General features: G+C 47.4%; 1 protein-coding gene across 3 annotated transcripts; it reads right to left on the bottom strand.

The window, feature by feature from the left end:
• Positions 1–37,161: 37,161 nt before the first annotated feature.
• Positions 37,162–140,063, bottom strand: WNT7B (Wnt family member 7B). Of its 3 annotated transcripts, none has more exons than XM_077309746.1 (4): positions 139,780–140,063; positions 66,471–66,697; positions 47,417–47,688; positions 37,162–40,302 (listed from the first exon to the last, which is right to left on the bottom strand). In XM_077309746.1, exons 1-4 carry the CDS (start codon positions 139,848–139,850, stop codon positions 39,823–39,825), a joined length of 1,050 nt encoding a protein of 349 aa, XP_077165861.1. In that variant the 5' UTR covers positions 139,851–140,063; the 3' UTR covers positions 37,162–39,822. The 3 variants fall into 3 exon arrangements, with proteins under 3 accessions (XP_077165861.1, XP_077165860.1, XP_077165862.1); XM_077309745.1 differs by lacking the exon at positions 139,780–140,063 and adding an exon at positions 128,384–128,718; XM_077309747.1 differs by lacking the exons at positions 66,471–66,697; positions 139,780–140,063 and adding an exon at positions 56,449–56,663.
• Positions 140,064–144,179: the final 4,116 nt, after the last annotated feature.

Raw genomic sequence — 144,179 nt, 5'->3', positions numbered from 1 at the left:
TCAAGGCATATTCGTTGCAATGTGTGTTTTTCTTTTTTTTTTAAACCTGTGCTTAAAGGGAATGGGGCTTTTCCGGAGCATGATAACAACCACCCATTGGCTGTTCATTTGATTGACGGCCAGGGGCGGGACCAAGCACAGAAAAAATCGCTTCCTTTCTAGCGATTTTTGCGAGACCGGAAATCTGTGGGATACGAATGAAACGCTATTGGATTCCACTACAAATGCAGGTATGTGTAACGCCGAGATTGCACTTTTTAAAATAGCGTTTCTGCTTTGTGGAACCAATTGGCAACATTGGTCCTTGTGCGGAAACACCCTGGGTCTTAGTGCTCTTTGGAGAGTATAGCGGAAGAAGTGGTCCTGTAAATGTAGAGGTTTTGCTGTCAAGTTGCAACTGGCTTATACCAACACCATAGGGCAGGGGTAGTCAACCTGTGGTCCTCCAGATGTTCATGGACTACAATTCCGTCATGGACATCTGGAGGGCCACAGGCTGACTACCCCTGCCATAGGGGTTTCAAGAGCTGCTCAGAGGTGGTTTTTCATTTCCTCCCACTGTCTACCAACCCTGGTATTCCTTGGTGGTCTTCCATCCCACTACTGTCCAGAGCTGACCCTGCTTAGCTTCTGAGAGCTGAAAAGATCAGGCTACCCAGGTCGGTCCAAATTCCTACTGTATGACTTCTCAAGATTTGGCTTCACCTGGAACCATCGTGAAATGCTTGTTTTCTCCCTGCCTGTGTATTGCGCAGGCTGTACTACTTTCGATCAGCTTCCAATAGATTCTCTTCACCGAGGGGTTTCAAACAGGCTTGTCAACTGAGGAACAGCCCTGACATGCTGTATGAAATGCACTGTAGGCATGCATCAATGCTATCTCGGGCAAGGCTGAAATCAACCCGAAACTTTGGAGCAAGTTACAATTAAGTTAATTTACGGCAGGATTTGGAGAAATGGGGACAGAGATCAGACACTTCACAGGAGCTTTACAAGGCTCTGTGGGGCTTTGATGAGCTGTCTCCCAGAGAAAGACACCCTCTTGCAAACAAAAGCTCCCCTCCAGCACCAAACCCTTGAATTGGCAACTTTAACACATTCTTTTTGTTCACCTCCAGGATGGCTGGCAGGTTCAGCCAAAGGAAAGAGATTGTAAATTACGACAAAAAGAGAATTAGAAGATGTTGTTTTAATCAGGCTACTGAATGACTTCATTGCAAAGCCGTGCGGGGCCACGGTGAATGCAATGGAAGGCTCCGGCACACTGGGGGGAGAGCTTTCCCTTGGCAAAGCCAGCATGGCTTAGGCTCCATCAGAATGAGATCTTTCAACACTGCCTACGGTTGAGTTCTCAGGCAAGCCCTGGCGTCCCTTCCCTTTTCTTCTATTGTGTCAACTTTGAATCACTCCTTCAGGACCCAAAAGGCGGCTTCAAGTTGTGAGCGAGTCAGCTAGACCTCTGCTCCCCGGGGAATTCTTTCCCCCTGCTTCCTAGTCTGCTGGTGCTTTGGGGAGCTTTGTGCAAAGGACAGCACCTCCGTTGTGAATCGCGGCCCTTATTTCATCCCCTAGTCGAGAGGTGCCTTTTCAGATGGTTGAAGACAAGTTGGTTGGTGTTTCCGTGGGTCACATTTCAGGCTCCCCCCTCCCCCTCTGCAATCTCTGAGTGGGAAGGAGCTGAAGTACCTTGTCTGTCCTGTCCCATGAATGGACGCTGTTGAACACCAGAGGCTGGACTTTCACTGAACAGCCAGCAGGAGGTGCTGCTGAAACTAGTATCTCCATATCAGGATGGTCCCCTCCCCCAATATTAGGACCCTTCAGCTGGCAGCCCAGAGGACTTTTCCCAGGCATATCTTCCCAGGAAGACGGAAGGCAGATCTAGCCAATACAACAGCATCTGCAGCATCTGGCAGGGGCTCATGGGAATTGTAGTCCATAGACATCCAGAGAGCCACAGTTCGGCCACCCCTGCTGGGAGATTTCCAGCCACTACGTGGGGGTTAGCAACCCTCGCCCCCTTCCGTCCCAGAGGCCTGTTGAAGGATCGCAGCAGCTGAGGCTTGCATCTGACTAGCGAAGTGAGGCTGTGGAGAGGCCCTCCCATCACCTGCGTGCAAGGATTATACAGATGCTGCTGGCAGGGGCTCATGGGAATTGTAGTCCATGGGCATCTGGAGAGCCACAGTTTGGCCACCTCTAGGCTTACAACTACTCTCCAGGCAAGAAAGATCTGTTTACCTGGATAAAATGGCCTCTTTGGAAGTAGACTCTCTGACACTCCCATCCTCGAAGCTCACCCTCCTTGGGCTCTCCCCCTCCCACAAATCTCCATTTATTTCTCAATCCATAGCAGGCAAGATTGGGTATCATCCCCTAATGCTAGGAGTCTCTTTCTGCTTGAAGCAGGGTTCTCAATCGCTACTCTCTTATTTGTACCCCAGCATCCTGAGGATTCTGGTTGATTTAACACCTAGCTCAATCAGACAGATTAATTCATTGTTCCTCTTAATATTTGTAAAACAGCCTAGTGGGTGGAACGTATCCGGGGTGTCCGAGTTGGAATAGGGCCAATCAACCTTGATTGGCCCTGCCCTACAGCTCCCACCCTCCTTCCCTGATTACCTCCTATGGTTCCTGCTGTGTGTGAGAGAGATCTGCGCCTGCTGGTGTCCTCTGGGTCCTAGTGCCCAATTCATTCCTGGTTGCAATGGGCTTTCTTGCTAGTGTTCTTATAAGAACAAATGCAAGATTTTCCTCTTTTGAAAAGAGTCCAGCATTTTTGGGAGAATGGCCAGTGTGATAGAACATGGCACTATCAAAGATGAGTTTAAGAGTCACCGGCAATTTCAGCACAACTTAGTCCTCCCTAAAATGTTCAGCTCAAGCAGGATTTGTGTTTCCCGTATTCCGAAGACTTGCAATATTAGCAGATACAGCAGGAGGAATTTTATCAAGGGGGTATAAAGGACCTAAGCCAGCTGACAAGGGCCTTTCTGGATCAGTTAGGGTTGCTAGCTTTAGATGAAGAAATTGCAGACCCATTGGTCCAAAAATTAGCAGAGAAGAAACTGACAATGGCTACGTGTTTAACCAGTTTATTCAAAGCACCGAGTCAAAACAGTTTGGGACCATATAACATGAGGCTTGAACCTGAAAAAATGAAAATTTCAGCATATAAATGGTACTCAGTTGGTCAGTCCTACAGGCAAAGATGCCACAGTATGAAATGACTATAAGTTATTTATTATTAATCAAGTGTTCGACACAAACATAACACAATGACACAAATCATCAATACATACATAACTTAGCATCAGGGCCCCATGCTCTTTGGACCTCTGGACAACTGCCCAGCATGCCCCTGTGTTGAGACAGCCCTGCTAAGGAGTCCACACTCCAAAGCAGCCATTTTCTCCAGGGCAATTGGTAATCTATGTAGATGAGCTATAAGTCCAGGGGAGCCCCAGGTCCCACCTGGTAACTGGCATCCCAACAGCTGCCCTCTTGAATTCACCTGTTTTCCGGCTGCCTTTTCTCCTTCACCTCCCTTATGCTTTGTCACTCTGCCAACCAGCCAGCCTTCCTAGAACATCCATCCCCTCAGTCCATCTAAACTGTGCTCAGAAGGTCTTTGATGACTGAACTTTTAAAAAGAATGAAAGCTAATTATATGGTTATATTTGTTCAGCCAACTTCCCCTGTTGATTTCGCATACCATCTGATTTCCTCATTCTTGGAGTTTAATCTGTCCGATCAGGAACCTTTGTTTCATAATCGTCGGTTAGGACCCGATCGACAGAAAAGGAGAAATTGTGTGCCGGTGAAATAAGTTAGCAGAGCAAGTTTACACATTTTGTTAGGTAGCAAAATGCTATAAAGCTATAGTCACCGCTGTTGCTAGCAGGGTGGAAGGGGGGGGGGTCATCATCTTTTCCTAACCAAAGACAGGAGTTTGAAGAGGGGTTTAATGCATAAGTAGATGCCTACAGTGTCTCTTTTCCAGGTAAGAGGCATTCAAAACATGGTCCTTCTTCGGCACAGTTAACACGACTGGCAAATTCCACTGGCTGGGCACACCAAATAATTCTGACCATGAGAGTGTTTTAATCCACAATATTTGGGAATCCTTTGCCCATTCCGCACACAAAGGATAATGAACTTTCAATGTGTTTTGGCAGCTAGAGAATCATACCATATAAAAGGGAACTTATGATCAAGAACGGTTCATCAGTTAAGCAGCATGCCCTGTAGTCCGAGGGATCCACCTAGCAACTGCTGACGAAACCAGTGAATATCCCCCACTCAGGGTCAATTGAGGCTCTTGCACCCCACTTCCCTTCAGGACTGCTGTGAAGGAAGCTCTTTAAGGTGACCAGATTTTAACATTGGTAAAGCGGGACACCATTGACCGGGGGGGTTCTTGATTAAAAATTTGGTCTACTTGGAGCAACAAAAAGTTTCATAGAACACATAGAATGCAAAAATAGCAATGTAATATATATATTTTAATTTCAGCATAAGTACAATTTGCCAGGTACCCCCAGATGTCCCTCTAAATGTAGGACAATCTGGTCACCTGACTCTAAGAGCGACTGACTTAGGTGAGGAACATGATGCTCTGTCTGTCTGTTTGCCCTGCGCTGAGGAGCACTCTGAGTGATGCAGGAGTGTCTGTGGGTTTCCAGTGACAGCTTTCTAGAGCCTGTTGTATTTTTTGTCTTTGTTTTGCTCAATGGGCTTTATTGCTTGTTGCTAGTGTGTTTATAAAATCAGAACAAAGTCTATGCTAGTCCACACCGAAAACTTTTTTTCAAATGTCCTTGGGAAGCCTTTCCAAGGGCATCTGGGTTGATTTATTGAGCTGTAGCAAAAGTTGGGTGGGTTTTTGGTTTGTTTTTTAAGATGTGTGGTTTCCACATAGCACTGCTGAGTTCCATGAAAGCCAACCTTAAAGCTTCCCCTCTGAGGTTTGGGTTGCTATTTTGGGGGATGGGTTCATCCGAAGGGGCTCCCTGCCTGACCCCCTCCCTGGACAAAGGAGGCCAGGGCTGATTCTGCACTTACTCCCTCCCCCCCCCCACCCCCTGCTGTCGATCCTACTGAATTCAGATCGATTTGAACCTGGGTGTTTCTCCTTCCTCCCACTCCCTGAATTGAAATAGAAACCCACAGAAACTCCTGCATCGCTCAGAGGTTGGCAACCTGAGTTCTCCATCTTATCTGAGGCCATCCAGAAATGGATGGTGGAACTCAAAACTGCTCAGAAGACCTGTTGGCCCTGACAGAAGTAGTTCAGTTCCGCAAAGCCTGTAAAATGGAGCTCTTCCACCAGGCAATTGGTTGAGGCCAGGCTGAACTGGGGGAAGATATTCCCCCCGCCCCCCAGTGCTCCGATAGCCTACATCAGGGGTAGTCAAACTGCGGCCCTCCAGATGAATGCTGGCAGGGGCTAATAGGAATTGTAGTCCATGGACATCTGGAGGGCCACAGTTTGACTACCCCTGGCCTACGTCGTTACTGGACTGACTGCAGAAATTGATGGCTCGGTGGGGTTCACCCATGTATTGGAGAATGAGAGCTGGGAGTGGGTTAGAGAAGGTGGGGTTATTAGTGTTTTATTGATATCATGTTATAATTTTTTATAATTTTATAATTTTAATGATTGTTAGTTGCTACGAGATAGCTGGCTAGGAGTGGTGGTTTAGAAATCTAATAAATGAATCCTTTGGAAGCTGGGTGGGGCTGCAATTTTTAAATATTTCCTCCACACAAACTAAAACCTTTTTCCATGTAAGAGGCTGCTATTATTGTGGTGGTTGTATTTATTATCTGCCCTACCTCAGGGGATTCAGGGTGAATTACAATAAGAATAAAAACTGATAATACAAAAATATAGATTAAAAATAAATCCATGACATTATTTATTTATTGTTTTTTTTTATATATCACTCCCTCTTGGGGTCACTGCCTCAGCACGGTGAACTAAAATCCAATTTCTGCAAATAGTAAGGTAAAGGTATCCCCTGTGCAAGCACCGGGTCATGTCTAACCCTTGGGGTGACGCCCTCTAGCGTTTTCATGGCAGACTCCATACGGGGTGGTTTGCCAGTGCCTTCCCCAGTCATTACTGTTTAGCCCCCAGCAAGCTGGGTACTCATTTTACTGACCTCGGAAGGATGGAAGGCTGAGTCAACCTTGAGCCGGCTGCTGGGATCGAACTCCCAACCTCATGGGCAGACAACTTCAGACAGCATATCACTGCCTTACCACTCTGCGCCACAAGAGGCTCTTTGCAAATAGTACATAGCAATAAAACAATAGCACTGTAAATAAAACAATCATATAATATCAAAATGTATAATGGTTATGTCAGTTGCCGCTACTCAGCACCAATTATGGTATGTTCTTGCTTGTCAGTATTACAATTTGGGGGGGGCTCTGTCATGGAGAAGAGGGGGATCATAAGATGGCTGTTGGGATTTACTGGTGAATTCTGACAGGGAGGCCTGTGTTCGCTTTGGCAGCACTTATACTACAATTGGAATTGGACAGGGCGACAAACTGATAAGATGGTGTTTTAAGACTTCAACCATAGGCCTGGCAGAATCGCTCTGATCACAGATGGCAGACCATTCCACCAGCAAGGGGACAGGAGACATCTGTGTGAGGAGGCTACCCAGATAATTAACAAAAAAAACTCTTAAATTTTTTCTCTCTTTTTTGGAATCCAGCCAGAACGACTTCCAGATTTATTTCATTTTCAAAATCTTTCCTCAATAACTAGGGTGTAGTCTGCATGGAGCTTTTTACCCAGTCCCAGTTCAAATGAATCCCTCCCGTCTACACTGAATTCAATTTCCATTTTGATTTTGGTTGCTTTAAATCTTCCCTCTGCGACACGCATGATTGATCCGGAGTGACCCTACCTTTCTTCTGCGATATCCAGAAGTGGATATAACCATCAATATTTGAAGAATCGCCATCAGTAAGTGTGCAGATTTTTGCGTTTTCAAATTAACTCCCTTCTCCATGCCTTGCAGCAAAGCAGTCTTCCCTGATTGGCCAGGGTGCCAGTTCAAAGACTTCCTGGTTCCCAGTTGCAAGGCTTGTCTTAAAGTGACTGCACTCCAGAAGCCCTAACTCCTCTCAGCAGAGATTTGCTTCTTGGATTTATTCCCCCCTCCTTTGCTGCCTCCAATTCTCCCCCCACCCTCTCATTCAAGAAAAGAAAGAGACTCCTGCTGCACTTGGCTCCCCTCCCAGTTCTGAGCTTCCCCAATCAAGTACAGAACACTTTCTGTTTCAATGGGGCGGGGGACAGAGGAAGACAATCGGCTTAGGACTGCATTTGCAATTTATACAAGACAAGCCAAAACCTCAGTTAACTTCTTGAGCTCTTTAAAGTGCCTTCACAGTTTCTAGACACAATAAAATGAACTTCTAAATTCTATTAGGTAAGGAAAAACCTTCTCTCACTTTCTGAAGACCCAGCCTCCAGGTGAAGTCTACAAGGATGCTTCTGTCCTACAAGTCCTGTTGAATCATCTAAAATCCCACCGGGCTCTGGTTGCAGTTGCCACAGTGTTCCCCCAGGCTCAGGCCATGCCGTCAGGGGGAAAGCTTCATAGACTTGCTGGATCTAATGCTGAATGCAGTGGGATGCTTGGACCCACCTTGGCCATGAAGGTCTGTGTACCAAAGAATCTCCAAGCCTTCCCTCACCTGTCCCGAGAGTCTCTGAATGAGGTAGCCCAGAGATCCTCAACCTGTGGTCCTCCAGATGTTCATGGACTACAATTCCCATGAGTCCCTGCCAGCATTTGCTGGCAGGGGCTCATGGGAATTGTAGTCCATGAACATCTGGAGGACCACAGGTTGAGGATCCCTGATGTAGCCTACACAAGGTGAATGTCAGCTTTTGGGCAGAAGCCACTGGCTCATCACATTTCCTCCGTAATTCTTCTTGGTTCAAAAATGCTATGAGAGCCGGAGTAGCTTCCGTGGCTACACCCCTCCACTTTCTTCCGCTTTCCCCCCCCCCTGAATTTGGAAAGCAGACATGTTGTCCCCAGGGAGAATTAAAGGAGAAGCATTCGTTTGCAAAATACATGGCAAATGAGCTAATGGTTCTGACACTTCCACAATGCGAGCTTTACAAGAAGGCATGCAGACAGTGGGATCTGTTTTTTCTATCTCATATATGTATATTTTTTTTAATGGCTAAATGTTTGCAGGGAAACAAAATGGATTTATTTTTTGCTCACTCCAGGGCATAATATCAGGACTTATCCAGTTCCGGGCCCCAGGGCTTCAGACAACTAACAAAACACATCTTACTTATGCTCTGCTAGTTCTCTGTTATGCCTTTCACGCGCAGGAAGAAAGAGAAAAAGCAGAAGCTGGCCAATGAAAGCAACATGGCTCTGCGATTCTTTTCTTGTGAAGAAGCACATGGCAGGCACCAGGGGAAGAACCCCACAGCCCGGCCACCGTGTGTGGCGCGGATGAAAAGCCGCAACTCTCCAAAGCAAAACTCCCGAAGGATGATTCACTGGGGTGAAGACAGGCCCTCAGCTATGGGCTGTGGCCTGCCAGATATTTGCTCCCCGCTGCTGCACACACTTTTAAAAAAGTCTTCATCAGGCAACAGAGAAAAGAAGATTGGCGCACAGTCTGGTGGCATCTTGAAGAAGGAAAAGATATCGAGGCCGAGAGTTTGTAGTGTACATCACATTTCATTGTCACCCACAAGGTCACGAAGCATCTTGAGTCACTGCTTGTGCTCCTGGAGTGGCTGGCAGATTGCATTGGATGTGGTGGGATGCAGACTTGGGCAACCCCAGGGTTTCCTGCCATAGGGTTGCAGCTCTGGGTTGGGAATTACCTGAAGACTTTGGGAGGGTCTGAGCTGGGAGGGGGTGGGATTTGGGGCCGGGAAAGACCTCAGTGGAGTATAATGATATGAAGACCTCCCTGCAAGGTAGCCATTTTTCCCTGGGGAACTTTGATCTCTGTCACCTGGAGAAGAGCTATAATTCCAGGGACTCTCCCAGTCCCACCTGGGGCTGGCATCCCTGGCTGCAAGGTGGGGCCTGGAGATCTACCACTAACACAACTTATCCCCAGATTCTTCACCAGGTGTTTGGTTGAGTCTCAGGGTCACACCTCTAACATCTATATTGTCTCCCTGCCTACCTGGAAGGAGTTCCCAAAATGGGTGGGAAGTAATTAATTTATATATATATATATAAACATTTATCAGGTGATATGATCATATATGTTGACCTGCCCTCTCTCAAAATGGCCAATGATGAGCCTGGAGGGGGAAGGGAGGTGGGCATGTACACAGCTCTGCTTCCCATCATCATATTATGCATGATTGTGCCACTTCTGGGGTTTCTCGAAGCCCAAAGAATGTTTCAGGCGTTTCTCAATGGTAAAAAGTTGAGAAAGGCTGCTCTAACCACTGTACCACGGTGATTTGGATGCTGCAAGAGAATGGATGTTGTATTTAATGGGGTGGACAAACTATGTTTTGGCTGGATGAGTAATCTTGATTTTACTGCTACTGGTCCTCTGATGGTCTAGATCAGGTGTAGTCAACCTGTGGTCCTCCAGATGTTCATGGACTACAATTCCCATGAGCATTTGCTGGCAGGGGCTCATGGGAATTGTAGTCCATGGTCATCTGGAGGACCACAGGTTGACTACCCCTGGTCTAGATCATAACAGGATCATATTTGTGGCCCGGTCAGGAGTGAATGTGTGAGGAGGGAAAAGCACCCATCTTTTATGGCTTCATTCGTGCTCTCTAGGAAGAAGAAGGATACTCCCTAGCTATTACAATTAATGGCAAGTTCATGGTGGGAGTCTCCTCTTTTCAAAAGTGATGTATTTGCCTTGCCTTCATCTCTTGCAAAGAGAGACAGATGGAAGCCCTCTACCCTTGAAGAGCTCCTTCACTCCGAGATGAAATGGTTCTGAAGTACTTCTCAAGAGTCTTTTAACTTCGGGCACTTTGTTTCCCTTTACTTCCCACCTTCCCTTTTAAGGCCGATGAATGTTATTCATTAAACTAACAGTTTCTCTCTGGCCTGTTCTTTTAAGTGTGACTTGTGACCCTGCAATCTCTCTCTGTGTGTTTTGTCATCACCACATGTTTCCATGGTGCTGAATCTGATGTCATGAATAAGGGCATTGTGTCTTTCCTCCCCTTCTTTCCCCAAGTTCCCAAGCCCAGAGTGACAGAGGTTTGGAAACAAAAATGACTTCACCGGTTAAATATTGTTAGCTTCTCTTCGTGTATTAAAGGTAAAAGAATGCTTGCATGCTCTGTTCTGCTTTGGGGGTGGAAGGAGCCCAAGGAATCCGAAAGCAACCCAAAAGAACATGACAGGTGCCATTTTGTCAGAATAAGCCTCCGGGGATAGGCTGAACTGCTGGCTCTAAGGACGTCACCCATCATGAAGTTCTCCTGTACAAGCCCCAGGATGAAACCCTGCAGGATCATGGAAGCACTGGCAGGGCCTGTGTTCCAATCCACACACATCTGTGAAGCTCTCTGGGTAAACTACCAACTGTTTCTCCCCACTTAATTTTCTTCCCAACGTTGTTGGAAAGATGAAATTAGATGTTAGGGAAGGCTAACCAGATGCATAAACGAATGGCTCTTGCAAAATCCAACTTCATATAAATGGAACGGATGGAGGGTAGCCACTGGACAGCAGCACTGCTAGATGGTGGCAGGTAACCCAGGTTAGTGCAGAGGAAGGCAGTGGTAAGCCCCTTTTGACCATATCCATCCTTGGAAAAATTATGTGACAACAACAACAAAAAAGATTTTCCCTTGCTTTCACTGGGCATGTCCATCAGGTTTTCTTTGTCATTCCACATTGATTTTTTTTCTCCCTATAGCAGTGGTCCCCAACCTTTTTATCACCGGGGACCACTCAACACCGGGGACCACTCACCGGGGACCACTCATTGCCTTTTACTGAGGCCTGGTGGGGGGGGGTAGTTTACTCCTGTACTCTCAACCACTGCCCTAGCGCTCTCTGATTGCTATGGTAATGTTTAAACATCCCTTCAAACTAAGATACAGACACGCCACAACAATGAAGTGTGTTGTAAAGGGCTGGGGGGGATGAAGTAAAGGGCCGGGGGGGGGGAGGCGTCCTTTGGGGCCCACCTCCAATTAGTTGAAGGACCACATGTGGTCTGCAGCCCACAGGTTGGGGATCGCTATCCTATAGCATTCAGTTTACTTTCTGGTCACTGTTCCCCCAGCACTTTGTGCTGATTTTTCCCTTGTTTTGATTCCAAGCCGAAAGTAATTCAAAAGCATCCATTTCCTCAGATCCACCCATTTGCCACACCTCAAAGGTTCCTCCCCCACCAATAATCAAGGTCATTTTACCCAAACGGCATCTTCCGCCCTCCTCCCTCCTTCATCAGGGTATAAGCTCCAATTTCCCCTTGTTTTTTTAACTGACAAGTAGTACGAGAGTTGAGACTATCGCTAGTCTCAGACTGCAAATTAACAAAAAATGTTAAAAAATGGGGGAAAAGTTTTAAAGGAAAGTATTGACTTGAAAAAGAGGAAGGAGGGGAAGGAAACAATATTGTTTCCAGTGTGTGTGTGTGGGGGGGAAAGGATCTCAGTGCTGTATGCCAAGGGTAGTCAACTTGTGGTGCTCCAGATGCCCATGGACTACAATTCCCACGAGCCCCTGCTAGCAAACACTGGCAGGGGCTCATGGGAATTGTAGTCCATGGACATCTGGAGCACCACAGGTTGACTACTCCTGCTGTATGCAACCAAAAAAGGGGCGGGGGGATCATCAGCTCGGAATGAAATTCCGAGACACACACTCCATTTTTCTTTCCCTTTACGTTGGGCCACTCTAATGATGTGTTTTCTCCTTTCCTGATGAATTCTGGCTATCCCACCCCAGTCACAGTATACTATTTTGCCTGTTGGCTCAGTTCTGGAAGGATCATGAGCCTGCTTTAACTTAAATAACTTAAATGGCAGTCAAGGTTTACTGATTGATTGATTGATTGTATTTATATAGCACCCTCCCCAAAGGCTCAGGGCGGTTCACATAAAACAGATCAGAAAAAATACAGATAACTTAGATTAACAATAATGAATGAAGCGGAACAATAAGCAACATGGAACAGTGGAAAAAATGTGGGAAACATTAAGTTAACTCATACCGATGGCCCAGTGGGTTGGGCGGAATTATGGTGGGTGCCAAAGGAAGAGGCTCAAGAGGAGGGCCCTTGGGAAGCGATGGCATGGGTCGACCTCAACCAAATACCAAGGTGTTTTGAAATTCAACAATAACAAAATACTTCATTTAACATTAATAGGAAAGGTCAGGTGAAATCAGGATTGAAATTTCTGAAGTAAAACCAGTATATGGACAGACTTTAGTTCTTATGCTTCAGGTGAATGAGAGTTTCTTAAGATTCTCACAGTGACTTAAATCTTTATATTGAGAGGCTTTTGTTCCAGTGTTTCCCCCAAATACTTTGGTAGGCTTTCTTTAGTACTCTCTGACACTTTGGGTTTCCAGAACGCTGTTACACTGTTTCTAGTACCCAAATCCCTTCTCTTGAAACACCAGTACTCATCTTGAGTTTTTGAAACTGAAGGTTTCAAAAGGCAGTTTCGAACCACATAAGATTATGCATTTCTGCATTTTTCAGAGTTAACTCCCTATTTAGATGCGGGAGCCAGGGGTGAGTAGGGTCTAGTGGTCTCATCCTGTTGTTGTGTTTTTACTGGGATCTTATTGTTTTATGGAATTTTAGATTTATGTAAACCACCACAAGCCGGTATTTTCAGGAATGGCAGCGTTAAAATTTGTAAATAAATAATTTGACTGGGAGTTAACCTGAATATGAGTCTTTGCTTACTTCCCAAACTTCCTGACTTCCTAGCCAACTTTCCCCCAGTTCTCCATTTGTGTTAAACTGCTGGAATCAAGATAAATTCTTCTCCTCAGCGTTCAGCTCTAAAGTCTCTCTCTGCTCAGTGGATGCTAACCAGTTCGATCTCTTGGATCAGCCTGTCATTCAAGGCACCCTGGCTCTGTAAAGAATTAATCCTTCACAATCCTTTACCTGTTTGTATAACACTTCTAAACTGGCGGTAGCGAGTGTCAGCTTCCCTCCACCTCCCTGCAATTGAGGATGCGGAGACTGGATGATTAGGATTATGCTATCACTTGTTGATTTTCATTGTTGACCGATTGGTTTATTGATTACTGTTTAATGTTTATTGTTCATTGTTATGGATTTTAGAGGATCGGGGTTTTTATGTGACCCGCCTCGAGCCTTCGGGGGGAGGCAGGATACAAATAAAATGATGATGATGATGATGATGATGATGATGATGATGATGATGATGATAATAATAATAATTATTATTATTATTATAATTTAAAAAGTGCAGTCCATAACAGAAGCTTAAAGCCTTGAAAACACTTTCTCCTTTAATGCTTTAGTGGACAGAAGAAGAAGAAGAAGAAGAAGAAGAAGAAGAAGAAGAAGAAGAAGAAGAAGAAGAAGAAGAAGAAAGTTAGTCCTTATATGCCAGTTTTCTCTACCCAAAGGAGTCTCAAAGTGGCTTACATTCGACTTTCCTCTCCCCACCACAGACACCCTGTGAGGTACCGCTTTAGCAGTGCTGTGGCGAGCCCAAGGTCACCCAGCTGGCTGCATGTGGGTGAGCAGGGAATCAAATCTGGCTTGTCAGATTAGAAGCCCGCACTTCTAACCACTACACCAAGCTGGCTCTTGTAGATGATAGTAAGCCACTTTGAGACTCCTTCATGTAGTAAAAAGCAGGATAAAAAAACAACAGCTCTTCTTCTGTTCTCCTCTAGTTACTGGAGAGGTCCAACACACCTCTCTGTTTCATGACAGAGTTCTCCACATACTGTCAATTCAATCCACAACAGAATTACAGATTAACCACCACCACCTTCTGCCTGATGGCTCCTTAACATTTTACAGAAATGCCATTCAGCCTGGACCTGAGCAACCAGTTCTTTGCCACTGAGGTGAAACTTCTACTCCCCACCAGGTAAATGCAGCAAAAATTCCAGTGGTCCAAGATTGATGTAACCACCTAAAAATCAAGCAGAACAAAATGCCGAGCGATGGGACTGAATATCTTTGTTATGTTAGCACTTTTCATTCAGTACAGTATTGCCCCCTCTTTGTGAGGCTATTCAGACTTGATTGAAGAAGTCTTCTCAACCGTTTCGTAGTGATGAATGAGACATGCTGGGGAGGTTGGGGGGGGGGACAGGACTCTGCTGTACTGTGAAGTTAACTCCCTGGTCACCAAATGCCACAGCAGAAGACACAAGGCAAAGGAGAGCCTCTCGTGGTTTCCTCACTTGCACAGCATAGGGATAATGATGTGGAATTTCTCCTTCCTTTTAATGCCCAGCCCAGGAAACTGTTACCAATGTTTCTCCCAGGCTATGTTGCTATACAATATAGAAAAAGAGGAAAAGGAAGGAGGAGGAGGAGAGCTGGGTTTTTTTACCCCAATTTTTACTACCTGAAGAGGTCTCAAAGCACCTTACAATCGCCTCTCCTTTCTCTCCCCACAACACACACCCTATGGGGTAGGTGAGGCTGAAAGAGCTCTGACAGAACTGTGATAGGCCCAAGGTTCCCCAGCAGGCCACAAATGTCTTATAGAATGTCTTAGAAACACCTTTCTTTCTTCTCTCCACAAGAGGCACCCTGTGAAGCTGTTAGGACTGAGAGAGCCCTGAGAGAACTGTGATGGCCTGAGATCACCCAGTTGTCTGCAAGTGGAGGAGGAGTGGCGACCCAAACCCAATTCTTCTGATTAGCCATGACACCAAGCACTGAAACGCTAAATCAAACAGTTAGAGGCTTCAATCTCTACTGAGCAGTTCTTGATTCCAGCCTTATATTTTGGTACAAGGGAGAAGTACTACATCCTCTGCATAAAGTGAGGTTCAAAACACTTGAGAGGCCAGTTTGGGAGGAAGAAAGCTGGGACTGGATAAATTTGTATCCATTGAGTTGATTTTATAAATGACTAGAGTGGGTACTGTTATGTAGAAACGGAGGCTGACAGATATCCAGCATGGTTACAAGTAAGCTGTCACAGAAGTGTTGGATAATAATTATCAGCCATCTGTCTATCCTTGAATTTGCTTCATAGTCTAGCTCTTGAAATAAACCCGAATGCTGACTTAAAATCAATGAAAACTGCACAAAGGGTGCCACCTTCGTTGAGATGTATTTACCTCCCAGATGTTGAATAATAATAATAATAATAATAATAAGAAGAAGAAGAAGAAGAGTTGGTTCTTATATGCCGCTTTTCCCTACCCGAAGGAGGCTCAAAGTGGCTTACAGTCGCCTTCCCATTCCTCTCCCCACAACAGACACCCTGTGAGGGAGGTGAGGCTGAGAGAGCCCTGATATCACTGCTCGGTCAGGACAGTCTTATCAGTGCCGTGGTGAGCCCAAGGTCACCCAGCTGGCTGCATGTGGGGGAGTGCAGAATCGAACCCGGCATGCCAGATTAGAAGTCCGCACTCCTAACCACTACACCAAACTGGCCTTGGTTTACCATTGAACAGCCTGCTCTAAATCCAGCTGGTTCATGATTGCAAGGCCTAACCAGTCCAATAGCTTCTTATGTACAAGAAGCTGGATATAATTTATGGATGCACTCAGTAAGTTAAATGGGTGATAATTGGCTGGCGCATAGCTGCAGCCTTTTAAAAACATTGGGATAATTATGGCCAACCCTTCAGAATGCAGGATGTAAAACAGAATCCAAGTAAACAGTGCAAGAAGAACTGGTGCTTGGCAATCCAAATACACTTTTAGAACATCTGCAGGGATGTTATCATTTGGGGCTTTACTGGATCTCAAATGCTGGATCAGTTTGGTGATTTTCAGTTTTGGCCTCGAAATGGCAGTTGGAGCTCCTGGAAGAGCTAAGGGCTCTGATGGAACTCAACCAGTTCCACAGGGCCTCCAAAACAGAGGTCTTCTGCCAGGCATTTGGTTGGGGCCAATGAACAGCTAGATGTCTAAACACCATCAGGGCCCCGCATACATATACATATACATATACATATACATATACATATACATATACATATACATATACATATACATATACATATACATATACATATACATATACATATACATATACATATACATATACATATACACATACACATACACATACATATACATATACATATACATATACATATACATATACATAAGGTCTCTTGTGGCGCAGGGTGGTAAGGTAGCCGACATGCTGTCTGAAGCTCTGACCATCTGTACAGTAGAAACTTGTGGGGAGATATTTTTTGCAAGCCCAGCAAAACCAGTGCAATGTGTCCATATCTAATTATTGCGTTCTTTGTTGTCCTGGTTTCCTTTTATCACTGGCCAGTCCTAACATAATTGCTTTCTCCTTTGAGTTGGATCACATGATACGGCTAAAGTAAGTGAGCTGGAGTTTCATAATTTTGCCTACCCATGAAATATTGGGCATTATGCACTGTAGTATTTCCTTTTTTGTGACTTTTTCTGCCCATGAAATTTGCAGATGACTTCTCCCACACCCGAGTTCAAATGAATCGATTCTCCCCTCGTCCAGTTTTTTCATTGTCCAACTTTCACAGCCATACACAGGTTGGATACACACTTTTCTTGGATGCTTTAGGATGCTTAGGGCTGATCCTGCGTTGAGCAGGGGGTTGGACTAGATGGCCTGTATGGCCCCTTCCAACTCTATGATTCTATGATTCTATGATTCTATGATTCTATGATTCTATGATTCTATGATTCTATGATTCTATGATTCTATGATTCTATGATTCATAATTAAACATTAAGACCAATAATGTTGTGTACATGGTCTGGATATAATTTATGGATACACTCAGTAAGCTAAATGGGTGATAATTGGACTCGAACTTTGTTTTTCCCAACCAGGAGCTGGCAACCCTAATGGGACATGAGGACCATGGCACCAAACTGATCCCCTTCTTTTGTGAACTCAAACACCACAATATTCAGGGAGGCCATTCACATCTGAAGAGCTACTTCTTTACTTAAAAACAGAGCCCCCTCACAAGTCGACTGAAGGATATGGGTTGTGACTGCCCAAGGAAGCTGAATCTTGGGCAGGAAGCAGTTATGGGTAATGGCAAGATTGAATTAGCTCTCCCCATCCTTGGCATGGGCAAAAGAATGGAATGTACTTGAACAGCATTGTTGTCTTGGACTATTATAAAAGTAGTTATGGACTTAGCAGGAAATGTACCCACACAAAGAAAAGAATAGGTAAAGGCGAGTAAGATAATAGAAATTGCAGCATAAAGATATTTTGCACATAGAGGGCAATTTAGAGAGGTCAAAACGTTTCACCGATATTTTGTGCATGCACACGAAAGCTCACACCTTGAATAAAACTGTGTTGGTCTTAAAAGTGCCTTTGGACTCACATTTTGTTCTGCTACTTCAGACCAACACGGCTACCCACCTGAGTCACCAAGATTTTCTTATCCTGACAACAAGCCCTGCTGGGAAGGTGAGTTTCATTCCAAATTGAGGTCAGGAGAAGAGGGCTCCTGAGATTGCAGCAGAAGCTGGGCTTCCACTGCAGACTCCTGATCCGTTTCTTATTCTGCTATCCATAAAATCTTAGCGAAATGCTCCTCTCACTAGAATTGCTTGCAAGATTTGGAGAAATAAAGCTAAATTTTAAAAAGGAGAAATTTTTAAAATACGCTTTACAGATAAAATACATATTGGAATATGTATTTGACTGGAACAGGCAATCTCAACATCTTATTGTCTAAATGAAGAGAAGAACTGTTTTTTGTACCTTGCTTTTTACCACCCAATGCTGCTTCCAGAGGGAAATTTCTCCCCACATGAAAAGCAGGAAGCCCCAGCATTTAATCCATAGGACACTCAAAGTAGGGCTGGTTTTGTATACCCCACTTTCACTACCCGAAGAAGTCTCAAAGCAACTTACAAACACCTTTCCCTTCATCTCCTCCTCCCTCAGGTAAGGCTGAGGGAGCTCTGAATGAACTGTGACTGGCCCAAGGTCACCCAGCTGGCTGCATATAGAGGAGTGGGGAATCAAACCCGGTTTTCCAAATTAGAAACCACCATTCTTAACCTGTACACCAAGTTAGCTCTAAATGGTTACTTATATGACATTGTCTTTTGTTGATGATAAAACCCAGGGAGATACTGAAAAAACTAAACTTTTGCTGTCTTCAAAGACCCACATTTAATGAACAACCACCACCCCTGGAAGATTGAGATTCTGGGAGTGCAAAGTGGTACCTACCCTCTGGGGCTACTAAGAAGATTGGGGAGAATAGATTTCTGGCATGGAAACAGCCTAAAAAGCATGTGTCCGAGCCAACCCACCCGAGGAGGTAAGTAACACCTTTACCATGCAATCCTATGCAGAGTTGCTCCCGTCTAAGTCAATGGATTTCAGTGGAATGAGATTGGAACAATTTAGGAAAGGACTACGCTGTTAATATCCACTCCATTAGGTCCGTCAGAATTTAGATGAAACGGCACACTAGAGCCATAGGGTGATATCCGCTGGGGCAAAATCTTGTTTGCAAACAATCACAGGTAGGCAAATATGGTTGCACTTTGTTGAAACGAGCGTGTTCAGGTTCGCAGCATGCCTGCTTGAAGTGAAGCAGGAGATTTTCAAAGAAGGTGGTGCAAGAATGCTGACAGGTAAGAATTCCGTGGCGGGGGGAGGGAGGGAGGAAGAGGGGGAGAGAGTTTCAGAAAGGCTGAGTTTCAGTAACACCATGACAAGAAAAGTCTGAAAGAAGCCTGAGGGGAGATCTTTAGCTGTCAGCAGGGGGGGGGGGACACATTTTCCATAATGTCTGATTTGGTGACGAGTTCGGTCAGCCGCTCAGCTGCTATAGAAGGACTTCCTGCTATGTGGAGCAGATCCCCTCAGAACTGAGCTGGTTGCCAAAGAGCAGAGGAACCCGTGGAGAATAAGTTGTTGTGGTTGTTGTCTTGAATTGCCCTGGCTCAATTGAAATGTAGCCCGTAATAATTATGTATTGGAAAGGAAAGTCAGGGAAAGTGGTGACCGCTGTGACATTTCCTCATTCCTTCACCTTCAGGTATTCACTTGAAACGCCCCAATTGCATATTTTCTTACTCTTTTCACAGATTTAAGTTTGGAGTGTGTTTTGTTTCTAAAGGGCCTGCAGTGGCCATGAAGCGATGGGTGGTGATTGTTTAGCAACCCAAGGCATCCAACGCTGGTGATGGGTCAACCTCCATCATGTATGAGTCTGGCTTTGAACCTCCCATGAAGTGAGCGAGGAGTAAAGAGCTGCTTTATTATTATTATTATTATTATTATTATTATTATTATTATTATTATTATTATTATTATTTAGATTTCTTACCCATCATTCCCAATGGCTCATGGTGGGTTACAAATGTCTGTATAAATCTCCCAATAAATACCCCTTAAATAAATACATTTTATCATATAATAAACTAATCTTTTATGCTATGGGACCATAACAGTGGAAGTCCAAGTCCCTCGGAGGAAACTTTTCTGATATGACATCTTAATAAGCCTTGGTAAGTTTGTGAGATTTTCTAGAACACACATAGACACAAACATAACTCTCACAACCATCTGAAGAAGTGTGCTTGCATCACAGTTAAAGAGGGGTGTAGACAAACTGGAGCATGTCCAGAGGAGGGCAACAAAGATGGTGAAGGTTTTGGAGACCAAGACTTATGAAGAAAGGTTGGGAAAGCTTGGACTGTTTAGCCTGGAGAGGAGACGACTGAGAGGGGATCTGATAACCAAGTATTTAAAAGGCGGCCATATAGAGGATGGAGCAGAGTTGTTCTCTCTTTCCCTGGAGGGATGGACCAGAACCAATGGGATGAAATTAATTCAAAAGACATTCCATCTAAACATATGTAAGAAGTTCCCTTCTTAGCGGGCTGTTCCTGGGAGCTGAGAGGGAGAGAAATGAGGCCAGGCTTCAGGGAAGCAAAACAGAGAGAAAGAAATGAAAAAGAGAGGCTATTTTCAGTAGCTCTCCAGCCTTCCAGTTTTGCTGGTGACCCTCTCCAGCGCTCTCTGCCAATTTTGGAAAATTCTCCTCAGCAGAACCTGGCTTAGACATGTCTCTTTGTTGTGATGAGTGAAACATACTGCTGGACACTGACAGGGTTTATCTACAAGCACAGACTTCACCTGGCTCAACAGACAGAAGTGTTTCAAGGTGTTTTGTCTGGCTTCATAACCTACAGGGATGTAAAACAAGTCATTATTAGGCCCATATTGTAGACTTGAGACTGAGAGGGCCTGTTACGGTTGCCAGCTCTGGGTTGGAAAATACCTGGAGATTTTGGAGGTGGAGCCTGAGGAGGGGAGAAACCTCAGCAGGATATAATTACAAGGAGTCCACCCTCCAAAGCAGCCATTTTCTCCAGGGGAACTGTTCTTTGGGATCTGGAGAGCAACTGTAATAGAGATCTTCAGGTGCCACTGGGAGGATGGCAGGCCTAGGGCTTGTCTTGCATGTGAGTTCACCTTTGAATCCTGAAACTGCCAAATCACATGCAGACATTACAATAAAACCATCTTGCTGGATCACCAAAAATCCAAAGTTGAGCTATGGCTAAGATGCCAGCTAAGAACAGCAAGAACCATATGGGATAATTAATCAGGCCAAACATCACCTTCCTGGGGGTTGCAGGAGGTAGCTGTATTAGTCCAAAGCAACATCTCCAAACAAAAGCCACATAATACTTTTGTATTTGTTGTTGTTGTTAGGTGTGAAGTCGTGTCTGACCCATCGCGACCCCATGGACAATGATCCTCCAGGCCTCCCTGTCCTCTACCATTCCCCGGAGTCCATTTAAGCTTGCACTGACAGCTTCAGTGAGTCCATCCAGCCACCTCATTCTCTATCGTCCCCTTCTTCTTTTGCCCTCAATTGCTCCCAGCATTAGGCTCTTCTCCAGGGAGTCCTTCCTTCTCATGAGGTGGCCAAAGTATTTGAGTTTCATCTTCAGGATCTGGCCTTCTAAGGAGCAGTCCCGGCTGATCTCCTCTAGGACTGACACTTTTGTATTAGAACCTTCCAAAATGACACAAGGTAGTTTGTAGGCTTTTGAGTTCTCCAGAACTCTTCATCAGGCTGCAGGTTTAAATTTTAAAAGGACAGGAATAACAGCAGGTTGTATTGGAATTGCACAGGCAGGGAGAAGCTGGGTTATTACAGGCTGCACGGTGAAAGAGGTTAGCAGGGCCCAGTGTTAACATGCGTAATTCAGCAGAATATAAAGAGTGTCCTGCAGGGGGCGGCGGAGATGTACATGTAGCATTGTTAGATCAGGAACCTCCTGATATTTTTCAAATACTCTCCCCCAGTGTCCTGATTGGCTGCTCTTTGGAGCACACTTCCTCCCTGCTTGCCTCCAAAACCAACAAACAGAATGACTGCAGACAACAGTTAGATAGCTAGACAGATAGACTTTTCTCCTCATTCTATACATAGTTATTTCTCTTCGCAATCATTAAAACAAAAACCCTGGTTTATTCTTTAAGCAGCCTGGTGCTTCGCCCCTCTTTGCAAACTGAAACTCTGCCTACACTCAGCAGGGAGGCAATCCAACTGGAATCAGAGCCCAGGTGAGACACTGATCTATGTAGGACAGGGGTGTGCAAACTGTGGCCCTCCAGATGTCCATGAACTACAATTCCCATGAACCCCTGCCAGCATTTGCTGGCAGGGGCTCATGGGAATTGTAGTCCATGGACATCTGGAGGGCCATAGTTTGCCCACCCCTGATATAGGACTTGACATCATCCACTATGGCCCAGCCCGTGACCTGGACAGGAAGCTACCTTGAATCACTGAAGGAGGGGGAGGCAGGGGCAGTTTATCCTAGCAGCACACATAGCATGTACTACGGGCCCTGAAGATCCAGGGGCTCCATGGTGCTGTACAGTTAGGAAGCCCTTCATACTTGTGCAGCGTGCAGACCACATGAACACCAAAAAAAGGAAGCTGTCTGGTTTTTCCAAAGTTCCAGCTCTCCTTGGGAAGGATGCCCCGTTGCTACAGCACAAGTAACAGCACCAGTTGTGTTCTGCTAAGGCCCTGCAAATTCGTAAACGGGCTCTGGTGCTACGGGTCCCATGAATCCTTAAACCGACCCTGGAAAGATGAATATATTTGTTTGTTAAGGGCAGCCCCCCGTTCCACTTGTCTATTGTCAAACAGTGCTATATTCAATGTTGGGCTCATACAGCCTGGGCTAGAAGTCCGTATTGTATTCTGACAGCCACTTTCGGCTGCCCCCTTTGGGAGCAAAAGACCCCATGCGGGAGGCCCAACTCTAGAACACTTTACTGGAAAGGCTCCGATCCCCCCCCCTCCCCACTTGGATCAGCACGATAGTTTTGCTAACCTGTCCTTTAGGTTTTGTATGTTTGGAAAGCTGGTTGAATTACAGAGATGGCTTCACGCCAGATCAGTTGGAACGAGATGTAGTGAGCAAACCTGTCTTGCTGCATTGCTGCTGCTTCTTCAACTTTTTTTAGATGAAAGAAAATATTTCTTTCTGCTAATCCTGTAACTACAACAGCAGCAATGGCTATAACCATGGCCAGCATATTCCTGGCCACCTTCCTATCTTTGAGCGGCATTGAGTAATAGCTCTTTGGGTTGTCTGACGGTCATTTTACTAAAGGTGATCAACTAAAGCAGACCAGGACCATAATTTATCCTGATTTCATTAGGCATGATGTATTTTATACGCATTTTACACAAATGGCAAGAGTTCAGAAAAGGTTGGTAATTCCAGGGGACATTGAATTAGAATTTGTCAGATTTCTTCTCCTGAACTGAGGTTTTTAGTATATTTCCTTCTTAGCCACCAGCGAAAGTGAAGTGAAGCCTTATCCCGCTGCAGGGGTAGTCAAACTGCGGCCCTCCAGATGTCCATGGACTACAATTCCCATGAGCCCCTGCCAGCATTTGCTGGCAGGGGCTCATGGGAATTGTAGTCCATGGACGTCTGGAGGGCCGCAGTTTGACTACCCCTGCAGCTAAGGTCTGACTGACCTCAGTATTTATTGTGCAAGGAAACGGCTTGCTGCTTCTTGCCTGCATCCCAGTGTAACCATCTCAGTTCCTCTGCCCTACCTGAAGTTTAAATTCCCTAGTTTTGTTCTTCTAACTTAGCTTGCTGGTGCAGCTCCAACACTAAGCTCATTGTAGTATTCAGCTTGGCCTCCTGACCTCACTAAGTCTCTGTTCCATCTTTAAAAACTGTATGAATTATACTATACAGCAATGTTGTAGGGCAGATATAGAAGAATCCCTTTTGCAGAAAGTCTATGTTCCTGCTCTTTAAAAAAAGTGGAGACGGTAGAACATATTTTCCCCTGCTGCTCGTTTTACGATCTAGCACGAGCCAAACTTATTTGGCCCCTATTAGACACAATGCCACAACAATCTAGTGCAGAGTGGATTAGAGGACTTCTGTTGGATGAAAAGCCTCAGATCTCCCTGTGGACTGTTCAGTTTTGTGCCCTTGTTATTCAAGCGCGACGAAAGACAGGGAATCATAGAATCATAGATTCATAGAATCATAGAATCATAGAATCATAGAGTTGGAAGGGGCCATACAGGCCATCTAGTCCAACCCCCTGCTCAACGCAGGATCAGCCCTAAGCATCCTAAAGCATCCAAGAAAAGTGTGTATCCAACCTTTGCTTGAAGACTGCCAGTGAGGGAGTCTTCAAGCAGTGAGGAACATGCTTAAAGTTCCAGGAACTGCCCCTTTGACCTATTCATAATCCTTAAAGTATTTTGATATTTTAGAATATCTCTTTCAATTTAAACGGAGAGCTATCAGTGTTCCTGTAAGTTGGAGATCTTCCGCCAGGCGTTTTGTTGAGGCTGGGCTAGAAAGACTGGGTCCCTCCCTCTATAGGCCCCCTCAGCTGGAGATCACTGGTAAACACCCTCCAGGATGATGGTGACTGCTCTGGTAGGATGCGAGGGGATGGGATGGGGGAGTTTTGTAGATTGTATTTTTGCCACTAATATTAGTTATATGTATTGGGCTTTAATGTTCTTATTGTACACTGCCATGAGCTGGCCAAGCTGGGAGTGATGGTCAACAAATACAATAATTAAATAAATAAAATGTATCATATAATTAACTAATCTTTTATGTTATAGGACCATAACAGTGGAAGCCCAAGTCCCTTGGAGGAAACTTTTCTGATATGACATCTTAATAAGCCTTGGTAAGTTTGTGAGAAATCCTGGGATTCTCTAGAACACACATAGACACAAACATAACTCTCACAACCATCTGAAGAAGTGTGCTTGCATCACAGTTAAAGAGGAGTGTAGACAAACTGGAGCATGTCCAGAGGAGGGTAACAAAGATGGGGAGGGGTTTGGAAGAAGAAGAAGAAGAGTTGGTTCTTATATGCCACTTCTCCCTACCCGAAGGAGGCTCAAAGCAGCTTACAGTCACCTTCCCATTCCTCTCCTCACAACAGACACCCTGTGGGGTGGGTGAGGCTGAGAGAGCGCTGATATCACTGCTCAGTCAGAACAGTTTTATCAGTGCCGTGGCGAGCCCAAGGTCACCCAGCTGGTTGCATGTGGGAGAGCGCAGAATCAAACCTGGCATGCCAGATTAGAAGTCCACACTTCTAACAACTACACCAAACTGGCTCAGTTTGGAGACCAAGAAGTATGAAGAAAGGTTGGGAGAGCTTGGTCTGTTTAGCCTGGAGAGGAGAAGACTGAGAGGGGATCTGATAACGATCTTCGTATTTAAAAGGCTGCCATATAGAGGATGGAGCAGAGTTGTTCTCTCTTGCCCTGGAGGGACGGACCAGAACCAATGGGATGAAATTAATTCAAAAGAAATTCCATCTAAACATATGTAAGAATTTCCTGATAGAGAAGTTTCTCAGTGGAACTGACTCCCTCGGAAGGTGGTGGGTTCTCCATCTTTGGAAATTTTTAAACAGAGGCTGGATAGCCAAATGATGGAGAAGCTGATTCTGTGAAGGTTCGAGGGGGTGGCAGGTGACAGTGGATGAGCGAGAGGGTTGTGAGTGTCCTGCATAGTGCAGGGTGTTGAACTAGATGACCCAGGATATCCCTTCCAACTCTATGTTTCTATGGAAGTTCATACCTTGACTAAAACCTTTTCATCTTAAAGGTGACACTCTATTCAAACTTTGTTCTGCTGCTTTGGACCAACATGGCTTGCCCATCTCAGCCATGTTTGTTGTACATGTCAAGAAGAAGAAGAAGAAGAAGAAGAAGAAGAAGAAGAAGAAGAAGAGTTGGTTCTTATATGCCGCTTTTCTCTACCTGAAGTGGCTTACATTCGCCTTCCCTTTCTTCTCCCCATGACAGACACCCTGTGAGGTGGGTGAGGCTGAGAGAGCCCTGATATCACTGCTTGGTCAGAACAGCTGGTGAGTGGTCAGTGCTGTGGTGAGCCCAAGGTCACCCAGCTGGTTGCACGTGGGGGAGCTTAGAATCGAACCTGGCATGCCATATTAGAAGTCCGCACTCCTAACCACTACACCAAACTGGCTCTCTCAAGGAGCAGATGCAGACAGTAGACCAGGGGCCTCCAACCTTGTTCCTGTGGATACCATGAAACCTGCAAACACCTTTTCCAGTGCCCCCCAAAGCCTTTAGAAAGTGGAAGGGAGCAGGTAGGGCTTTCACCCAGCAAGGATTTTGATTAGTTGTGCAGAACTGGCCACTCTAACCACTCTTATCATGAAACATTACTTTGCTTTCCATTGGCAGCTTCAAAACAAAACAAAACACGCACAGCAGAAACTTCGGGCAACTTTCTCTTGCCATGATGTCCTAAAGAGGAAGTGACCACTATGGAATATAACAGACAGAACTGCAGATTTTGTTTTCTGTTAGACATTCAACAGAAAGATGCAACATAAATGTTTCAAAAGGAAAAAAAATACGGAATACGGACAACAAGGGGAAAACATATCTTTTTTTAAAAAGCAAAATAAGAAAATTAAATTTTTCTCTCTTTTTAATAAAGATTGAGTGGAAGGAAAATGCATGCTACTTTATATATGTATTTCTGTTTGGGATTAAAAAAAACAAACCCTCAAAGGCCACAGTCCTGAAACTGCTTATTAACCGTAGTTTCATGGAGTTTAGCTAACTACCCATGTGGTTAGGGCTTGGTGGGCTGGATTTGACAAGAGCTAAATGCAGGGTTGGACTTTGGACTTCGGGTGATTTTTTTTTTTGGGGGGGGGGAGAATGACTGAAATGTGTATTTGAAGTTCTATTTGGTTTGTTCTTGATTCAAGGAAGTGTCTTTATCAAATCATATTCATTAACTCCAGTACGTAGCAGTGGCAAATCATTCCATGACCCAACAAATCTTTCATCTATGCTCTTCCCTGGAAGGAAGAAGCCACAGCTCCCATCAGCTGTCTTGAGCCAACGGTTCATGCATCCGCACATAAGGAGGAGTTACAGACAGCTGCAGTTGCATAACAGAAGGTTCCTGATATACCGCTGCAAAATAATCCTCCAGAGCTACCTAATGTTGTCACATTGGCTAGAGAGGTGATAGCAAAGATGCATCCATAAGCTTATGTTTAGTTGAGGCCAGAAGTAACATATAAAATAGGAATACCAGCCCCCAGGTGAGATCGGGAGATCCCCTGGAATTGCAGCTCATCTCCAGACTAAGGAGATCAGTTCCCTTGGAGAAAATGGCTGCTTTGGAGGGTGAAATCCATAGCATTATGCTCTTTCCCTCCCCAAATCTGGCCCTCTCTTTGTTCTAACCCAAAGTCTCCATGTATTTCCCAACCCAGAGCTGGCAGCCCTAATCTAAACCCATTGGCCTCTCTGTGCAACCCCGCTGGGCTCAAACCTGCCCTGTTTATTTGTTTGTTTGTTTTATTGGACTTATTGCCTGCCACTCTCATTTCTGGCTTGTGGTGGGTTACAGATTCGTCCAAAATTAAAAACCCCATTAAAACCATCCAAACGAACAATATACATATCAAACTCCAACAATAATACCGTAACGGAGAACCCCTCTAAATGATTCCCTCCCCAATTTTAATTTTTAATATTTTTAATATTTTAATGTTATAACATTTTAATGCAATACAGAAACTCTTATTTGGTTTATTGTTAATTTTAAGTTTTTATACAGGGATTGTATATGTATTATATATTTTTGGTAATCCACCCTGAGTTTCTGAAGACAGGATGGAGTATAAATCCCTAAATAAATATAAATAAATAAAATGCACTGAGTGTTTATCCTTGGGCAAATTGTCTGGAAAATGTTATTTCTTCTAAAGTGAAATCTGAAGGTCATCTAGAAGTTTCTCCCCAGGTAAAACATCAGAAAAAGTTTGAAGGGGGCAGAGAGAGTTACTAGAAGACAGAATTTTGGTGATTTCACACACTTAAAAATAAAGGGATTCGGGAAAAGCCAAGCTGTGCAGCGGAGAATAACTTAATCTTCAACTTGTTTAAGGATTCGCTAAATTTTCTGGAATGACAATGGTACAACTATGGATTCATTAATATTTTCCATTTTATAATATTAACTCCAGGTTTGGGAACAGAGAGAGGTGCTAGTATCACCCGAGAGATAAATTAATGGAATAACTGTAGCTATTCTAGAGTCCAATGTACCTCCCTTGCCACCCTGGTTACGGATCCTGCCAGCCTCAGTAGGGTACTAGTAACTGTGATGTAGCCAGGCTGTGGGTAGCCAGGCTGGTGTGAAGCAATAAAACAAAGCTTTTGTCCTGTGGTGACTTTAAGACCAACAATGTTTTATGCCAGGTACAAGCTTTTGCACACAGATATTTATACCCAGACTTAAACTTTGTTGGTCTTAAAGGTGCCATAGGTCTCAAACTTTGTGGTGTTGATGTGTGTGTGTACTTTTCCCAGGCATACAATGAGAATCTTGCGTTGGTGAGGCTATGTTAAATTGTAATCTGGGTGAACTGGGAACCTGATTATAAAGTTCTTCTGTGTATCTGCAGGCTCACCAAGGCACGTGTGTGCCTATTCATTGCTCCAGGCAGTTCACCTTAAAAAAAAAAAAAGAAATTCTGTCCCCAGGAAGAAGGGAGAGGGAGGCAAGTACAAGGGCGGGACACTGAAGGCAGGTGTAGCACTTCTTCACCACCAAACATTTCTTGTGCCGGTGGCCTACTGGTTGTCCACCGAGGGATAGTGTTGTTTAGGTTGGTGAATCCACTTTTTGGGATTCACCAACTTGGGCTTTAAAATGGCGGATGTAGCAAGCAGTTTGCTGGCCAGACGTGGAAGGCTGGTGATGTCATGCGGAGTTACCAGAATATAGCGTCTTCACCAAGTAAGCACACCAAGCTACATTTATGGTGTGCAGAAAATCCCTCAGTGCCCCTGGAGAACATGGCTGCTTTGGAGGGTGGAGGGCATGGTATTCTACCCTCCTCCCTGATCCCTGCCTTCTCCAGGCTCCACCCCCAACATCTCCAGGTATTTCCCAACCCAGAACTGGCCACCCAAAATGGAGAGAGTACCTAGAGCCAGGCTGCCTCAACACCCAAGTGAACCAAGCAAACCTCTAGGAGTGGCAAACTGGGAGAAGATGGCTCATAGGAGGAGATGAACAGGCATGGTGCCACATTCTCTGGAAGTGCCACCATCATGCCAGGCACACCATTACCACCCCCACCCCGATTTCTTCAGGGAATTTCCTCCAGCCAGGCAACAGAGGTGGGAGATTTCCCACCACCATTGGGCAACTGCCAGCACGACAAAAATAACAACAACAGCAACACAAAGTAAGTGGAGAAAGGATCATGGTTTAAAGAGAAAAATAAAAACTACAGAGCCTTGTTGGCTAACCATTTCACTGGGGCCTGTGTGTTGGGAAGGAGCATCCCTGAAAGCACAAGCCACAATGAAACTGTGTGGTTTTAATGCAGGGATTCCCAATCAGGGGCCCGCGGGAGTTCTGGAGGGGGTCTGCAGCCTTTCTCCTCTTGACATAATGGACTCAGCCAGAAGCTGGGGAATTCACTACTTCCATTGCTTCGTTCACCCTCCCAAGTATTAGTGAGTTCCCTTGTGGTTTTTGCGCCTGGGAGAGGAGAAGCCTGCACACATACTCTCTCCTTAAACTGCCTCCTGTCTCTCCCCCTCCCCCTTCACTCTTCCTCAAGGCTGCCTTTTAACGCAGGTGGTGATGTCATTTCCAGGCACATGTCACTTCCGGGGGGCGGGGCAGGGTACGGAGGCGTGGCCATCTGGCATCACTTCCGGGGCTCCACAAAGCGAGAAAAAGTATTTTAGTCAAAAGGTTGAAAAAAGCTGCATTCACGTGTGAGAACATTAAAAAAAAACCTGAATTCCTGTTTTGTTTTGTACTTGAAAAAGGCAACTTGTTCATTTTCATTCCCAAGAAGAAACAAATGGATCAGAGTTGCTTCCCATCCCCCCACCCCCAATTCTTTAATAATGTACAGTATTTTGAACTCTGTCATTGCTAAATGACTGTAAGCCATAGGATGGCACAGGTAACACTCAAAGCTGTCAGGTGGTCGGTTGCCACAACTCACTGTGTCACTTCCCCCAAGACAATGTGCATTCTGTTGACCCTTTTACACAAGCTTGGCAAACACACTGCATTTGTGCGTCAGTCCCATGTAGTCCTTCCCCTGTCTGTTCTCGGTGCGCTTCTCTTTGTGTGAAGGAGAACTCGGAAAAAACCCTCCAGTGTCTCTAAGAAGAGCTTTCAGGATTCTGGGCATTGTGAGACTGTCAGAAGACACTTAAGAACACAACGAATGTCTACAGCAAGGGAAGGGCGGAGCCCAAGCATGAGTAGGGTTGCCAGCTCTGGGTTGGGAAATACCTGGAGATTTCGGGTATGGAGGCCAGGGAGGGTGGGGTTTGGAGAGGGGAGGGGTCCTGTCTGAGTAGAATGCCACAATCGACCCTCCAAAGCTGCCATTTTCTTCAGGGGAACTGATCTCGGTCGTCTAAAAAGAGCTGTAATAGATTTCCAGGTGCAACCTGGAGGCTGGCAACCCGAAGCATGAAGGGAGTGGTTCAGCCCACATCACTGATAACACCATGAAATTACAAAGACAGGTTGGCTTTCATCACTTTCATGTCATTTGCATGGGATGAGATATTTGTATTGGGCTCAGGAAAGAGACTGGACAAAATACTAGGATAAACAGAATTTTGGCTTTGAGGAGCTGCTTTGCAGTGTGCTAGGGAATGAGCAGTGGATGAATCTCACTGTTTTCTGGTGGCTGAATTTGCTCCACTGCATGCATTCAGGGAGTTCTTCCATCCTTCAAGGAAGACCATGTTCATAACTAGGGGAACAACAGAACTGCAGAACTGCATACACATGTATATGTATAGAATGAAAAAGGCATATCGCACACGAAGGCAAAGAAAAAGAAGAGTTGGCTCTTATATGTCGCTTTTCTCTACCAGAAGGAGTCTCAAAGCGTCTTACGGTTGCCTTTCCTTCATCTCGCCACAACAGACACCCTGTGAGGTAGAGAGCTGAGAGAGCTCTGACAGAACTTTTCTGTAAGAACACCTCTAACAGAACTGTGACTAGCCCAAGGTCACCCAGATGGCTCTCCAGATTAGAGGCTGCCCTTCCTAAACAGCACATCATGCTGGTGTACCCACAGAGCACACGGTGGAGGGAGCAGGGCGAAGTAATTGGGTCAGTCAGGAAAGTTGATTTAAGCGAGTTTGGTGGTGCTAATACATGCCAATCCCCAGCGGATGTTGTATAAGAATAACATAACCTTTTTCAGTGTTGTTCACAATAATTTAAAATAACTTTATAGACATTCGAATGAGATACAAATAATATAACTTAATGGAACCCCTCAATTACATGCAACGAAGACTACTCGAGGACACTTGTCATTCCACAGGGCATAAGCTTCCAAGTGAAGAAAATGAAATGAAACTGCATGGAATATGCGGATGTTTTGTAGGCAGGCGCAAATATTGGGCGACCGAACAGCGGTTTGTCAAAAATTTGTTTGGCCAGCGGAACAGACACTCCCACTTCCACCTGTTTCAACACTGAAATTACGCCAACCTGGAGCAAGATTTTTATAAATAACTCATTCCACTTGAGGTGTTAAGAGATGATTAACCACAGACACGTCAGGAAACAACAAACCGGTTGGCCTTTACTTATTCTAGAGCCTAAAACAGTTTGTTTCCCGAATCGCTTCAGCGAATTTTGAAGTAAAATGTTCTACGAATATTCGATGAATTCTGAACTATTTGTCGAAGGTCCAACATCAGCATCTGACATCCTAAGGAGTTTAATTTCAGTAGGTTTTTTAAGTTGATCTCAGTATTTGATATTTGATAGCTATGATATAATGCCGTTTGTATTATTATTGAACAGCAGACAAATTGTAAGGTTTCGTACTGGATGTAAAAGCAACAAGGAGATATTAACAAGCCACAACAGCTGCGATGAAGTCAGAATTCTTGAAACAAAGTTTACATTCAAAAAGAAAATTTAAAATTTATAGTAGGCATTCCACATTTGTATACTTGCATGGCAATTTGAGAAATGTTGCAATATTTTGGACATTTGATTCCGCTCTGACTCTTGCCAACGAATCTGGCTTCACATGGAGTAATAAATTAAAATATCTCGTACTATTTTAATCCATAAAAGAGGCTCTCGGGGAAAGCCACATGAACTTCCAGAACGGCCCGATGGAAACACTGTAACACAAACACCAGAACAAAAAAATCCTCGTGGATGCGCTTGTAACAAGTCCTCATAAAAAAAAAAAAACACCAAGGAGTGAACCATGAATGGACATTGCCAAGGTCTATTGGCAAGTATTCCTTTTGTTTCGTGGGGAAACTTGAATAGCGCTATCCCATTTCAAGTTAGCCCACACTAAGCAGCCTACTAGAGCATTTTACTGTCCTTTCCTAAACAAAAGGAAAAAATCCCTTATATTCGATAAGACCGACATGTGGAGGACACAAATCATACATTCCCAGGCCTCTAGAAATGGAAGCACAGCCATGACCTAGATCAGTGGTCCCCAACCCGTGGGGCACAGCCTGGTGCCAGGTCGCGAAGGCCTTGGCGCTGGGCCGCAGCTCCCTCTTCCCGCCCTCCCCCGAAGCGAGAAGCTCGCCAGGCCGCGAGCAAATCGGCTGCCAAAGCGGCCGATTAGCTCACAGCCCGGCAAGCTTCTTGTTTCGGGAGGGGGGGGAAGAGAAGCTTGCCGAGCCGCAAGCTAATCGGCCGCTTTGGCGGCCGATTTGTTGGTGGCCCGGAGGGGCCAGGAGAGGGAGTTGCGGCTGCCAGCATGGCAGCGGCGCAAACGCGCATGCACGGACTGCCGCGCACGCGCATTTGCGCTGGGGCTGCCATGCGTGCTCGGGGCCCCGGGCCACCCTCTCCCGCCACTCCGGAGCAGCGGTCCGCAGCAGCCGGAATGTTGCGGACCACTGACCTAGATAACCCGGGCTAGTGTCAGCTTCCTATAGAATCGCCAAGGGTCGGACACGACTGAACGGATAACATCATCATCATCAGTGTCAGCTTGGAAGCTAATCAGGGACAGTCCTGGCCAGTATGTGGATGGGAGACCTTCAGGGTCGTGACACAGAGGCAGGCAATGACAAAACAACTCTGAATGTCACACGCCTTGGAAAGCCAAGAGGAGTCGCCATAAGTGAGCTATGACTTGACGGCAGAAAAACAAACAGTATGCACAGAAGCTTCACTTCTGGCCCAGGAACGGAGTATTTCCCTGGCTCCGGGACTGAATTAAGAGGTGGGGGAAAACCCAGAATCCCATGTTCTTTGGGCATCATTTCCCAGAAGTCCAAGGAAGAAGGAAATTTTGCTGGCAATAAAGGAGGGAGAGGATTGCCCACCGAAACAAGCTATGCTGGAGATCCCGGCATGTACAAAAGCCATTTGGGAAGATGGTTGTACTAAAAGGGAGAGTAAGGTGTGGCTGGCTGGATCCAACCCCCTTGCTACCCTAAGAAGGGCAAGGCAAGTGACTAGCATGGCAACCACCCAGACCTTGGCATACAGAGTACGTACAGCTTACTTGGTAGATGATCGAGTGCATACAGGCAAACTATTCAGAGATGGGCTTGGCTGCATGTGGGACCCATCAATTGCTGGCATGTGCTAAAATTGTTTTATAGAATGTCTTAAACTAACTGGGGTGATATCCTGTTAAGTGGGGAAAGAGAATGTTACCACAATCTATATGAAACATATATTTGGGTAGTAAAGGTGGAAGGAATGGTAAAATCCCCTTTATCACTTGAGAAGATACAAGAACTGGCTTGGTAAGTGATCATTGTAAATGGAGGTAAATTACCCTGTCATGGCCTAGGGCAAGAGTGACCAAACTGTGGCTCTCCTGATGTCCATGGACTACAATTACCATGAGCCCCTGCCTGCATGCTGGCAGGGGCTCATGATAATTGCAGTCCATGGACATCTGGAGAGCTACAGTTTGGCTATCCCTGTCCTAGGACCAAAAAGTGTGAAGCCAGATGTAACATTATAAATGTGTGAAAGTCACTTAAGCAAACATTCCCAGCATTCCAGGGTATTTGTTTTCAGGATGGGAAATGGGTTCTCAAACCCCTTCTACCGTATGTAACACGGTATATCTGGAATCACTCTGAATTCATCTCCTTTCAGAATTTGGAAGCTCAGAACTGTCAGATGTTCCACTGAATGCTCGAGTAGGAGCGAAGTTCAGAGGCCTTTTGCTCCAATTCAGCAAGGGATTGCCAGCCTCCTGGTATGCACATCTGGGTACATCTGGGCATGCCAGACTGATCTGCCTCTGTGTTCATCTAATGTGGGCAGAGCCAGCAATGATATACTGAGAGTGGTGGAGTGGGGCTACTCTCTGGATGGTGACTATTTCAAGAATAGGCCTTTCGTTATCGATATCTCCTACTACCCAGGAGGTGTCACTGGGTGAAGTGAATATTCATGACGCTTGCATCTTTATGGTTTTTATAGTATGTGCAAATGCACAGAGAACAAAAGGACACAAAACTTAGGTGGCAAGTTAATTTTCAGTAAGAATCGAATTTACTCCGCGGGGTGTCAAATACTTTGAAGGGCTCACGTTAGGTTTACGAAGACCAAATGTGCCCATCCCCTAGAGTCCCAACTAGATGTGGTGACCCTTAAGTCAGCCATTCAGTACAATGACTCAGGGCCAGTCCATGAATTCATGGAGAGTGCTTAATAACCCGGAGATGCCTAGGATGAACGGATGCGATTGGAATGTAGCGCATTTTTTGAAGTGACGTGGCTTGATATGAAAGTTCTAGCTGAGGGCCTTAGTTCTGTGATTCCCACAGGCAAATACAGCGCTCATCAAAGAACAAAAGGGCATTAGGGAACCAAACATTTTACAGCTTTAATAACAGATTCTGAAAGGAAAATGAGGGTGGCAAAAAGTCCGTGGACATCTGGACAAAGACTGGACAGAGGGGATTTTTATACCCTGCTTTTCACCCTGCTTTGAGCAGTCTCAAAGCAGCTTACAATCGCCTTCCCTTCCTCTCCCCATAACAGAGACTCTGTGAGGTAGGCAAGGCTGAGAGAGCTCTAAGAGAACTGCTCTGTGAGAACATCTCTAAGAAAACTGTTTGTTTGTTTATTTATTTATTTGATTTATATCCTGCCACTCCCATACAATGGCTCATGGCGGGTCACAAGGTCCTGTGCTTAGTCCAAGGTCACCCATCTGGCTGCCTGTGGAGGAGGAGCGGAGAATCAAACCTGGTCCTCCAGACTGGAGTCCACTGCTCTTAACCGCTACACCATGCTGGCTCTCAAAAAGCCATTTCCGCAGAAAAGCAGACACAGAGATACGCTGCTGTAGAAGTGCGCACATCAAAAATTATCTTTTTAGTTCAGCATTGCAAAGCTGGGAGAGGCGTTATTATCATTTTCATTAAATATCAGGAGTATTATTATCATTTTGGAAAGTCATGACAGGAAAAAAAAATCAATTTTAATAAATATCAGAACAATACTCCCAGTTGAGTGAAGGTTATAATCGCACCCTTTGTGAACGTACAAAAGGAAATGAAAATGACAATTGTTGAAGTAGTTCTTCTCCACCAGGAGTGGGAGGATAGTTGAAGGGAAAGTAAAGGGGAGGAAGAGGGATCCTTTAAAGGCCCTTTAAACTTTAAATGGCCTTTATATTCAAAGGGTGGAATATTAATTTCAGGGCACCCCAGAGCCCTTTAAAGTTTAAAGAGCCAGTGTACCACATCCCAGCTGCATCACACGGGCTCATTGGAGCTGCTTTTGCTGTCTTCTCAATACATTTCTTCATCCTGATAATATCTGTAGCGAAAAGACCAGAACTGGAAATACTGGGGTGCTTTTTTGCCCTATTGGGTATTGCTCATTCGGTACCAGGAGTATCAGTCATTTTATCAGGTCAACATTATTTGATTGCAGACCTCTTCTCTGGTCATTTAAAAGACTACAGTTCTATATTTGCTACGAACAGTTATATTATTGCATGCATGTGTTTAGTGAGGGGGCACCTATGGCATATAGTAGTCATGTGGCAGTTTGAGTTGTAGAAGTTATAAATATGGCTCCCCATGAGCCACGGAGTGAGTACTACTCTATTAGGCAATTTGGCAGACAGCGACCAGTATGTAACTTTTACAACCGTTTCCAGCATTGATAAAACGCTATAGCTGTTGCCATGCAATCACCTAAATAACTGCTTCCCACTAAGTAAAGACAGCTCACCTGGGGTGAAGATATATTTCCTAGGGTGGAGGAATCTATGCGTATTCCCACCTCCACCATGCCTGCAGGGTAACGTGTGGAATGAGTGCTTCACATAAACAGCTGGATTTGCTCTCAAATTACAGGGTTCTTCTCTCTCAATAAGGGGGGTGTGCGTACAATTTGACCCTTCAAGGAAATATCGAGGATTTGTCCCATTCCAGTGTCCAAGAGTGAAATAGGTTTTTGCAGGAAAGTCAGATCAGGAGGAATTAGTCCTATTCATGGTAAAGATATATTCCCTACTTTCTGAATGGCAAAATTGGTGGCAGTTGTCATGAAGGATAAAAAAAATGACTGTGGCGTGCTGACCAAAGTGAGGACATAAAAATATGCAGACTACATATGAAAATACACATATTTATTACAAGGTAATTAAAAACATATTAGACCTAAATAACAGCCTCAGAAACAGAGTAAAATCATTAAATATCTAATAAGAAGAAGCAGCGTTGGTTTTTGTACACTACTTTTCATTGCCCGAAGGAGTCTCAAAGCCTTCCTCTCCCCACAACAGACACCCTGTGAGGTAGGTGAGGCAGAGAGAGCCCTGATGTTGTTGCTCTGTGAGAACAGCACTATCAGGACTGTGATGAGCCCAAGGTCACCCAGCTGGCTGCATGTGGGAGAGTGGGAAATCAAACCCAGCTCGGCAGATTAGAAGCTGCCATTCTAACTACATCACGCTGGCTCTCATGGACCAAATTATGCCCCAGATATTATTTAATGACTTTACTCTGTGAGGCTATCGTTTACGCTTCATATTATTTTTAATTACCTTATAATAAATACATCTATTTTAGTATAACGGAGCATTTTTAGCTCCCTCCATGGAGAAACTGAATTATTGGGCCACGTATTTGTATTTCATTAACCGTTTTGGTTCTTTATTCATGGGGGGGGGGATCTAACTTCCCACCCCCCTTTTCTATCGGACAAGAGTGTGTGATCCATGACTGCTCCACTTGGGTGACCTGTCATTTTTATTTTGTCTCTGGACTGCACAGCCTTACTTTCTTCTCAGACCAGGGGTAGTCAAACTGCGGCCCTCCAGATGTCCATGGACTACAATTCCCAGGAGCCCCTGCCTGGGAATTGTAGTCCATGGACATCTGGAGGGCCGCAGTTTGACTACCCCTGCCTTAGACAGATCTCAATGATGACGTTATATTTTCATCTGTCTTAATTTCCAAATCGGATTTTGTTGGCCCTTTCCATTTTGTACTGTTGCTATGTATTTTTTGCTAATGCAGTCAGAATTGATTGATTGACCCTTCATGTATATGGTCAGGGTACTTAGGTAAAATGTCATAAATTATATTATGGGGGGTGGGGGTGGGGCATGCAGCCTATTTCTCCAGTACAATGCAAAGGTGCTGCACTGTTGATTTCCCAGTGTTGTAGATAAGCCAAAAACAAAATCAAAAGGTCAAAACAATGAGTCTCTCATCCACTCTTATTAGGTATACAAAGTATATTAATTATTCAATTTCTTGGCAATCAGAATGGGGGTCCCAGGTAAATTTTTCCCGTTTTCTGATTCTTCCTCAATGATTGCCACTCCAAAATCTACATTCCATTTAACACTTATAAATCAAATAAGGTGTATCTCTAGGCTGTAAGCTCTGTTGTCTTGAGGCAGATTTACTCCTACATGCCAAGAAGCTGAATGATTAATATATTTAAGGTAAAGGTAAAGGTATCCCCTGTGCAAGCACCGGGTCATGTCTGACCCTTGGGGTGATACCCTCTAGCATTTTCATGGCAGATACGGAGTGGTTTGCCAGTGCCTTCCCCAGTCATTACCATTTACCGCCCAGCAAGCTGGGTACTCGTTTTACCAACCTTGGAAGGATGGAAGGCTGAGTCAACCTTGAGCCGGCTGCTGGGATCAAACTCCCGGCCTCATGGGCAGAGCATCAGACTGCATGTCTGCTGCCTTACCACTCTGCGCCACAAGAGGCCCTTTTAATATACTTAATATACCTAATAAGAGTAGATGAGAGACTCATTATTTTGGCTATTTCTTCAGTACAGCAAAACAATCTTTGGCCCAGATTAGTGCCTGTACTGAGCCCCGGAATCAACTACATTTCAGACACTGTTGCCATGCCACCTGCGATGTTTTTCCTACCAGGTTGTGGCTATAACATTCCAAGGTCTGCAGGCACCAAGTCAAGGACAATAGTACAGAACTTTAATATCCAAGCATTGTTGCCGATCCTTTGTTCTTAATGCAAAACTGCCCAACATCTACAATCAAGGATGACAGTTCAGTGTCAAAGCTCTGCAAACCCCAATTTGTTGGTGATCCCTAGCCCCAAGGATGTATACCTTTCCAGCCCTGGCTTCAACCTGTTGGAATAAGTTGCCGGTTGAAATCCGGGTCCTGACAGAGCTGTCAAAGTTCCCCAGAGTATGCAAAACAGCATTCTTCCAACAAGTCTATGTTTGAGACCTGGGCAGTCCAAAATTTTATGGGCCTCCCTCCTTCCATCTTCTTGTTTATTTTTATCTGACATCATCTCCATCTAGGGTACCTGACGGAGGATGCAAAGGAGGCAGGGGACTGGGGTAGAGATTTAAACAGTATTCTATTGTAATTTTGTGATTGCAATTGATTTTTATTGAATGTGTTTCATTGCGGTGAACTATCCCAAACGAGAATAGTCTCTCGTTCATTCAAAAATCGGCATGTCCAGCCTGCTCCCATGGTAGAAAGCGTTTAAATGTTACAGACACACCTGTGAATCCGAGGAAGCCAGCTCTTAGGACTGCCTGTGAATTCCATGGGGGGGGACTCAAAGGAGGAGATATTGAGCACACCTTCTGCAAGTCAGGCCTGAGATTACTTGGGTTTGCCATTTCAAAGAGGGAGACTGGTGCTGACCTCTAGCTAGACACAGGGAAACTGGTGCTCTGAACCCCTTTTCTCAGTGACCCTCTCCTTGTTCATGTTTTATCCTGGGCTATGACTGGGGAGTACAACAATCGAACTCTTTTAAAACAGAGGAGTGCCATGGAATCAGTAGCACTGAGAAACACTGGGGAGAACCAAACACAAAACAGCAACAAAACCCCCAGAAAGTCCCAATAAGTTTACATTTAGTACAGAATAAAGGCATAGCTACCCGTTAGTGCTTAGAGAATTTGTTTCGAGACTATTAAAACATAAATAAAATAATCTTTTTTTTTCTTTTAAACGTCCATTCAAAAGGTTCCAGTGTCACTGGCAGCTATCAGAATTTGCTTACCTTTGTTTTACAAATGAGTCCTCCAGGTTCCCCCCTCCCCCCCCCCCTTAACATCTATGTCTCACTGGCTGCCCTTTTGTACCTGCTTTAAAAAAAAATCAGAAATAAAAGTTTTTAGCAACACTGCTTTGATTCTAGTTTGTCCATAAAAAGTCTCGCTTCACTCCTTTATTTTTTAAAAAATGTTATAAATCTGAAAACAACGTCCTGGAGTCAGTGTCTTCAATAAGTATAAATTAATCTAAGAGCAAAAATCTACAACACCCAGACTGCAATTGGGGAAGACAGTCGCTTGTGTTGAACAAAGTCGCCGTCACGCCCTCGGAGACCCCACTCCCCAATGCAGTCAAAGCAGCTAGCCAGCAAGAGACGTGTTGCTCTTAGAAGCAGGCGCCATTAAGGAAGGGGGCAGGGATGGGGGGGTCTCCCCCCACCCCATCTCCCAAAGACAATTCAATGTGCAAAATGATGCCGGAGTTGTTTTGTTCCACTCGACTTTCCGTCACCTGTAGTGGTCGTGTCCTTTTCTCCCTGGGAACCGCTGCTGTTATTTGCAGGTGAACACCTCTGTCCTCTCGCTACACGTGTTGCATTTCACAAAGCAGCACCAGTGGAACTTGCAGTTACACTGCCAGACTTTGGTGTACTGGTGGGTGTTGTAACCCCTGCCGCAGCACATCATGTCACAGCCGTCGGCGCTCGGGGAGGTACGGTTGCAAAGCCTTCCTTGCGTGCCCACGCTCCCCGTGGAAGCGTCTTCCTCGCAGTAATTGGGCGACTTATCGATATAGACCAGATCGGTTTCCATGGGCTTCTGGTAACTTCTGATCTGCTTGATCTTGAGAAAGGTAGGCTGCCGGAGCCTGCTCGCCCGGACCACTTCCACCTGCACGGCGGCATTGTATTTTTCTTTCAAAATGTACCCAATCTCTCTGAATTTCGGAAGCGTGGTCCAACAGGTCTTGGTGGTGCATGACCCGGAAACCCCGTGGCATTTGCATTCCAGTTTCATTCTCTCTTCAAGTACCTGTGGACAGAGGGAGAAAGAGGGAGAAGGGGCAAATAAGGAAGACAAAGGCAAAAATGGCCGCTTCGGACACCGCCATGCACAACCCTGGTTGAGTGAATCAGTATTTGGCTTTGAAATACATATACATATACATATACATATACATATACATATACATATACATCATATACATATACATATACATATACATATACATATACATATACATATACATATACATATACATATACATATACATATACATATACATATACATATACATATACATATACATATACATATACATATACATATACATATACCGTATTTGCCGACGTATAAGATGACTGGGTGTATAAGACGACCCCCCAACATTTCCACTCAAAATACATTACTATGGGCAGCTATGTCTATCCCAACTGAAGTACACCCGGCGTATAGGACGACTCCCCCACTTGGAGGCATGTTTTTCAGGGGAAAAAAGTAGTCTTATACGCCAGCAAATACTGTACATATACATATACATATACATATACATATACATATACATATACATATACATATACATATACATATACATACACACACACACACACAATCATATATATATACACACATGCACACACACACACACTGGTAAGTCCCCTCCCCTCCGCAGTTTCAGTGAATGAGTGCACACGCCTAATGGGAAGAGTCATACAGTTCAAAAAGCCAATTTCAAAGGTATACTGTGATGAGCAGGCCAAAGCCCCAGGCAAAACCCTAATTTGTAAGGAAACGTGGTTGTTCTTGCCAGGAATGACTGGAAGATAACATGGCATTTCACAGACGAAGCACACACACACACACACAAAAAAAGCCTATTTCAATATATCCAATTAAATCAACCTAATTGAGCAATTCGTTTCTGTGAAACATTTAATGGTACAATGAAGACTGTGCTACACTGGTTGTAAAAGGCAGATGCATGTAAAGGCAAGTTAAATAAAATGCTGGGTTGAATCCAGCCAACTTTTTTCTGCTGAGTCTCAGTCGATTCCTCTCCTTATTGCAGGCACGTGGCTTTTGTCCATGCAGGTCCTGCGAACAGTGACTTTCTGGTGGGCAAATGAGTCCCCTTCTTCTCTTTTCATCAGTGGAAAAATTAGCTGCATCCAGCCCAGTATTCCTGAATTCATGGTGGTAGGTTACCGAATCTGTGACAGTTTGTGCCTAATAGAGAGGTGGGGGGCCTGGTATTGTTTCCTAGGGCTGCCAAACTCCAGGTGTTATAGACAACCCCCCCCCAAAAGGGGGGGGGGAGTGTATAATAGAATGTCTGCATCAAAAAGAGAAACCACAGTATCTGGAATCCAATGTACACGACCATCAAAGACACTGTGATTTTGCAAAGACTTTCCTGTATTGTTTATAATGCCATATATTTCAGTTTCTACAAACAAGCAGAATCTCTGTTCAGAAATTAAACATGGGTTACAAAGTGAACGACCAAAGTCCCCACGCTTAATTTCTGAATATAGATTTTGCTTGCTTGTAGGAATTGGAATGTATTGCAATGTCTTTGTCAAAGCACTGTCTCTTTGATGGTAGCGGTCACTAGTTTCCGGATACCCTGGTGTCCTTTTTTGATATGGAATCTCTTGGTGTTGGCTGGAGATATGCCACTGTTACAACTGGTCACCAGGCATCAGAGATCAGTTCCACCAGAGAAAATGGCCATTTTATAGGGTGGATTCCATGACATTATGACCTATGGCAGTGGTTCTCAACGTGGGGGTTGCAACCCCTCGAAGGGTCATTCAGGCCTTTCCTAGGTGTTGCCAAGAAAGCTCGGTGGCGGTAGTGGCCATTGTGGTGGTTGCATGGTTCTGGCCTCCTCCGGGCTGCCTCGGAGCTCATGGAAGCTTCAGAGGTCACCAAGGCTGCACAGAGGAGGCCAGTGCTACAGCGAGCGCCACGGTGAGCAGGAGCGGAGGCGGTGGTGTGTGCACATGTACATGCAGAGCAGTACATGTGCATGTGCATCTGTGCACTCACAAAGGTCCATGTGTGCCACTGCCACCCCTGCTGTAGGGGTCACGGCATTAGGGCAGTTGAGAACCACTGCCCTATGGAATTCCCCCCCCCCTCCTAAAATCCCATCCACCTTACGCTCCACCCCCAAAATCTCCCAAACCATTTCCCAAACTAGTGCTGGCAACCCACTATGTTGAACGAAAAACAGGAGGGGAACAAAAACCCAACCTGAGAAAAGTCAGGAACATGAAGTTTGGGCAACAAAATAAATTAAAATTAAAATATAAATATTTTTTATAAAGTGTGCATTAAGAAGATTAAAGACAACATTAAAACCGAAGAATCAGAGTCTATGCAGCATTGCACGTATAGTCTCAATGGCTACACATGGCACGACTGTAGACCAAATGTGTTTCAACCCAGAGGGTCTTTTTCAATGGTCAAATAAAATATATGTGCATATACAATGATACAGTGTAACAATAAGACCTGGTTGGTGGCATAAGAATAATAAAATGTGAAGCTCCCAAAATATATAATAATAATTCCAGGCATGGAGCTCACAATTAAAAATCAAAATATTCAAGAACCACCACTCTGTCCGAGGCCAAGGTCCAATCCTGAGTGTAAACCAAAAGAAATCACTTGCAATGGAAGTGCAAATAAACAGCCTTGGTTATTGTCCATAATATATTATAAAAGACACTGCATGATGCCATTTCTAAAACTGCATATTTGGCTGTCCCTATAAAGCTCATCAAGAAAGATATCTTATTTGGTCATAACGGTTTAGGTTATGAAACAATGGATGGCATGTAATATAGTGACAGTGGAAATCCCTCGTCCCTCCACTGATCTTAGTCCCCTTGCTGAGAGCATTTCTTCCCTCCTGCCCCCCACTGCTGTTTGCTTGGTTTCCCCATCCCCTTCCTGCAGCCTCCACCTCCCTACCTGTCTGTTCACAAGAGTTAGCTGGTCCCTTCTAGCAACGGCCAAGAGATGGGGGCCCTTACCAGGAGAGAGAGAGGAAGCCCCAACCCATGTCCCTAGCATAGCACAGGAAGTGATGTCATCATGCTAGCATCTAAAGCAAAACTGGCTTTTACTCTAGAGGTTTTTTGCCCATATTAATATATATTTCATTTATTTATTTGTGTGATTGATTCACTGCCCCTCCCGGCATAGCTGGCTTCGGGCGGTTTACATTACAATAACTCATACAGCATATAACTCATAAAATAATAAAACTTTCGACATGAATATAGCATTAAAATCTGCTGAAACAAATACCAGACCCTTACAAATACCACTGAACAAATACCATCAAAACCTATAAAAACAAATACCCTACATTCACTGGCATGAAGACATCACTTCCTGTGCCATGCCAGCAATGTGGTCTAAGCCTTCCTGTCTCTACTGATGCTGGTCAGCTGATTGGCAGCTGCGAGACTTGATAGGGTACCCCTGCCTGTACCAGGGTGTCTGGCTACCCTACTGAACACTATCTTCTTCCCCATTTATCCCCTTTTTACCTAGCTCCTCATCTCCTTGCTGCCTCTTTCTCTGTGACCCTCCTATGTCTCTCCACTGTCACTTGCTCTGACTCCTCCTAGTTCTTGCCTTCATGCCACCCTTCAATCCTCCCTCTTCTTCTCACCCCATTTCCTTTCCCTTCCCCACTGTCTCCATTCCCCCACGCCACCTTTTCATCAGCATCATTAACATCAGGTAGCAACTCAAAGGTCATGCAAGCTCAATTTCTTGATATCTGTGCCTATGGAAACATTGTTCTTTATGTTGTGAAGCGATTTTAACCCCCCCACACACACACACACTCAACCCCCCCCCCCCGCAACTTTCTGCAAACCTGGGTTTTTTTTCCAGGTTAGATGAAACCTATTTCCTAGCTCTGACTAGCCCCATTGTGTGGATTTTAAAATCTCCACAAAACACACTAATGGCTGTTTAGAAATGGAATCATAGAATAATAGAGTTGTGAGGGACCTCCTGGGTCATCTAGTCCAACCCCCTGCACTATGCAGGACACTCACATCCCAATTGCTCATCTACTCTAACCCGCCACCCCTTTGCCTTCACAGAATCAGCCTCTCCGTCAGATGGCTATCCAGCCTCTGTTTAAAAAGTTCCAAAGATGGAGAACCCACCACCTCCTGGGGAAGCCTGTTCCACTGAGAAAAGGCTCTAGCTGTCAGGAACTTCTTCCAGATGTTTAGATGGAATTTCTTTAGAATTAATTTTTCCAATTCGTTTTGGTCTATCCCTCTGGGGCAAGAGAGAACAATTCTGCTCCATCCTCCATATGGCACCCTTTTAGTTTAAAAATAGTTTAATCATACAATTTCAGATCGAAGGGAAAGCAAACAAAACCAGATGATGGTAGACAGATTAGTACTCCTATTCCATTCTCCTACCTGTGACATTTTTAAAGCTCAAAAAATTAAGAGCAAATTTAAGATTACTTCCTGCTGGATCAGTTCTTTAAAAACAAAAATCTTACAGCAGCAGTATCAACCTCTGTTTGTAGAGACAGCACTAAAGTGGAGCAGAGAGAAAAGGAATATCTGGCAAGATACCTCACTGGTCAGAGAAAGAGGTAGCATTCGTGTCATCAACAAAAAAAAGCTCATTTATTTGTGAAGGTGATCCAGGAAGCCTTTTCTTCCCTCCCCCTTCCTCCTCCTGTTAAATGCCATGCTGAAATAGAAGATTCCTTTCCTTAGGACTAGCTGCAGTTTGCTGTACTGTCTGAATGTCACTTATTTCTTCTCTCCAAACTAGATTTTAAATCAGTGTTAAACTGTAGCTTAGAATTCCTTCGCTTTATGAAATGACTGTTGAAATAAAACGGGGGCAAAACCCACCCACCCACTGACTCCTTGTCCCATTCCGCACACATAGGGTAGTGCACTTTCAACGTGCTTTGGCAGCTGGATTTTCCTGTGCGGAAAAAGCTAGAAGAATAGTTCTCTTTCCTCCCTTGCTTGCTGCGTGGCTTTTCTATTTTGCAAGGAGCTTTGAACATTCCAAAATGTGATCCTTCTGGGCCTTCCACCTGCAGTCTCTGGAGTCAGTTCCACCACCTGTGCTCTTCTCTAGGGTTGCCAGATGGAGCTTAGACATCTCCTGGAATTAGAGCTGATTTCCAGGAGGCAGAGATCCGTTTCCCTGAAGAAAATGACTGCTTTGGAGGGTAGACTCTGTGGGATTATGCCCCACTGAAGTCTTCCCTTTCCTCAAGCCCCAGCCTCTCCCGGCTCCTTCCTCCATATCTCCAGGGATTTCCCAACCCAGAGTTGGCCACCTTAGAGTTCTCCCTGGCTCCCGCATCATTTTCATTTTGCATCTAGTGTAGAATGGAACCTTCACGAGGCCATTTCTATAAAGGGAGTAGAGTTGTCGTTTAATTGACTGTGAACTTTTTAGGCAGTTTTCCCCTCCACCCTCATACCACATCGTTCATTGGATGTATTTTACTGTCCTGATTACTCTGTTACCCAACTGTGTAATCCAGCTTTATTATAGTATTTATTGGATGCATTTACTGGTCTTTATTAGAGTGTTTCTAATTTTGTAATCTGCCCGGAGTCTCAATGGTGCCTTCCATGTAGAGATGAGATTTTGTGGTTTCTCTGTTGCTGGTGCGGGTACAACAGGGGAAGCCACATGGCAGGTTTCCCCGTAGTTTTGTGACCCAGTCTGCCCTAAATGGCACCTTCCCAAGCTGCCAGGACTTTGGTATTAAAAAAAAATAAAACAGGCACAAGGATATTGTTATATCAACATATTGTTGTAACAATAAGTCTCGCAAGATCTCTGAATTCCCAGCTCTCATTTTTTTAAAGTAAGTCTCTGACTCTCTCCCTTGTGAAGTTATGCTTTTTTCCTTATGTTTCTATTGAATAGTGGGTTCGATAAGGCACGGAGTCACTCATGTGCCAAAATCTGCTCTGTATTGATTGCACACGAGTGAACTTAACTCACCACCTGAACTTATATGCAGTTCAGAGGTTGCTACCAAAGCATGTGATTGGCCCTAAGTGGAGCCCCCTGATTGGTCAATTCTAAGAACCAATGGCTGGCTGGAACCTGCATGCCAGCCAATAGCAATCTTGCATCCCCGATGCTAACTCTAGGATCCCCATTCCCGGTCTCAGCTAAACTGCCTACACAACAGTTTCCACAAGTGAAGAGACTAGAGACTTACATTTTAAAAAATGAAAGTTGAGAAAGCTTCCTAAAGTCACAGTAATATTGGTACATACATTTATTCGGACACTGTTTTTTTCTTTTTTAAAATCGAAAGCTCCCAGTAGAAGGGGGAGGAAATGGCTGCTATGTGGTCAGGAAAAATGGTGGCCAAGTGCCCCAGAAAATTTAAATGACCGCCCCCCAAAACACAAACATAGCAGCCATCTAGGCTTTACCACAAATATTCTCAAAATGTGGAGCAAAGCAGGCTTCAGAAGAATTGGAGAAAAGCCCTGGAAACCTATGGAGGTACACATTGATGTGGGAAAGCTGGAAAAACCCACTTCCCAAAACCATTGCATGGGGGCACATAATTTGCATGGAAGACACAATGATGATGGTGGGTGATAAAGGATATAAATAAAATACTCAATATGTCAACCAGGTCTGTGCCAGTGTATTGTCAGCTCTTGGTTGGAAGATACTTGGAGATTTGGGGAATGAAGGCTGGGGAAGATGGGGCTTGGGTAGGGATCTCAGCAGAATATAATGCAAGAGTCCATCCTCCAAAAGAACCATTTTCTTCAGGGGAACTATCTCTGTCGCCTGGAGGTGAGGTGTAAATTCGCACAATCCCCAGGTCCCACCTGGAGACTGGCGTCACTTAGTCAATTGATCCTTCATAACTCCCCCACCACCACATCCTTCCACACATAAAACGAGATGCCAGGATGAAGGGCAGAAGTCTTCTCCATAACAAATTACTTCCCTGTGTTGTATGTCGAAGAGCGTTCAGTCTAGTGGGTCCACCCCACAACCTCAGGGAGAATGAGGCCCCCGTTCCCACCAGTGCAAAGACAGCCCCTCCCTGTCCATTCCCGCATGCCCTCCTAATCTAAGATACCTTTCTTCCAGCCTCATTGTTGTGCAAGTTCATCAGTCTCCGAGCACTCTTTCGGATTTCTCGGGCATCAACAAACCTCCTGGAGAATTCAATGCCGTATCGGATATCGGCGGAGCAGCCTCCCCATTTCCACCCTTCCTCTTGGTTGTAGTAACCTTGTTTCTCTCGGTCGCAGCCGCAGTTGCTCAAGTTCCCCTGGCTGCAGGCAGCAGTCACGGCATGGGCAACCCCAGCAGCGGTGATGGCGTAGGTGAATGCGGCTTCCCTGCTTCCTGTAGAAATGTTCAAGAATAGGCCAACATCAGGGGCAGGGAGGAGACAGAAGGAAGCCATGCTGCTGAAGAGAGGTTAATGAAGTGGGGGGGGGGGTCTCTGCTCCTCAGGTCAACCATGCTTTGTTCATTGACCTAGACTGGGCTGTAGGGATGCCAGCCTACAGGGCATGCCATCTCCTGGAATTACATCTTATCTCCAGGCAACAGAGATCAGTTCCCCTGGAGAAAATGGCCACTTTGAAGGTGAACTCTATGGAATTATACCCCATGATGGTCCATCCCCTCCCCAGCCCCAGCCCTCTGCAGCCTCCACTTCCAAAATCTCCAAGTTCTTCCTAACCTGGAGCAGGCAGCTCGAACTGGGAATCATCTGCAGTTCACAAAACTGTTTAGGGATGTCATTTTCCAGGTGGGACCTGGGGATCCCCAGAATTACAGCTCATCTCCAGATTACAATGTTCCTCTGGAGTTCCCCTGGGCCTAGTCTGCACACAAAGGATAATGCACTTTCAATGTGCTTTGGCAGCTGGATTTTCCAGTGCAGAACCTGAGCCTTCGGGGAGGGCGGTATATAAATCTAAATAAATAAATAAATAAATAAATAAATAAATAAACAAATAAATAAATAAATAAATAAATAAATAAATAATCAATCTACTTCTAAAGTGCACTGAAAGTGCATTATCTGTTGTGTGCAGACTAGGCCCTGGAGAAAACGGATGCTGTAGAGGGGGGACAGTGTGTCCTGCGGAGGTCCCTGTTCTCTCCCGGCTCCACTCCCAAATCTCCAGGAGTTTCCTGACCTGGATCTGGCAACCCTACCCCACCAATCTTCCACTTGTAGCCGGGGGGGGGGGGACCAAGCAACTTCAGGGTTTAGGGTTCTGCCAGGCCTATATTTGAAGACTCGGAAGAACATCAAAATTCTAGCCACACTCCTTCCCTAAACCCATCAAATAAATTGTCACCTGATAACTATCTCCCTCCTCCTCTTCTCGACAAAGATATAACACCAGATAAACAGCGGTGCTTTTCTTGTACTGCCTTTTTCTATTGTTTTAAAAATACGCTTAAACTCATTTTAAAACTTAAGATTTAAAACATGTACTGCTGAGAACTGATCGATGCCAATCAGATTTTTATTACAGCCACTGGCAGCCTTAACAGAAAACTATAAAACAGTAAATTTAGAATAAAAACGAACGGTCAATAAAACAGATCAGCCAAGAAACAAAAACTATACTTGGTTGTCTGATCTTAATTAGAACTGTACAGTACTTTGCAACCTGTAAGGCAGTGGGGGAGTTATCTCCCATAAGAGCTAACGAATGGTCTGTTGCATATGCGGTTATGTGCCCTGAGCCTGTGGGAAAGGGCGGGTTAGAAATAAAAATTTTATGATGGTGATAGTTGGATGGAGGCTTCCACAGCTTTGGGGGCCCAGGGGCATGACGCCTTCATTGCACAACATTGCAAAGCAGCTGTGATTGCAATGTGAGGGGCTGAGTTCAACAGCATGAAGACACAGAGCTAGACTCCAGGTTCGTGCACACACCTTGCAGCCATGCACCTGGATACAATGGAGCTAGAGGCCCTGCATATCTATGGCTTGGTGACATTTTGGTTAAGGTGGCCAGCTCCTCAGCTGCTGTTCAGTGGTAGAGGCCCTTTGACCTCCAAAGAGCTACCTCATACACCATCCGTTTGGGTTTGGAAAATATGTAAGGTTGCCAGGTCCAAGTTGGGAAATACCTGGAAATCTGGTGGGGGGGGGATGCCTGAGGAGGGCAGGGCTGTGAGGAGGGAAGGGACTTCAATGGGGTATAATGCCATAAAGCCCACCTTACACAGTGGCCATTTTATCCAGGCAAACTGACCTCTGTCACCTGAAAAAGGTGTTGGTTTTTATACCCCGCTTTTTACGGCCCAAATGAGTCTCAAAGCGGCTTACAGTCGCCTTCCCTTCCTCTCCCCACAACAGACACCCTGTGATGTAGGAGGGGCTGAGAGAGCTCTGTCAGGACTGCTCTGTGAGAACAGCACAATCAGGGCTTTGACCAGCCCAAGGTCATCCAGCTGGCTGCATATGGAGGACTGGAGAATCAAACCCACTCGTCAGATTAGAAGCCACGGCTCTTAACCAATACACCATGCCTGAGGATGAGCTACAATCCCAGGAGATCTCCAGACACCCCCTGGAACTCTAAAAATATGTGATATCCACATTTGGGCAGGGCTCATCAGAACTCACTAGATGCTGCTCTGATGTCCTGACTTTCCAGGTTGGGTCCTGGCCCTGCTTTTAGTTCTTGGCACATGTAAGATCTCAGGGTGAGTGTCTGGAAACTTAAAGTATAGGGGTTTGGGCCATAAAAGTGGGAAAGGCAGTGGCTGAGACCCTGGCGGAGTGCTGGCAATCAGGGCCGACAACACTGAGCAAGAGAGGCTGGTGGTTGGCTTCAGTAAAGACCCTTTGAGGAACAGGGGACTAGAATCGGTTTATTCTGGAACCAAAACTGGGCCAGCTCTTCCTCATGGGCCCATTTGCCACTCATTGGTCCATTCACCCTATTCCACCCTTCTGTGTAATGTAGGGTTAAAGGTAAAGGTAAAGGTATCCCCTGTGCAAGCACCGAGTCATGTCTGACCCTTGGGGTGACGCCTTCTAGCGTTTTCATGGCAGACTCAATACGGGGTGGTTTGCCAGTGCCTTCCCCAGTCATGACCGTTTACCCCCCAGCAGCAAGCTGGGTACTCATTTTACCGACCTCGGAAGGATGGAAGGCTGAGTCAACCTTGAGCCGGCTGCTGGGATCGAACTCCCAACCTCATGGGCAAAGCTTTCAGGCAGCTGCCTTACCACTCTGCGCCACAAGAGGCCCATATGTAGGGTTAGCTGAGTGCTTTATGGATCTGAACATGAATTTGGGGGGTTCCAAGTCAACACAGAAAAGATTCTTTTTTTTTTCATCAACTCCACATGATCTGTGGGGTACTTTTGTGGGGGGGGGAGGGGTCACAATTAGGTCAGCTTAAAACAGGGTTTTGTGAAACCCTGAGGTTCTTGATGGCTCCGGAAGGGTTTCCTGAATGGGTAGGAATACATTTATTGGATGTTAGGACAATATATGGTCATGTCAATCCACCCACCCCTCTCGAAACGGCCAATGATGGGCCTGGAGAGGGGGGAAGGGGAAGGGCCCCTGGTGGGCGTGTACACGGCTATACTTCCCAGCCACGATCACACCACTGCTGGGGTTTATTTATTTTATTTTATTTATTTATTTATTTTGATTTTTATACCGCCCGTTCTTTGCAGTTCTGGGTGGTTTACATTGAAACGTGATCTAACTTTACATGGAACATATGAACCACTTTCAAACAACTTTCAAAACATTATAACAGTTCAATGCCTCATTATTTCCAACAACTATCTTAATAATCTATAGGAGCATTAGTAGTACAAATAACAACAACATTGGGTGGTCAGTTATTGCAGTCATGGGAGGGTGTCTGCGGGGACCAGCAGATGTTCCGAGTCGGTCGGACTCAAGCGAATGCCTGGTGGAGGAGCTCCCTTTTGCAGGCCCTGCAGAACTGTGGAAGGTCGGGCAGGGCTCTGATCTCCTCGGGGAGCTCGTTCCACCAGGTGGGGGCCAGGACCGAGAAGTCTGAAACATGTTTCAGGGATTTCTCCATGGTAAAAAGTTGTGAAAGGCTGGGAATGTTGGCCGAGTGTGCCTTTATTGGGTCACTCACTCAGAACAATTGGCAGACATTCCCATAGCAGTGCTAATTCTTCAGACAGGCCCTCCAAACCAGTTTCTTTCTGGTAAGTTTCCATAGGATCTCGGGGGCGATCCCCTGCCATCTGAAGGCAGAAGGGGCCTGGGCACACAAAGAAAAATCAATATCTGTAACTGCTGACCAAAACAAAATTAATTCATATTGACCAGTTAATTCACATTGAGCTGCATGGGTATTTATTTTTATTTTTAAGGAGTTCTTGCATAACAACGCAATAACGTCTTAAAAAAAAAAAAAGCTCCATGTGGCTCTGCTGTGCTGCAGTGAGCATTTATTTCATTTCTTTTTTAGGAAGACTCCTTCTAAAAGACTGGAATAAATGCTCAGCACTGCCCCGCAGCACAGCTCTGCCTCACCCTCCTGGCTGCCTCATGCGGGAGCACTAATCCGGGGAGAACAGGGGGAGGGGGGGGAAGACGGACAATGGCTCCCCATGCAGCAGTTGTTAGAATCAGGACAACTAGCCCCGGACCAAAAATCGGGGGGCACCATGGCATAACATCCTCCATGCAGTACACATCCCTGAAAACCCAACAAGGACATGTTGTTACCAGAAGTCCTACTGGGTAATAGGTCAAAGAAATCTGATCTCAGTCCCCTGCTAAGAGCTGCTGTTTGAATAATCGTTAATACCACCAATAGAAAAAGCAAACAATGGGAAGAAAACATGATTAAAGGCTCTATGAATGCTCAGAGTCAAAGCAACTTGTAGAGGGAAGTGACAGGGGACAAGTATCGATTCAAGTGGGCAGCCATGTTGGTCTGAAGCAACACAACAAAATCTGAGACCAATGTCACCTTTAAGGCCAACAAAGATTTATTCAAGGCGGGAGCTTTCATGGGCATGCACTTTTCCGAAGACAGTGGAACAAGGATCATAAGAGTGTAGGTATAAGGAAAAAGTAAATTAGTCATAAATTAGTAAACAGTGCCACAACAAATATGCAGCATGATGATGAAGACTGGCTAGTTCCTTACTAGAATAACAAATATCTGTCCTTTGGGTTCAGTTGTCATTCACAAAAACAAAGGGGACCTAAAAATGTTAAGGTTAGTGATTAATGGCAGATGCTTTCCCAGTTGTGGGAAGAAGTAATTCAAAGAGACTTCTTGCTAGTCCCATCTGTTTCTACAAATTTGCTCAGCCTGATACTGTCCTGGTGCATGAATGTGCTAGAGAAAGAATTTGTAGGACAGAAGAAAAATGATAAAGCAGGTGCAGAATACATGTCCACACAGACCAAAATGCAATGGGAAGCTCTCCTAAGCAAAGACCTGCAAGGCCATTCCAGCCTGAATTTCTGGGAACTGCGTTGCTACCTACTTTTGCTCATCTTCTACATGTCTGTGTTGCAGCAGGGAAGTCTGATTGGCTTTCCATCAAGACCATGTACGAGCCCTTACCTGGCTAGCCCAAGCTAAGAAGTGCTGGCCCTAACTCATATTTGGATAGGAGACCTCCCAAGAATACCAGCGTTATGACATGGAGCTAGGCAATAGCGAACCACCTCTGAACATCTCCTGCCTTGAAAACCCCACAAGGTCACCACCAAGCACAGGGGCTTACCAGAGAATGAGCATGATCCACACATGACCATTCCAGGTGACCCCACACCCTGCAGTAGTAAGACTTCTGCTTTTGAACTGAAACATAGAGGTTAACTCAGCATTATTTTCTTTTACATTCTCTTAGTTTTCCCTAAATAAAATAAATGTTTTGCCGTTGCTTAAAATGGGTTTAGCTAAAGTTATTCAACACCTCTGGTCTAAATTAGCAGTAACTATTTTCTTTACACACACTGTTTCGGGAAAGTATTAAAATAAGATAAATGGATTTGAAAAGCATTATTAGCTAAATTTTATCAGTCTACAATATTCTTAAACATTTGTCAGCAATAAGTGCCATAATATTAATTTAACAAGTCAAAGGCTGCTTACTGTGTTTTTCAGTAGGTGAAGATACTATAAACTGTCTTTGGTGTGTTAACTTAATATAAAAAAATAATGCTAATATTATATGTATATCTCCTACATAATTCTTGATGAGCTTATGAGACAGGCACAGCAGTAAACAGTTCCAACAAGAACTGCTACTTGGACATATACAGTGATTGCCTATCTCAGAGAATGGGTTTTGACTGTTGAATTCACCTAGAACAAATGCAGATGTGATCTATATAGCCCTTTGTCACAGAGTTGCCACCCCCCCTTTTCAGATTTGGGTTGCTAGGCTCGGAGTAGAGTGTGAGGTCACTTCTGGGAGGAACCTGGAAATGACATCATGCCTCTATAGGGATCAGGAGAAACTCTATGGCAAAAGTCTGTCACAGACAGCCATCCCCCTCCACATACAAACACATACACATCTCATATACTAGTTGCCAGGCCATGTCTGCCAACCATACCTTGTTCTTCTGTTCTTCTTATTTGCTAACTAAAAGGTGTTGGAGAAGAAACAGCTGGAGATTCCCCTTCCCCTATTGAAAGCCCATTAAATAGATAATATTTACATTGTTGGAAATGACTCTCTTTGTGATATCTCCTGACTTGAGACTCTAGCAGGAACTCTCTTCACCATAGAGTTAGTGAAATAGACAGGAACGCTGACTACTCACCTTCTGATCTCACTGACCTGTCCCTAGAGGGTAATTTCCTGTTTCCTAAGTCTTCTCTCTTTTCCATTCCTCAAGCCTGCAACATGATGGGAGGAGAGATGCTGGAGGCATCTCTCACCATCCAGCTATTTAGATTAGGATCTTCTCTTTAACTCTTAAACATGTAGAATTAAGTTCACTAATAGTTTCTATTAGAGCCTCTTGTGGCACAGAGTTGAAGGCAGCAGACATGCAGTCTGAAAGCTCTGCCCATGAGGCTGGGAGTTCGATATCAGCAGCCGGCTCAAGATTGACTCAGCCTTCCATCCTTTCGAGGTCGGTAAAATGAGTACCCAGCTTGCTGCTGGGGGGTAAACGGTAATGACTGGGGAAGGCACTGGCAAACCACCCTGTATTGAGTCTGGCATGAAAACGCTAGAGGGCATCACCCCAAGGGTCAGACATGACCCGGTGCTTGCACAGGGGATACCTTTATCTTTACCTTTAATAGTTTCTATATTAGTTAAGTACAACCTTAGAGGATGTACATTTCTATGTTTGTTGTTTTCTGACCACATGTACTCAGCAGGCTGCGCTTATTAGCCATACTAAGTACTCTGCTAACTTTCAGGATATTAAGACTTTGCCACACGTCTGCCAGAATTTAATATCCTTCATACATAATATCCAACAATTCAATAATAATCTATAAAACAATAGTTGCCAGTAGTTTTGAGATGAACATGGTGACCCCTGCGTAGCCAAGACATCAGAGGACTGGAGTGAATCAAAGCAGTTTTGGTGGGACTAGTAAAATGGTTTGTTGGAATTCTATCATTCTTGATCTGAAATCCACAGAAACCTTCAAGGCAGGTCTAACATGTGTTACGTGTCCCACAGAATACCATGTTCTATACACTTTAATGCTACACTCTATATACTTTGGAGGAATTAGATGATAATGGTAATAATAATAATAATTTTATTATAATTACACTTTTATTATTATACACTTTGGAGGAAGTAAATAATAATAATCTTATTATGATTGAATTATGATTTAATGCCTGCAGTAAAAGGAGATTGTGCAGCTTGAAAATTAGCCATGTTCTGGGGGGGGGGGGTAGTGCTGTGCTGGTCCTCAGTTTTAATGTACTGGTCAGGATTCTTTTGCTTAATTCTTTCACAGAATCATGGAGTTGGAAAGGACCTCCAGGGTCATCTAGTCCAACCTCTTGAAGAATGCAGGAAATTTACAACTACCTGCCCACCCACAGTGACCCCAATTCCATGCCCGGATGATGCCCCCCCAAAAAACCCAGAATTTCTGGCCAGTCTCTGTAATAATTTGATGTAAACTGAAAAGACTATGGCGAGTGGAAGCCGGTTCTATTTGAACAGTAGTTAAAAAGAGTTTGCCACCTAATTTAAAATGATTATCCTTTGGGCCTCAATTCTTAAAAGCATCCATGTTCCAAGATGTAGGGTTACTAGATGTCATGTTTTAAGAGGGCATGTCCTCCTTTTTGTTGTTGTTGTTGTTGATATCTGTCCTCTTTGGGGCTCTTCTAATAAAACCAATGAAAATGTTCTCTTTTGGGGGTTGGAAGGCTAGGAATATTCCTAGTTAGTAGCAACTAGCACAGCTTAAATAGTAGGGGGTTTAAAATTCAATTTGCCCTAGTGACCACTTGCTTGCAGTAGTCAGGCCATGTCTCCTCTTTTTTGCTTTTCAAAATATGGTAGCCCTAATTTAGGGTGGGGTGAGTTTATTTAGCCACATATTCCAAAACAAATTTAAGAAGTACGAGTATAGCTGTCTTGCACACACACATTTATTTCATCACCTGTCATAATGTACATATCAATCTATATTTTGTTGGGTATAAAATAATGCACAGCTCTTGTAGCTCTCCTGTCCTGCCCTGGGAAATACTTGGAGATGTCAGGAGTGGAGCTTAGAAAGGACAGGAAGGGACCTCAGCATGGCCCACCCACTGAAAGAGCCATTTTTCTCCAAGGGAATATATAGTCTGGAGATCAGTTGTAAAACCAGAAGATCTCCAGGCCCCACCTGGAGATTCCCAAACTCTTGAAATGAAGAGACGGTTCTCATAAGAACCAGCATGGTACAGTGGTTGAGCAGTGGCCTCTCATCTGGATGACTGGCTTTGATTTCACAGTCCTCCACATGAAGCCTGCTAGGGGACCTTGGGCCAGTCGCAGATCTCTCAGAGCCCTCTCAGCTTCACCTGCCTCACAAGGTTTACTCTGGCCACTGGCAGGGGGTAGGATTGCAAGATCCAGGTTAGGAAACTTCCGAAGTAAATACACCCTGGGGAAGACCGAGGCCTACCTGGGATACAGACTCCACCCCCCAAAGCATCCAATTTCTCCCGGGGAACTGATCTCTGTAGTCCGGAGATGAGCTGTAATTCCGGGGAATCCCTAGGTCCTTTTTGGAGGCTAGCACTCCCAAAGTGCCTGTTATGAGGGAAAGAAGGAAGGTGACCATAAGCTGTGTTGAGACTCCTTAGAACAGACTTGCTCAACTTTTTTACCATTGAGAAACCCCTGAAACGTCTGTCAGGCTTCGAGAAACCCCAGAAGTGGCGTGATGGTGCAGAATACGGTCAGGAAGCAGAGCTGTGGACATGCCCACTGAGGCCACCTCCCCTTCCCACCCACCCCAGGCCTGTCATTTGCCATTTTGGGGGGGGGAGGGGTGGGTCGACATGACCCCCAGAAAACATTGTTATACAAATTATGTTGCAGTGTAGTCTGTGCATGTTTGGGTGGATGTTTTGTATGCGTGAGGTTTTCTTACAAATGTCCTCCAGTCTGTTTGTTTTGGTTAAGAACATATGATTTACTAAATTGGCTGTTCGTTAAGGACGAGAGGAGGAGAGGAAGGATGCTACATGTGTCCCTTGAACGTTAGGGCTGCGCTGAGCATTTCCCACTTGCAAAAAACTGGATGAAATGACCAACCCTCTCATCAGTAATTGCAGGGAAAGGTTTTCAACAACAGGGTAACCACACACAAATGCTTGAGCGTGCTGAAGACCAGCCAGATCCTAAATGTGCATGTTTCAGTATATTTAATCTATCTGCTGATTACATTTCCCATGTTTATATTTCAATTGAATCTGTGTGTATCTGTTAGAATGTGAGTTGCAATCTTCCAAGTAGATCTCCTGAGATTACAGCTGATCTCCAGGTGCCAGAGATCCATTCCCCTGGAGAAAATGGCTGCTTTGGAAGGTGGACTCCATACCATTATATCCCATTGATGTCCCTCCCCTCCCCAAACCCCATCCTCCTCAGAGTCCATCTCCCAAATGTCCAGGTAGATCTGAACCCAGAGCTAGCAACCTTAAGGAGAATCAAAATGGAAGGCATCTCCTCTCCTCTCCTCTCCTCTCCTCTCCTCTCCTCTCCTCTCCTCCTCTCCTCTCCTCTCCTCTCCTCTCCTCTCCTCTCCTCATACAAAGTATGCATAATAAATAATAATAATAAATTAATTAATAATAACAACATTATCACAGATACTTGGGCCTTTTCCACAATGGTTATCTGTTGTGACTTTAGGGATGCTAGTCCCCAGGTGGGACCTGGAGAATCCCCTGGAATTATAGCATCTCCAGGTGACAGTGAACAGTTCTTCTGGAGAAACTGGCTGCTTTGTAGCAGGGACTCTATGGAACTGAACCTCACTTTGGTCTCTGCCCTCCCCAAACTCCATTCCCAGATCTCCAGGAGTTTCCCAATATGGAGTTGGTAACCCTTCAGTCCCCTCCATCCCCTGCCAATATCCAGAGGAGGCCTGGAAACCCTAGCTTGGCACTTGGGGACAATCCAGGAAGGAAGAAACAATGCCATACAGTAGGGTTACTAGATGTCCTCTATTTAGAGGATTTGTCCCTTTTTTGGTGTTCAAGAGGAACCTGGGATTCCTACTGGCCTGGAAGAAGTTTTCGTCCGGTTTGCAATGAGGGAAATTGCAAAATCCCACTTCTCCTTTATTGCTGCGCTGCAAAACAGGGGCAATCCCGTCTGAAAGGAGAAATGCATGACAGTCTTGGTACTGTTCTGCCTGCCCCTGCCCTCCCCTCTCCATTTCCAGATTGCATTTTTTTTTAAATGGTGCACTCTGTGTTGCTACTGGACTGCAAAGCGATGTGCCGTCAGTTCAAATAAAATGTTCTCTTCAGTGTGCGCTTTGCCGAGACTGGTGGGTAATAAATTCAAATACTACTACTACTACTACTACTACTACTACTACTACTACTACTACTACTACTACAAATAATAATAATAATAATAATAATAATAATAATAATAATAATAATAATAATAATAATAATGGGATCAGGCAGCAACCCAATCCAAAACACATTCCTGTTTGTGTTTTCTGGCAGTGGGGTGGGAATGGGGAAAGAGGGGGGGGGAGTGTGATGAAGCAGCCCTTAGCTTAGTGTCAATGCTCTGTGTTTAAAACCTTAATGTGAACACACAACCATCAGGGTCAGCTTATCACAAATCTACTCAAACATAAAGAACGACCATTATACAAAGAATACTGAAAAGTGATCGAAAGAAAGGTGCGTTTTCCACCTTTGTGCGGAAATGGTCTCAGTCTCCAATAGTTTGACAAAGGCATAACACTGTCACTCATAATCTCAGATTTGTAAATTAGTCAATGATTTGGTTGGTAGGCATTTTCACATTTTTGGCCTGTGCTACCAATGTCTGGTCCAGATGGGGATAGGGCTGCCAGCTCCAGGTTGAGAAACTCCTGGAGATTTGGGGTTGGAGCCTGAGTAGGGGAGAGACCTTGGAGGGGGGATAATGCCCTAGAGTCCTCCCTCCAAAGTAGCCATGTTGTCCAGAAGGTAAGCTGTGATTCCAGGGGATGCCCAGGTTCAACCCGGAGGCTGGCATCCCTAGAAGACACATAAGAAACAAATTAAAAACAGGGCTCAAAACAGTCTTGAAAGGTAGCCCAGAGTTAAATAGGAAATGATTCAACAACACATTTATCACTCAAACACAAAGCCTCACATTTTTTAAAAAAATATTTAACTAGTTTTCTAAATGTTACTTCTTACAGGAGGGAGTTCTTCTGGTTAGGAGTACCAGGGAAGAAGACTCTGGTTTTTTTTCTACCTTCAGGAGTCTCAAAGTCAGGAGTCTCAAAGTCTCAACCACCTTCCCTTCCTCTCCCCATCACAGACACCTTGTGAGGCAGGTGAGGCTGAGAGTTCTGAAAGAACTTTGACTGGCCCAAGGTCACCCAGAAGGCTTCATAGGGAGGAGGAGTGGGGGGAATCAAACCTGGTTTCCAGATTAGAGGCCTCCAACCCTACCTCTCACTAGATTCTAGGAATGGTTCCAGGCTGTTAAAGGTTTATCCTCTCAAATGCCAATCCTTGCCGCTCAGCTAGACTGCTCCTGTTCAGAAACAGTTGAGCCAAACTCATGCTGTCTGCTGTTGTCCAGTCTCACGTATTTCCCATATTTTCCCCTCCCGCCTACATACTTCAACGGTAGAATGCATTGCACTGTGCTAGGCTCTAGGCAGAGACGCTACAGGGAGCTGCAAGAGAGCCACTCAGGCGGAACTAATCCTCTTAGCAAAACAGTGTCTGGTTTCCCATCTGCCATTTTGAAATGATTCATTATTCCATACTGAAGACAGGTGAGATTAAAAATAAAATTAAGGAAAGCAACTGTGTAGTTTCATTCATCCCTGGTAAGGTTGCCAAACTCCAGGTAGCACCTGGAGTTCTCCAGCTTTTACAGTTGATCTCCAGATGACAATGATCCGTTCCGCTGGAGAAAATGGCTGCTTTGGAGGGTGAACTCTATGGCATTATACCCCTGGTGAGTTCCTTCCCCTCCTCAAAGGCCATCCTCTCAAGCTCCACCCCCCCCCCCAAATCTCCAGCATATTTCCCAAACCAGAGCTGGCAACCCTAATCCCAAGTGAAAATACTCTGCCCCCTTGCTCTGGCACCCCAATGAAATACCCAGGACATTAGCGGACTTCAAAGAAATGGGCATAATCCTGTGTGTTTCCACTGAGAATCAGCCAGATGTTGCCGTGAGGGTAGCAAAAAAACAGCTCTTTTACAGCTCATCTTTCCGTGCAAAATGCGGTGTTCCTATGAATAATCCAGTTTTCCTCTTTATTCTCTTCCAAATTGTTTCCAACTTCCTGTCTTCTTTGCTTCCCCCCCCCCTTCCACAATGTATTTAGTGGATTAAGTACAAGCATATCAAGACAAATCCTCTCATAATAATTCCACTGATGTTTTTACAATAAACATCCCATCAACCTGACATTGACAAAACCCACTAAAATGACTAAACAACCATGACAATAAAAAAGACAGTATAAAAAAATGACAAGGGAGTGAAAGGAGCAAAACAGGCAAAGTAAACAGAAGTTTTCACATATTGGCTGAATCAGTTTAGGATCTCTCTATATCCTCAGGATTTTTGAAGAGCTGCGTCTATACCATGGCAGCTCAGAAAAGACTCAGAATTAACTGTTCAGTACCAAATGCCTCGTTAAAAAAAGTTTCCAGCTCCTATAGCTTTGAAGTCAAGGAGTGTGATATCCACCCAAGTGTCAGTCACACATCTTCACTCCCCCTTTGCTCGTTAATATGTAGCAATCCTAAATGCTGGGCTTCCTTTGATCCCGGTCTACTTGGGCTGCCGCTTTGGGACAGGTCTTGCATTTTATTTTTCTACATATTACCAGGGAGGAGATGGCATGAAGCTTCTGCCTAAAGTGTGTGGGCAAGGCAGACGTTCAGCTAATTATGAATGAGGATCCAGTCCAAATCACTACAATCATTTCCGACATTCGGCACCTATAGGAAACTTCATTGTGCAGTCTCTGTGGAGCATGTCTTCAGTTCCCCAAGCAGCAAGAAGGGCTGCAAGAAGAGTGACACAGCAGATATTTACCTAAGATGGACATCATCCCACCATAACAGCTGGCAGATATTACCAGTGAATAGGTCCAGCCTAACTGGCACTTCTTCACCCGGTGCTTCCAACTTTCCCCTAATCATTGCACCACCTCAGACTATGGGTTGAGTTTCTGATTCTGTTTTGCTGCAGTTCTTCTATGCGTGAGCTATATTCTGATCTAGGGCAAGGACAAAGATTTGTTTGCACCTATTAGTATGAAGGCAGACAAAGCTGCTAAGATCAGGGAAGGACTTTCCTTTCCCACACGTGCACACACAATAGACCAGGGGTGACCATACTATGGTTCTCCAGATGTCCATGGACTACAATTACTATGAGCCCCTATGCTTGCAGAGGCTCATGGGAATTGTAGTCCATGGACATCTGGAGAGCTCCCCTTTGGCTACCTCGGCAACAGACAATGCAACTGTCCTACAGTGGATCATGGAGGCAATTGCTTTTCTTGTATTAGTAAGTCTGCAGAGCTGCATGTGAAGACAGGGAAAGATAGAGGGAGGGGCTGGGGTGCCACCCGCAGCCCAAGCATAAATGCACATGACAAACTAGATGAGGTGTAAAAGATCGGAGGTGAGAAAGGATCTCAGGGAGGAAGGGAGGAAGAGGAGGAGGAGGGAGGGAGATTTCTGGAGTAGATAAATAATAGGTATGTATGAAATTCTTCCATGTGGCTAAAAGTAAAATAAGTACCACTGAGTTTCTTTTCTGCAGCTGTGCAAATGCCATTATTGGTCTGCCATGCATGCAAATTTTTTTAAATAAAGCTTTTTTTGCTTGTTCAGAAAGCAGGAAGGAAGGAAGGAAGGAAGGAAGGAAGGAAGGAAGAAGGGAGGGAGGGAGGGAGCAGGAGAGAGAGAGGAAGGAAGGAAGGAGGGAGGGAGGGAGGGAGGGAGGGAGGGAGCAGGAGAGAGAGAGGAAGGAAGGAAGGAAGGAAGGAAGGAAGGAAGGAAGGAAGGAAGGAAGGAAGGAAGGAAGGAAGGGAGGGAGGGAGGGAGGGAGGGAGGGAGGGAGGAAATACTACCTATTACATATTATAGAACAACCATTAATGCCATTCTTTTGTGACTGGAAATATGGAGAACAGAACCTAGAGCCAAATATTGAAGCTTCACACATGTTGGATAATGGACTTTCTATGCACTTTCAAACAACAACATTTGAGTCCAATAGCACCTTTAAGACCAACAGATTTATTCAAGGTGTGAGCTTTCATGTTCATGGATAAATCTTTGTTGGTTTTAAAGATGCTTTTGGATTCAAATTTTGTTGTGCTACTTCAGACCAGCAGCATGGCTACCCACTTGAATGCACTTTAGAAGTAGATTTAACTTTTTCACACAGGGAAATCCAGCTGCAAAAACACATTGAAAGTGCATTATCCAAAGTGTGTGAAGTGGGACAGCCGGCATGTGTTCTGCCACTGAATTTAATCTCTGACTTAAGGTAAACCCATCATCAAAAAAGCAGAATGGCCCCTTGCTTTAATCCTGCCATCAATCTTCTATAATACTTTTTGGTTGGAAATGCAGATTGGAGAATCATGTATTCCATTTGACTAAGCCAGAAGGTGTTCATGGTCCTGCTTTCCCATCTATTATTGTGCTTCTGGTTTTGTATCTCTATAATTAACCTTCCGTTTTGGCTTCAAAGGAACCGCCAGGCTCAAAGCAAAACACAGCTAAAATTGACATGTTTAGTCTGAATTTGGTTTAATCCATAGAAACCCAACAAACACCACATCAAGAAGAACCAGAAGTTTCTGGAAGCTCTTCAGGTTCACTGAACAAGTTCATGAACTTTGAATATTTTGTTATAAGCTTGACTCTTCCCATAGATAATACTGACATGGACTGTTTCTATTGGGAGCATAATTATCTGAATATGAAGACCACACCCTTCCAGTTCATGTGGCCGCTTTCCATATTAATTGGGACTTCAATACAAACTCATGCGTTCTCCAAGCTGTGTAATAATCCATTCAGAAGCTGCTTGACAAGGCCAGTGTGGTCTTAACATCACACAGAAGTTGGCTTCTCATGGGTTTACTGATGTTCAAAATGCTCCTCTGAAATTTTACTTAACTTTTTAAAAAAGTCTTTTAGCTTTCAAAAAAATTCTGATGTTTTCTCTAAACAGATGCCCCCACCTTTTAAAAAAACTGGCTCTTAGACATTAAGTGGAAAGTTTAGGAGTCCAAGTCATCTTGTACATTTAAGTCCTGTTTATTTCATTGGAGGACAATTGGCCTGCGGTCTTAAGGGCACTTTCTTGGGAAGTGAACCCCACTGAATAAAATTAAGTTTACTTCTGAGTAAGTAAAACTAAGTTTATTTCTGAGTTCAGGATTGCTCCCTAAAGCACTTCTCTCTCACTGAAGTCACTGGGACTCAAAAGTGCTGGGATCAAGTGACCCTAGTAGATAGAGTTTCGTTTGGTTTGAACGAGGAGACATCAATAGGGCATGACAAAGATAAATGGGAGGCTGCCTTGCACTTTTTCTAGAGGAAACAGAAGCAAGAGAGACAGACAAATACATAACATAAAGTTAAAGATGAATTTTGACCAGTCCATGGTTCGCATGAAGTTCATGGCAGTTCAAGTGGCATGAATGTTCCACGAACTTTCAAGCTGTTCATGGACATTCATGCCAGTTTGTGAATGGATACATTTCCAGGTACACTGTGTCCGCTCAATTTCAAAACTATAGGAAGGTGGAGCTTGGAGAGCATGTAGAGGAGCATCCAGTAGCAGATCCCTGTGATTTTGGTGTTTCTAGCTTGCTTGAGTTCTGTTCTATACACTCTTGAACCTCCTGAACCTGTGCCTGTCAAAATAACCTCCTGTCAATCATAGAATCATAGATGTCAGTGTTCTACCTGGTCATAAACCTCATGAACAAAACTGGTTTGTTTGGCCCCTAAAAGTTTGTGACAGTTCGTGGTTCATGATTGGGCATGCAATGAACCACAAACCAAACTCCATTTTCACAGTGCCCATCCCTAATATTGGGATATGGTCTTTTAGATTGCAATCTGCCCAGGGCATGACTACATTATGTCCTACCTACCTTCCAACTGTTCCTGTCTCAGGAAGAACAGACCTATTTTTCCCTTGGCCTGCAAGTAAGTGAAGCTTTTCTGTGGCAGATGTTTCACCCTAAATTTAGAAGATGAAGAGTTCATTTTAATGTCCCTTTTTTCATTATTTGAAGGAATCTCCAGGTGACAATTTACAATCGCCTTTCCTTCCTCTCCCCAGAACACACATCCAGTGAGGTAGGTGGGGCTGAGAGAGCTCTGAGAGAACTGTGACTGGCCCAAGGTCACGCAGCTGGCTACATGTGGAGGAGTGGGGAATCAAACCCAGTTCTCCAGATCAGAGACTACCACTGTTAACACAACATCACACTGCCTCTAATTTATACTCCTCATTTTAAAGCCATTCATTGCAATATTAATTAATTAAAACTTTCCATGTTAATTGCTCAAAATTAAAGAAATCTTTTTTTTTTCTGCCTCAATGAATGTTACCTCAATGAATCTCACTTGTTCATCTAGGGATTTTTTACAAGGAGTTTCTCTTCCTCATGCAATCTCAAGGACAAAATAAACTCTAGTGGTTTTGTATGTAACTGATATTTTAAGCCATGGATTTTAACATTAAAGACAATAATCTTTTTTATATTTTTAATTGTATTTATGCAAACTCAGTGTTGTTATTATACATTACAGATTCCTCTGACGAAGCCTATTGGCAAAACACATAAAGAATTTTTGGGGATATTTAACTAATACAATATATATTTTTACCTGATTTTGCACCAACGACCTTGGCCTTTTTAATCTCTGCAGTAGGGGTTACTAGCACCTGATTCTGCTGCCACATGGAAATGAAAGAAGAGGGCCTAGCGCTGGAAAAGTTGAAGACCACTTGCAGAAGAGCCCATGAAGACAGGGGACTTCATCAGATATGTATCACCAGGGCCCATTATGCACGGAGTGGAAGATCCGCATTCAGGGTGGAATGGCAGCGGCTAAAAACACCAATTATGCATGCTGCAGATGGCAACTGGGCACAGAGTCAACGTATGCTGCCGAAAAAGCCGCGTTAGCAAGATGCGGAAGAAAGTGGAGCTTCCTGGGACCAGGGCGCAACCAGAAGCGGCTCCAGAGTAGCCGCATGCATAATCGGATACTCTGGGTTTTGCCGCCGTTGCATTCCATCCCGTGCGTAAGCGGTTTGCTTCGCTTCTTCCTCCTCCGCGTTCTCTATGCCGCCGTTTCAGTGGCCGTGCATAATAGGCCCAGTGGAGGTAGCGAGGGGGAATTCTGAGATAAATCTACAGCTGGTAGATTTAGGAAATTCTTCCAGGTAAATTTAAGCAAAATAACTATTGCTGGATTTCTGTTTTGCACCTGTGCTAATGGCATTATGGGCCTACAGTGCATGACATTAGTCCATGACAAAGTGAATTGCCTGGTATTCCAAAGAATTCATGCAATTTCACTTCATCCTAGTGAAGTCATTGAAGAAGCTGAGAAAGCAGTTACTTAGAACATCTATGAGAGACCTATTAATTTGCAATGGTTTTGTACTGAATGCCTATTTCAGTCTGCAGTTCATCATCCATGTTTTAATCTATTGTTTTAAAATAAACGAATCTGTTTAGATATACAATATGGAAATTTGCGTCTATAAAAATTGCTTATGGCCGTCTGTAAGAAGAAACACATTCTGAGGGAGATATTTCTTGCAATGCAGGAATGAATCAAGTGACAACTGATGAGAAAAAAGAAACAGGACTTCAGTTATTCTAACTGGGTTGCCAGCTCTGGGTTGGGCAATACTTGGAGGATTTGGGGTGGAGCCCAGGGAGATTGGGGTTTGGGGAGGAGAAGGACCTCAGCAGGGAACAACGTCATCAAGTCCACCTTCCAAAGCAGCCTTTTCCTCTGGGGGAACTGATCTCTGTCATCTGGAGTTCAGCTGTAAAAGCGAGAGATCTCCAGGCCCTACTTGTGGGTTGGCATCTCTAGCTGTGCACACAATGCTATTGGCTGCTACGTAGGGATGCCAGTCCCCAGGTGGGGCCTGAAGATCCCCTAGAATCACATCTCATCTCCAGGCAACAGAGATTCATTCCCCTGGAGAAAATGGCCACTTAGAAGAAGGACTGTACGGCCTTCTACCCCACTGAAGACCCACCCCTCCCCAAACCCCACCCTCTGCAGGCTCCACCTCCAAAGTCTCCAACCCAGAGCGGGCAACCTACCGCCATATAAGCCGCTGTTGTATGTCTGTGACTCTGGGAAAGGCCACGAGGCAGACAACCATAGTGGTTGGTGCTCGGTTGCAGATGAAGGAATCTCTTACCTACTCGAAGCTCTTGCCCGAAGACTGTTTTCTCTCCCAATGCTGAGCAGTTCCACCTGCCATACCGGAACTGGTACTGGCATTCATTGATTCCCATCTGGGCCCCTTCCCCGATCACGATGATGGCATCGGGACGGCTCTGGCAGATGGCTCGTTGCCGAGGGGCCAGCCCTGGGATTTTGTTGCAAATGATGTTTGCTCCTAACGCCACCACAGACGACAAAGCTCTGCAGAGAAGCAGAAGAGAAGCATTATCGCTAATGGGAGCCATTAATCCCATTTCCTTGATAGCATAGCCTGCCGGACAAGGCCACGGGCTACGAGCAAAGGGCTTGGAAGGAGCGCCTATAATTACAGACACTTATCCCAACCTCTTTGGTCTGGCAGTTGGGCTGGAAACCTCGCATGACTTTCGGTAATGCCTGGTTTTGCTCGGCCCAGAGTTACCAGCGCAATCCCTTTTCAAGAACGCTGGCACTTCTAGCCTCCGTCTGCCATCAAACAAGGAAGCAAGCAAACAGACATGAAAGGTTTGGGGGGATTGGGGGAGATGGTGGTCGACGTGTGCGTTGAGTTGAGTGGAGATTGGCTCCACCTTGACGGAGAACACTCTCAAGGCAGGACATCCCCTTTCGAGTTCTAAACCACAACATTCGGAAAGAAATTAAAAACCCAAAGTCCAGAGAATGACTATTTGACCAACATTTGCGTTCATTACACACGGGGTGCTGAATGATTAATAGGAGCCGAGGAGCATGCAGTTCAGTCATGTTTGGGGTTTCTTTTCAGGGAAACGGTTTGGAACATTTCTCAAAAAAGAAAAAAAAAGAAAACACATTGAATGGGGGAAAGGCACATTTTGCCAGAGTTGTAATCAAAACATTTGGGATTTCTGTTCAAGCTTTTACATCCAGCCCAGAAGTTAATAAACTGGAGGGTGCAGTCCAGGTCAAAAATTGGGGAGCTTTCTTGGCCACACCTTCACACAAACATAGGAAGATACCTTATAAAGAATCAGATTGCCAGTTGTAGACCAGGGGTGGCCAAACTGTGGCTCTCCAGATGTCCATGGACTACTATTCCCATGAGCCCCTGTCTCCACCATGGAATATAGTCCATGAACATCTGGAGAGCCACAGTTTGGCCACCCCTAGCCTACTCCAACTGGCAGTGGCTCTCCAAGGACTTAGGTAGAGGTCTTCCACATCACCGATAGTCAGATCCTTTCATTGGAGATGCTGAGCTTTGAATGTGAAACCTTCTGCAGATGCTCTGCCACTGAGCCACAGTCCCTCCTGACTTCCCTTTATATATTTGCTTGCTTGCTTGCTTGTTTGTTTGTTTGTTTACCACCCTCCCTTGCAGCTCAGGGCAATATACATAGAACATAGAAGAACATAAGGAGAACTACATTATAATCCAGAATAACATCAATTGAACAATAGTGGTTTCATAACAATTCATAACTAATGGTTGCAAGGTTAACATTAACTATGACCCCTGTTTAGCTTAGTTTTGTCAGGTCATCCATGTTAGATTTTATTTGGTTCTTTTGGTTCTTATAGGCCCTTGAGGTTGTACATATGAGCCCAAAGGAGCACAGATCAAGACAGAGCTTTCTGGCTTGCATGAAGCCACCAGAATGTTTGCAGCATAGAGAAGGTTCTGAATTGGGGACTTCTTCTAGAGTTGCCAACTCCAGGTTTGGAAATACCAGGAGATTTGAGGGTAGAGCCCAGAAAATTGGGGCTTAGGGAAGGGGGAGACCTTGGTAGGTTATAATGGCATACAGGCCACCTTCCAAAGCATCCGTTTTTCTCCAGGAGAAATGGAATGAATGAATGAATGAATGAATGAATGAATGAATGAATGAATGAATGAATGAATGAATAAATAAATAAATAAATAAATAAATAAATAAATAAATGGTCTATGTAATCTGGAGACCAACTGTCATTCTGGGTGATCTCCAGCCCCGTACCTGGAGGATGGCAACCCAAACTTCTCTGATTCATAGGTCAATCTGTAGCCTAGAGCTAGCAGGCTGCCCCAGAAAATGCCTGGGCATAATTTCAGGGACCAGTAGGAAAATAAATGTTAATCTGATAACAATCAGATCGAATTCCAAAGCATTACTGCAATGCCTGCCGCGGTGACTAACTTAGCTCAAAAATAATATTTGCCCATCAACTCACTTAACAATGAATGCCAGTGGAGCATACTTCAAGATGGCTCATGCGCTAAACCACAATGGAATGCAGAGATTCAGGCAAGGCAGAGCCCTGAGAGATGCGTTGCAGGTTAGGCAGCCGACACTCAAACAGAGACGGAGCTCGGTTTTCATTTGGCCCGGTAATTCTACGTTCTCTTTGCTCAAGATGCAAATTTTGAGGGCCTGCAAAATGGAGCTTTTCTGCCAGGTCTACAGTTGAGGCCGAGGGTAGCGAGGAAGATCAACGTGGCCGCCCTTACAGCGGTCAGTGTCATCTTGACCCTGTTTCTTCCCCCTTGAAGTATGGATGGGGAGTGGGGGGGGGGAGGTTGAGGAGGTGATTTCACCATGTTGTTGCTGCTATTGTCCATTTTAATGGGTTTGGGGTGGGGTTTATTGGACACATTTGTAATCTGCCATGTGGCCATTTCTGGGAATGGCGGGCAATAAATAGAAGAAGAAGAAGAAGAAGAAGAAGAAGAAGAAGAAGAAGAAGAAGAAGAAGAAGAAGAAGAAGAAGAAGAAGAAGTAGTGTTGGTTCTTATATGATGCTTTATTTCTCATACAGCATGTGTAATGTAGCCAGGAGATCTGAGAATTGTCTGGCTAGTGTTTCTTGGAAGAAATCCACCCAAATCCTTGGAGATCTCCCATCCAAATCCTAGCCAGGGTTGGCCCTGCTTAGCTTCCAAGATCTGATGGGATTGGCCTTGCCTGATCTATCCAAGACATCATTCATGGTAACATCTTGATCTTCAGAGCCTGGTCAAGATTGCTCCCAGAATTACCTGCAGTCTGCTACGGGGGCAGTTCCGGGTACAGGGGAGGGCTCATCATCAATATGCTGTCCAATCCTGCACAGCACTGGGGCACTGCTGTTTACTTGCCTGGCCCTGTCCTTCTGGGCAACAGGCTGCCCAAAGGTAGCAGCATTGGGAGCCCAGTGGGTAAGAACAAAGAGGCAATGGCATCTATGAGCTGCTCCCTCTGTCACTCATCTTCCTTGAGGGGTTTGGGTCCTAGAAGCCACAACGATGCCTCCGATGGCACCCCAGAGGTCTGATCCAAAGCAGCTCCTGTGTGCCTGGGAGCTGACTTCCCAACATGGAACTCCAGGCATACGTCTGATCCGAAGTCTTTAAGAGGGCCACACATTTGCCACATGGGCTTTGGGAATCAGCCCACCCTAGAATGCTGTGGCTCATCCAACAAGTTGACCAGACTTGTGAGCATGCTGTAATATGATTCTTGGGCAAGGCCCGAGCCCATCAGGATCAGCACGATGTGTATCTAGATTAGGGGTGGCCAAACTGTGCCTCTCCAGATGTCCATGGACTAGTGGCAGGCTCATGGTCATTGTAATCCATGAACATCTGGAGAGTCACAGTTTGGCCACCCCTGATCTAGATTATGCTTGTCACACTGTTCAAAGTTCACTGAAGTCAAGCCTCCTTAGGAGACCAAGACATATGAGAAAAGGTTGGGGGAGCTTGGTCTGTTTAGCCTAGAGAGGAGACGACTGAGAGGGGATCTGATAACCATATGTATTTAAAAGGCTGGCATGTAGAGGTTGGAGCAGAGTTGTTCTGTCTTGCCCCGGAGGGATGGACCAGAACCAATGGGATGAAATTAATTCAAAAGAAATTCCATCTAAACATCCGGAAGAAGTTCCTGACAGTGAGAGCGGTTTCTCGGTGGAACAAGGTTCCTTGAAAGGTGGTGGGTTCTCCATCTTTGGAAATTTTTAAACAGAGGCTGGAGAGCCATCTGATGGAGAGGTTGATTCTGTAAAGGCTTAAGGGGGTGGCAGGTTACAGTGGATGATTGGGATGTGAGTGTCCTGCATAGTGCAGGGGGTTGGACTAGATGACCCAGGAGATCCCTTCCAACTCTATGATTCTATGATTCTAGGACATCAGATACATAGACCATCTTGGTTTTTTAAAAGAAGAGTTCTAGAAAAAGTCACCTTTTTCATCTCCCTGCCCTCCAACCTTCTTTCCGATACATCCTCCAGCTCCATTTTTAGCTCCTAAATCGTTGGTGCAATTTACAGCCGGCAGAAACGCTGAGTCATGAGACCGAGGTTTGGATAATTCTGTATTAAATAAATATGCCCAGCAAAATTTCAGGCTTCTTCTTAAGCTGTTCCTTGTGGGCTTCCTCATTTCATTTGTCACACATTCTAATGGGATCGGTTGCACATTTGGGTCTTGGCAGACTGCGCTGCTTCTGTACTCGGATTTGAGAGCATTTTGCTTTGTAACAGTTAAGAGCAGATTAACATGCTATATTTTTGGCATTGCTGTATGTTTAATTTGGGGAGGGGGGTGCAATATCCTTGGGCTGTGTTGTTGCTTTTTTTTTTAAATCACAGGAAATCCTGAATGACATGGCATTGCCTGCAACCCCATTGCCTTGCAAAAATGTTCCGGCCCACGTGTGGGGCCACACTCATGGCTCAAATAGGAACATGTGGCTGATGATGAAGAAGAAGAGTTGGTTCTTATATGGCACTTTTATCTCCCTGAAGGAGGCTCAAGGTGGCTTACATTCGTCTTCCCTTTCCTCTCCCCACAACAGACACCCTGTGAGGTGGGTGAGGCTGAGAGAGCCCTGATATCACTGCCCGGTCAGAACAGTTTTATCAGTGTCGTGGTGAGCCCAAGGTCACCCAGCTGGCTGCATGTGGGGGAGTGCAGAATCGAACCTGGCTCACCAGATTAGAAGTCCGCACTCCTCACCACTACACCAACTGATAATGTTGGCAGAAGCAGCACCAGGCTGCTTAAAGGAGCAAAATAGTGTATTGCGAAGAGGAATAACTTTGTGTGGAAAGGAGAGAGAGCAGCCTAACTAACTAATGGTTGTCTGCATTCATTCTGTCTGTAGTGGAGGCAAGCAGGTTAGCAAGACCAATGGGCCCCCCTCAGTTCTAGAGCAGGCTTCCTCGGAAGGTGGTGGGTTCTCCATCTTTGGACATTTTTATACAGAGGCCGGATAGCCATCTGACGGAGAGGCTGATTCTGTGAAGGCTCAAGGGTGTGGCAGGTAACAGTGGATGAGCGATTGGGATGTGAGTGTCCTGCATAGTGCAGGGGGTTGGACTAGATGACCCATGAGGTTCCTCCCAACTCTATTATTCTATGATTCTATGTGTCCCTACATTGGCCAGAAGCTTTCCAAGTCAAAATTCTCATTTCCAGGGGCAACGGATGCAGAACTGGGGTGTTACTACCATAGATCAAAACTTTCAGTCGCTAAGGATGAAGAATTTATCCTAAGCACAGAATGAAGAAACACACATCCCACCGACCCAAGGGGACCTGCTCAGCCCAAATCCCCTCACGCAGCACTGAAACTTCTCTTCTTAACACCGATAAAAAGCTCTATAATGGAATCTTTGTGGGGAAAAAAGAACCAGCAGCATATTTTGCGGTGACACAGTGACACGTCTGAAACTGGATACCACTACTGGATGGTTTATTTAATTAAGAATTCCTAAGTAAATATTTTCGAGCATGCATAAGTCCCCGAGAGCTGGCAAAGGCCTTTCCCGCTCAAGATTTCATCTGCATATGTTTTTATGCTTTCAATTTTGTTTTCCACTTCAGGCTTCAAGGAATCATTGTTGGCTCACAGCATGATGAAATGGAAATCGAGTCAGGCCGCTCCATAAGGCCCTGTGGTGGGGCCATCCCAGTTGTGGTTCTGACTCCGAGGCAACCCTCCAACTCATGTGCCTTCTGCAGTGGAAATCATTTCTGAGGCGCACTGGAAGGAGAAAGTTTATTTCTTGAGAACGTTCCCATGAGATGTAAACAAAAACATATGCTCTGTGGAGAAGTCTTAGACATTCAAGGGGTTCTCTCACGCAGTCACCTCAGTACGTGGTAGCGATGATATTTTCAGCTTGCCCGGTGAGCTTTCGGCAAAGTTTTACAGATTATTCAGTGACCTTCAACGGCAGAGCAGGAATTCAAACCTCCCCCAGATCCTTGATCCTAGTGCAACCAAGACTAGTTGGCTAATCTCGATTGACAATGTTAATTTGGAGCCTTGAATCCTGGGTGAGAAGGGCGGGAAGCCTCTTAAATAGTTGACCCCCTTGGCCCTTCCCAGTCGGCAAGGCAATTAGCTACCCAAACAGTGAAGATCTGGTGCCTCCTTTTCATCTAGAAGTCCTGGAGCTGCCAACAATTTTGTTGGTAGTTTTGAGGGAGCCTGGTTTCATAAGCTACTAGAAGAAGAAGAAGAAGAAGAAGAAGAAGAAGAAGAAGAAGAAGAAGAACAACAACAACAACAACAACAACAACAACAACAGCAGCAGCAGCAGCAGCAGCAGCAACAACAACAACAACAGTTGTTTTATACCCTGCTTTTCACTACCTAAAAGTTTCAAAGTGGCTTCCAATTTCTTTCCCTTCCTCTCCCCACAACAGACACCCTGTGAGGTAAGTAAGGCTGAGAGAGCTCTGAGAGAGAGAGACTGAACTGTGAAAAGAATAGCTCTAACAAGTCTATGACAGGCCCAAGGTCACCCAGTATGTGGAGGAGTGGGGAATCTAACCCGGCCCTCCAGATTAGAGGCTGCTACTCTTAACCACCACACTTAGCTGGAGTTCAGAAATATATAGTTTGACACTTGGTAATAGCAGTGGTCCCCAACCCCCAGTCTGGAGACCGGTTCTGATCCGTGGAACAGTCGGTACCGGGCCGCAGCTCCTCCTCATCCTCTTCCCGGCTGCTGCCTCGGGGGCTGCCCTGACACTCTGCTGCCGGCTCACCTTTGGTGCTCTCCAGCGGCCGCCATGGCTGGGGCTCCTCCTTGGCGTGGCACTGTACAGCTGCTGCTGGCAGCGCCACCCAGTGGGCGATGGGAAGTCAGGGGCACCGGTGGGAAAGCAAGTGGAGCAGGGGCTCAGGCAGCGGTGGTGACATCCCTCAGCAAAAGACTACCCCCCCCCCCTCTGTGCCTCAGTAAAATTGTCAAGTGTTGACTGGTCCCCGGCGATAAAAAGGTTGGGGACCACTGGATAATAGGACTTTTGTTCCTAAAGGACTATTACCCTGCCCTATTGAATTTGCGGTGCAAAGCAACATACATTCGAGCAAAACAAGAAACACACCTATAAGGATCAGCCATGAAATGCAGTTTGAAAGCTGCCAAACACCTTCTTAACTCCCTTATGTAACCTGTTGTCCCACAGCAAGCTACTGATCTAAATATGTGTGTAAGAACTGGCTACGGGAAGCAATTTCTCTTTTAAAATATTATTTTCCACACCTTAGACAATTAATCCATCCCAGAAGTTAAGCAAGGTTGACCCTGGCCAGTACTCCAGGTCGGTGGGTACATAGTGATGCTTCCCAATCATGTTCTGTATGATTGTGCCATTTCTAGGGGTTTTCAAAGCCGAAAGGTTTCAGGGGTTTCTCAGTGGGCTCTCTCAGCCTCACCTTCCTCACAGGGTGTCTGTTGTGGGGAGAGGAAAGGGAAGGTGAATGTAGGCCGCTTTGAGACTCCTTTGGTTAGAGAAAAGTGGCATATAAGTACCAACTTTTCTTCTTCTTCTTAGTTAAACAAAGAACCTTGGCTATTTAAAGGCAGCACAATCAAAATAGGGTCAGTTATCTGGCCAGAATAATTGTAACAGGGTTACCCCAATGCTCTATTTACAAAACAGACAATCTGGGCCTTCTGAGAGCTTTTGAGACAGGGTGCTTGACCCACTGCTGAACTGGGTGGCAAATTTAGGAGGATTCTACACCAAGACCATTTATGTGTGTGGGGATGGGAAGGAAGAGTCCGTGGAGCATGTTATATATGAGTGCCTATTGTACAAGCACCTCCAAGATACTCTCATAGGACCCCTTAGGTGCAGAGAACCCCAGAAAAGATTTTATCTTTGCAGATTTTTAGATGATTAGAATGAAGAGATTACATTCAAAGTGGCTAAGTACAGTAGTCTGATAATAAAACTCAGGAAGGAATGGTTAAAATGTAGATGTATATATTCTGGGAAGCCAAGTATATCTGCAAGTATCTATGAGGTTTTATGGATTGTATGTAAGTGCCTTTTATCTGACATACTGTACTGTATTTTACATATGCACGGATGGTATTACTTTCTGATGGTCTTGGACCGTGTAATAAACAACCTGACAAGTTGTGGGGAGTTCTAATCAGGCATAAAAGCACGATGTAAGCCAGGGGTAGTCAAACTGCGGCCCTCCAGATGTCCATGGACTACAATTCCCAGGAGCCCCTGCCAGCATTCGCTGGCAGGGGGCTCCTGGGAATTGTAGTCCATGGACATCTGGGCGGCCGCAGTTTGACTTCCCCTGATGTAAGCAGTGTAGAAAAAAACCTCAAAATGAAACGTAACTTTTTGGAATGTTTTGCTTGATATTTTGTAGGGATCTCAGGGAAGGACCAAGGAAGGGTTGTCATTTCATAGGCCAGATCCAACCCACGGGGGAACCTGCGGGGCCTCCTCAGTGTGCACAGTAGCATGGGAGTGATCCTAGCACACTACCTTTGTGCCGCTGCAGCTGCAGCCGGTTAATGCCTTTCGTCACTCCAGTTGCAAAAACAAATAGAAATGTGAAAGCTGTGGTTGAGCAGAACAGACATCTTGGCCCGGAGCCTCTTCTCCACCCAAGCCCTGAAGAAATCTATAACTGCAGTGAACAGCTGATGTGCCCGGAGGCCATGCTGCCTGGAGATCTTGATACGAAACACATAGGGTTGCCAACGTTCAGGAGGTGGCTGGAGAGTTCTTGGGATTACACTTGAGCTCCTGACGACAGAGGTCAGTTCACTTGGAGAAACTGCCTGCTTTGGAAGGTGGGCTCTATGGCATTATATCCAGGGATGCCAACCTCCAGGTAGGCCCTGGGGATCCCCTGGAATTTGTGCTCATCTCAAGACTAAAGAGTAAGGTGACCAGATTGTCCCACTTTTGGAGGGACATCTGGGGGTACCTGGCAAATTGTACTTACGTTGAAATTAAAAATTATATATTACAATACTATTTTTTGCGTTCTGTGTGTTCTATGAAACTTTTTCTTGCTCCATATAGACCAAATTTTTAACCAAGAACCCCCCCGGTCAATGGTGTCCTGTTTTACCAATGTGAAAATCTGGTCACCTTACTAAAGAGATCAGTTTCCTTGGGGGAAATGGCTGCTTGGGGGGGGGGGGGGGGGTTAGGGATGCCAGCCTCCAGGTGGGATCTGGAATTATAGCTCCTCTCCAGGTGACAGAGACCAGTTCCCGTAGAGAAAATGGCTGCTTTGGGGGGTAGACTCCATAGTATTGCACTCCACTGTGGTCCCTCCATGCCTCAAATCCCTCCCACTCCCAGCTCCACCCCTAAAGTCTCCAGGTATTTCCCAATCCAGAGCTGGCAATCCTTCAATGGTCCTCTGCACCCCAACCCAACCCTCCTCTGGCTCCACCCCCAAAATCCCCAAGTATTTCCCAGCTCAGAACTTGCAACTCGAGCAAACCAGAAAGATGGACTAGATGGACCACTGGTCTGACTCAGCAGGGCTGTTGGGTCCTTATGTTATAAGTAAGAGCCATTGGGTATGGGGCGCAGGGTTGCCAGGTCCCCCACCACCAGGCCACCCATGGAGGATTGAGGGGGGGGGGGTTAAGTTTGCCAGATCCAGACTGGGAAGTTGCTGGAGATTTGGGGACAGAGCCTGAGGAGGACAGGGAGCTAAGTGGGGTACAACGCCACAGAGACCACCCCGCAAAGCATCCATTTCTCCCAGTAGACTTGGAGATGAGCTTTAACTCCAGGGAATCCTTAGGTCCCACCTGGAGACTAGCTTTCCTAGTGGAGGGGGGGGGGAATTTTGTAGCATTGTAGGATCCATCCACCCGCAGCCCCAAATGGTTCAGTGTTACCATGATACCCAACTTTCATAGCTAATACCCCATATCTCCTTTCACATATGTTAGAACATGATTATCCATTAAATAATACTTTTTTCCTTTATGGTAAACATCTGTTCCTGATACTTACTTGTTTTAACACTTTAATACCTACATGTAGTAATAGTTATGTGTTTCATTGAAAAATATTTTAACTATTATCTTTTGCTATTGATTTGCTATTGATTTTATAGCTTTCAGCTTCTGTATAAGTATCACCAGATGGGTCAAATGGACTGAATAAACCTTACTACTACTACTACTACTACTACTACTACTACTACTACTACTACTACTACTACTACTACTACTACTACTACCACCACCACCACCAATCCCGCCACCGCCACCACCACCATGAAACCTGTGTGTATTTGCCAGGCCTTTTTACATGAAAAGGTTTCTTTGCAATTGACTTGCGTGTACGACTGCCACGTTCAAGGCAGGGTAAAGGTAAAGGGTACAATACGGATAAAACCACTCTTTATTGTTGGACTGAAGAGCCTCTTGTGGCGCAGAGTGGTAAGGCAGCCGCCTGAAAGCTTTGCTCATGAGGTTGGGAGTTCGATCCCAGCAGCCGGCTCAAGGTTGACTCAGCCTTCCATCCTTCCGAGGTGGGTAAAATGAGTACCCAGCTTGCTGGGGGGTAAACGGTCATGACTGGGGAAGGCACTGGCAAACCACCCCGTATTGAGTCTGCCATGAAAACGCTAGAGGGCGTCACCCCAAGGGTCAGACATGACTCGGTGCTTGCACAGGGGATACCTTTACCTTTACCTTTTTATTGTTGGACTAAGCCAGGGGTGGCCAAACTGTGGCTCTCCAGATTACAATTCCCATGTTTACTGGCAGGGGCACATGGGAACTGTAGCCCATTAACATCTGGAGAGCCACAGTTTCGCCACCGGTGGACTAGGCTAAGCTAAAAATGCCTCACTCGAAAATCCCCCCCCCCAAAAAAGCCTCCTTTTTGTGTGATTTCTCTTTTTTGATGAATCACTGAAAGATGAATAGATTTTGTCGAGGAAGCCTTTTTTGGCAAAATGCATTGGGAAATTTTTGGAGCAATAAAATAATTGCCCCTCTTTTGTGACTTCCCATTGCCACCATGAGCACCATTGTCATGGGCATGGAGGAGGGTCCCAAGGTGGAAGTAGCTCAGGGGAGTTAGGATTGCCAACCTCCAGGTGGTGGCTGGAGATCTGCCAGAATTATAACCGGTCTCCCGGCTACAGAGATCAGTTCCCCTGGAGAAAATGGCTGCTTTGGCTCCAGCGGATTATACCCCACTGAGCCCCCCCCCTTCCCAAACCCTGCCCTCCCCCTAAATGCCCAGATATTTCCCAGATCTGCACTCTCGGAGAATATTGCTTGAAGAGCTTGGCAGAGCAGGACTGGTTTGGGGCTGGTCTCCAAAGAGGCAAGCTTGCTGTTGATGGCCTCTACACAAGTCAAGCCCTTCTGGAGGAGCAGGATTTGTGTTTCTCTGCAAAAAAACTGGGCATTTCTACTACCAAGTCTAACGCCCACTTCCCCCCTATGAATCAGACCAGAAGCTAGACTGAGACTCTTCGGCCATGATCCTCTGGACTCCTGCATCAGCAGCACAATTTTGTCGCTACTCTTAGGGAAATGGTGCTATCGGAGCTTGCTAAGTAGTCAGGAAGAGTTCTCGGGCAGAATGGAAACGTTTTTGCAAAGCCTGGTTTATACAGCTGTAAGCAATTTTCACACTGCCGTTTAAAAAAAAATGCAGCCAGTAGCAGCCAGTAGCAGGCTCCTCTTCTGTCCTTTTCTTTGGCCCTCACTTCTAATATCTGTTTCCTTCCTGAACTCTGACTTTTGGTTCCTTTTTGCTACACTGCGGCTTGGACACCCTTCCACGTCCCTGATGGCTTCCATTTTTTGTCCTCTTCCAGCAGGGTTCCTTCCTACTGTGGCACAGGAACAGGTTGATCAGATCACTGTCTTGTCTAGATCAGCTTTCAGTCGGAAGCAAACAGAGGATGCTAGACAACCGGTACAATGTTCAGCAACTATGGGAAAGTTTCTTGAAGGGTGATCGCAGACTTGTCAAATATCAAAGAGGGGCAAGGGCAAACTGGCGGACAATTGAGACTTTACAGATCCCTAAACAGCCTTCTAATTTCTCGTCCCTCCTGGCTTTTGACCTTACTTCTCTAGGTGTCTCTCATGGGTGAAATGGTCAGGAGACGAAAGAAGAAGGTGTTGGTTTTTATACCCTGCTTTTCACTGCCTGAAGGAGTCTCAGAGTGGCCAATTGCCTTCTCTTCCTCTGCCCTCAACCCTATGAGGTAGATGGGGCTAACAGAGCTCCGAGAGAAATTGCTCTGTGAGAGCAGCTCTAACAGGACTGTGACTGGCCCAAGGTCACGCAGCTGGCTGCACGTGGAGGAGGAGTGGGGAACCAAACACAGCTCTCCAGATTAGAGGCTGCCTCTCTTAACCTTAATGTTCCATGTACTCAGGGATCATTACAAAAATGGCAACTCATAGATTCTCTTTCCCACCTTGATGTTTACTGCACAAGAGGTGTTGTGCTGCACTACCACCCGGTTTTTGCCTCAGGATAGGTTACCCTGCCTCTTCCCAGGTCTGCATTTGGCCCACTGCATCCCATTTGCCCCGGATGTGTGCTCCTTCACAGCATGGCGAAGCTACCTGAGACATTTCTGTTGTCCTTCTGGGATGCCGAACTCAGGCAAGAGTGGGGAAGGGCTGGGCCAGGATGGCCCAATTCTTCCACTGCCAGGCAGCATAATGAAACATGTATAGGACTGTCATCTCACAAAAAGCAACTAGAGAACTGTGTGTGACTGGATTTATTACTAACCCACTTAGAACAAGCTTCTTCAGGAGGTGGTGGGTTCTCCATCTTTGGAGATTTTTAAACAGAGGCTGGAGATGGAGAGGCTGATTCTGTGAAGGCTCAAGGGGGTGGCAGGTTACAGGGGATGAGCAATAGGATTGTGATTACCCTGCATAGTGGAGGGGGTTGGACTAGATGACCCAGGAGGTCCCTTCCAACTCTATGATCCTATGATTCACTTTTCTCCTCTGAATGCGGACATTTATTACATCTTAGCTGGAGTGGAGGCAGTGCCTAGGACAGGCAGGGCAGGGGTCTGTCACTGGGTGCTGCTGGGTGCTGCATGAGATGATGCTTGACGTTTGAAACCCTGGGGTGCTTTGCCTAGATCCGCACCTGCACAATTAAGTTCCAGCTTCAGCAAAGGGCTTTTTCTTTTTCTAAAAAAAAAAAAAAAAAGCAGACCCACCTGGGGAAGGGGCTGCGACCTTCGCTTTCTAACTTTGGACCCGTCAACCATCATTCATACTTTTGTAGCCTCCAGACTCAACTACCGCCATGTGCTGCGTGGGTGGCTGTCTTTGAAGATTAACTGCAGGCTCCAGCTGGGCCATAAGAGACCTGCTCCTTTCGCACTGAGAGACCCGGACCACACGAGAGAGAGAGACAGAGAGAGACAGAGAGACAGAGAGAGAGAGAGAGAGAGAGAGGTCCACTTCTCAGGCTTCGGTCTGTCTGTACTGGGATATCACATCTTAGGCACAATCGAAAGCCCTGTTTTTGCTCAAAGCTGAAATGAATGCACACCCCAAAGTTCTCTTCCGTACTCTACAATGTGGATTTTTATATCAATTTTTAGGCATGCCCATTGTTCACGCAAATATATTTGCTACCTGCGTTTGCCACCTGATGCTATTTGATTACAGCTCCCAGACTTTTGGGCAGGAATAACAGCTGTGCAAAGCTCTTCCCAACAATAAGAGAAGATGAGAACTCCAGACATCAGAGAGAGAACCCTCTCCCACTGGACTAATCTCTGATCAGATTTTAGGTGCATGGACGTATCTTGTTCAGGGATGCAAAGGGAGGAATAAACGGTCAGACGGCTGATTTTTCAGAGTGCAGAAGAAGAAAAGCCCCTGAAAATGTTTTCTCTGCTCCTCGTAGGATACAAACACGTATCATTGCAATACTCAGCAGTTGCTTGGGTGGTCTTCCAGGGGCAGACTCCCACCTGCTCAAAGGGATGCCAGTTTCCAGCTGGGATCAGGGGATCCCCCGGTTTTCCAGCTCATCTCCAGGCAATAGAGATCAGTTCCCCTGGATCAAATGGCTGCTTTGGAGGGTGGATGCCGTAGCATTATATTCCACTGATGTCCTTCCCCACCCCAAATCCCACCCACACACTCCTGGCTCCACCCGCAGTCTCCAGGTATTCCCCAGCCCAGAGCTGGTAACTCTATTCTCAACTGAAGATCCAGGGTTCTTACTGGAAGATGTCTAGATGTCTTTTCAGCCCTAGGCCTAACCCACTGGGGCCCAGTAAGAGTTGAGCTGAGGTTCCTGCAATTCCATTTTCTAATGTTATTGCTATAATCTTGTTAAGTTATTGTTGTTATAATGTTAGTACTGTTATCACCTGTTACCATGTGTTATCTATATCTTTTCTTGTTCCCTGTAAACCGCCCTGAATGAATGAATGAATGAATGAATGAATGAATGAATGAATGAATGAATGAATGAATGAATGAATGAATGAATGAATGAATAGGCAGAGGCACGGCTGTCTGTAATGTAGCCAGGAGACCCCAAGATTATCTGGCAATGAGGTAAGAGATGTTGTTTGCTATTGCCTGCCCCTGTATCACAGCAGTACTCGGTCCAGAGGGGGAAGCCACATTCAAGATTTCAAGGAGGAGGAGGAGGAGGAGGAGAAAGAGGAGGAAGAATAAGCTGGTGGTAGGGAGGAAAAAAAGAGAGATTTTCTTCTCTCCTTACTTTCGTTTATGAGAACAGAAAGTCTCACAGAACCACAGTGGAAAGACTCAGACTATGCAGATTTAATTGGTTTTGGCCACAGTGATGGCTCTTGCATGGACATAACAGGCAGCACCTAGAGATGTCAACCTTCAGGTAGGACCTGAGGATCCCCCCCCAGGGAAGTACAGCTCACCTCCTGACAAACAGAGATCAGTTCCCCAGGAGAAAACAGTTGCTTTGGAGGGTGGAACCAGTGTGGTGTAGTGGTTAAAGAACGGCAAACTCTAATCTGGAGAGTTGGGTTTTATTCCCCACTCCTCCACATGGCTGAGTGACCTTGGCCAAGTCACAGTTCTCTTAGAGCTGTCCTTGCAGAGCAGTTCTCATAGAGCTCTCCCAGCCCCCACCTCCCTGACAAGGTGTCTGTTGTGAGGGGAGGAAGGGAAAGGTGTTTGTAAGCAGCTTTGGGGGCCCACTAGGTAGTGAAAAGTGGAGTATAAAAACCACCTCTTCTTCTTGTACCCCACTGATGTCCCCGTCCTCCTCAGGCTCCATTCCCCAAATCTTCAGGAGTTCCACAACCTGGAACTAGCATCTCTATCCCTCCCACCCCCCAACCCCACCAGCAGCCAGGGGGTCAGCAACCATCTATCAATGGTACTCGAGTCAGTAACTCTTTAATACTGCTGTTCATTGGTTGCCCCCTTTGGAAAAGAAAGGGTTAAAGAAAATACATTTCAGGGCAGCGCTGGGCACAGAGGTGGGTGAGAAGAGCTGGGCCAGGCTCTGGGAGGCAGCCCCGCAAAGGGCAGGGGAGCGTCTCAGTTGCCTCCAGCCCTCCCTCCTTCAGGCGGCTCCGGTGTCCCTCCAAATTGTTCACCCGATTGATCTGAACATGCTCTTACACATGCCATGGGATTAGGAGGTCACGGGTTCCGTCCCTTCCCGAGGCCTCTTCACCCCTGCCACAAATCGAATGAGTGGACAGGCAAATCTTTGTGATGAGCTGGCCACCCATTCAGGGGGTCATCCACAAAAAAAAATGTCCCCCCCTTATTTTGGAAATGGGCCATGGGACTCAGATTGCCTGGGTGCGAGGAGGTCAGGGCAGGGATTGGGGCAGACGGAATCTGGGGAGGGCAGAGTAAGACAACCTGCAAACCGAAAAAGAAGTCTTCTGCCAAAGAAGAAGAAGAAGAAGAAGAAGAAGAAGAAGAAGAAGAAGAAGAAGAAGAAGAAGAAGAAGAAGAAGAAGAAGAAGAAGAAGAAGAAGAAGAAGAAGAAGAAAAGGAGGAGGAGGAGGAGGAGGAGGAGGGAGTTGGGTTTTACACCCTATTTTTTACTATCCAAAGAAGTCTCAAACCACCTTGGAACGTCTCTTGCCCTGAAAACCCCACCAGGTTCACCAAAAGTCAGCTGAGACTCGATGGCTAAAAAAATTGAAATAGAGGAACAAGAGGAGAAGAGCTGTTTTTTACTATATACTCAGCTCTTCACTACCCAAAGAAGTCTCAAAATAACTTACAATCTCCTTCACTTCCTCTCCCTACAACAAACATCCCGTGAAGTAGGTGAGACTGAGAGAGTTCTAAGAGAACTGATCTGTAAAAAAACAAATCTCAGTGAACTGTTACTTGCCCCCAGTTCACCCAGCTGGCTGCACGTGGAGGAGCAGGGAATCAATCAATCAATCAAATAATTTCTTTGGAACTCTGTTCTTCCACTGGTACTTTTGGGGATATGATTGGGATAACACTTGACTACCTACCCATCCCATAAACAGTTTTGAAGTGGTGATAACCCAGTTTAGACTTGGATACTACCTGAAATCCAGGTAGGTTAAATGGTATTAAAACTTCGGAGTAAATGTCAGCCTTTATCTCCAACCCTGTCCTTTTGGAATGACAACAATGTTTGTGTTTTTGAAGGATTTGTTTCTGTAACACTGCCCATCCACACTAGGACACATTCAGTCCAGATGAGTCATTAACCTCCTTCCTTTGATAACTGGGCTGGATCGAACCCTGTGGTGGTTTGGGGTGTGAATCTGCACTCCAAAAGGAATTGAGCCAACTTGTCTCAAAACTTCCATTACCTTTTCCACCCTCTCTTCTTATGAAAGGACCTGCAAAGTTGATATGTGAAACCAGAGCTATGGTTGCCCTGGCCATTGATATAAGAATGCCAGTTCATGGCCAGTAACCACTACACCAGCTTGGTGCTGTGGTTAGGACTTCTAATCTGGTGAGCCGGGTTTGATTCTGCACTCCCTCACATGCAACCAGCTGGGTGACCTTTGGCTCACCACAGCACTGAGAAAACTGTTCTGACGAAGCAGGAATATCAGGGCTCTCTCAGCCTCGCCTCCCTCACAGGGTGTCTGTTGTGGGGAGAGGAAAGGGAAGGTGACTGTAAGCTGCTTTGAGACTCCTTTGGGTAGAGAAAAGCAGCATGTAAGAACCAACTCTTCTTCTGTTGATGGAGGTGACATTACCAAATCTTCATACTGGTCCCCAAGCCACTTGATATGGCCAGTGTTGAAGTTACACCGCTCCGAGACTGCTGGTTCAAGAGGGGCTGGTTCAAGAGGAGCAGCATTGAATGAATGAATGAATGAATGAATGAATGAATGAATGAATGAATGAATGAATGAATGAATGAATGAATGAATGAATGAATGAATGAATGAAGGTAGGTCTATACCTCCTGGTGGGACCTGGACCTTTCCCAAAATGACAACTGATCTCCAGACTATAGAGATCTGTTTCCCTAGGATGTGGGTAGTCAAACTGTGGCTCTCCAGAAGTCCATGGACTACAATAATCTTGAGTCCTTGCCAGCATGCTGCTGCCAGGGACTCTTGGGAATTTTAGTCCATGGACAACTGGAGCACCACCGTTTGGCCACCCCTGCCCCAGAGGCAGCTTCAGAGACCAGACCCTTATGGAAGCTCCCCTCCCATGAGCTCCCTCCCCTTGCCTTAACTCAGCCTCTGAACCTCTAGGACTTTCTCAAGAAGGTGCTGGCCACCCAACCTGGACGCCAGGCCTATGCACCTCCCGAGAAGGCTTTCCAGCTTCTTGTGGGCCTTACAGAAAACGATGCCAGGAATGTTTTAATAACAGGTGTATGCGTGTGAGAAGGGGAGAGACTTTCTCGATGCAGAAGGCCTCCGTCATGTTTGTTTGTTCAGGAAGTAACATTAGCAAACAGCAGCAAATGCTAGGAATGCTCTCGCTCAAAGGGCATTCTGAAATAATACCCTCCAAAAGTACGCTTTATTGCCCTTTGAAACCGCCTGCTTGCTTTTGTCATGCCTCCTAATTTCACCCATCTTGGGTATGTGTGTGGAGGGGGGGGGGAGAGAGAGAGAGAGAATTCCACAGTGTTCTCGTCGCATTGCATAAGCACCAGATTAAGAAAATTGTTCTGCTTTGCTCGATTGTTCGCTCCTTGGAAAACAACAGGTTCACAAAGGATCTGATAACTAATCCATTTTTGGTGCACTGCTCCACTGATGCAATCGAAACACGCCAAGCCCATTCTCGGGAAGCGTGCAGGACCCGGTTTCTCATTACAGAAGCGGACAACAATGGATGCCCATCCAAGTATGCACTCTGGAATGCCAGAATGTTTCCACCGTATACACCTGATGCGGATTTCCTGGGCTGGTTCACTCTACGGTGGAGCTGAGATGTGTTAATTCGGCTTGGGGATTAAAGGGAAATGGTTGCTGCTTTGAGGTGTGAAGGACTTGAGACAGGGGTAGTCAAACTGCGGCCCTCCAGATGTCCATGGACTACAATTCCCATGAGCCCCTGCCAGCATTCGCTGGCAGGGGCTCATGGGAATTGTAGTCCATGGACATCTGGAGAGCCGCAGTTTGACTACCCTTAAGATAATACGGAGCCCGGCAGAAGGCGTCAAGAGTGTGATTGCCAACTCTGGGTTGGGAGAAACCTGGAGACTTTGGGGGTGGAGCTGAGAGTGGGTGGGGAGGGATTTCAGGGGAGTATAATGCTATGGAGTCTTCCTTCCAAAGTATCCATTTTCTCTAGGGAAAGTGACCTCTTTTGTCTGGAGATGAGCAATAATTCCAGGGGATCCCCAATCTCACAACTGGCATTCCCATCGTAACAGAAGCAACAAACAAAGGCAGAACTACACCTAACCAGCTCCAGATCACCTCTGCTGGCTGGCAGTAGACAAGGGCAGAGGGCATTTATGGGACACAGGTGGGGCTGCTTAACCCTCCTCCTGCCAGCCATTTTCCCCTGCAAGCGCTTCAGATACGTCAACAGCCAGGAGGGGACAGCGACGGTAGAGAATCATCAGAGAAGGGAAGCGAGCAGGGAGAGATTGACGCTCCCCCCCCCCCCTCCTTGTTGAGCAATCCTCCCCACTGTCATATTTGTGAAGCCGGAGAGCAACATTCCACCACAAAGCAAGCCTGGCTGGGCACACGTTGTGAGACTGCAGAGGCCTCTTCACACATTTTAATCAAGAGGGGAAGGGAGGGGAGGGTCCAGTAGCAGACGGAGGCTAGAAGTAGAGAAAGAGGTATTTATACCCTGCTTTCTCTACTTTAAGGAATCTCAAAGTGGCTTACAATCACCTTCCCATCCTCTCCCCACCACAGACACGCTGTTAGGCAGGTGGGACTGAGAGAGCTCTGGGAGAACTGTGACTGGCCCAAGGTCATCCAGCAGGCTACATATGGAGGAGGATTGGGGAAGCAAACTCATTTTTCCAGATTCAAGTCTGCCACTCTTAACCACTACATGAGGCTGGCTCTTCCTTCCTCTTGTCACAGCAGGTGCCTTGTGAGGCTGAGAGAGTTCTGAGAGAACCTTGACTGGCCCAAGGTCACCCAGAAGGCCTCTAGTATCTCAAAGGGGCGTACAGTCACCTTCCCTTCCCCACAACAGGCCCCTTGTGAGGCAGGAGGGGCCGAGAGAGTTCTGAGGGAACCATGACTGGCCCAAGAACACCCGGGAGGCGTCACATGTGGGGAAGCAAGCCCCTTCTCCAGATCTGAGTCTGCCACCTGTAATGATTGCACCAGGCTGCAAATAAGGCATTTTCAAGGCAGGAGAGGAGCCAGAGTGGACCTTTCCTTTGCTAGACAGCCTTTTTCATTCAGGTGGTTTCCCATCCAAGCATGAACTGTGGATGACCCAGCCTGGTTTCCAAGTTTTAGCGAGCCCAGGCTAGTCAGGGGCCTTCAGGCTACTGATTTCGGAAACGCACGCTCAGCGCCAATCGACAGGCATATTTAGACCTCACTCGTCTTCCAAAGTGTTGTTTCCACAGGTTCTCTACCAAACCTGCCCTCCACTACATGCATCCATCAGCACAGGGGAAGCTGCTCCCATGGCCCTCTCAGTGCCCGCACATTCACATCACGGCGGCACACGGACCAGAGCATCTTTTCTCTCCCAGACACCAGAAGCCTGCGGGCCCCAATTGGTCTTTCATGCATTCATAAACAACCAGCTAATAGGCCCATGTGATCCCTGGACATAGCGGTGGGTGGGCTGGCATTTTGAAGGGAAATAATCATGGCCCTAATTATTGTGCTTAAGCACCACCTGGAGTCCTTGCTTGGGGAAAGGTGGGTTAGAATGGGACAAATAATTAATAATATTTACACAGGAGACTCAGAATAGTAGTAGAATCATAGAGACATAAAGCTAGAAGGGGCCACACAGGCCATCTAGCCCAACCCCTGCTCAATGTAGGATCAGCCTTAAGCAGCCGGGATAAGTAGCTGTCCTGCCAAGCCTTAATCAGTACTGAAATTCTTTCAAGGGAGATTTGCCAAGATTCCTTTCGAAAATAGACTATGCCCAGGTAAATCAAATTCTCCTGACACCATCCAACATATCTTACTGGGTTGTCCCTTGTTCATTGTCCAGCGAAGGCTTTTATACCTTTTATACCGAAATGGAGAAACCATTCAAAAGACCTGATCTGCCAATTTGTACTGAGTGATAAGGATGCCGATGTCATTTTTATGATGGCTGAATTTCTGTCTTCAGTCTTTAAATTTAAACTGACTGTTGTATCTTGACTATCTTTGTTTATCTTGATAATCTGCTTAATGCCAATAAAGGTATTATGTGTGTGTTTGTGTATACTGAAATCCTTTCCTGGTCTGTGATGTTTCTCCTTTTGATAATTTTATAGTGCGGTCTGGTCCTCAAACTTGCTTTCAAAATAATAAAGTTAAGGCTCTCGGGTTGCTAAATGTGTACCTAGAAAGAAATCCGGTTCGTTCCAGAATCACAACTTCTTACTGCTTCACCGCAGGATCATCCACTGTTCTGGACACAGTCGAGATGTTCCCGAATAGATTATCTGTGAGAATCAGATTCTCACATCCATTTTTTAAAGGGTATTTTTCAGGGCTCTCAAAAGCTCATTTTGTGGGTTAAAAACAAAACCTCAAGAAAACACAACACTGCGTTACTAAAAATATATCCACGTAAGCTTTGTTTTTTTCGTTTGGTTTCAAGGATCTGCTCAAAACTGACCGAGACTTTACAAGGATGTGGTTTGCAGTGAAGTCATTGCTTCTGGGTTTGGTACGAAATGCCAAAAAGTTGCTATTTGCTCTCTCTCTCTTTTTTTTGAATGAAATACTATTTCCAAACAATGTCATTTCAGTAGCTTTGTCTGGATACAATAAGGAACTAACCCACTTCCTGTGTAGGGTTGCCAGGTAGAAAGATCCGGGAGATTTAGGGAGGACAGGGCTCTCCGTGGGCTACAATTCCATAGAGCAGGAGTGGCCAAACTGTGGCTCCCCAGGTGTCCAGCAGGGGCTCATGGTAATTGTAGTCCATAGATATCTGGAGAGCCACAGTTTGGCCACTCTGCCATAGACTCCACCCTCCAAAGCAGCCATTTTCTCCAGGGGGGTGGATTTCTGTTGTGTGCAGATGAGCTGTAATTCCAGGGGATCCCCAGGGCCCACCTGGAGGCTGGCGTCCCTATTGTGGCAGCTTCAGAATCGTGCCTCACAGACAGCAACTCTTGGCCAACGTCTTTGGAGAGAGCTTCAAAAGCAGTTCGTGGGCTGCCACTCAAAGCAAAGAACTAGAGACTCCCACATCATCGGTATAGAGATGCCTGGTTAATATAGCAGAATTACGCCCAGTCATAGAAGAGTGACACTGTGGGTAGTAAATAAATTTCCCAAGAAGTACATTGCAAAAGGTAAACACTTACATTGATTCAGGTAGATCCATTTCACATTCAGTTTACAGTCAAAGGAAGAGGCAGAAGCCTAATCTAAAGAGTCCTTTCCCAATCGTAAATGGTTAGGGATGCCAGCCTCCAGGTGAGACCTGGGATAGCCATCTTGGTGTAGTGGTTAAGACTGTGGACTTCTAGTCTGGTTTGATTTCCCGCTCCTTCTCCACATGCAGCCAGCTGTGGGCTCGCCACAGCATTGATAAAGCTGTTCTGACAGAGCAGTAAGATCAGGGCTCTCTCAGCCTCACCCACCTCACCGGGTGTCTGTTGTGGGGAGAGGAAAAGGAAGGTGACTGTAAGCTACTTTGAGATTCCTTCGGGTATAGAAAAGCAGCATATAAGAACCAACTCTTTTTCTTCAGTGATATCAGGGGTCTCTCAGCCTCACCCACCTCACAGGGAGTCTGTTGAGGGAAGAGGAAAGGGAAGGTGAATGTAAGCCACTTTGAGCCTCCTTGGGGTAGAGAAAAGCGGCATATAAGAACCAACTCTTCTTCTTCCCCAGGAAGTACAGCTCATCTCCAGGCAACAGAGATCAGTTCACCTGGAGAAAATGGCTGCTTAGAAGGCAAACTATATTGAAGTCCCATTGAAATCCCTCCCCTCCCCAAACTCCACCCTCTGCAGTCTCCATCCCCAAAGTCTTCCCCAACCCGGAGCTAGCAACCCTATCACCAGCTGATATAGCCAACAGGGATTTGAAAATCTATAAATACTAAATATATAAACAAATGTCAAGTTGGAAGTGACTTTGCTTATAGACATTTAAATCTTCATGATCCCCCCCTCTCTAGCCGGGGCAAGATGATCAAATGAGATGCTCAGTTCTAAATCCTCCTGGAGATGGAGATTTGAAAAGTTAAGCATGTCCTTCGTTATCCGCCTCTGAACTTGGTCGGAAGGAAAAATGCTTGACATCGGCCTGATGGGGCAGTTCCGTCCCCCAAAGAGCCTAACAGTGGGTTTTTTCCTTCTTTAATCATTTCCACGACTACCTTAAAAGCTGCAAAAGAATGAACAGAGGGAAGCCTTTCCGGAGCGGACAGTTCTGGTAGAAACTCAGCTGACTTTCAATGAGGCCAGACTTTGAACTCGGTCTTCACCTGAGGATATCCAGGCCACTTTGTCTTGAGTCACACCACAGAGCCAGTAATGTCAACTGTGCCAGGCAGCTGCTCTTCAAGACCTCTTTTCCCCACTTGCTAACTGAAATCATTTAACAGGTGGTGCCAGGATTGTACCTGTAGCCTAATACATAAAGCACGCACTGACTGATTATGCACGGGCAGGAAAAGCTGGGCTGGTGCCTGCATGACAGTGGGGCTAATTCCCACTTATGTACCATGTCAGCACTGGCCCGGCCCCCCTCCTGGCCTTGGTCCGCTTTACGGCCTCTGATGGCACACGGCAAGGGAATGCTGATTTTCCAGCGTGGCCACCATCAGCGGCTAGACCAAGCCAGGCCAAAACGTGTCCCCAGCAGGGGACGCAGAAAGCAATGAACCAGCTTCGCCACTGAATTGCATCCCCCGTGGGACACAAGAAATAGTGTAGCATGCTGCTCCACTTCAATGAGACAGCAGTGGCCAAGTGCGGCTGTACATGAAAGGTATCTGAGCCCCAACCCAACCTTTGTTCTCAAATGATGGTTTACTATTTGGGCTTGTGCTTGGAAATCTGAATGACTCAGTGGAATACAGATTTCGGCATTGCCCTCTGCAGTTTTGGAAGGAAATTCGGTATTTGCAGAGGCTCTGTTCATGCATGCAAGGTGGAATTGAATCAACTGGACACGTTTTTCAATTGTCCTTTTTATAGCAAGATTCATACAGAAACTATTCTTCCAGAATTACAACTGGACCTCCACAGAGATCATAGGATCACAAAGTTGGAAGGGACCTCCAGAATCATCTAGTCCAATTCTCTGCTACCTGCCACCCACAGTGGCCCCAATTCCATGGCCAGATGATGCCCCCCTCCAAAAAAACCAGAATCCCTGGCCAATCTGGCCTGGAGGAAATTCACCTCCTGACCCAAAAGTGGCATGCCTGGGCCTGCTAAGGAGCCAAGCACGACACAATCCCTTCTGCCCACCCATTTACAATCTGTCTAATTTCACAAAATCAACATTTCTGTCCAATGGCTATCTAACCTCTCCTTAAAAACTTCCAAAGAAGGAGAGCCTGCCACCTCCTGACAAAGCCTGTTCCACTGAGGAACCACTCTAACTGTTGGGAACTTCTTCCGGATATTTACAGAATCACAGAATCATAGAGTTGGAAGGGGCCATACAGGCCATCTAGTCCAACCTGCTGCTCAACGCAGGATCAGCCCAAGCAATTTAGCCGAAACTTATTTCGAATTAATTTCAACCCATTGGTTCTGGTCTGACCTTCTGGGGCAACAGGAAACAACTCTGCTCCATTTCCCTGGAGAAAATGGCAGCTTCAAAGGACAAGCTCTATGGCAGGGGTAGTCAAACTGCGGCCCTCCAGGTGTCCATGGACTACAATTCCCAGGAGCCCCTGCCAGCATTCGCTGGCAGGGGTCCTGGGAATTGTAGTCCATGGACATCTGGAGGGCCGCAGTTTGACTACCCCTGCAGGTATATCATAGAACCCAGGTGAACATTCCTTCCTGTCTTCCCTCCCTCCACAAGCACTGCCCCAAAACTCCAGAAATGTCCCGGGTCAGAGTTAGCAACTCTGATGCACACTGAAATCCTTTTGCTCCCCCTTCCTATATATATGCAATGAAATCTAAAATTGTTCCCCTCGCATAAGATGCTGTCATGAGCCACAGGCTTATTATTCAACCTCAGAGCGGCAATGTTTGTTGTGGTTCAACTTCTAACGCACAGGCCATTAGGAGAAGGGGTAGCACATAGTTTATATCGGGCAAAGACACTCCCCCCCCCCCCGCAAGAGACCGTTCCAGGACTTAAATTCAAAAGGCATTGGGAAGAGTTTCTCTGAAACTGATCTAGTAAAAAGCACTGTGCCTGACCAAAAGACCATTCGAGTTCACTGAAGTCTTTCCAGTGCCTTGAACGGGTTTTGGAGCAGATCCTCCACGCACAACACACATCCAACACTCTCAAGAGTTTGATGTGTAGTTTGCAAGCCTCTCTAATCACCAGGGCTACTATACACAGCAGCTGAACAGGGTGGGAATCGGTTTGCCCCCCCCCAAAAAAAAAATTAAAATCATACAAGTTTGGTATCCAAGCCGGCCAAGTTCGGTGAGTGAGCCAGAGTCCAGATGTTTCTGACAGGAGGAACTGCAGCCTAAAATTCACCTAAGCCAAGCAGCCAAGAGTTTTTGACCCCTCCCTGCCTCAGGCAACCCCTCCCAATTCAACATGTGTGCACTAACAGCAACCAGCCCACTCCATGGGCTGCAGCTCTAAATATTCTTGTGTGTTTTAAGGCAGGGGTAGTCAACCTGTGGTCCTCCGGATGTCCATGGACTACAATTCCCATGAGCCCCAGCCAGCGTTTGCTGGCAGGGGCTCATGGGAATTGTAGTCCATGGACATCTGGAGGACCACAGGTTGACTACCCCTGTTTTAAGGGATGTCAAGTGAGTAGCCGTGTTGGTCTGAAGTAGCACAACAAATGTGGGTCCAAGGGCCCCTTTAAGACCGACAGAGATTTATTTGAGGTGTGAGCTTTCGTGGGCATGCACACTTCCCAGACAATGGAACAGGGATCATAACAGCACAGATATAAGGAGAAAGTAAATGAGTAGCGAATTAGTAAACAGCATCGTAAGTCCAAATAATGCAGTATGATCATTCTGTGCGAGAAAAGCAAATCAGAACTGATTTCCTTTCTCCTTATATCTGTACTCTTACGACCATTGTCTGAGGAAGGGTGCTTCTTCTCAAAAGCTCACACCCTGACTAAATTATGGTTGGTCTTAACAGTGCCACTGGACTCAAATTTTGTTTAAGGAATGTCAAGTGATCTTCAGCTCATGGGGAACCAACAAATTAATGACTTCCAAAGCATCCTATGAATATCAGTCTCACTCAGGACCTGCAGACTGAAGGTCCTGGCTTCCTTCCCATCTCTTTTCCTGCTACCTTCAACTTTTCCCAGGGTTATTGACTTTCCCAATAAATCCTGTCTTCTTACAATGTGACCAAAGTCTGGTTGCCTCGGTTTAGTCATTTCAATGTCCCATGTGAGTTGAGGCTGGAACTGATCTAGAACCCACTATGCTTATCTAGGGATAAATCTCATTCACCTGGAGAAGATGGCGTCTTTGGAATGCGGACTCCGAGGTACCATACCCCATTGAAGTAGGGTTGCCAGCTCTGGATTGGGAAATACCTGGAGACTTTGGGGTTGGAGACAGGAGTGGGAAGGATTTGGGGCAGGAAGGGACCCTTGGAGAGGGCATAATGCCCTCTCCAATGCAGCCATTTTCTCCAGCCATTTTCTCTTTAGTCTAGAGATGACCTGTAATTCCAGGGGATCCCCAGATCTCACCTGGGAACTGGCATCTCTACATTGAAGTCCCTCCCTTCCTCAAACTCTGCCTTACTCAGGTTCCTCCCCTGAAATCTTCATGTATTTCCTGACCCATATCTGGCAACCGTACCATGGTATCAAAGTTAATCTAGCCATTGTGACCATGAGAACTTTGCAGGGATCATTGAGAAGCAGCTCTGGGGTTGAACAAGCAAGCAACCTTCTCAGCTGTGGGCCACTGACCTCAAGTCAAGTGGAGATTCCATTCCACTCAGCTTCTCATGCCCAGGGGCCCAAAGAACTCTCTGTGGGTACCTGCTGTGGTCTGGCATTTCCATCTATAGCTGAAGTTGTCAGCTCTGGGCTGGAAAATATCTGGAGGTTTGGGGGAGGGAGGAGGGCAGGGTTTGGAGAGGGAAGGGACCTCAGCAGGGTATAATGCCACAAAGCCCACCTTCCAAAGCAGCCATTTTCTCCAGGGGAATTGATCTTGGCCATCTGGAAGTCAATTGTAATAACAGATCTCCAGCTACCACCTAGGGCAGGCTTCCTCAACCTGAGGTTTCTTGATGGCTCTAGAAGGGTTTCCTGAATGGGTGGGAGTTAATTATTTTTTTTTAATTTGTAAAAGATTTATTGGGTGATATGGCCACATATGGTCATGTTGACCCGCCCTCTCAAAATGGCCAATGATGGGCCTGGAGGGGGTGGGAAGGAGAGAGGCCCCGGGTGGGCATGTCCACAGCTCTGCTTCCGATCCATATTCTGCACAATCGTGCCACTTCTGGGGTTTCTCAAAGCCAGAAGAATGCTTCAGGGTTTTCTCAGTGGTCAAAAATTTGAGAAAGGCTAGCCTGGAGGTTCAACAACAATATATTGAGCTAAACAGTGCAGGGATCAAGTAATGCAAGAAACCCGTAATGTTGAAAAACCACTACCTCCAATGGCCGTTATGGCAATGTTTGGAAAAACAAAAATATATTGAGCCAATCAGTGCAGGTAACAAATAATGCAAAAAAGCCCTAAGAGGCAATAAAGGTATGGAAAATATATTGAAAGTGCTCCGTCTTGATTATTTAGTGTTGTTCTGAATGAATCAAAAAGGTGCCAGTAAACGTTAGCCATTCTGTCTATCATAGAAATAATTTAAGTCGATATTATAGCTTAATTTTTACAGTGACAAGAATGCACCATTATGTCATGGAATGCACCTGGCTGGAACTATTTAAGATAGCTTGCCAGTGAGATAATTGACGTCTAAAGCTTGCACTAAAGGAAGGATGGCTCTCCAAGAAACTAGAAACAGATTAAAAGCAAAATTGTGGTTCACATTTTTGTGTACGTTTTATAAATGTGCATTTTCTTTAATACTCAAAACACCTTTGTTGGCATATTATGCATTTTCTTTTATGATGGGTGATGATGATTATATTATTTTATGTATTATATTATTGTATGTATTTATTGTAGGTACTTTTTGAGTGGAAACTAGGCAATTACCGGATGCCAATTGGCTAATGTTTACATTTTTTAACTCATTCAGAACAATGTTAAAGAATCAAGGCTGAGTACTTTCAATATATTTTTTTCTTCATATCTGCATTGCCTCTTACAGGGTTTTTTTTTTTTTTTTTGCATCCCTTGCCACCTTGGCTTGGCAGCTCTATAAATATTTGGGTGCAAGGAGGGGCAATCTCTTCTGTGAGTAGGGTTTCCAGCTGGGGGTTGGGGAATACCTGGAGATTTGGAACCTGAGGAGGGGCAGGGTTTGGAGAGGAGAGAGACCTCAACGGGATATAATGCCACAGTGTCCACCTTCCAAAGAATCCACTTTCTCTAGGTGATTATCAACAGATGATCAGATGTTGGCAACCTCATGACCATCTCCAAATTGTCTCCATCCCTTCCACCCACTCCCATTCCCTGCTTAGCCCTGGGCAGCCACCGTGAAGGACCTGTTAGTATCCAGTTTGTCTTATATTCCGCTTTGTCTTTTATTCCTCTCTCTCTTTTCAGCTCTCTCTCTTTTCTCTCTCTTTTTAAAACGGTATGCACCTGACAAGTTGATTACATCAAAAAGGATAAAGGATACGGATTTACATGGTCATAAAATTGCGGGACAGAGTATGAGATGATAACTGGGTTTTACTTGTCACTTAAAACAAACAAACCAGATTGGCTCCAGCTGCCCATGAAACCAGTTCATTTGTTTGTTGGTTTATTGGGGGGGGGGGGTTGTCCTTGGATCCTGCAGTGTTTTTTAACTTCTGTGAGCACATGAAGCTGCCTATTTCCCAAGTGGTATGACCACAGATATGGACGTATATAAGATTATGTTTCAGTCTGGGACTTTTCACTTTAGAAAAGAGAAGACTAGAGATGGGAGATGAGAAAGTTAACAAAAAGAATTTTTTCCCCCTCTCACAAAGGACTAGAACAGAGGACATCCAACAAAGCTCATGGGCAGCAGATTCGTGGCTTTCAAAAGGAAATGCTTCCTTACACAGAGAGTGATTAAAATGTGGAATTCCCTGCCAAAGGGTGTAATGATGGCCACAAGAAGGAGAAGGAGAAGGAGAAGGAGAAGGAGAAGGAGAAGGAGAAGGAGGAGGAGGAGGAGGAGCAGGAGGAGGAGGAGAAGAAGAAGAAGAGTTGGTTCTTATTTGCAGCTTTTCTCTACCCAAAGGAGGATTAAAGCAGCTTATAGTCTCCTTCCCTTTCCTCTCCCCACAACAGACACCCTGTGAGGTGGGTGAGGCTGAGAGAGGATGCTGGACGAGATACATCACTGGTTTGATCCAGCAGGGCTCTTCTATTGTTACTATATTTCTAGGGTCTAATGTTAAGGCCAGTCCTGAAATATGCAGGGAACCGCTACTCATAGAAACTTGAAAAAACTATTATTGCAAATTACAGATGACCTCTCTTTCCAGACCTTCAGTTAGTAATCCAGAGCAGCACCAGGGGTCATTTCCCATAGCTTCGGTGCACTGTTCATGCTGCAGGACACCATGCAAAACCACAGAGTTAGCAGAGGCACGGATGCTGAAGCAGAGGGCAGCACAGATGGGGGTGAGGTTTATGCGCAGGGTGCTGACAGGGTGCCGATCATTGCCTGTGCTGATCAGTTATCTCAGCATTCGCGTCAGCTAATTCGATTGTTTCCTTTCTGGTTCAAAGACTCGCAGGCCACATTGTTGCCAAGCTTTTGGAGGGGGGTGGGGTGCTAAAAGAACCCGCTTCGCATGCAAAGGCTGACAGCTGGCGGTTAATGACAAAGCATTGCGGATTCTCTAACATATTCCTAAAGCAGTTGCTTATTCTAGGCGTGGCCTGGATGGCCTGGGTGACCCCCATCCAGACAGATCTTGGAAATTTTACAGGATTGGCCCTGGCTAGTATTTAGATGGGAGACCCTCTAGGAATTCCAGGATCAATATAAAAAGGCAGGCAAAAGACCCAAGGAATTCCAGGGTCGATACAGAAAGGCAGGCAACAGACCCAAGGAATTCCAGGATCAATATAAAAAGGCAGGCAACAGACCTAAGGAATTCCAGGGTCAATACAAAAAGGCAGTCAACAGACCCAAGGAATTCCAGGATCAATATAAAAAGGCAGGCAAAAGACCCAAGGAATTCCAGGGTCGATACAGAAAGGCAGGCAACAGACCCAAGGAATTCCAGGATCAATATAAAAAGGCAGGCAACAGACCTAATGAATTCCAGGGTTGATACAGAAAGGCAGGCAAAAGACCCAAGGAATTCCAGGATCAATATAAAAAGGTAGGCAACAGACCTAACTTCCCCGTATTGTTTGTGATAAACACCAATTCCATGTCAGCTTATTCTGGGGACAAATCGGCTCTTTGTTATGGCAGAGCCTCTTTTATAATGTGACAGTGCCCAGGTGAGCAATTCGTACAAATGGCACCTCCCCACAAACCCTTTCTGGCCACGAGCCCAGTAGCAATTCCATTAATTTGATGCAGTGACCCTGTGATCAAGGGTTGCCAACCTCCAGGTGGTAGCTAAGCATGAAGCCTGTGAAAGGCAAATGGGTCTTAAATAAAGGCTTTCCTTATTTTAACTTGCTTACCAAGAAGTAAGAGCCTCTTGTGGTGCAGGGTGGTAAGGCAGCAGAAATGCTGTCTGAAGCTGTCTGCCCATGAGGCTGGGAGTTCAATCTCAGCAGTCGGCTCGAGGTTGACTCAGCCTTCCATCCTTCCGAGGTCGGTAAAATGAGTACCCAGCTTGCTGGGGGGTAAACGGTAATGACTGGGGAAGGCACTGGCAAACCACCCCGTATTGAGTCTGCCATGAAAACGCTGGAGGGCGTCACCCCAAGGGTCAGACATGACCCGGTGCTTGCACAGGGGATACCTTTACCTTTACCTTTACCAAGAAGTCCTTTTTGACTAGCTTATCAAATATTAAACAGCTTCCAGTTAACGCTGCTTTCAAATAATAAATCTTCATCAGAATTCCAATTATCTCTCGTCTCAGAGCTGTTGACAGGCACATAATCCCTTTAAAATCTCGCTGCCATTTTTGGATGCTGCTGATTTTATTACTGTTGGAATATGCAAGATCTGCAGTGTGCACAACTGAACAGAATATGAAGGGTGTCCTGCAGGGGGCATCGAAGGCGATGTGTATTTAGCATAGATTGGATAGGAACTTCCAGATGATTTTCAAATGTGTTTGTCTTCTAATCTAAATAGAAATATTTTATTATTTTAAGTAGCCTGGTGCTTTTTTCTCTCTCTCCTTTTGCATACTGAAATTCTGCCAACAATTACAGGCTCCTAGGTCTCTAAGTATAACAAAATAGGTAGTTCTTACAGACAAACAACAAATTTGCACCAGGAGAGCAGCAGCCGTTTCTGCCTGCATGGATCTACTGATCCACTGGTGAACCCCACCCCCACCCACCGGAGAACAAGCCTCCTTTTACAAGAGGTGCTAGGTGGGAAATATCAACCAAGGGAGGGCATTGCTCCCTCCAGCATGACGCAGACACGGTCACAGAGAACAGAAAAACACCCCTGCCCCTCTGCAACATTTGTTGGCACGTATCTTTGCTTGCCAATTGTTCTTGGCAAGAGGAATATGGCAGGCAACAATCTCCTCCTCATCGTGAGCGATCCGTGCTCGGGGTTAGAGATGCTCAAACTCCCGTAGGCTTGGTTCACATCCAGTTTGCCAGCCACAAACAGGACGCCATTTTTCTCAACAGATTGTTCATGTCTTGTCCACCCCGTCGTGTCTATTCAGCAGGTTGCTTTGCTACAGCCTTTCTTCACACGGCGGTACAACACGCTTGGCTTTTCATAGACCGTTTATGCACTGGAGGCTTCATGCCAGGCTGCAGGCTGGAGTTTTAGTTGTGGCAGGTTGCCCCGCCTCTTCCTGCACCCACATGGGGGAGCATTTGGCCTGGTGCGCCGATTTGTGCTCCTACATGAGAGCTGGGGCAGTGAAGTTCTCAGTGCATAAACGGTCCTACAGGCGCAATCTCACCTGGTCCTTTTCATCTGTGCTCCCACCTTTGCTCTTCCCCTGCTGCAAACAGTAGACAATTCTTTAAGCAGAGAGTTACGTGAGTCACAACTCATAAATAAACAGTCATAATAAACTGCGTGGGGATTTTAAAAGGAATTCCACTGTTCGGTGTTCATCCAAGTTGCCCTTAGCAACATCAATAGCCAATCTGTTGAATCATGTTATTGCTCATGCATGGGTGGGGGGGTGGGGGTTAGGGTGGGAATCGATGCACACCTGTTTGGCCAGCATCTGAATCGTTCGGTGCCAAACCAAACAGACTCCGAGATGGGTTCATAGCTGATTGTCATAGCTGAGCATGATAAATTCGACTGTCAACTACATTTATGCTAAAGGTCACAGCGCCCTGCCTGAGCCATCTGGATCGAAATACTTTCCCTATAGATTACTACCTTTGCATTGTAAATCTTTCTGCTCCCTACCAATTGCCTCCAGCAAAACAGAGCTTATGGCCTGATGAGCTACATCCCAAGGACTTCTAAAGGCTGTAGTCAAGGAGCTCTAAGGAAATTATTGTGCAGGACCGTCCCTTGGTATGGGTAATATGTGCTATGTGGAATGTGGGCAGGGGCTGTTCTGCAACGTCATTAGAATAAAAATGTCCGATCTTTGGGCAACTGTCGGGCAGGGGAATGATTCGGTTTTTAGAATGGCTCCCAAGTGACTGATATCGCCTGCATAACCAGAACTTTACTCTCACTCGGACGGGATTTATTTTCTAACTCCACCAGGAAGCTTTCCAATTGGAAAGAAGGAAAATGTAAATATGTAATCATTTATCATTTATACGGCTCCACAAAACAGAGAAGTTCAGCTCGTTCCTGGTAACAGCACAGCCCTTCTCCAGGATACCGCAATATTCCACTCTCGATCGCAAATGTCACACAAGGAGGGCGGAAAACATTGTTCTGTCCCAAAAACAAAATGCGGCAAGTCTTGAATATTTTGAAATTGCAGTTCCCCTTTGGTGGATGTGGTGCCTCCAGGGGAGACAGCTGACATGACGGCCTTCTGTGGACATCAAGAAATCTCTGTTCATTGCACTAAATCAGACATGGGGAAGAAGAAGAGTTGGTTCTTATAGCCCACTTTTCACTACTCAAAGAAATCTCAAAGCAGCTTATAACTGCTTTCCCTTCCTCTCCCCATAACTGGCACCCCGTGAGGTAGGTGGGGCGGAGAGAGCCCTGACAGAACTGCTCTGTGAGAACAGCTCTAAAAGGACCGTGACTAGTCCATGGTCACCCAGCTGGCTACAAGGGGAGGAATCAGAAGAGCTATTTCTCCTCCACAAATTTTGCTCTAATTTACTTGGGGGTCTGTCAATGTGCCCATCCTGTCCACATGCCACTCATCAATTTGTCCTGTCATTTAGTTCCTTTGTCTGAACCAGCAGTGTTGGGTACAAAATATGACAAAAAGAATAAGTAGAAGAGGGTGGGAGGATAAGGAGCAGTTGCTTTTTATACCCTGCTTTTCTCTACCCTGCAGAGTTTCAAAGCAGCTTACGATCTCCTTTCCCTTCCTCTCCTCACAAGAGGCACGTTGTGAGGTAAGGGGGCCTTGCGAGAGCTCTGAGAGAACCGTGACTGGTCCCCGATCACTCAGCGGGCCGTATGAAGAGGAGGAGTGGGGAATCAGATTGGAATCCAAGGTTGTGTGCAACCGGAGGCTCTGCGCTGGCCCATTGCTAGCGTCAGCCCCCAATGCTAACACTCAGTCCCAAAACGTCGGCGGGTATTCTAACCGATGTCGGCACTCGAGCTCGAGAAAAGAGTACACATAAAATTACATGTTGAGTTGGAGGAGATTATATAACAGTGATGAGCTGAGATGTATCCATCTCTCCCCCCCCTCTCCCCCCCCCCGTGCCTCCCTTCCCTTCTGGGGCAGAGCCATTCCCATCGGGGAACTGCACAGATTCCGCCAGCCTGGTGTCACATTCCTTGCTCCTCGGTAGTTACATTTGATCCCCTGTGGATTGCCATGTTTGCGATGGGCTCGCTGGTGACAGTGGTAGGAGCGTTCTGCAAAGATGTTGTGGTGGATGATTCCTGGGATGCCTCTGTGGCTCCGGTGCCCACAGTTATCACGTTCCCTCGTCACAGGCGCTCTCTCCGAATTGAGACGGACAAGCAGAAATCCTGTGGGATGAAGTAGCCGTCCATGGGCTGGGCTGGGCTGCTTCACATGGCAAATGGACTGCTCTAGTGCTCCTCCGTGTAGACAAAGCCGACAAGGGGAAGGCTCATATTCTTCGCTACAAGCTTGTTTTGCATCTGAAGAGATGGGAACGCCGGTCCCCAGGTGAGACCTTGGAATTATAGCTCACCTCCAAATTAATGAGATTCATCCCCCCAGAGAAAATGGATGCTTCGGAGGTTGATCTCCTTAGCATTATATCCCACTGACATCTCTCCCTGACCCAAATCCTGCCCACTCCGCCCCCAAAGTCTCCAGGTATTTTCCAACCCGGAACTGGCAACCCTCTGAAGGGAACACGTCACAGCAGGGCCTCTGTAAATGCTCAGTTCCCCCCTGGAGTCTGAAACAATCTAACCTAGCAGTCGATACGTTGCATGTAGCTTCTGTCCATCTGCTTTCCTTTTTAAAGGAATGTGGTGAGTGAAAAGGAGTGTATGGCTGGCAGGAGATCTGCTTTTTGATGGTAAAGTTCCTCCAATCTGGCCTGACCTGTTCATCTCTGTTGTGTTGGATCACCTGAACCTCATTTCCCTCAAGGATGGGTCCAGGTGGGGAGCCGTGTTGGTCTGAAGGAGAAGGACAGAGTCTGAGTCATGGGGCACCTTTAAAATAAGGTGACCAGATTTTAACATTGGTAAAGCCATTGACCGTGGGGGGGGGGGGTCGCCACTGGACTCAAACTTTGTCCTATTGCTTCAGACCAACATGGCTACCCCTCTGCGCCTGTCTTCATGGAAGACACCACACTAAGCCACGTGGAATGGAACGCCATCAGCCTTCCAGGTATCTCAAGAAGTGTGCATGCACACAAAATCTGATATCCAGAATTAAATTAGTTGGTCTTAAAGATGCCACTGGACTCAGATTTTGATCTCTTCCCTCAAGGATGTTGAGGAAGTGGCTGGAGTGGGGAAGGTCACCACATGTTGCCCAGATCCTTGCCCATTTCAGCTGGCTAACGCCAAGCAGAGCTTCAGGGCATGCTGATCCCTTCATGATGGAGGGTAGATTTACCCTTCCCTTGACAGATCTGTTTACAGGGAAAGGTAACTGAACATCTTCTGGCAGTGCAACCACAAGCATATGTGCGTGTGACACCGTTCCTTAACTTGTTGTATTTGGGTCATTGCTTGGCCATGGGACCAAGACAGCTGTCTAGGCTCTGGTATATTATCTATGCCCTGACCTAGGCTGATTCTGCACTTACTTTGTTTTTTTCCGGTGTCGATCCTGCTGAATTCAGATCGATTTCAACTCGGTCTTCCTCTTCCCCCGCTCCCCATTGAAACAGAAAAGTGTTCTGCACAAGGTTAGGGAGGCTCAGAAAAGAGAGGGGGGAGCCAAGCCTCTTTCTTTCTTTCTTTCTTTCTTTCTTTCTTTCTTTCTTTCTTTTCTTTTCTTTTCTTTTCTTTTCTTGAAGGGGGGGGATGAAGACAACAAAGAACACAACAGAGGAGAGAGGGGAAAAACCACGAGGCAAATCTCCACCCACAGAAGTAAGGGTTTCTGAAGCTTTTGCAGAGAAAAAATTAGGGCTTCCTCTTTAAGAAAAGCTAGCAGCCTTGGCAGCCTTGGCCAATCAGGAGTGAGTGCTTTTTCATGCTTTCTCAGTCCGATTCTTCCACTATCAAGGGTTATTTCCACTCTTAAATATTGTGGGGAAAAGGTAGGGTAATTCCAGATCAATCCTGTTTGTTGCAGAGGGAAAATTTAAATCACCCAAAATCAAAATGGAAATCGCATTCTGTGTAGACGGCAGGGATTTAATCGACCTGGGATTGGAATAAAAGCTCCATGTAGCTTACACCCTGGATGGTCCAGTCTAGCCCTATCTTATCAAATTTCAACCAATAAGTAGGATCGGCCCTGGTGACTACTGGGATGGGAGACCACCAAGGAAGTTGGGGGTCATTATGCAGGGGTTGGCGATGGCAAACCATCTCTGTCCCTCTTTTGCCTTGAAAACCCAGCAGAGTCAACATAAATTGGCTGCAGCTTGACAGCACTTTCCACCGCAGGGTTATATATGTCTGGAAGCTGTCAGAGGGGATTTTTTTTCATAGATATGAACTTGGAAAGTAACTAACCAAATGCCAGTACAGACATGCCTTGCTTGTTAACCTTGTGATGAAATTCCCCCTGACTTTCATTTTCAAACTCACTGGAACAGACCTGGTTGTTTTGCTGGGATATTATACATTGTTTTGTTTTGCTTTATTTTTATCCTTTTTACTTTATTCATTGGACTTATGTGGTGGCTTAAAACAACTGAAAGCAATAATACCCCCATTCCCATCCAGCCTAACCAGCCAATCCCTAACATTCTCCCCTTCCCCAACAGAGCTATCTGGCTAACCTATGTGTCCAGATGAGCTCACTGCTGGTACAAAGATACCAGAATGGTGGGGGGAGGGAGGAGATGTTCCTTGCCTGGCCCCAACCAAATGCCTGGTCGAAGAGCTCCATTATATTTTATTTATTTATTTATTTATTTATTTAATTAATTTATATACCGCCCTCTTCGAAGGCTCAGGGCCGTTTACATCAAACAGAGATAACTATACAAATAACTCAGTATATATTAACACAATAATAACTATAACATTATGAACAATAGAACATTGGGTAGAACAATAACTCAATAACTTCAACACACACCTGCCTGACATTTAGGCAATCCAGCCAGAACATACAACCCAGTTCTCAGCACGCTGAGTCGTTCCCAACCAGTTTGTCTGTCTGTAACATTATCCCCAAACATATTTGTGAGGAGGAGCCCTTATTCAATATGTCCAGGGGCTCTTCTTGCCTGAGGTCTTCTAGCACTGGATGTTGTTCAATTATTATTTGCCTTATTTAAGGGATTTGGGGGATATGGAATGGTGTAATACAACCTTTGCAAACTTAAATGGACTTCGGGGTATGGTAGAGGACAGGAAGGCCTGGAGGATCATTGTCCATGGGGTCGCGATGGGTCGGACACGACTTCGCACATAACAACAACAACAACAATACAACCTTATCTTGTTGGATCTCAGAAGCTAAGCAGGGTTGGTGGTCCGATTGGAGATCACCCGGGAAAAGTATGCCAAGAAAACTGGTAGCAAACCACCTCTGTGTAATCAATTGCCTTGCAAACTGGTTAACATAATTAGGGTGCAACTCTGTGGTACTTTACACACACACACACCTTTAGCCTTCTGTGAAAGACTCACATGGACCATTTACGCACTGGAGGTTTTATGCTGGGCTGCATGCTGGAGTTTTAGACATGGCAGGTTGCCCCACTTCTTCCTGTACCCACACAGGGAGCATTTGGCCTAGTGCATCTCATCCACCCCTGATTTGTGCTCCTGCATGGGAGCTGGGACAGTGAATTTCCCAGTGCGTAAACGGTCATGGGGAACTAAGCACAATACCAACTCACACTAATTATAAACTAAATAAAATTCCAGTCAGATGCCAAAAAAGCACAACTCTAGCCCTCCCATGCAATGCTTCAGTAAAGGACTTCCTAAAACGTTGAAGGGTGCCTTCCTGGCTCATTCAGGATAACCATGCTATAACACAGGGACCAGACAGAAGAACCTAGAAGCTGAGCATGGGCAGGTTAAAGGCAGAGTTTAAACATGCAAAAGGATCGGAACACCAAACTGCTTAGATAAGTTTATTATGAAAAGAAACAACCTTGTAAAGAAAGGGGAGAGATACTGACTTGTCTAACTGTTCTGTCTCTGTCATGGGGAGGAAGTATTCCCAAAGGAGCAGGAAATCTCTAATTGTAGCCAATCAAATGTGATAGATGTTAATTCCAATATTGCATAGGAAAAAGTTCATTTGCCAACTTGCACAGAAAAAAAAGTATGTGGAAATAGTGCATTGAAAGTTTACAGAATATTTTTTAGTAACAGAAGAGCAAAATGAATAACGGCAACTGGAACATGTCAAAAAGACAAAAAGAAAGTAGAGGAAACAGATGAAGACTGGAGAATCAAAGGACTGGTAGGAAAGCTATCATGAACCTTGATACATCAAATGCAACAATTCAAGAAAAGAGCTCAGAAAAATATTCAGTCTCCAGAGGAATGTTCAGGAATCTGAGGGAAAACCCCAGAATATCCAAGAAACGTGTCAAGAAATTAATGTAAAATTACATGAGCAAACAGAAGAAATTGTAAGAATTAAAGAGAAGCCCAGAAACAATGACACATACTTTTGAAAGATGAAACATCTGGATTCAGAAAGCAGAATAAAAAATTAAAGTTTTGGAAACCCAATGCAAATCTAATAACCCGTGTTTTAGAGACACCTCAAAGAATCTGGGGAGGGCAAATTTGGAAGAGAGCTTTTGTTACTTGCTTCAAGATTGTTTGAAGATACAAGGAAATTGTCCTGACATTGGCCAGATATATAGCGAATTCAAGATTTTCATTCAAGAATACTCATAAGTTGTCCTGAGATATATTGGTTCATTTCAATCATAAGAAAACACGGGATGCAATAATTAAGAAACAAAGTAGCAGAGAAAGAAGTAATAATATAATAATAGTAATTTTGTTTTATTTATAACCTGCCCTTCCAAACAGTCAGGGTGGGTGACATGAGTAAAATCAGCATACAATTTAAAACTTTAAAACAATCAACATCCCCTCTAACACCCAGACAGGGGAGTCCTGAAGAACTGCAAGTGGATGACCTAAATAGAGGAACTAAAGGAAAATCCTCAAGCAACTCAAAATGAATTTTATCCAAGTGCTCAGATGTAGAAACATCAACAACAGGACAAAATGGATACATTAAAACTAGTATCAGTAATATTAATGGACTGAACTCTCCCACAAAATGTACAAAAACTTTTAACCAAAATGCAGATATATTATACCTACAAGAAACTTATATAAAGAAGAAACATAAATATATTTAAATTTCTAAAAATAGATAAAGTATATCTTGCTTCAGCTCAAAACAGTGTGAAGTAGCCATTTGCATAAACCAACACCAACTAGAAGTACTACAAGAATTAATAGACCTAGAAGGAAGATATATAATCCTAAAAATCAGATTCCTGTAAGGTAAAGAGTATGTGTTAGCAATAATTTATGCACCAAACATTGCTAATGCTAAAATTTTCCAGAACAATTTCCTAACTATGTTTGAATTTCAATTTTTTTTAGAGACATGAATGATGTACTAGATCCAAAGAAGGGTAGATTCAGGAATTTTAAATATGTGAAATTATCGAAAAACTTATTCCAATGGAGGATCAAGCACCCAAAGGATAGAGACTTTCCTTTCTTCTCCAATAGACATTAAGCATATGTGCAGAATTTCAAGCAATCTAACCATAAATTTAGACAAAGCAGAGATTCAATCAAATATATTTGCAGACCATAATTCCGTAAAAGTAGTTTGGCTATCAGACAGAAAACTGAGAGGAAATGGAGAGTAAATGCTCCTCTATTACAAAATGATATAGAAAGCAATTATTAAAAGATATCTGGAAGAATTTTTTTAAAATAAACACTACAGAAAGAATAAGAGCCTCTTGTGGCGCAGAGTGGTAAGGCAGCCATCTGAAAACTTTGCCCATGAGGCTGGGAGTTCAATCCCAGCAGCCGGCTCAAGGTTGACTCAGCCTTCCATCCTTCCGAGGTCGGTAAAATGAGTACCCAGCTTGCTGGGGGGTAAACAGTAATGACTGGGGAAGGCACTGGCAAACCACCCCGTATTGAGTCTGCCATGAAAACGCTAGAGGGCGTCACCCCAAGGGTCTGACATGACTTGGTGCTTGCACGGGGGATACCTTTACCTTTACCTTTACAGAAAGAATGTCCTCAGCTACAATTTGAGAACCAAGCAAAGCTTTTATCAGAGGCATCTTCTCAGCAGATGCTTCAAAAAAGAAATGAGAAAAATCAGAGCAAACCAAGATAATAGCAGGGGGAAATCCAGAGATTGGAACAAGAACATTTTTTAAAATCTCAATAAAGACATGTTAACAAAGATCAGAAAACTAAAAAACTAACTAGATGAGTTAGAAATGGAAGAGGTACAGGAAAAATTAAAAATTTGAAAACAAAGGCATTTTGATCATGTGAACAAACCTGGTAGATATTTGGCATAGTGGAAGGAGAAGGAAAAAAGAAAAGGGGATCAAATTACAGATGCAGAAAAGAAAAACAAGAACAATTCATCAATGCTCTCTCAAGATTTATAGAATAAGTCTGTCTCAGGAAAAGGAACAAAAGAACGTTTCAAAGGCATTCCAACCACAAAGTTCATGCTGGAACACAGAAAATTTTTAAATCAAATAATAGCTATACAAGAAATTTCCCATGCAATGAAAAATAGGAAATTGGAAAAAACTCGTCATCCAGATGGGCTAAGAACAATGCATTTTGAAGAAATCCTAATATCACCATTACAGAAAGTTATGAATTATATAAAAGAAGGAAAGATGCAATAGATGCATATAACATTAATATATTACGAAGACAATGATTCAACGTGACCACAGTCATATAGACCTATTTCTCTGCTGAACGTAGATTACAAAATCTTTGTTACAGGACTGGCAGAAAGATAAGAGAAAGTATACCAAATCTAATCTGATCAAACAGGCTTTGTATCAAAGAAAGATAATATATGATTTACAATAGATGCGATTGAATTTGTGAGAAAGAGAAAGCAGTGTTTTTTATTTTTTGAATGCAGAGAAAGTATTTGACAATTTAAGATGGCCTCTTTACTTAATGTATTCAAGAATTTGAATTGTGGCCTTGAATTCTGGAACTGAATGAAAGGTATATATTTGAGCCAACAAGCAAAGATTTTAATAAATGGGAAATCAATAGAAACAATCTCTGTAGAAAAAGTCAGGTCCTTTGTCACCTCTACTATTTATCCTCATGTTAGAGACTTTGATGACGAGGATCAAACGTGACAGAAGGATTAAAGGAATAAAGGAATAAAAGTATATGATTTTGAATTTTAAAAGTATGCAGTATGGTTCTAACAGTCATGGATTTCCACCCCATGCCCAGAAAATCACTACAGTGTGCAATAGAACATATTGAAGAATTTGGATCATTTTCAGCATACAAAGTCAACAGAATAAAGACAAATAAAGGCAGGCACACCTCCCTCTCCCTCTCCCTCCCCCTCCCGCAGCAAGAAGCTTGCCGGGCCGCAAGCTAATTGACTGCTTAGGCAGCCAATTTGCTCATGACCTGGCGAGCTTCCTGCTGCGGGGGGAGGCGGGGAGAGGGAGCTGTGGCCCGCTGCTGAGGCTCTCGTGGCCCGGCACCAGTCCAGGGGACCTCTGTTGCCCTCCTCTGAACCTGTTCTAATTTATCTGCGCCTGTCTGGGGAGTCGGGTGGCCAAAACTGGACTCTGGATGAGGTCTGACAAGTACAGAACAGACTTAGCACTGTTATTATTTGTCTGTTACTACAGTCTCAAAACTCCTTGGCCTTTATGGCAACCACATCACACTCCCAACTCACGCTCCGCTTGTGATCGACAGCCATCCCGAAATCCTGTTCCCTTCTACCACTGCCAATCCAGGCATCCCCATCCTCTGCCTGTGTGCATCGTTCCTTTAGCCAAAAATGCCAAAGTTAACCATTTGCTGACTTTCGTTTGGGTCATTTCAGCACACCTTTCCGGCCTATCGAATGGAACGCCACTAAGGGCAATCCCTCCAAAACTGCAGAAGCTGTTATTCCAATAATTTTGAGAAATTATCCCTGCATGTTAGGAGCAGAGCTACTCTTCCGTGGACAACGTATTCATGGCGGAAGCGCCATGTGGATTTCGGACCACTGGAAAGGACTTGGTGTCGTTGTGTAATTCACATACACAACAGTTGCTTGCCACTCTCCAGCTCCGCTACTCAGCTGTGAATCATCCCATCTCCCACAGCTGCCCAAACTTTGCTCTCTGTGAGTAAGCGAGGATCAAAAAGAGGATCTATAATGATCCCACTCTCACCGAACAAGGAACTTTCCTGAAAACTCTGATCTAAATACAGGGGCCCAGAGTGAAGCAGTGGCTAGAGTGCTAGTCGAGGGTCTGGGAGATTTGGGTTCAAATCCAGATTCTACCCTGGAAGCTTGCTGGGTGAACTTGGATCAGCCAATGTATACACTATCATTCATTGTTTATGAATAGAAATGAAGAAAATTATGAATATAATGTAATAGCAGAATAAATTATGAGTATGAAGAAAATTAATAAAGTATGCCAGTAACTCTTAGACACAGGTAACTAAATACATGTTAAACTTCAGGAGGAAATCTGCTCCAGTTTTATCCCTGGTTTACAAGCCAGCTAGTGGTGGACTGGATCCTTCCTTCATCTTTTTCTTTCTTTCTTTTTTGGTCTTCCTTCCTTTCCCTCTTTCTTTCTCTTTCTTCTTTCCTCTCTCCCTACCTTCCCACTTTCTCTTTCTCTTCTTTTCTCTTTCTTCTTTCCTTTCTTCCCCTATTTTTATCTTCCTTCCTTCCTTCCTTCCTTGTTGGATCTCAGGAGTTCATCAGTGTCAATCCAGGTCAATTTTTGGAAGGGAGACCCCCAAGGAATACCAGGATCATGCTACAGGGGCAGGAAGTGGCAAACCAACTCTAAACCCTTCTCACCTTGAAAACCCTGTGGGGTTGCCATAAGTCTAGGGTTGGAGCAAGCAAGGAGAGTCAGCTTAGTGTAGTGGTGAGAAGCAGCAGCCAGCTGGATGACCTTGGGCTAGCTCAGGTTGTGTGTACAGTGTGCCACTGTAACTTCAAAGCCAAATTGCTCCAATACCCTCTACATGGGGCTTCCCTTGATTTCAACAGAAAAATGTCACCTACTGCAAATGTTTTCAGCTTGGTTTCTCCTGGGAACTTGCCATATTACACCTTTTCTGAGTCACTCTGTCGGCTGCCAGTCAGTGACAAGGTTCAATACAAGGTATTGATTATCCCCACCATAACAGTTTTGCCCCTCTGAGTGAAGCCTTCGGAAGGTGCCACCATGGAAATGGGTGGAAACGATGGTGGCCTGCACCCAAACTTTCTCCATTGAGGTCTTCACCTTGTGGAATGGCCTGCCGGAGAAGGTCCCCATACTTAACACAATTCTGCACCATGTGCAAAGCAGAAATGTTCAGGAGGATATTTTGATCAAGGAAATGGGGCTACACTGCAACAATCTGGCTCAGAAGAGTGCTTTTATAAGGGACAAAGGCTGCGGCGCATACATGCTCTTGTTTTCTCTGTCATCTGCATTGTTTGTATGTTAGGTCACAGACCAAAAAGGCAAGAGTAAGAACTGATAGCTTTAAGAAAAGGCGGAGAAAGGATCCGAGACCCTGGAGACGGTTTTGATGACTTGGGATTAGAACTTCGCTAGCTGAGTTTAGCCTATTAGCCCTCCCCCCCCCTCCCCAGTTTCAATAGGATTTGAACATATCTGGCTGGAGTGCAAGCTCTGCCTATCATGCACAAGCTGTGACCATGTTCTGCTGGGCAAATCCTAATCCAGACATGGGTGGGGCAGCCTTTTCCACTGACAAGGTGCCTCTCAGCTACAAACATATTCCTGGCAGGAAGCACACATACAAACACACACACATACAAAGAGTGTGGGGAATGAAGTGATAGTGGTTGGGCAGTTAGACCAGTGGCCTTCTCTGCCCCTATTGCGGTCACCCACCTCTGTCTAGGTCTTGTGACTCAGCTTGATTCTCTCCACTAGACGTTGGCTCAGACCTTGGCCTTCTGGCCTCTACGGTTCTTCTGACTCTTCCTTGTGGTGTGGCCACCATCCCTTCCAGTCTCTGAGTCTGTCTTTTCCCATGGTTCCAAAATGGCTGGACCACTAGGACTACCATGAGCCCATGAAAACATGTGGGTCACAAGCAGGGCCCTGGCCTAACCAGAGGCCATTTCCAAGAAAATAGTCTCCACTGTGGCAGGGTTCAACCCGGTCCACGATGTCCATCATTTCCTTTGTCGGGAGCCATTTCCCGGGCGTTCAACCCCAAGTATTTAGGTTCAGAAAACCATACACCTACAGAACCAGCTCATGCTCTCAAAAATAGCACATGAAAGGGAATTTACGACAATATCATGTGAAGTTTTTTTTCCCCCCTCTTGTTCTTCAAAACAAAAATATTCTGGGAAAGAAGATTCTTTGAGGGATTGTTATTGGGATGTGGAAACTTTCATCATTGATCCAAACATGGTACGCGTCTGTAGTGACCGGGATGCGGGGGGGAACAGTTACCATTTGGCAGATGTTTTGCGGCTGGAAGGATTGCAAATGCATCGAAGATCTTAATCCAGTTCCCAGCGGGCAGCCGGCCACATCACAGAAGCCACCACCACATTTGGCAACCTGATTGTCGGCTGAAGCCGCTTGGCTGAGGTTTAAATAAGTACAGGGAGGAAAGAACAGCCCACTCAGGCCTAGAGGTCGCCCTCATAGGTCCAGCCGAGGTCCAGGGATGGGGCTGGTGTGGAAAAGTCCCATTGCATTGCAGGTGAGGAAAAAGCTTCACTTCCAAAGCACTACGACCAACAGACAGACAGACAGGGGAGAGAGAGACTGAGAGAGACAGAGACAGACAGAGACAGAGACAGAGAGAAAGAAAGAGACAGAGACAGAGAGAGAAAGAGACAGAGAGAAAGAGACAGAGACAGAGAGACAGAGAGAGAGACAGAGAGAGACAGAGAGAGAGAGACAGAGAGACAGAGATTACTTGTTTGGGTAAATCTGCCAATGACTAGACTGCAGGTATAAAAAAAGATTGCTAACTTTTCCAAGACCAGCGCATGCTGCCCCTGTTATGGTTTGCCAGGACATGGGAGAGACTGTGGCTTTGTGGCAGAGCATCTGCTAGGCATGCAGGAGGCCCCAGGTTATGTCCCTGAGATCTCAAGTTAAAAGGACAAGGCAGCCAGTGACAAGAAACACCTGGAATGCTTGAGGGACCTTGAGGGACCAATGAGTTGACTCAGAATGGGGCAGAACTTCAATGGGGGGGGGGAGAGCGGGTCAGAGAATAAACCTAACCCAAACCAAATTGAATTAAGCCCCTGGCGATAAAGAAGAAATATATCCATATAGGGCCCCTAATACTGATAATCATATTTAAAATTAATAAATATGAATGGATGTATAAAACACGTGTGGGTATTTATTTCACATTAAATTAAAAAGAAATATTGGCTCTCAAAATAGCCTCAATTATCCTTTATAATGTAGATGGACAACCCAAAATGACAAACACTGACCCTGACCAGATGTGTTTCAGCCCATCAGCCTTTCTCAGTGGTCAAACCCATCATTCTAGTGTGCTGTCAGGAGTCATGACGTGCAAGGAGAAAAGGCAGCCTTCAGCCTTGGTCTGACCCAGATAGCCCAGGCTAGCCCAATCCAATCAGATCTCGGAAGCTTAGCAGGGTGGCCCCAGGTTAGTATATGTATAGGAGACATCCAAGGGACACCAGGGCAATCAACCAACTCTGAAATCTCTTGCCACAAAAACCCTATAGCAAGCTTTCTCAGCCAGGGTTTCGTGAAACCCTGGGGTTTCCTGATGGCCTGGAAGGGTTTCCAGGTAGGAAGTTAATTCATTTTTAATATATATTTTAAGTTTGTTAAACATTTATCGGGTGATATGACCATATATGGTCATGTTGACCTCTCCCCTCCCAAAATGGCCAATGATGGGCCTGTAAGGGATGGGAAGGGGAAGGGCCCTGGGTGAACATGTACACAGCTATGCTTTCCAACCATATTCTGCATGATTGCACCACTTCTGGCATTTCTTGAAGCCTGAAGAATGTTTCAGGGGATTCACAATGCTAAAATGGTTGAGAAAGGCTGCCCTAGAGGGTCACCATAAGAGCCTTTTGTGGTGCAGAGTGGTAAGGCAGCAGACATGCAGTCTGAAAGCTCTGCCCATGAGGCTGGGAGTTCGATCCCAGCAGCTGGTTCAAGGTTTACTCAGCCTTCCATCCTTCCGAGGTTGGTAAAATGAGTACCCAGCTTGCTGGGAGGTAAATGGTAATGACTGGGGAAGGCACTGGCAAACCACCCCGTATTGAGTCTACCATGAAAACACTAGAGGGCGTCACCCCAAAGGTCAAACATGACCCAGTGCTTGCACAAGGGGTTCCTTTACCTTTACCTTTAGAGGGTCACCATAAGCCAGCTGCAACTTGAGGGCATCACCACCATCAGTCATGCTTGGTGTGCTCTCCAAATTGTTTCAGAGAGACTCAAAGTTCATTGGAAACTTTTCTGAAGGTCCATAGGTTAGGGATCCCCAACCAGGGTTTCCTACAGCCCTGGGGCTCAGTGAGTGAGAGCCCCTCTAAGACTCCCCAGCCTTAAGGGACCTGGCCACAAGCTACTCCTGGCATAGAACCGGCTGCTTCCATTAATCTCGGGGTGGTGTTCTTGCATGGTTGCTTTGCCTGGGAAAGAAGAAGAAGAAGAAGAAGAAGAAGAAGAGTTGGTCTTTATATGCCATTTTTCTCTACCCAAAGCGGCTTACAGTTGCCTTCCCTTTCCTCTGCCCACAACAGACACCCTTTGAGGAAGGTGAAGCTGAGAGAGCCCTGATATCACTGCTTGGTCAGAACAGTTTTATCAGTGCCATGGAGAGCCCAAGGTCACCCAGCTGGCTGCATGTGGGGGAATGCAGAATCGAACCCGGCATGCCAGAATAGAAGTCCGCACTCCTAACCACTACACCAAACTGGGGCAGAGCCTGGACTCCTATTCATATAGCTTCCTTTCTCTTCCCTCCCCCATCCTCCTTGCACCTGGCAGTGAGGCGTGGCCAGCTGACATCACTTCCGGCCTGGTTCCAGGTCTCCTTGAAACCTGAAAAATATTTCAGGGGTTCCACCAAGGTCAAAAGGTTGGAAAAGGCTGAGTTAGAAGATCCGCCCACGGTGGAAAAGCTTTCTTGACTGAAAAATTGCCACCACCCTGACTGTCCCATAAAGCAGGGGTAGTCAACCTGTGGTCCTCCAGATATCCATGGACTACAATTCCCATGAGCCCCTGTCAGTGTTTTCTGGCAGGGGCTCATGGGAAATGTAGTCCATTAACATTTGGAGGACCGCAGGCTGACTACCCCTGCCATAAAGCATATAGCCGCTGGCAGCAGCATGTTAGGGGTGCTCTGGCATGGGTTTGCTCACAAAACTTCACATGGAGCTAAAGACCTGACCTGCGCATAGCTTGATCTGAACCTCCTTCCCAAATCCTCTGCCAGACGCAAGGATTTCATGGCGGACAAGACAGCTGGGGAAGGGATTCCCTGAAGCTACAAAGTTTGAGAACAAACGGGTGCAATTAATTGAAGGGGATGGAATCCTGCCAAGGATGGATCTGGCACAGGCAGCCTTTAATTGTCCCTGCGACACAGAGAGAGAAATTCTTTTTGCCGCTTTAAGTAGCATCACTCATCACTTCTATTATCTCCTGCGATGTCTCGCAGAGAGCACCGCCTGTGCCAGGGAGTCTGCGGCAATGGCGAGGAAGGTTTTTAAAAAAAAAATTATGATTATTATTATAAGTACAAGGAACAAAAGCCGCTGTAGAGCCATGAGGCAGCCCGAGAGATGATACCCCTTGGAACACACATTAGGCAATATTAAGAAAGGCAAAACAGGGGCTTCGGTTACCAGCAATAACAGAGGCTTAAGCCGAATGAGTGATGCGTGCAGCAGAAGCATTCAAGAGAGATGACGTTCACCCAAGGCACAGAGAACAACAAAAAAAAATCCATGCGGTACAGGTACTAAGCTAGGTCAGGCCAAATGTCTCTGTAAGGACCCTTGGAAATAGAGTATGGAGAGAGCATTGACCTCATTCTCACCTCTGCCCAGACTGTGCTGCTTTAGGCTGTAGGTTAGGTCCACGTGGATAGTGGTCCACACACCAGAGCCAGCGTGGTGCAATGGTTAAGAGAGGAGACCTCTAATCTGGCGAGCCAGGTTTGATTCCCTGCTCCTCCACATGCATCCAAACTGAGTGAGTTTGGGCTAGTCACAGTCCTGTTAGAGCTGTTCTGACAGTGCAGTTCTGTCAGAGCTCTGTCAGCCCATCTACCTCACAGGGTGTCTATTGTGGGGAGAGGAAGGGAAAGGTATTTGTAAACTGCTTTGAGACTAATTCGGGTAGTGAAAAAGTGGGGTATAAAAACCAACTCTTCTTCTTCTTTAAACATTCTCTGAACATCATAAGCATGCCAGGGAGAAATTTCTCTCCCATAGCCTCTGGTCTCATGTAGAGTTCCTCCAGCCTAGACCTACATAGAACTGCAGTGTTTGCTTCCAACATGCAGGGTATCTTCTGGTGCAGAAGAATATCCCGTCACAGGATTCCATGTCTCCCAAAACGTACAGCCTGCACACAGGTTTACTGCCTTCATGTGAACTGAGTCATTCCTCTTGTTCCCACAGTGGGGCAAAGGTGAGCCCCAAACGTTAGCTGTCCTCTCAATGCAAAAGCATCAGGTCTTTGCACACTAGCTTGGGATTAAATATTTGATTTTGGGAAACAACTGCTCTGTCGTATGATTCATGTCGAAAGGGTGGTCAGAAAGGAAATGGAAATATAAATTACAATTTTAGGTTAACTGATTATACCGGAATTCCTTCACCACTGGGCCGTTGCACAAAACATTTTACTGCTTGGTGAAAGCAGATGCAATTGGGTCCCGGTTTCTCCCTTCCTGATCTGCCAGGAAACCCAAGTGTGTTCCATGGGCGCTCCTATAAGGACCCAGCCCCACGGTGTTCTCCTGTTTGCATCCAGGAGACTTTTATGGCACTTTCCCCCTACTCAAAGACTTTCTCAGCCACAGACACCCTTACCTACTGGCCAGCAGCATGTATTTGTGTGTGCATACGCATGCACATGGGTATGTGTTTCTGTCTTCTTTTGAGAATAGCATGATCCCTGATCGTGCTGGATAGATCCACAGGGAATCCAATCCAGATATTCCCCAGGTCAAGTCCAGCTCTCTAACCACTATCCTCTCTGGCTGACCTCTTAGCTGGCCCCTCTCTTCCTCAGTTGTTTCTCCCACTGCTGGAATTGTAAGCTCCTTGTTGCAGGGCCCTGTCTTTTTTGCTGATGTGACTCCGGAAAGCACCACATACTCTGACCTGGGTGGCCTAGCTAGTCCAATCTTATCAGAGAGCAGAAGCAAAGCAGGGTCAACCCCGGCTAGAAACTGGATGGGAGCCATCAAAGAATACCAAAGCCATGACACGGAGGCAGGTCATGGAACTGTTAAATCTGTAGGTTCAGAGACTGGGAGTTCATTTCAGCTCTTTATCGACTGCCGCTCTAAGGTCCAAAACTGAACTGAGGAAAACCCCATGAAACACCCTAAATATATACAACAGCGAACAATAGGAGATTCCTGACAGGAGATTCCTGCTATTGGTCAGTTTCACTATGAACTGATTGGATCCAGCAGTTGGAATCCAGCCATGTGTTGGCCAATTACATTTGGAGGACTACAATCCTGCCTCAGACCTCAAGCTCACGTCCTCTACATACACAACAGGAACCTCCTCCAAACGTCTCTCGCCTTAAAAGGAACAAGGGCCTCAGTGGGGAACAGTGCCCTACAGCCCACCCGCCAAAGCATCCACTTTCTCCAGGGGAGCTGATCTCGATAGTCCAGAGTTGCTGCAATCCCCAAATCTCACCTGGAGACTAGCATCCCTATGTAGAACCAGTGGGAATAAGGACATTGAACCCAAAGGGAAGCAGAAAGTGGGGTACAAAACCCTGGGGGAAGCAGAAAGTGGGGTACAAAACCTCAGGTCTTCTCTCTCTTCTTCTGATTGGTACGGGCAGCACAGCAGCCTTGGCATGCCCTCGTCCTCCTGACAGTGCGCACAGTGACAACCAGCGTGCCGTGCATTGTCACTTCCTTTCCAAGAGAAGCAGCCGCCACAAGCCTACGAATTCCAAAACCACCACTCGAGGGTGTGGTTACTGTAAGTAAATCACACCCATGGGCGGATTAGCAGCACTTGGACGCGTCTCAGCCTCGCTAACACCCCCGGGGATTATTTTGTCATTTGCTGAGCGGTTCGGCCAAGCATCTGGTGCTAGAAAAACCTCCTTGACTCAGATGCATGAGCCGACAGGGAAAGTAAATATCACTATTTGACAGGAGCCCGACGGGTCCTGTGCTCTGCTACTCCCTATGGATCCCTAATTCTCCAAATTTAGGATGCGTCGCATGAACAGCATTCCAGCTGTGCAATCCTACCTGCTCATTCCCCCTCTGTCCACCAGTCCAGTTTCTTCATCCTTTGCAAAGATCTTTTCTAGCATTATTTTTTCCCCTCGGGCAACATTCCGCAAACATAAAAAGAAGGGGTTTAGTGAAACTCAAGACAGACGTACCTGGAGGTCTGCAAAAGGGACAGAGATGTTTTTTTTTTAAGGTGACTCATCCCCAGTCTTCCACCAAGGCAACCAAGATAATGTTCTTCTGAGGAGGAATGTAAGGAGGGACTGGGGATCTGAGCTTTGACAGTCATTAAAATGTCCCGTGGAAGTTGTTCCTGTGCCCTTCCAATTGCATAGCTCAGAACTGTTCCCATGAGCTAAACAATCCCTTCAGTTTTCAGTGACAAGTCTGTTGAGAACTTTCCCATGCAGTCATATCACCCCCTGAATAACACTAGATGTCCTGTTGTGCAATTGGGACCATTCGCTTTTCTCAGCCTTTGGAGCGTTGAGAACCCCCTGAAACATTCTTCAAGCTTTGAGAAACCCCAGAAGTGGCACAATCATGCAGAATATAGATAGGAAGCAGAGCTGTGGACACACCCATGCTGGTCCCCACCCCTTCCAGTCCCCTCTGAGCCAATCGTTGGCCATGGGGGGGGTCAACATGACTATATATGGCCATCTTACTGCCACGAACCGGCAAATGCTGAGAGCAGCAGTATAGAAATATAATTAATAAATATAATTAATAAATATTACCCAATAATTCTTTAGCAATTTTAAAAAATCAATTAACTCTCATCCATTCAGGAAACCCTTCCAGGGCACGAAACCCTGGTCAAGAAAGCCTAATGTACATCCTAAGTCACTTTTTAGAAAGAGATTATATTCTGTGGTGCTTTAGCTTTGCTCTGTTGCAAAACTCTGCAAAGAACGAGATTCCTAACAGTGCCATCCTAAACCCAGGAAGCCTGCACATCACCCATGCTGACGTGGTGTTTGCTACACAGATATATCACCTGCTCCACTCTAGCTTTATACTCTTCACCAAAACAATTCAAGGGTCTTTTATATTCTTTTTCCAGAAGAAAAAATGGGAGCCCTTGGGTCTCCAGTACACAAGCAGAGCCTACAGGGAACTCATATAAGCAGGCAGAACAAACCCAGCACCGGATCCCCTGAGGCCAGCATCAGATTCCCGCCCCCTATACAGCCCCCTTTACAAAACCCACCAAAAGCATCACTCTCCCTTTAAAATTCGGATTGCAAAATTCTCATTTCCTCCCCCTCAGCATGTACAGACCCTAGACACCCAGAAGGCAAATTGCCCGGCTGAAAGAACATCCATCACCTCTAAAGGGAAATCACAGGACTTCTATCAAACCTCCAACGGGACAAAAACAGCAGGAAACCCATGGTGATATAGAGAAGATTGATACTGCATGCTGGGTAGGAGATACACAATGTGTGTGTGAACATGATCTTGGGGTACTTGTGGACTGTTGGCTAAATATGAACAGACAATGTGATGAGGTGGTAAAGGAGGCAAATGCGGTCTTTCGCTGTATCAACAGAAGCATCACATCAAAATCACAAGATGTCATAGTCTGCTGTATACTGCGGTGATCAGACAGTACTGTGTGCAGTTCTGGAGGCCTCGTTGCAAAAAGGATGTGGACAAAATTGAGAGGAGGAGAGTGATGTGAATGATCCGGGGCCTAGGGACCAAGCCGTATGAGGAAAGGCTGAGGGACTTGGGAATGTTCAGCCTGAAGAAGTGGAGGCTGGGGCGGGATATAGTTGCTCTCTTGAAGTATTTGAAGGGCTGTCCCTTGGAGGAGGGCAGGGAGCAGTTCCTGTTGGCAGCAGAGGATCATAGGACCTGTACTAATAGATTTAAACTTTAACCTATGTGTAGAATGATATCAGCTAGATATCGGGGGGGGGGGGATTTTGACAGAGTAGTCCAGCAGTAGAATTGACTGCCTAAGGAACCAGTGGCAATCTCCAAGCAGTGGCTGGACAGATACGTATCCAGGATGCTTTAAGCTGATCCTGCATACAGCAGGGAGTTGGATTAGATGGCCTGTATGGCCCCTTCCAACTCTATGGCTCGTTCCGCACAGGTTTATTGTAGCAGGAGTGTGGCAAATTGTAATCGCTACTAAAATGCAGTTATGCACAATGTCGTACACAATCTGCCACACCCCTGAAACCGATCAGCAAAAAGCGCTTCATTGTAGCGCTTCCAGGGAAATCCCAAAAAGTGGATTCACCCTCTGGAAAGCGCTACACTCTTGCAACCAATCTGCAACGCTTATGATTCTATAAGAAGAGCTGGGGCTTTATACCCCAGTTTTTACTACCTGAAGGAGTCTCAAAGCAGCAAACAATCTCCTTCCCTTCCCCTCTCTGTGAGGAAGGTGGGGCTGAGAGAGCCCTGAGAGAACTATGATTGACCCAAGGTCACCCTGCTGGATTCACATGGAGGAGGAGTGGGGGTTCAAACCCAGTTCTCCAGATTAGAGTCCACCACTCTTAACCACAACACCAAGCTGGCTCTCATTTGCAATGCTCAAAAAACAGCCCAACTCATTAAAAATATGTTATCGGTTGATCCATAAATTCAGTGAAAAGTCAGACAATGAATAATGTGAAGTAACTGAAGAGGAATCCACAGGAAAGACACATTCGGAAAGAAACAGGTTCAACGAGCGACTTGTTGGTATTCAATTAGTGCTCAGCTCTGTGCGTCTGCATGCACGCACATGCACAAAGGGTTCTGACATGATCATAGAGTCACACCTCCAGTGACTCCTGTTGGCTTCTGCCCTCGGTGTGCAGGCAACACACAGACCCGTCTTCACTTGCACAGCATCGCTTGGTTGTACAGCTATTGTTCTGAGGGGCCTCCCTAGCAGAGGGAACAAAAACCAGGCTGGGAGGGAATGCCTCTTCCTTGGCCATTTCCAGTCTTTGACAGGCCTGTGCTTTTATGTCTGGACCTAGTTCTGATCCTGACATCTCCTGACATAGGGCAGGTGGAGATATAGCTCCTAAGAACATAAGCAAAGCCATGCTGAATCAGGCCAATGGCCCATCAACACTCTGTGTCGCACACTGGTCAAATCAGGAGGTCCATCCGTAGGAGATGTCTCTGGAAACCCTTTCACTGCCCACCCAAAATACTAAGAATGCACATCACCATTGCCAACAGCCTACCCAGTCCAACACTCTGTGTCACAAAGTGGCCAAAACCCAGGTGTCATCAGGAGGTCCACCAGTAGAGCAAAAGCTATGGAAACCTTCTCACTGCCCCCCCCTCCACAAGCACCAATAATACACAGCATCACTGCCCCAGACATAAGAGCATAAGAGAAGCCATGTTGGATCAGGCCAATGGCCCACCCAGCCCAACACTTTGTGTTACACAGTGGCTAAAACCCAGGTGCCATCAGGAGGACCCCCAGAAACCCTTCCATCATTGCCCTGCCCTCCAAGCACCGGGAATACAGAGCATCAGTGCCCTGGAAAGAGTGTTCCATCTATGCTTCTGCTCCATATATTTATGCAATCCCCTCTTGAAGACATCTGTCCTTGTAGTCACCACCACTTCCTGATTCCACATGCTAATGACTCCTTAGGTGAAGAAGGACCTTGGGGGGTAGAGCAGAGTGTCAAATCCACTTCCTATCAAGCTGCAGGTGGAGGCCAGACAGGGCACAGATGGAACCAAGCAAAGGGGACACATGTCCAGCGTCACAAGCAGCACTAGCCTCGTCCAGACTCCAGGAGCCTTCATGAGCATCAGGCAGCATAATTAGACCTGCTACTTCCTTTGTTCTAAACCAGAGGTAGTTAAACTGCAGCTCTCCAGATGTCCATGGACTACAATTCCCATGAGCCCCTGCCAGCATTTGCTGGCAGGGGCTCATGGGAACTGTAGTCCATGGACATCTGGAGGGACGCAGTTTGACTACCCCTGTTCTAAACTGACTGCTCGTCAGTTTCATTGAGTGCCCACAAGTTCTTGTATTGTGGGGCAAGAAGAAAATTGCTTAACTTTTCAGCCCAAGCTTGGTGCAGCCAGATTGGTCTAGTGGTTAGGAGGGGTGGCCTCTAATTTGGAGAAGCAGGGTGGATTCTCCCCTCCTCCTCCACATGTAGCCAGCAGGATGACCTTGGGCTGGTCACAATCACGTTAGAGCTGGTCTCATAGAGCAGTCGCTCTCAGGGTTCTCTGAGCCTCACTTACCTCACAGGGTATCTGTTGTGAGAATAGGAAGGGGAGGTAATTGTAAACTGCTTGGAGACTTATGAGGCCTGCTGGGTGACCTTGGGCTGGTCACAGGTCCCTCAGAGCTCTCTCAGCCTCACCTACCTCACAGGCTTTGAGATTCCTTCGGGCAATAAAAAGCGGAGTGCAAAAAAAAAAAAAACAGCTCTTCTTCTCTTCTCTGTCCCAGGCAGCCACAGCAGCTTAACCACACTCAGCCAGACCTGGGCCATTATGCCCACATTGAACATTGCACTTTCAATGTGATTTTGCAGGAGAACAGGAAAGTCAACTTCTAAAGTGCATTATCTAAAGTGTGCATAAAGAGCCCAGGTCAAATTATGTTCCCTGATGTTCATGAAGGCTTCTGTAGTCTGGATGGGGTTAGCGCTGCTATAGATACTAGCCAAGTACCCCCTTTGCTTGGCGTCATCTGTGCCCTGTCTGGCCTCCACTGCCCCACCAGCAGCTGGACAGGAAGTGGATCTGACACTGCTCTCCACCCCAATGTCATAACCGGGTATCTGTAACCCACCGGAGGGGAAACCTTGAAAAGTGGGCAGATTTTTGTGCTTGCCAGCAAGTGTCAGAGATCGGCTATGCATTTGTCTCCTTGGAGCTCTCCACAAACCAAGCTTAACATCAGGAGCTCCACCATCAAGCCAGGAAATGAGCTTGTCCAATCCATTACTCGCAGCAGGGGACAGAAGCTACAAAAGAATGACTTGGCCAAGCCATACAGTAAGCTGGAGCTTTGAAGCTAGACGTCTGAGCTCCAAGGACAACATGATCTCTGCTGGACCCTCTCGGAAGACTCCCATATAAACAAGGAGGGTTGTATCCGACCCCCATTAGACACTGTGTAAATTTCCCCTGCAGGGGAACACATGGGAAATCCATGTTCTCCGTTTTGCTGTGGGTTAGTTGGATGCAACCCTTGGCTCTCAGGCTTACCCAGCCAACGTGGATGGACCACTGTGGATCTAACCCTGCAGAAAGGCTTCACAATTGCATGTTATATCCAACCGAGGAAGCCCCTGAAGTCAACTGCCTTTCACCCCCCTGCTGATATGCAGTGAGAGGCTTGGCAAATTTCCTCAGAAGGAACCCTGCTCACTTCAGAGGGATTTACTTTCAGTCTGGTTCCCTTAAGTTTGCAGCTTCCACTCAATGCAAGTTGAGTGATCAGTGCTCTTGGAATACTACTTTAAATTTGCCACAGTCAAATCTTTATGAATGTTTTAGTGTATGATCTAACAGTAACACTCTCTGTGTGTCTCTGTCTCCCTTGCTGTCTCTGTCTCGCTCTCTGTCTCTCTCTTTCCATCTCTCTCTCTCTCTGTCGACCTGTCTGTCTCTCTCGCTCTCCCTATCCCTTGCCTTCAAGTCACAGCTGGCTCTAAGGTTTTCAAGGCAAGAGAACCATGTGGTGGACTCCCACCCAAATACTATTCACAATCAACCGTGCTCTAGCTTCTCAGATCTGATGAGATTGGTCTAGCCTGGACAATCCAGCTCAGGACAACCAAACAATATGCTTTAAAGAGAGACACCCATCAGGAGGGTAACAAGACGAGAGTCGATAGGCGCGAAATCTTTGATTTAAGGTCACCGTCTAGCCAAAGTTGCCTCATTCACTTCAATGGGCTTAATCTTCTCCCAGTGGATTCAAATGGATTTCAAGAGAAATTTGAAACCCATGAAAAAAATACACAAAATAGTTTTTGTTAGGGCCAGTCTAACAACATACAATGGTGTGTGTGGTTCAGAGTTCATCAGAACTCTTCTACGCCACAAGAGCCAGCGTGGTGTAGTGGTTAAGAGCAACAGTCTCCAATCTGGAGAACTGGGTTTGATTCCCCGCTCCTCCACATTCAGGCAGCTGGGAGACCTTTGGCCTGTAAGACTGAGCTACAGTTGAGGCCTGAAAAGAACACCAGAAAGAACACCAGCTACAGCTGAGGCCTGAAAAGAACACCTGAAAGAACACCTGCCTCCCTGCCTGAGAATCTATTCGCTGATAAAATCCCTCCAAGTTGACTAACCCCTCTGAAAGGTTTAAATTATTAAGAGGAGATGGTTTTAAAGGGTTTTAATTTTCTGTAAAACATTTAAAAACTGGTTGTTACCCACCCTGAACCAACCAGGGAAGGGCGAGATAAAAATAAAAGTTTATTATTCTTGTTATGTTATACCCAGAAGTAAATTTTGTTGGTCTTAAAGGTGCCACTGGACCAATACAGCCACTCACTTAGGCAAAACTGAATTATTCGAGGGCTTTTCTACACAGGCAGTAGAGTTGCCCTGTACTAAATGGACTCAGGTGGGCAGACGTGTTGGTCTGAAGCAGAAGAACAAATTTAGAGTCCCGGGTCACCTTTAAGACCAACAAAGTTTTATCCGAAGTATGAGCTTTCATGTGCAGGCACACTTCTTCAGATACAATGTCATTATATCTGAAGAAGTGTGCATGCACATGAAAGCTCATACCTTGAATAAAACTTTATTGGTCTTAAAGGTGCCCCTGGACTCCAAATCTGTCCTGTACTAAATGATTCACCAAGTTACTTAGGAAAAAATTATTAGGGGCTGTGTTCTGGTACTGAGTATAGCTTGCTGGAAGTAGGATCTGGGAATTCTGCATCATCTCATGCATCGTGTTATGCTTTGCTTCCACTCTGCTTTTAGACTTCTGGCTGGTTCGAGGGCCCTGCTCCTAAGGCAGTGGTCCTAAACCCCTGGTCTGGGGACTGGAACCGGTCCAGGGATCAGTCTGTACTGGGCCGCGGCTCCCCCTCGTCCTCCTCCCTGGCTGCCTCCTCGGGGGCTGCCCTGCCACTCTGCTGCCGGCTCACCTTTGGTGCTCTCCATCGGCCGCCATGGCTGGGGCTCCTCCTCAGCGTGGCACTGCACAGCTGCTGCTGGCAGCACCCCCAGTGGGTGGTGGGAAGTCAAGGGCACCGGTGGGAAAGCAAGTGGAGCAGGGGCTCAGGCGGTGGTGATATCCCTCGGCAAAAGACTACCTCTCCCGGGCCTCAGTAAAATTATCAAGCGTTGACCGGTCCCCAGCGATAAAAAGATTGGGGACCACTGTCCTAAGGCATTGCTTAATGAATGGCCCACTCACTGGTTGCAGCAGCTAACAATGTGTCCTCCACCCTGATCCCCAGCGAGAAAAGAGGACCAGAGATCATGCCAGTGGCATTAAAAAATCCACCAATCCCCCCCTCAAGCAACCCCCAGATGGGATTCCAGACCAACCCAGGATGGCCTCACACAATTCAAACAACATACCCCACTCTGGCAGCTCAACGGAGGTGGGAGCACCTGAAGTCCCTGCCCCAGCCACCCACTCCCCCAGCCACCCACAGCACCAGGTCTTCTTCCCTCAGAATGCCCCTTGACCAAATGCATTTAATACTCCAGGAGGGTAACAAGACGAGAGTCGATAGGCCCCACTACAGGAAGCTTCCTCAAACACCTGTGGCTTAAAGGCAACCCCCTTCCGCTGAGCAAGGAAAAAAGACCCACTGGACAATGCCGGCAAGGGGGGGTGGCAGGTAGAGAATGGTAGAAAAATCTTCTTCTTGATGTTCCAGCCTCAACTTCCCCACTACTGCACACAAAGGAAGCACTAAAAAGAGGTGGCTGTCATGGCAACAACAACTCACTCCTTGAGTCATGAGCATCTGGGAGTATTGTTCAGGGAACGGTGGCTGGGCTGGAAGGCAGTGGAGGAGGATGGGATAGGATGGGATACAGGTCCCACCAGACCTGCCCGTTTGAAAATACACCCACTCTTGTCCCAGGAGAAGTCCAGTAAAGATGAAGAAAGCAAAGGCCTGGCGGATGTCCACTGGAGAAATGCTGGCCTCACAGTGGCATCTCTGGGCAAGAAGATGGGAGAAGGTCACAGTTTGGCCAACAGCTTTGCCCCCCCCCCCATTCTAGGTGTCTCTGATTGTCAGGACTTGGTGTCTTTTCTCTAACCATTTAAATTCCACCATGCAACCCCCTGGGTCAGCTTGGGGAATCCTGAGGCCCTCTCCTGACAGGCTGGCTAATAGAGGGCTTTCTCTTTCTCCCCAAACCGGATGAAGCTGAAGGGCAGTAGGTTCAGGACAGACAAAAGGCAATAGTGCTTTACACAGAGAGTGATTCAAATGTTGATGTCGCTGCCAGAGGGTCTAGTGATGGCCACAGGAATAAACAGCTTTAAAGGGGGCTGATTTGTGGAGAAGAGATCTGTCAGTGGCTATGAGTCACCATAGCTGAGGGGAACCTCCACATTCACAGATGCTCCTCTGAGTCTCAGAGCCAGGAGGCAACATCAGAGGATGGCCTCAGCCTCTCTGCCCTGCTGTGGGCCCTCCCGAGGAACTGGTTGGCTGCTGTCTGAGACAGGAGGCTGGAGGAGATGGTCCACTGGTCTGACGCAGCAGGCCTGTTCTGATGTTTGCAAGACTCCGGAAGGAATCATCGAGATACCCTCCACCAGACCAGTCCTTGAAGGACGCTGGGTGCTTCTTGCTGGGGGGGGGGGGGGCTTTCCTATCAGCTGCAAAATGAAAGGCACTTTTCCTTCTTTGACCAGGAGGGAGGAGATTCCCCACCACCATCGCTGCCAAGTCAAGGCAAAGACACTGCCCCGGACTCCAGAATAATGAGACTACAAAGGAAACTGCCATGTTCTAGGACAGGAGAGCAAAGGGGCCAGGCGTCCCCTCTGTGCCTTCCTCCTGAGCCCCCAGGAGCACCCCTGTCCAAGCCACGATGACCCAGGAGAACCACCTCAGCCTCTCTGCCCTGTGGCTGGCCATCCAATGGCGGGAGGCTGAACTTGATGGATCCTAGGTCAGATCCAGCAGGATTCTCCTTCCGAAGGTGGGAGCACCACAGTCCTGCATCTTGGCTGCCTCTCCATCCCTGAGGGGAGGGGTCCCTAAGCCGCCCCCCCCCTCCTGGCTGTGGAGTCAGGGGGTCGGCTGTGGAGGAGAAGGGAGGGGAGAGGGGGGGAGAGAACGTCTTCCCATCCCCCTGCGGATTCTCCAGCCCCACTCCCCAGCTGGCTGCGGAGGAGGCCTTCGCGCGTGTCCCCCCACGGCCGCTTCTTCCAGCCCTTGCGCTGCTCCAGCGCTCTGCCGTCGGACCTTGTAATTATGGCACGCTGCAAGGGAAACCGCCAGCATCTGGCGTGCGGTCGAGCAAACTCTCCTCGCCAGCCTGGCGACTATTTATAGCGCGGGGAGGACCGGGTCGGGAGAGTCATTTCCGAGGCTTTGCGAGAGGAGCTGGCGGCCGCGCCGGGGCGCACGGGCTTCGCGCGCCCGGCGGAGAAGTCCGCTCCTCTCGGTCCGCCCCGCTGCCCCTTCCCTGCAGGCCAGGCCGGCCGGGGAAGCCGGGCTCCGGCACGTGCGTTTCATTAATCAGAAGCGGGAGCTTCCGCCGCTCGGCTGGGCGAGCCCGACGGGGCGGGATGGGCGCGGTTCCCCATCTGAGAAGTGCGCGGCCACCCTCCAGCCCCGACATCTTTGCGCCCTTCTGAACTCCGAGGGATCGACTCGCCCGTAAAGAGGCGGCAGCGCCCTTCCCCTATCCGAGCCTCTTGTCGCTTCTTGGGATGCCCCCATCCCACCCCACCCCACCCCCACCCCCACCCCCACCCCCACCCCAGTTCAACGCAAGAGCTCGGCTGGGGAGCTCCCGGTGAGGGGGTGGGTTAGGGGCGTGGAGGCCAGAAGCCCCCAGTCTGTCACTCCTTCCGCGCCGCCGCCCCCCTCCCCGCCAACTCCACGTGCAATAGAGGGAGGTGCTGAAAGTGGCCTACCTCGCAGGGCTGTTGGAAGGTCAGCCCCCCAGAGATCTACGAAGCCATGCGGCAATTTCAGGGCAAGAGGCGCGGGGATGTTCCTACACTTCCCGCGGAGCCAGGCGAGGGAGCGCCCGTCGTCTCCAGCTACCGGCCCGCCCGCTTGCCGGAGCCTCAGGCCTCTGCTGCAGAGCGCGGAGATGGCGCGCCAGCAGCAAGGGAGATGCTTGAGCCGGTGCAATCGGGCTCGCCATCGGAGGCTGTGGCCTTCCTCTAGTAATTCAGGGAGCGCAGGTGGGAGTCGACGCGCTTTGTCTGACTCGAAAAGCCCCGTGCAGCTCCAGGGCGCTCGGCTACGCTGGCCCCGACGTATCCTCTCGTCCGACCAGCCTTGCGAGACGCCGGTCCTGACAGGGGGAGCGGGGAAGAGGAGCCGGGCCCTGATCCAACCAAAGTTCAGCGTTTCTATGACGCCTCACATTCCAGGAGAGAAGGAGGGAGCGGAATTCTCCAAGGAAGCTCAAAGTGCTTCTCTAAGACCGGATCCGGCCCTGAATTTCATCGCAGCCCCTCCATCTCTCTACAAGGCCAAATCTGCCAGTACCCGCCGCTCCCCTCCCAAAGGCGCGGACGGAGCCTTCTGGTTCCCACGGGTGGGAACGGGACCAGCTTGCAAAGCCGGCCTCGGCCTTTTGACTCCGAAGTCAGCCTCACCCAGGATTGCAGGTCAGCCTCCCCGAAGGGCCTGCAGGCGCGCACCCCCTTTAGCCGCCTCGCCTCCGACCCTGGGGAGCCACATACACCCCCGCCACCGCTGCCGCCCATCCCGCGGCCTGCCAGTCTCCCGACCCCGGGCACGGCGACCCAGAAGCCTTTCCCCGGCCCGCCCAGGTGCCCCCTGCCCTGCAGAGCCGTCGGGGCCGGTTGGGCAAGGCTTCCTCGGGGGCACCTGCTGGCTGCCTCTCCAGAGGGCGGGAGCCCGGGCGGGCCGGCGAGGAAGGGGGCGCGGGCATCTCTCCAACCCCCTCCCCGACGCCGCCGACGCCCCAAGCCCCGCGGCGCCCCGAGGAGGCGAAGGAGGGCCACTTACAAATAGCTGCCGCTGGTGAGGATGAGGAAGATCTGCGGGTAGTAGACGGAGAGGAGGGCGCTGCGGGAGGAGAGGAGGATCATGGTCGTCTCCGGGCGAGCCCTCCTCCTCCTGCCGGTGCGTCCTGGCGCGGGGCCCCGCGAGTGGCTCCCTGCTCGCCCGCCGGGGGCTTTTCTCGGCCGCGAGGCGGGCTGGACGGGGCGGGGAAGCGGCTCAGCGGGCGCCGGGATCCGCCACCTCCGCCGCCGCCGCTGCTGCCTGCCGCTCGCCTCTGCTGCCGCCGGGCATGGCGCGGCTCCCCTCGCCCCAGTGCTGCCGCCGCCGCCGCCGCCGCCGGCCGAGCCTCCCGGCTGCCATTGGGCAAGCGCGCCCGGCACGCCGCCTCCGCGCTCCCGCGCCCTGCCTGGCGGGCGGGCTGGCCTGCTCCCCCATCCCCCCCCCGCGCCGCGCCGCGCCGCCGGGGGAGGATGACAAGGAGCCGCACGCAGCCCGGCGACCGAGAGCTCCCCCTCCGGGACTAAAGCGGAGCCCGCGGCGGAACCCTCTTGGGGACCGGCCACCCTCGACGGCCGCGAGCCGGGCTACAGTGACATCCCCCCCACCCACCCACCTACCCACCCACACACACCCATTTAGCCAGACTAGAGAGTAGGGGTGCCAACCTCCAGGTGAGACCTGGGAACCCCCCGGGGTGACAGCTCATCTCCAGGCGGCAGAGAGAAACGGGTGCTTTGGAGGAGTGGCCCGGGGCCCCACTGTCCTGCACAGGCGCCCTCCCCCAACCTCCAGGACTTTCCCACACACAACCCTCTCCCCGGCCTCGGGCCTCTCTCCCGCGGGCGTCAAGCGCCCGGGGAGCCTCCTCGGAGCGGGGAATGCTGCCTTGGACGTGCCTGCCCACTTCAGCCCCCCCCCCCCACAGACACACACACACCTGGGGGCGCCAAAGCGGCGGCCGAAGCCCCAGGTCGGAAGCTCCTTCTTGGAAGGAGAAGACTGCCGCCCGCGCTCAAGCTCGGGCCTTCTTCGCAAGCTCGGCCGCCTGTGTCGACTAGGCCTTCTCCGCCTGCACCCGTCTGGAAGAGGCCGAGAAACGATTCCCGCCGCCCCCCAATGACTTTCCAGCCCCCCCCTCCCTTTTCCGCCGACTCCTGGCCTCGGTAGAGGGGTTGGGCTTCAGGTGGGTCACCCTGTGGGTCTAAAGGGGCAGAACTACGTCGGCGTCCAAGGGGACCTTCACCAAGTGGTGTGAGCTTTCGGGTGCACGGGCACTCCGTCAGACGCAAAGGGTGCAGGCACACCCAAATTTCTACCCTGAATAAAAATTGGTGGACCAGAAAGGGGCCCCTGGTCGCCAACACTGGGGGGGGGCTGGGGGGGACCGCACGGGAAAGTCCATCCTTGGTTCTATGAGCTCCCAGCCCCGACGTGGCCTGCGGTCCCCCTTTCGCCTCCTTTCACCCCCTTCCTCTTTGCCAGAAAATCCCTCGGTCCCTTTTTCAGAGGGAGTCGGTTTTTCATCTGCTGAGGGAGGGCGACGGGGAGGGGGGGAGTCATAACCGGGGGAGAGGGAGAGGCGGAGGTCGAGCGGGCCACCCGGCCGCCCTGCGCTAGAAGGGGACGCGGCGGTTCGCCTCAGTCGCTCTCCTTCTCCCTCGGCACCTTCCCCGATCTCACGCCTGCGATCTCGGAAGCTGGACCAGGATAGAGTAATCGCCCGATTGCGGATGGGGAAACAGGGTCTAGAGTAAAAACTCCTGGAAGGATTCGAACCGGCGACCTCTTGGCGAAGCAGTTGGCTGCTCCATGCCCGAGGTTCTCTCTGGCGCCCGGCTGTGGCTCTCCCAGAAGGGACCGCTGGCTCCTATGGCAGAAAGATTCCGGTGGCCCCGCATAACCTCTCTGACCCGGATCGGTCCATTCACACGAAAAGGCCTCGCTCCACTCGTCAGCGGGCACGAGTGAGGCTGAAGGGGAGTTAAAAAAATAAAACAAGCCCACTCCCATCCGTCTACTTTGGAAGAAGGAAAAGATGAGGCTTTCTCCTTGCAAGGAGCGGACTTTTCAATAGCTGCTTTCGTGAACTACAACATCGGACATCTCTCTAAGGCGGCCCTCAGCTGCTACTAGGGAGTAAGTCGCAGGGAACATAGGATGGGGCTGCGCTGCTGCAGGCAACAGTTAAGGGCACTACAGCCCCTCGGGAGGACGGCTGGTCAAACATTTTCAAGATCTAAGAGTGGGGGGGGGAGAGAAGAAGTTCCTGGTGATATGCCCCTCTCCTCTCCTCTCCTCTCCTCTCCTCTCCTCTCCTCTCCTCTCAAGAGTCCCAAGGCGGTGAACAATCATTAAATTAAAACTCAAACGTGGAATTAGCTGCCAAAGGACGTAGTGATGGCCACATGAATCTAAGGAGGAATCAGATTCGTGGGGGAGAGGTCTCTCAAATGGCTACTAGCTCAGCCATGGTGGCTGAGGGGAACCTCCACGCTCAGAGGCAGTCTTCCTTTGAATCCTAAAGCCAGGAGGCGCCATCAGGGGAAGGCTTCGGCCTCTCTGCCCTGTTGCTGAGAGCAGGGGTGGGCAAACTGTGGCCCTCCAGATGTCCATGGACTACAATTCCCATGAGCCACTAGCAGCGAATGCTGGCACGGGCACATAGGAATTGTAGTCCACGGACATCTGCAGGCCACAGTTTGCCCACCCGTGCTCCAGAGGAACTGCTTGGCAGCTGTGTGAGACGGCAGTTTAGTATGGGCCACGGGTCCGATCCAGCGGTTCTTATGTTCTCCCTACCGCGGTCCCTGAGGAAAGCCGCTTTGGGTTCCTGTTGAGGACAACAGCGGAGTATAAATGAAGCCACGAATGACCCAACAGCCTGATCCTAAGCCACTACCTTCCTCAAGGGTCAGTTCAAGCGTTTTGTGGCCGCCAAGGGCTGGGATTTCCGCGGTCGGGACCCGAAGCGCTTTCAAGGCCGCCTGGATCAAAAGCCCCGCGGAAGCGGCCAACCTGCGCGCTGGCCAGCCGACCCCAGGGGAAAGCAAGGCTGCTCCGCTGCTGAGCTACGCGGACGGGCTCTCTCTAGCTCGGCCAGAGAGCAGTCGCCCGGTATGCAGAAAGTCGCAGGCTCGAGCCCCGGCCTCTCGGAGCAGCGGGTGGGGAGACAGAGCTCGGCCTCCCGGGAGACCCCGGAGAGCCGCTGCCAGCTTGAGTAGGCGATGCTCCGCTCCGCATCTCCAGGCGACTGAAGATGCTCAGGTGGGTTCTCGGCAAGCCGCCCCTCCGCTCCGTTACTGGAAAGCAATGAAAAATGACCGTCCGACGCCCCTGGACTTCTCTGTCTGCTGCAGAGGGTCTCGACTGCCTCCTTCGCGGCGGAATGGGAGGAGGGGAGGCTCCTCTCGGAGCGCCCCCAAGCGGTTCCGGATGCTCGCTCCGGTGTGAACTGAGCGAAATCGAAACCTGGGACCGGGCGCTTCCAGGCCTGCACTTGGCGAAGGGGGCTGCGGGTGGTTGAGGGCGCTTGGCTTTGGGAACCGCTCCTGGCTCAAACGCAGCGAGCCCTGTCCGATGGCACCAAATGCCCTCTGCAAACGAATTTCAGTGGGGTAAAAACAGCAAAATTCACTTACAAACAATTGGGAGCTTCATACCTGCTGAATGACCCCATTTCTGACGGCGACTGTTTGCACGTGGGTTTCACTCGGCAAACGCCACTTGCAAAGTGGATTGGAAGCGCGTTCTTTAGTACGTGTGAAACTGCCCAAAGGCGGGGGGGGGGGCTTTCCCCATTTTTCATTTTACTGCTGTATTCCTGTTTCTTTGGGGGGTGGGGTTCTGTTCTGCACGTGTTTTGCCCCCTCTAGTGGTCGATTCGACATCAAAACTTTTTTTCACCATTTTTCTCTGCGTCAAATAAACTGGGCAAAACCCGGTTTGATGTACAATCGACCGCTAGAGGCAGCCGAACAGGTGCACAGCCGGGGAAGCAACGCTGAGGAAAGAGAAGCCTTACGAGCAAAAGGAGAAGGCAGAGAAGCCCCCCCCTCCTGAATTCTGTGTTTGCTACCATATATATATATATGGGGGGAGGGGGGGATTACAGTTTGTTTTGGGAGAATTCCGCTTTTCCTCTCCCAACAAAGGCTTTTCGTCTTTATTTATTGCATCCCGGATGAGGCCCTTCCAATGCGCTTTTGAAGCTGTGCGGAATAGGAAAACCTACTGCTAACGCGCGTGATCCCAGGTGTGCAAAAGTGAGACCAGGAGGATCTGGATCAGCCGATGCGGTGGGCAGACTCGGGGCTGTTGAGGGGCGCCCTGATCCTTACCGCTCAACTTCGACTAAACGAGTAAGGGAGACGCTTTCTGGGAAACTCGGAAGCGGATCCCTCAAGAGTAAATTCCAGAGAACTCCTTGAAACTGGCTCCCCTCCCCACACAACGCGATGAAAAGTCCTAGGAAAGGAAACTATATATATAGGGTGATCGCGCAATTTGAAAACGAAGCACGAATGCAGTTCGACTGACTCCCCAGCAAGCGGACCTAAGACTGCAGCTGCAGCCGCGAGCACGACCCGCCTCGGAGTTACCCCCATCAAGGAGATGGGGAGCCCAGGCTCGCTCGATTCCCCCCCCCCCCATCTTGGAAGGCTGGGGCTTGGAGGGAGATCCCGGGGACCTGCAGGCAGAGGCAGGCCAGGGCAAACCCATCGCCCCGGGATGCCTCTTGCCTTGCACTCCTTGTGGCTGGCGGGACAACTGAGAAGGACCCAGCGGGCAGCCTCGCCACCTGCGGTCTTCAGCCTGTTGATCGGGGCCCTCGGACAAGGCGCGGGGAGGGGAGCCGGAGCCCATGTCCAGCCCGCACTCCTGCGCCTTTGGGAAGGAAGGAACCCGCTTCACAAGAACCCAGGAGCGCCCGGCCAGCCAGAGCCCTGCCCAGGCTTCGGGGTTGGAGGGCTGCTTCCTGTTCAGCGCGCTTTTCTCGCCCTCAAGTTCCTGGGAGGTCTCCCATCCAAATGCTAAGTCGAGTTAGTATTTCCCTCCCCTTTTGTTTAGCTTCTGAGATTTGACAAGGTCGGGCGTGCCTCAGGTATCCAGGACAGTGCAATTTGCGATTTAAAATATGAGGTAGCAATGGGGGAGAGGAAAGTGTTATCATATGGATACATTGGACAGAAGCCTGTGGTGGAAGGCAGTTGAAGGCTGTCTCTTCCAGTCTTTAGCTGGCTGAAACTTGGATGCTGCGAGCTAATTTTTGGTGTCATTTATTTTGAGTTAAATGTCAAAAGGAAATCACTTGCCTTTGAAGCACAGAAATGTTGTGCAGTATCCCCAATCCTCCATATTTCCTGGTTAAGAAAAAATGCTGTTCCGACAAATGACAAAGATGACCTGACTCCATTGGTAACAAGAGAAAGAAATTTTACTTACAAAACAGGAACATATCTTACAAGACATATTCATGTAGGGACATTTAACTTGTTGCAAACAGATCAGAAAGGTTAGCTTGCTACAGCTCCAAGCCCAGGTAAGAGAGATCAGGAGAGAGGTTCAATATAAGAAGAAAACCAATGGCAAGCAAGGGCTAAAGAGGCTAAGCAGCTAGCCAATGACAGGGTGGGGCCAAGAGGGTCGGGCCAATGGACAAATGTGCCCCAGTGAGAGAATCCTCTTAACTCTTTTCTTGCATGCAGAGTTACAGTATTCAACAATGTAATGTGCCCTGCTAATGCATCTGCTCTGCTTCTGTTCTCTGTTTCGCTTTCTGATGGGTTCTATAATCCTAATCCCCTTGTATTGCCTACTAGACCTCCCCATCCTTTTGATTGCAGCAACTCTTTGTGTCTTCCGCCTTGAGTCCAAGTGAGGAAGGCTGACTGTACGAATAAGGGAAATAAAAGGATTATCCAGGGACCCACAACCTGCAAATCCGACACTAGTGGCAAGAGTTCTTGCATCACCTGGTGGCACTTTCCATGCAATACTTTTGAACAGAGTTCGTTCACACTTTCCTTTCGTGGCAAGTCAGGGTCAGTGGCCAGGCTTCAAGGCGTACAGTGATCAAGCATACCTCCAGAGCAGTCATTGCCCACTTAGATGTGACCCTGTATATTTTTCAGTACTACTGTTCCAATGTTCTTTCATAGAAAATTGCTTCCTTGTCGAGGAAACTCTTTCCCCCTACCTAAAGGAATTTATGCAGAAGTTCCTAATTTCTACCTTCCCAGCTCCTGCTCCTGGGTCTCAGATGGGATGGGAGCTAACCAAGGCTGTCCCCAGAAAAACACACTCTGCACGTCCTCTGAAGCTGCTGATATCAATTGCATGTTCAAGAGCAAAGCCCAACTGGGAAGAGATGGTTCCCATTAGGTAGTGTCCCCAGCTGTAGCCTGATACCGTTAAACACGAAGGAAGGTGAGCCGCCCTCATCAGGAGTTCAGTCTGTGACTCTGCCGACCTTTTGTGGGACTGCTTGCTAGCAAATAGAAGAAGAAGAAAGAGTTGGTTCTTATATGCCGCTTTTCTCTACCCGAAGGAGGCTCAAAGCTGCTTACATTCGCCTTCCCTTTCCTCTCTCCACAACAGACCCCCTGTGAGGGAGGTGAGGCTGAGAGAGCTCTGATATTACTGATCGGGCAGAACAGCTTTATCAGTGCTGTGGCAAGCCCAAGGTCACCCCGCTCCCTGCATGTGGAGGAGTGGGGAATCAAACCCGGCTCGCCAGATTAGAAGTCCGTGCTCCTATTCAATACAACACGCTGATTCCCCAGTTCCCACCTGGAGGATGGCATCCTTACTTTTGGGCAGACTGGAGGGGGGGGCTCTTTGGTGATTGCCATCCATCTCAAATATGGGAAGCGAACAGGCAGCTCATGCCAAAAAGCCCAAGGTCACCCAGCTGGCTGCATGTGGGGGAGCATGGAATCGAACCCCTCTCACCAGATCGGGTCTGCACTCCTAACCACCACACCAAGCTGGCTCTTAAAGTGCACTTCTTCAGATATAAAGTGTGCCTGCACACACAAGCTTATACCCGGAATAAAACTTTGTTAGCCTTCAAGGTGCCCCTGGACTCGCTTTTCTCTCCTTTATGTTTTTGCATTTTTTGCCCTGCCCAGGCAGCTTTCTGCACGATTTTCTTAGAACGTGATTCTGTAAAGAAACTTCTGTAAATCAGAGACAAAGAGACTTTTCCAGCCAAAAGGAGAGATTCAAGTGGGTAGCCGTGTTGGTCTCCACAAAAACGGGGCCCAATGGCACCTTTAAGACCAACAAAGATTGATTCAAGGCGTGAGCTTTCGAGTGCAGGCACGCCTTGAATCAATCTTTGTTGGTCTTAAAGTTGCTATTGGACTTTGTTTTTGCTTTCCAGCCAAAGTTCTGGACGTAAGGGAGCGTGGATCGTGGGAAGCTCATCCGTGGCCCCTGGACTCGAGACAAGCAGTTTGACTACCCCTGCCTTGGTGGAACAGCCGTTGTTTGGTTCTCTACCTTCAATATATGGCGGTGTGTGTGTGTGCAAATTGTGGCTGTCCATTTGGCCATGGACTACAAATACCATGCGTAAGTGCTGGCAGGAGCTCCATGGACAACTGGAAAGCCAGAGAAACCATAACATAAACTTCCAGGCAGGTCTCCGGGTTGGTCCAAGCAGCAGAATCAACTAGGAGTCCATATCTGAAGACCAACGCAGCTTCAATCGGGCTCTAGGCTTTCGCGTGTGCGCGCCCTTCTTCCGACCTCAGACCTGGAATAAAACTGGCTTGGCCGCCCTCAAAGGTGCCGCTGCGCTCGAACTTTATAAGCTTCCCGAGCATGTCAAAACGTTACTTCCCTTCCCCCTCTCCTCAAATCACAGGAGCGAGCCCCGAGGGCAGCCGACCGGCGGGGAGGGACTGGGCCCCTGATCTCCCGAAGCAAAAGGCTTCTTGGCGCGCAAACCGGCCCTGGACCCCAGACTCGGCGGTGGGTGTAGGGACGGCGCCGTCGGGGGCAGACGAGGAAGGAGGAGCTTTGCCCACTTCTTGGGGGAGGGGGAGATGTCCTCCTGGGGTCACCCTCTTCGCTTCGGGAGATCCACTTGGCGCGCAGGGCGGTCCTTGGAGGGGTTTCCCTTTCGGGTCTAGGAAGGAAAATCGGGGCTCGAGAGAGAGCCTTTTTGAATGGCCTCGTAGCACCAGACGGGCCTGCCCACAGAAGTCAGGCGGACAGAGCTTGTGGCCACCCGGATCCTGCTTGGCCCTGCTTAGCTCCCCAGATCTGACGGGATCGAAGTTGCCCGTCCAAGGCTACCCAGGGCAGGGTCCCCCGCAGACCGTGCGCGCGCACTGGGGTGCCAAGCGCTGTCACTTCCCTGGGCCGGCCCGAATGAAGCCATGCTGCGATGGAGGGCAGGAGTGCTCTGGGACTCTCGCCTGAGCCTCGCCCCCCGAAAAGAGCAGGTCGGATTTCCCTTCTCGAGCAGGCCGCCCCGGTTCGGTCGCGTGGCGTCTTGAACGGTCCCAAGAGAGCGTTGGCGGCTCCAGCCTATCAGCTCCCTCCCAGGGGCAAATCAAACGCAGTCATTTGCAGGGGTAGCCAACCTGTGGTCCTCCAGATGTTCATGGACTACAATTCCCATGGGCCCCTGCCAGCAAACGCCCCCTGCCAGGGGCACCTCGAAAACGAACCCCATCTTTGTCCGGGGAGGCGCTTTCTGGAGTCACGGCTCACCTCTCCAGAAACCTCCCTTAGCGGAAGACGGGAGCAGCGACTGAGGACCCGGCCCTTGTCTCGAGGGGGCCGTTTTCTATTGGCACAAGGAGGAGAGGAAGATCTGACCTGGCCAGTGGGGCAGGAGGGAAGAGCTGCGACCCCCAAGCAAGGCTGGTGCGCCACCGTTGTTGGGACTTTGACGATGGTTTTAGAGATGCCGATTGGGGTTTTATTGCTGGTTGTTTTTATGTTGTATACCGCCTCTCCATGGAGAGAGTCGATATACAAATTTACTTAACTTAATTAGTGAATAATTCTACTGAGACACACGGGACGCTGATAAAGCAGCCGCTTTGAGACTCCTTCGGGTAGAGAAAAGCGGCATATAAGAACTATTCTTCTTCTTCTTCCTTCCATGTCAAAATATGCAAAGCACCGGGGGAGGGGGCGTGTACAACTTTGCGCCCTTCTCGGAAGAAGAAGAGGAGGGCGTAGGGTGGCAGAGGGGGGAGGGGAGGGGAGGGAAAGGGACGGGGGTCGGGCAAAACTACTACACCCTTGAGAGGGCCTGACTTCCGGAGTTCGCTTCGCTTGGTCGGCGGGCGGGGGGGGGGGGTTGGCTTTCCTACACAAAGTGCCGCGCCTCGGGGCTCCGGCACTCCCGGACCGCTCAAGCGACCAGCAGGCGCACCGGTTTGACAGGGGCCAGATCCCTTTGGGAAGCCTCGGGTTGAGGTCCGGCAACGGGTCGCGGGTTTCTCTCCCGTCTCCAGCGCAGGGGTCGCCAAGGCGGAGGAAGAACTCCAAAAGCAAAGCTAAATCACGGGGGGGAAAGCCTCGGGATACTTTTGAAGTCCAGAGCTTTTAAAGCCCAGAACTTTATATTCCCATAGTCCCGCACACACACACTTCCTCCTCTGGAATTCATGAGCGTCTCTGTAGCAGTCCGCTAACCACCGGGAGCTCGCGAGCGACCGTCTGGGGACCCTTGTTCTGTAGCGCGTTTTCCCTGCCATTCTTCCCTGGGCGGACTTCATTGGCGCTGCCTCGCCTGCCCCTCGCTACTTCACCTTCATAGCACTGCCAGGATTGGAACCCAGCCCTTCCGTCCAGCACTCTGACGGCGCCACTACCTCGCAGGTTGGGAAAGGCCAATCCGAGAGGGGAAACGGAAGGGCCTGGCCCACCCTCCCGCTCCCTATGGGCGCCTCCGGGGCACATGAGCATGAGACCCGGAGGCCGGAGCTGGGGGCCCGCATGGCTGCTGAAAACGGCGCCAGGCCCCGACGGACCAGTGACCGGGGAGCTCCGGGGGGCCAGGCCGGGCGCGCTTGACTTCAGGGGGTCCACTGTACTAGGTCTCACCCGGTGCTCCAGGTTCTAACCCCCCAGCCTGGCTGACACGGCGGGGCTGTCGTTAAGAGCCGACTCCAGAGCTCCCGAAAGGCCCCCGCCCACCCCTTCGGGCTCCTGGGGGCGGACAGCTGTCGGTCGGTCGCCTTGTGGCCGGGGAGGGCCCCGGAGTCGGACAGACTCCGGCCGGCGGCTGTGCCAAGCCAGGAGAGACGGAGGCAGGCGGCGCGCGGCTCGACAGGTAAGAACTCGGCTGCGGCTCAGGAATGTGGAAAGACGACTCGCGGCGGGCGGGCGGGCGGAGGGAGAGGCGAGGCCGGGGGAGCCCAGGGCTCCGGGCGCCCGGCCGCCGCCTGCCGTCTTGGCCCGCCGCGGCACAGACGGCTGCAGCCTCCTGCCTGCCCGCCTTCCCTCTGGCCCAGCCCGCAGGCGGCAAGATACCGTGGCCCCGTCGGGGCTCCTCCTCCGGGCAGCCCGCGGCGGCAGCAGAGCAGCCCCTCCGCCCGGTCACCGGCACCAGGTCGGGGCCGGATCCCCGGAAGCGCTCCTCGGGAGAAGCCCCCTCCCCAGCCGCCGCCTCCCCCCTTGCACAAGAGCGAAGCAGACCGGCCCCGCAGGCGGGCTCATGCATAGGAAACCTCCAGGCCGGCAGCCCGCACCCCTAGCCTGGCAAGGTTGCGCTTCCCCGGGGTTCCTCGGGGGTCAGTCTCCCCGGGTCGAAGGTGCCCGGATCCCCAGGGAGGCTGCAGTTCGGGAGAGGCGTGCGCTCAGGAGGTGCTCCTTCCGGAGAGAGGGGCAACCGGACGCGTCTCCTCGGCAGGCCAGTCCCACCACCAGTGGTGCGGGTGTTGGCTCTCCCGGCCGGGAGGTGGCTCCTCGCCAGCGCGGCTCTCGAGTCGGACTCCGCAGCCCGTCCCCAACGCCTGCCCCCACCACTGGGGCGACTGACAGACCGCCCCGCCCCCCATCCCGACTCCCTCGCCTGGCCGATCCCCAACGAGACTCCCCTCCCGGACCGCCCACCCCCCGAATCCCCCCAGGCCAGGCGGGTCTGGGGGGGGGGCTTCTCCGCCAAGGACAGGACCGTCCCCCGCCCGGGCCACCAATCATGTGACCCGAGCCCGCCAGCTCCCGAATCGATCTCCCGTCCGGCCGATCGATCGACGCCAGGTCCTACCATCTCAGCCCCCCTCCCGCGCCCCCAACAGCCAGGTGCACTTGGGCGGACCCCGAGCCCCCCGGGGACAGGGCTAGGGAGGGAGAGGACCCCTGGCAGAAGCCCCCCCCCTCCCCGCGACTGACGGACGGACGGACAGCCCGAGGGCCAGCGCCAGACTCACCCCAGCTTGACGTAGAGGACCCCGAAGCAGAGACACACGTAGAAAAGCCACTCCCGGGAGTTCCTGTGCATGGTCTACGAGGGCAGGAGCCGAGCCATAGACGAGAAACGCCGCGGCCGAGCTCAGCCCAGCGGAGCGGAGCCACTAACGCCCGGCGGCGCCCGCCAAGCCCAGCGCGGCCGGCCCGACGGGGCCCCCAAGCTCGACGGCGCGCCCGCCAACGCCCCGGCCCCCCCGGCGGCTCCCGGCGGCACAGGCGGCCAGGGGCGCGGGCATGGCTCCCTCTGGCGCGGCAGCGGGGCGCCGCCGGCACGGGCGGGCGGCCTCTCGGGGGATCAGCGCAGCGCAGCGCAGCCGGGTGCGCGGGGGGCTGAGCGGTGGCTCGGGCTGGCTTCCCCCGGGAGCGCCGCGTCTCTTGCCAGCTGCAGCGCCAGGTAGGGGGAGGCGGAGGCGGAGGAGGCGGAGGCCGCGGGGAGGAGGAGGAGACCTCGCTCGCTCTGGCTGGCTCCTGGCTTCTCACGCACACCTCGCGCTCTGCCTGCGCCTCCTCCGAGCCTCCGCCGCGCTCCTCTGGCCCATCCGAAAGCGCTCCGGGGCAGCCACAGGCCCACCGAAGGGGAGGAGGGCGATCCGCCGGTAATTACAGGGTCTGCCACCCAGCAGTCGCCTTCCACACCACCGCCCCCGCCCACCCTCCCTCCCTCCCACCCACCCACCCTCTCCCAGCTCGGCCCCTGCAGGTGGAGGGGGGTGGGGGAAACCTTGGAAAGCAAACAGCAGAACCTGCGGGGCTGTCAACTTGGGGGACGAACTGCAAGGCCCGATCCCAGGTATCCCCCAGAGGGAAGGGGCCCTGAGTGCCCAGGCCCCTCTCAGGAGCCTGCCCCTCTTTGCTTCGGAATGGAGCTTGGGGAAGGCCGAGGGGGTGACCAGAGAGACCATCTGCTTTGGGAAATCGTAAGAGGTCTCTCCCTGGGGCTGACCCCACAGGACAGAAGCTGTTCTGTGACCCTTCACAGGTTTCGCTCAGTCAGTGGAATCGGCACCCCTTCGCCTGCACAGCAACCTTACAACCTGCAGCTGTTACAGAAGGTGGCGTCTGTGAATGCTCTTGTGGAGGGGTACCCTGTGGAGGGGGGTGGCTGAGTGGCAGCAGGATGCCTGGACGACCCAAAGCGAAATCTCAGGACCGACCCAAATCTCTAGGCAAGATTCGGGGGTCTCCAGGACTCTTCACCTGGAGGAAAAGACATCCAGAGACTTGCCGTGGAAGGAAGTTTCATGGAAGGCTGAGCGGGGATGCAGATTTCGAACCCAGCGCTCCAGTGAACTTGCTCTCTTGGCCTGCTGGCCAGCTGCCAGTCTGAGCTCTGGAGAAGCTGAAAGCAGGCGCTTGGTCAGTGTCATTGCAGTGGGTCTAAATGCAATGGGGTGGCCCAGCTGGGTCTCTCCAGCTGTCCAGGGGCTCATTGTACCTGTAGTCAGTGAACAGCAGGACAGCCGCAGTTGGGCCTTACCTGTAACAGAAGGTTCCGGCCTGGCTTTTCTTCCTGGGCTTTGTAACAACAACCACTACCACAGTAACTAGTTGACTAATTCTACACGTTTTACATTCATCTGCCTGAATAATTTAAATCTCTGAGGGAAGTTTCGTTCAGGGGTAGCCAACCTGTGGTCCTCCAGATGTCCATGGACTACAATTCCCATGAGCCCCTGCCAGCAAATGCTAAAGGCAATTGTAGTCCATGGACATCTGGAGGACCACAGGTTGACTACCCCTGCTTTAGATGGATGGATCTTCCCTCTTCCTGCAGATGTTTCCCCAGGGAGATGAGCCAATTGGGTGTTACAGGTGTTGTGCTCCTGGCCTCACCTGTAGGCCCGGCAGAATGGCTCTGTCTTGCAAGGTCTGCAGAACTGTCTAAGGTTCTGCAGGGCCCTGCTCTCAGTTGGCAGAGCATTCCACCATCCTGGGGCCAGGGCTGAAAAAGCCCCTTCTTCTCACTTCTTGGGGACCCGGGGACCCCAGAGCAGATTTTGGTCAGCCCGATCGCAATGTTCTTGTATGTGTTGCTGTTGTTGGTTTAAATCTGCTGATGAATCAGGGCCTCTTTTTAATGCACGAACCAGAATGAGGAGCCCTTGTGGGCAGAATCATTACCCCTAGAAGAAGAATTGTTGTTATTTTTTAAAGATTTATAGTCCTCCTTTCTCCTGGGACTCAAGGCGGATCACATAGCAATATAGCCCCATAAAACCCTGACCCCTTAAAACGAAAATTTTAAAATGTCACAAGTATCAAGATGGCTAAAACTCTCCCCAAGGTTGGTTTTTACACCCCATTTTTCACGCCCTGAAGGCACAGTTGGAGGCGGAAGGGCTACTTCATCCTCCGCTCAGGATAGGTCCCCAAAAGACAGTTCTGCCCAACCCCACTACAATAGTTTCCTTTCCTTTCACCCACACAAGCACATGGCCACCGTTTACTCCTATGGAGAAAACAATGTAATATTTGGGGGCAGCCTTGTCATCTAAGCAGGGCCCACCTTGCCTTGGCTTCTTCCTTTGATCGTGAGGACAACGAGATGGCAGGTCTCAGAGGAGGAGACAGCAGACCTCTGTTTCCTCAGTAGTCTTTGATAGAGCTGTCGTCCGGCAGTGACGGTCTTCTCCAGGGATCTACATGGCCTGATGACCCAGCCTGTCACACAGAAGTTCATTGTAGAGCCTTATGTCCCAACCATGGCTTCGCCCAGAGCCAGGATCTTTTCAGTTTTGGCACTGGCCAGATGGAATGATCTCCCAAGTGAGGTCAGGGCCCTGTGGGGCCTAAAACAGTTTCTCAGGGCCTGTGAGACAGAATTATTCCACCAGACTTATGGCTGAGGCCTACAGAAACACCACCAACAGCTGGCCTACCTATGGATAACCTTCCGCACACCACCAGAATAATATCGAACTTAGCGCTTTACCCGCTCTCCCCACTGGCATCGAATATAGGATGGAAAACATGTGCTCCTGGTTTTTTTTTTTAAATGCATTTTAAATGGTATTGTTTAATGGTTTTAATGTCAAAATGTTTCAACTTTGCTTTATGAACCGTAAGCCGCCTGAGCCCACAGGGAAAGGCGGCATATGAATTAGACGATAAATAAATAAAAATGAATAAAACAAAGAAACTGAATTCCTTAAATATTTAAAAAAAATAAGCAAGTGGATGAACAAATATATTTTTAGGATTCACATGTTCTTTTCAAGGGTCCCACAACAGCAGATGTCTGGGGAGGGGGGGGGTTAAAGTAGAGATTGGTCACAAGATTATTTAGTCTGTATGTTCTTCAGGGGCAGAGGATTAAGAAGATAAAAGCCAAGAAGATCTGAACATATAGGCCCAGTGATTCTGTTAGTCAAACCAAAAACATTAAATATTGACACACACAAAAATATCCATGTATTTATTACAAAGTAGTTTAAAAACATGTATTGGGCATGATGGTAGCCTCAATGAAGAAAAGAATTGTACAATCCCAAATAAAAATGACCATCATTAACCCTGACCATTTGTGTTTCAGCTAGGGATGCCAACTTCCAGGTGAAACCTGGGATCTCCTGGACTGTCAGCCCATCTTCAGATTGCAGAGATCAGTTCCCCGGGAGAAAATGGTTGCTTAGGAGCGTGGACTCCATAGCATTGTTCTCCCCCAAGGTCCCTGCTTTTCCCGGGCTCCCTCCCCAAATCTCCAGGAACTTCCCTACTTCTATCCCCTGTGGGTGGGTGAACGGGACCTGGCAACCCAAGTTTCATCCCATTGACCTTCCTCAAAGGATATGAAAGGATGGCACTGGACATTACAACACAACAATCATTTCTTATTAATTGACCAAGATGAATTTTTTAATGATTATTTTCTGTGACTAAAGGCACAGACATTAATCAGAGGCCTCATTCTTAATAGTTTGCTGCTATGACCAGGTACACTTTCCTACAGATATGGTTTTGTTGTGGACCTTTCTTGCCCAGTCAGAGGAATCCGATTCTCCCCCGGGGCAAAAAAATGGATCTCTCTGTCTCTCTCTCCCCCTCTCCTCTGTCTCTCTGTCTCTCTGTCTCTCTGTCTCTCCCCTTCTGTCTCTCTCTCCCCCTCTGTTTCTCTCTCTCCCTCTGTCTCTCTCTGTTTCTGTCTCTCTGTCTCTCTCTCCTCTGTCTCTCTGTCTCTCTCTCCTCTCCTGTCTCTCTCTCCTCTGTCTCTCTGTCTCCACTTCTGTCTCTCTCTCCCCCTCTGTTTCTCTCTCTCCCTCTGTCTCTCTCTGTCCCTCTCCCTCTCTCCCCCCTCTCTGTCTGTCTGTCTGTCTGTCTGTCTGTCTGTCTGTCTGTCTGTCTCTCTCTCTCTGCTTATTCA

Source organism: Paroedura picta, chromosome 14 (genome assembly GCF_049243985.1).
Source record: "Paroedura picta isolate Pp20150507F chromosome 14, Ppicta_v3.0, whole genome shotgun sequence".
NCBI classification, from domain to species: Eukaryota; Metazoa; Chordata; class Lepidosauria; order Squamata; family Gekkonidae; genus Paroedura; species Paroedura picta.
Note: the sequence above shows the minus strand (reverse complement) of the source record. Positions and strands in the feature narration are given on the sequence as shown.

Excerpts from the sequence above, each read along its gene's own strand:
- WNT7B (XM_077309745.1), bottom strand. The coding sequence starts at position 128,466 with ATGATCCTCCTCTCCTCCCGCAGCGCCCTCCTCTCCGTCTACTACCCG. Across the intron at positions 66,698-128,383 it reads CTCACCAGCGGCAGCTATTT|AGCTTTGTCGTCTGTGGTGG; the intron begins GTAAGTGGCCCT and ends GCTTCTCTGCAG. Across the intron at positions 47,689-66,470 it reads CGGGCAAGAGCTTCGAGTAG|GAAGCAGGGAAGCCGCATTC; the intron begins GTAAGAGATTCC and ends ACATTTCTACAG.